Here is a 116125-nt window from a genome sequence, read left to right as displayed (position 1 = left end):
AAGGAAAGGAAAGGAAAGGAAAGGAAAGGAAAGGAAAGGAAAGGAAAGGAAAGGAAAGGAAAGGAAAGGAAAGGAAAGGAAAGGAAAGGAAAGGATAAAAAGAAATAAGGAAAGAATAGAAAAGAGAAGATAAAAGAAAACCCACTAATGTGGAACAAGATGAGGTTTTGGGTGGGTCTCTCAGCCCTTTGGTCTTCACACCTCTCCACGTGGCTGGGACAAAGCTCAGGCAACAGGGATGGCATGTGGGAAGCACAAGCTGTGCATTCAGTATCTCATGCCCAGTTTTCAGAGTTCTACAAGGTTTGGTGGGATGGCTTTGAGTTCGGGGTGAACAGACGCAGCCACCACCCCTTAAACCACGTTCACCTCCTCTGAGCACACTGGGGGATGGACCCTGAGGACCCTTTCCACAGGCTGATTGTCTTCTCCAAGCCTTGCCCTATGAAAAGCTGGTGTTTCCTGGAATGACTTTGTTACTATTATTTTAAGCAGCTTAAAAATCTGATGTTTTGAATAACAGGAAAACTTGAGCATTAATAATTCCTTGTAAAGGGAAAATGAGTCTGTGCTTGCTGTTTGCTGAATGCAAACAGGCCCTGCCCTCCTGCATCAGCCTTGGCACATTGGCAGCACCCCCGGAGGAATGTGAGTCTTGCTAAGCATGGGAGCAACTTGTTCATTAGCGAGCTCAGCATGATTAAAGTTCCCATGCTGCAGACAACCAGCTCTTGACTTCCCCGAGCTAAATAAACAAAGCTGTCCAATGTGGGCCATGGCATATTCGGGATGTGACACAGCCAAGGGGAGGAGACGTGCTCGGAGAGGTGTCGTGAAATGGGAAAATGTGGCTCTGCCTTTTGAGTCCTTCACCCCCAAAACTTCACCATCAGCAAGATTGGTGAGGTCAGGAAGCCTCTCTCAAGGGAACTGGACACAATCATTGAGAATAACAGCTGTCAGAGGCTGGATGTGACCTGTGAGAGACTGCTCAGGCCATAGAGATGGAGGAGGTTTCCCACAGGAATTGTGCCCGCAGAGCCGTACTCACGGAGGATCTCTCTGATGAGCACTGGCTGCTCCAGAGTGGCTGGGATGCTGGATCCGCTGGCACTCACAGCTGTCACCCGGACATGGATCTTGTCCCCAGAGCTGAGGTTTGGGACCGTGTAGCGGGTGGAAAGAAAAGGCTCCTGGTTCACAGCTTTCCAGTCTGAATCTGCAACAGAGCCGGCACGGCGCTCTGGATGTGGCACGGACAGACAGACACAGCAGGATCAAGGCCCAGAGCGGGAAACCCAGAGGCAAAGAACCCCTTCCTTAGAAAGGTGGAATGATTTCGGCCACCAGGAGAAAAAGGGACCTGGGAGGGGAGGTTGGCCTCCCCTGCCAAGGAGTGTGGGGTATGAAGTGCTGGCAGGAGCTCAGCACTGGAGCACGAGGACATTTGCAAGCAAGAAAAGGCATCAGGCCAGCAAACATGTCCCTGCTGACCAGGGGCATTTCTGAAAGGAAAGATCCCTCGAACTCCCTGCCAACCAGTCTGCTCCTCTCACTGCCCCAGGACAACACTGGGGCGCACCATGGTCCCCAAAACCTTCTCCATACTGGACAAGGGCTGCTCAGGCGCTTGGCCAGATGGACCAAGAGTTCTTCCTGCGTGGAAGGGAAATCTCAAACTCAACCCAGAGCCCAGCYCTCCCCTGCCCCAGCTAACACGGCCTTGCCAGGTGCCAAACCTCCCAAGACGTTTCTCACTTAGAAAACAAGCTGCCCCAGGTCCCCAGGGTTTCCCAGGTGAGCAATGAGAGTGACCCACATGTGCCAGGGTGTGCAAGCCACCATGGGCACCTTCAGAACAAGAAGGTCGTCCTGTCAATGCCATTGGAGCAGCCAGATCCCACCAGCTGCTCTTTCCCCTCACCACTGGCATTGCTTGAAACAGCCCTCACTCAAATCTCACCATATTTTAGCCAAGCAGAGTCTTGTACCAGCCCAAATACAGCAGTCCCAGAGTGCCTGGGTGATGACTGAGAGACTGAAGCTCTCCTGTCCACCAGACAGATGCAAAGCAAGCCAGGAGAGCACCCAGACTGTGACTGAGTGCCTGTCACAGATCCCTCCAGGAATGGCTGCACCTTTTCTTATCCCACATGAGGACCTCCTCATGTGTCCCACCCAGCCATGGTGACCTCTCCTCCCCTAGCCCAACAGCGGAAGCCTCCCAGAGCCAGGAACATATCCATCACCTGTGCCACAACCTAAACAGCTGAGGATCAACTTTCCTGAGGCCCATGGGCCATCTGTGTCACCCAAACCACTCCAGCCTGGCCTCCCCTCGCAGATCCCCCAGTGACACAGACCCTTACTCTCACCCCAAAGCCCAGCAGAGCTTCAAGAGATTCAACACAAATCCTATCCACACACCCCATTCCATCCCCCAGCAATGCAACTGGAGAGCCATGGGTGAGCACTGGACAATTGCTGCCCCCTCCCAGCCCACCTGCATCCACCATGGCCACTCTTCTCCCAGGCACYATCCAGTCTGCTGATACACACCCAGGACCCTTTTCCTGCCTCATCTTCCCACCTTATAACCATTCCTTCCATGCTTCATTTTGGGCAAATATGGGAGAATTGAATGTTTTCCTTCTGTGATCCTTTCCGGTATCACCATCCCAGCCCCAAGTCTCTGCAGAACCGGACCTCATCAGAGACTGTCCCCAGTGGGTGTGTTGGTCTCTGTTCCACACTCGAGTTGGACATAGTAGTGACACCAAACCTTCTCCAAGTCCCTGCTAAAGACATCTCTACTGTCTGCACCAATGGTGATGCCCTGCCCATCCATGGAAAATATGTCACCATTCAAAATTGACCCGTTTGGGCAAAGAAAGGGAATCGCTGCCTGGGACAATGCACCACTGGGTCCCACCCCACTCCATCCCACCCTGAACCRCACACCATCTCTCCCGAGGCAGGAAAGCCCAGACCTACTTCCATCTTTGCAGATCTCCACCACGTATCCATCCAGGCCCACCCGGCCTGTCTGCTCTGGGGCTTTCCAGGTCAGCGTGAACGAGTTTTCACTCACTTCTTCCACAGCCAAGGACAAGGGGCAGCTGGGTGGCTCTGTAACAAACCCGCAGTGCTGAGGGCAGGGCTTGAGTTCCAGGACTCTGGTAGGGAGATCATTCAGCCTCCAGGTCTGTCTTCAGTCCACCCATCCTCCTAATCTCTAGCCCTATTCCACTGCAAAAATATCCTTGATGACTTCATCCCTCCATCCCTTCTCCCCAGCACATGCCCCCTCCAAGCCTTGCTTCTCCCCCCTCCCCACTCCAGCGTTCCCCACTCACCTTCATTTGGTTTCTCTGGTTTAGCCTCGGGGGCTGGGGCTGGGGGTTCATCTGGGGGAGCTGGGGAACCTTCCACAGGTGCTTGAGTCGCTTCTGCTCCAGCTTCTGTAGGGGCAGGAGCAGGTTCATCTGTGGGGGCCGGGGGCTGCTCTGGGGGATGCTCAGGGGCCTGGGGCTCTTCAGCAGCTGGGGCTGGAGCTGGACCTGCTTCTTCCTTTGGGGCTGGTTCTTCCTTTGGGGCCGGTGCTTCCTTCGGGGCTGGCACTGTCTTTTTCTTGGCCKTGGCGGGAGCCGGTTTTTTGGCTGGAGGTGCACTTTTGCCGGTCATCGCTGCAAAGCCTGTGGGCTGGGGAAGGGAATGTTCTGGACTCTCTTCTCTGGGGTCTTTGCTCAGTTTTGGGTTCCTTCTCCAGACAAAAGTTCTCTGCTCTGGATCTGGGATCTGGGCTCCGAGGTTGGAGTCCCTGCTCAGGACCAATGGTCTCTGTTCCGGGACGGCTGTGCTGGGAGAGGGGAACCAGGTCACTGAGCCAGAACAGGGGTTGCGTGACTTTTATAGGCTTTGGCTGGCACTTGTCACCTCCCTGCAAACCAATCTGCCTGCGCAGGCGGGACGGCCAGGAATAGCCACCCGGGACCTGCACATTCAGCAGCCCCCACTGCCCCTCCTATGGGATGGCAGCACATGGGCCCAGCCCCCCCAGAGGCCCCCTGGGCTCACTCAGCACTGGGTAGGCCAGGGCCAGGTCACCTTTCTTTGGGGACATGATTCCTGTCCCCAGCACCAGCACCCCTCTGGCTAAGGGCTCCCCCTCCCCCACTGCCCCCTCCTGAGCCACCCACCACCCCCCACCACCCCAGACCTTCCCTCTCCCTGGACCTCCTCATCCCCCCTGCCTTCCTCAACCCCTGCATTAACACCAGATCCCCCACCCCAGCCTTCCCTAAATCCTGCATTGACCCCCCAACCCACCTGCTCCCCCTCATGTTCTCCCACAGTCCCTGTAACCCCAGACCCCTCTGCTCCCCCCATTTTCCCCCAGCCTCATCCTCAACCCCACAGTTGTTGAGGCTGGATGACAATCCTTGGGCTCATGTGGACCAACACAGTTGCACGTAACCCTGACCCTCATTCCTGGAGAAGATAAACCACTCACCATCCCTATGCTGTGATCTCCAGCCTCTGCCCTGCCCATTTCACCATCCTTGTCCATGGAGACACCCCAGGACCCATGATCAACCATCCTCCTGTTACCCCTAAACTCAGATTCACCCCAAATCCTTCCACTGACCCATCAATCCTATGGGTCATAAACCACTCACCCCCTGCCTGCTCCTGTTCCCTCACTTACCCTCACGCTGTGCATAAGACACTGAAAGCATCTCTGTATCCTTACCCTTCCTTCAGTTTGGGGTGACAATGTGCTCTCCCCATTCCCCAGCTGATTCCATCTCCAGGGGTGCTGCTATGGGGCAGCCAAGCACGCCTGGCACTGCCGGCTGCTGCTCCACAGGCTTACAGTTCTGTGGTCCCCAGGAAACACCTCCAGATGTGTTCCTCAGGGTCCAGAGGCACATTCTCTGCCAGGGCCAGATGATCCCAGCTTTGCTAACAAGGGGTGGCTTCCAGCTGGGGGCAGCTGTGATCATCCAGGAATGGGAGGGAGAGAAGAATGGGCAAAGCTCCATTGGCCAGGCTGGTCTTTGAAGGGATGTTGACATCCCAAAAACGAGTCTGAGGGATGCATCCCCTTCTGCTCCAGGACGGATATTTTTTCCGCCCTGGTTATATGGCAGCAGGACAAAGCCAGGATACCACGATATGGTGTCAGTACATCAGGGAGGTCCTGTTAGCCCCAAACTGTGTGATAACCCAGAAGTTCCTTGATTACTTGCCCAGTGAGGAGAATTGTGACTCATAAAAGGTCCACCTTCCCCAAAATACCCTTGGAATGCCTGAGGGATGAGCTCCCTGAGGCAGGAGAGGGTGGTTTGGGGCTACAGGCATGTCTGCTGCCTGCAGGCCATGGATGGGTACTGGCAGCTCCTCTCCTGCCCTGAGCATCTTGGAGTGGCTCAAACTTGCCAAGTGGGTCACGAACCAGAGAATTTCCTGCAGCTGCTCTGGCCAGAGAGAAGACAAGTCCTGCTGCCCAGCATGGCCAGGAAGGGCTGGCGGGGACCATCTGCCCATCCTGCTGCCCTTGGCTCCTGGGGCAGCTGATTTCTCCATACCTTGGCCCACAGGGATTTCATCCTGCCTTGGATGACCTTGGCCCCTCCTTGACCCCTCCACATTGCCCATGCCTTGATGATTCTTTCCATCAGTTCACAGGTGGCCAGTTCCAATGTCTAATCTGTATGAAAAAAAAAAAMCACTTATTTGCAAAAAAAGTGGGCATGTTCTGAATACACGTYACGAAAAGCGAATTAAAGAGAACAGAAAGAAAAACAAATCAATACCAAAACTCCCGTTTGTAGGGAAATGAGCTCTTGGATTTCTCTCTGATTTCAGTTCGGGGGAGTGCAGCTGAAAATTAAACACTTTCTCCAGGAAAAATAAAGAACCTCAATGCAACAATTCCACTTGAAGTTCTCAACTTGAAAGAAGCTTGGATCTGTCAACCTGCTGCATGATGTTTGGATGCTTTTGCACTGTTGACTCAGGGGGTGACTCATAGGTTACGAGCAAATGAATCAACGTGGTTGATCACCCTCTCTTATCTGGGCCACGTTACTGGAGTTTATTGGCATCTTGTTTATTGAGACAAGACTTTATTTTTATTTACTATTGGGCAAAGGCTGGGTGTTGAGCAAAGCCCAGCAGGGGAACCCAGTGCTGAGGAGCTGCTGCTGTCGATGGCAGAGGCACTGGGGAGGCTGTCCCGGCTCCAAGTCAGAGGGTTTCCTGCAGGTTCCAGATGTGGGAGCCAGGTGTTTCCTTACCCACCATGATGTCTTTGCTTGTGGGGTCATAACGGGGATGGGGAAACTGCTCCCAGGAGGTGATTTCACCACCCAGGACAGGAGTGGGGTGTCTCAGCCCCCAGTTTTGGGTGAGGGAGTTCAAATCAATCTGGTAATGGACATGAAGTTCATATGCAGGGGGCTGATCCTATAGGCAGCCAGGGGAGTTGAATATTAAAAATTTAGTGATAATTTAAACATCAGCAGATTTTTCCCTGAAACTCCAAGTATTTTGGGATTTTGCTGAAATACAGATTTTCCATGTTTTTCAGTGAGAAAAAAAATCTCTTCCTACAAAAAAGCTGGTACTTTAATAAATTGATTTTGACCCACACTTTCAGCCCACTGAGTCACTGATATTTTTCCTTACTTATTTTCCAGGTGAGTACAGGTCTAAATAATATAAGTACATTAAGTACCTTTAGAAGTACCCTAAAGTGCCTAAGTACCTTTGTTCCCTAAAGGATCAGATCCTCCTCATGCCACTGTTATGCCAACTCTCCCTGAAGAGGCAGCACAGGGGTCAATCATCTTCCAGCTGTGTTTATTGACAGGACCCCACTGCAAAGAGGTACATTTGTTCCCCAAAAGAGTCAGATTGGCCCATCCACTCAGATTCCCAGTCCAGGAAACCAGAGAGCTGCCWGGTGGGATAGGGGAAGCCTCAGGATTGCCTTCTCCATCATGACAGCTGATGTGCGGTTGCAGGGAGATGAAGATGCCTCTGACAGCTGGGGCAAATCCTGGAGGCTTCCAGAGATTAGGACCATCCCCTAAACAGGGCTCCAGGATTAGACAGGAGGTGGTGAGATCGTCCCACTTGTGCATCGTAAAGCAATGCAGAGATGCCAAAGGCCCAGAATAAAGGAGGAGCCCGTGTCACCCGGGCGGGAAGGGCTCTCTGAAGCTGCCACATCCCCCCCTGTCCCTGTCCCCATCAGCATCCCTGCAGATCTTGGTGGGCTGTTTGCACCACAGCAGCACGCTGTGTGAAAGCAGCAGATGAATGGCATGTCCAGGCCACAGCAGGCTCCGGGCATGGCAGCATCTGGTCCTTGGCACAGCCACAGGCTTGGCCAGGGCAGAAGACAGAGGACCAGGGTGACACCGTGGGTGTCACAGCCTGTGTCAGGTAGGGTACACCCAGGACTGAAAGAGTCCCCACTGCCATCCCCAGTGGGATAAATTCAAAGTCACCCAGCAGGACAGAGAAGGAGCCATCCTCACCTCTCTTTGGACACATCCAGCCCTGCACATACCACGTGGACTGTGAGTCCATGGGAGACATCACAGAAGGACAGAAAAATGCCCAAACTCCCTAGATTTCAGCAGAAAGGGGTGCCCAAGCCCCTTTGGGCCAGCTACTGCTGGTGGTCACTGGAGCTGGTTCCTGTGCATGACTGTGCCCTCCTTTCAGCTGCTGCTCCTGCCCGAGCCTTTCCAGGCTAACTCGGACCTCCAGAAAACCATCTGGAGCTCATCTGGAAAGCACACAGTGGTCAGCCACAAACGCCAGCAGGGCTGTGGCTSGGGGAGTTCACCTGCCACCTCCTCCTCCCACGCCCTGCTCCGGCCCCAGCTCCAGCTCCCAGCAGCATTTCCAGCCTGGCCGTCACCACGATATTCGCAGCATGCTGAGTCAAGCAGCCGGGGCAGGCGGCAGGTGGGCTGGGATCAGGAAAGGTTTCCATTTGTCTGTCACACACAAGTGGGCACTTACTTCATCCCAATGCAATGACTGCAGGCAGGGGCTCCGGGGCTGAGCTGGGACATGGCCCCAGTCCCCTCCCAAAGCCCCCCAGGAAAGGACCTGTCCAGGTGTCACCCTGGGGCAGGAGTTTTAAGCAAGTGTTGCTTTAAAATATCTTTGTCTAGAAAACACAACCAGGCAAGAAAGAGATATCATCGGGAGCATCTCTGAGGCACTGAGGGCCATCTCTTGCCTGATGGGCATCCCTTAGTGGTCACTGGAGCAGGACTCAAGCATCCCCACACTGCAGAGTTATCCCTGTGGTTGGATGCAGCCCTGCTCACCCCAGCAGCACTCAGCAACACCAGTTTGATTCTCTGAATCTCCAATAACCCTTTTTTCATGGAAAGAGTTGTCCAGCCCTGGCACAGGCTGCCCAGGGCAGTGGTGGAGTCTCCAGTCCTGGAGGGATTGTAAAGCTGTGTGGATGTGGCAATAGGGGACATGTGTTAGTGGTGGCCTTGGCAGTGTTGGGTTAAAGGCTGGACTCGATGATCTTGAGGGCCTTTTCCAACCTCACTGATTGTCTAATTCCATGATCAGTTGGGGTTCACCCACCTGCAGGTCCCCCAACATCAGCTCACAGAGCAGCAGGGTGGTAGCCCAGACCTGCACCCTCCCTTCAGGGATCAGGAGCTGCCAGATGCAGGCAGGCAAAGCAAACACTCAGAACCCACTTTTGGGCTGTTATTTTGGGGCTGTAATGGGATCATTCTTCTCCAAGATGGATGGGGCAGAGAAATAGGAAAACCCATGCAGTGATGCCCTGATTTTGTCCCATGACTGTCTGGGAGCTGAGCCAGGGAGCTCCGCGTTCCCTCAGCCTAAGACAGCACCGCAGTGGAAAAACCATCACAGAGAGGCACCAGCTGCTGCCCACGGCCAAAGTGGATCCCCAAAGCCACCTGTGAGGCCACCACAATCACAGCCATGGCCTGAGCAGGAGCTGCAGGACAGGAGCTCCAGGACAGTGACCTCCAACAGCTGCAGGCAGGGCCAGCTGGGCCGGAGCGTGCCGGGACAGCAGGAACCCTCACGCAGCCTGGCACCGCAGCCGTCACCTGCCGTGTGCCCAGGAGCAGTGCCAGTCCCAGGCCACTGCTCTGCCTTGGGTGGGATTTTTCCAGCCCTGCCCTTCAGCTGGGGCTGCCAGCAGGAGCTCACCTAGGACGGAGAGCCCACAGGGACAGGGACAGGGACAGGGCCATGTCAGCGCCGCTCTCCTCAGCCTGCCCAGAGTCACCTCTACCAAGTCTTGGGGACAGCAGCTGGGGACGCCAATAAGGCTCTGTCACCACCTGCCCTGCCTGGCCCTGCTCTGTAGCAGAGAGAGGCTGCAATTAGCAGCTCAGGTTTTCCTTCTTCATTAAAACCAGGAGCTCAGGAAGCCCTGAGTTGCTTTAAAGTTGCCCCTTCGCTGCTTCATTCTCCACATTTGCACCCAGGGGCTGCAGCCACACAAGGGCTGCTTCTGTCCCCTGAGCAAGGAGCTGGGATCCTCGGCAGGAGGAGGAGAGAACAGCCCCAGGCTTCACCAGCACCAAGGGCAGCTTTCCCTGTGGGTTAGGACCAGCAGGGAGCCCAGAGTTTGCTCTGCACAAGGACAGGCACCACTGCTCAGAGCCTGCTTTACTCATCTCCTTGCCCCCCATCCCAGGCAGGACCAGGCACTGCCAGTCCCAAGGAGGATGTCCAGCCCTGCCCCAAGGACTTTGAGACACTGAAACCCCTGCCAGTGCACCATGACATTGGCCAGTAACAGCCCAGGGCTAGCTACTCCAGCTCTTGACCTTCAGCATCCCCTTCAGCGGGTCACCGACCTCTGTTGAGGACTTTGGGCCACCTTAGGTGTCCTCAAGATCCTTGCTCCTACCCAGCCCCTCCTGTAGGGCCAACACTTCCCCTCCCAGCTCTTCCCATATTTTCTCACATCCAACCTCTCCCTTCCTTGCCCTAAATGCTTTCACTGGCGCCCTCACATCCTCCCCACTGCTCCCTCCAGTCCGCTCCCACTTCACACCAGCTCCCTCCTGGAGCAGCCTGGCTCAGCTGAGAGCAGGTGGGACCAGCAGGATGTCCTGCAACCAGACCTGTCCCAGCCCTGGGGACACTGGTGGCACTAGGACCCACCATGTTTCACATGGGGCAGGGACATCCCAAGGAAGCCCTCGAGGCTGGTGTGGTGGTGGCCACAAAGGCTGCCTGCACCTTGTCATGGCCAGGGGCTTTGGGAAGGGCTGTTCCTTCCCAGGATTCTCAGAAGCAATTGGGATCTGCTCCCTTGATGGGACAGCACGTCCCAGGCCCATCYCACAGCCCTCTCTAACCCAAACACCTTCATCTGAGAACTTCCCTGCTGTGTTCCTCTCCCTGGAGAGTGTGCTGGGTTAGAGGGGCTGTGGCAGGAGTTGGAGCATCCCCAAATCCCAGTGGCTTCCTCCAGGTCCCAGTAAACCAGGCATTTACACCACTTTGGGATGTCCAACAGCACCCAGCTGCATCCTTTCCCTGCTGCCACCAGGGAGCATCGTGGAGACATCCAATCCGGCTGTCCCCATGCTGGGTCCTCTCAGAATCCCCCGGACAGMGAAATCCTCCCAGCCAAGCTTTGGAAATGCCTGGTCTTTGGAGTCCCTGGTGTCCCCTGTGACCCAGTTCTGTTGTGGATTGGGGCACCCAGGAGCTGCTCCCTGCCCTGTCCCCACACAATGTGATAGCCCCGTGCCACCCCTGGGGGAAGAATTCCCCAAAACACCCCCAGAGCATCTGGACCAAGACATGGGGCTCAGAGAACAAAAGGGGTTGATCTGTTGATCCAATAACCGAAAGAAACAGCCAGGGAAGGTGCTCCGATCTCACCCTCCTTGTCCATGTGCAAGTCAGTGCCAAAGGGACTCTTGGATATGTGCAGGGAATAGCCAAAACCTCCAGCTAGACATGAGCAAGGACAGTGAGAGCCAGGGATGAGGCTGGAGGTGGCTTTTGCCATCAGCTTGTGATGGGCTGTTACCCATCTTGGGGGGATGGAAGATCCCAAGGGACAAGAAAAAGAGACAGGGCTCTTTTGCCTCCCAAGTGCTGACTCTTAAGGAGAAGTTCTTAGTCACACAAAATGTGAGAGCAGCCCTGGGAGAAGGAGTCGGGATGCTGGTGCTCAAGGTGCCCTGTCCGTGTCTGCTGGGCCCCAGAAACCCCCCAAGCCCTGGGCTGATCCCCCAGTGTGGACAGCAGGGCAGGGGGGATTCTGCCCCTCTGCCCCACTCAGGTGAGACCCCACCTGCAGAGCTGCTCCAGCCCTGGGCCCCAACAAAAGAAGAACATGGAGCTGCTGGAGCGAGTCCGGGGAGGCTCCAAGGTTGGACCCCTCTGCTCTGGAGCCAGGCTGGGAGAGCTGGGGGTGCTCACCTAGAGAAGGCTCTGGGGACGCCTTAGAGCCCCTTCCAGTGTCTATGGGGTCTCCAGGAGAGCTGGAGAGGGACTGGGGACAAGGGATGGAGGGACAGGACAAGATGGAATGGCTTCCCACTGCCAGAGAACAGGGTTAGATGGGATATTGGSAAGGAATTGTTCCCTGTGAGGGTAGGGAGGCCCTGGCACAGGGTGCCCAAAGAAGCTGTGGCTGCCCCATCCCTGGCAGCATCCAAGGTCAGGTTGGAGGGGGCTGGGAGCACCCTGGGATAGTAGAAGGTGCTCCTGCCCCTGGCAGGGAGTGGAATGGGATGAATTTTCAGGTTCCTCCCACGGCAAACCAGTGTGGAATTCCACGGCACAGTGAGCTGGATGCAGCTTTGTGACACATCCTTCCTGCAGGCTGGAAATGTCCTGGGATCCCAGTGGGCAGTGGTGGCTGGAGCCATCATTCCTGCCCAGCACCTGTAAAGCCCTCGGGATCTCTCAGGGTGCTCAAATGCTGCAGGAATGCCAAGAGACGTGCAGGGCTCTCACCCAGCCCTGGCTGCCACTGGAGGTGAGACGCTAATTTATTTTCACAACCTGCAAAGCCCTGGGGAGGTGGACACAGCCAGGCTGGGCAGGAGGGATGGTTCTTTTCTGGTCCTGGCACTGTGACTTCAAAGCAAAGCACTGGGACTCTCCACAAGTCCGTGTCTTCCTGCCAGCCAGGCCATGACCCAGCCCCATCCCACCACCTGCACAAGGRAAAAAAAACTCGCTGGTCCCTTTTTTGGTGCTGCTTGTGACCATGGTTAGCTCTTCTTGTGGGGTGCAGGATAAGCTGTGATGCCCTTTGCACCCCTCACAGCAACCAGGAGGGACAGTGGGGCAAGGAGGGAGCTGCCAGCTCCAGTTACCTGATCCCAGCAGCTCCAGTGTAAACTTAGCATGGCCTTTTGGAAAGTACTTGCTGTGGGAAAACATGCAGTAAATCACTGCTCTGAGTGCCAACAATATTTTGAGATTAGCAAATCTTAAAGCTCACTTTGGGGTCAGGGTTGGAGCCCTGCCAGTGTGACCGGGGGGTCTCCCTCCCCTCGCACCCTCCGGCTCCTGGGGGTGCACCGAGCTGCAAATCCTTGGTTTTTGAAGGAGATGGGAGAAGGTCTGGACTCAGCAGTGGGTGTGGGGTCCTACAACCCACTCCTGTGGATTCTCATCCTGTGCTCCTGAGGAGCAGGGCTGACCCTCTGATTTCCTTGCCTTTTCCTTTTCAGAGTACCTTGGAAAACCCCCCGATTCTTCCCTTTTTTATCAGATATCAAACACAGCTTCCACCAGTAGCCCCAGCCCTCCCCATCATCAACCTGTGCTCTCTGGGACAAGCCACTGTGACCCCCAGCACCACTACCCCATCTTTCCCTCCCCAGTGTCCCCACTGCCCCCAGTGTCYCCAGTGTCCCCAGATCCCCAGCACTCAGCATGGGCCTTTCCACAGTGCTTCAAGGTGACAATGACCAGGACTCTAAAGCCACTTAGAGATGGGACCCCGGTGCTCCCAGACTTTCCACAAGCTCACTGAGGGCTCGTTCAGCCTGAGAGACAAAGAGAAGGGAGAAGCCTTGGAACTGAGCAGAACAAGGGGCAGCAAGTTCCTGGGAGCCCAAACCAGGTGCATCCCAATGGAAAACCACCACAGGCTCTGCATGCCACGGGAGATTGACCCCTGAAACACCTTCCCAAGGACAAAACTGCCTGGAGATAACATTTTAATCCAGGATAAATCACTGGCTCAGCACATGAGGTCCTAGGGAACATCCCAGGACACACCTGAGACCACACCTTGATCTTTTACAGCTGTTTTGTAGTTTGGATGCAGCTGTCTGTGCTAAGAATGCCACAGAGGAAACCATTTTATCCAGAGCAGTATTCCACCAAAGTTCTRGAGGGATGTGGGACTGAAACCCCAATTACCGCTGTTCTTCCATCCATGTTGTTTGAGTGAATGCCCTGATTTATTTCAGGCTTGGAGCTCCTGTTACTGAGTTCTCAACAAGATTTGTGTTGGCCACAGCAGGTCATTCCTTTTTGTGCCAAGGAGAGCAGAAAAAGCTGCTTGTCAGAAGGACAGTGTCAGTGTAGCGGAGCTCCTACCCCTTGTGGGACTGTTACAAAATCAAAAACTGCCAAGCTCAAGTGCAACAGCAACACAGGGTGACATTAAAAATAATCTTCCTGCTTATTGGCATTGTGGGATGGCTCCCACCTGTGATGCTGGATGGAACTGTCCTCAGAGTTCAGGGGAAAGAATTCAGCAAAACCAGCATGGAGCTGTGTCAGGGCAGGGTCAGGCTGGATCTCAGAGAAAGGCTCTTCCTCCAGAACATTCTGGGCACTGCCCAGGCTCCCCAGGGAATGGGCACRGCCCCGAGGCTGCCAGAGCTCCAGGAGCATTCGGACAATGCTCTCAGGCCCAGGGTGGGATTGTTGGGGTGTCCATGCAGGGTCGGAAGTTGGACTGGATGATCCTTGTGGGTCCCTTCCAGCTCAGGGGTTCTTGTGATTGTGTGATCTGTGGTTGCCCATGTGCCACCAGCGATGCCAGCCCAGCTGGGAGCCTGTCAGCTGAGATGTCCCCTGGCTGGGAACAACCTTGGAGCAGTTGCCCTGCACTGTGTTTGCAAAGGGGCTGCAACCCCTCCCTGTCCACCCAGCACTGCCCAGGCCTCTCTGCACAAAACCACATCCATGAAATCCCAAAGGTGGATTGAAATATTTGGGGTTAAAACTATGAGGTGCAAGGAAAAACAGCCAGACTGGCTTTGTTTTCCAATCCCTGGGAGCTTTGGAGCCTCCTCTACAACCACCATGCAAAAGATGGGCCTTAAATCTTTTTCCATGCAAAAATGGGCACATTTTGGGTGTGTGACTCTGACRTGGGGGTCTCTGCACCTCAGCAATTGGAACAAGGAGAGGTTTGGAGGGATAGGGGATGTACCTGGCCAAGAAGCTGAGATTTTGGTGTCCCTTGGGGGCTGAGGTCTTTTTTCCTTGTCCAGTCTGGGTCTGCTTTGCTCCTGGTCATGGCTCAGTGTTCCAGCTGAACTCCCAGCAAGTCCCACTGCACCCACAGAGGAAGAGAGGCAGGCAAAGAATGTTCCACGGTGCCCCGTTTTGGGGTGCTGGGAATGAGCACGAAACGGTGCAGAGAGCGAAGCATCAATGGCAAGAGCAGTGCAAACAGTAGTGGACTAAACCCACACCTCCCCAGCCCAAGCACAAACCTCCTGTGAGGCAGAAAACCAGAGGGAAAAATCTTTCCARTGGAGGGCCCCTCTGCCGGAGAAGTTTCTTTGCTCTAATGCCGCCATCCAGTGGGAGAGACTCCCTGGCATGGGAAAGGGCTGGGAAAGGGGGCGTTGGGATCCTCAGCCCCCCGGGTGGGGGGCACCCACCACCACCCTCGCTCGGGGACCTCCCTGCCAGGGTTGCTGCGGCTGCATCCCATCCTCCATCYTCAAGCCCCCATCCCAACCTGGATGCAACGGGCAAAACAGAAACAGCTCACAGGGCACCTGAGCTCCTCCGGCAGCCAGCGAGGGGATGGGGAAGGGGGGCTGCAAGCCCGCAGGAGGAGAAGGCTGAGGTGCGAGCAGGGTGAGGACACCCCGGTCCCAGGGCGATGCCCCCGGCCCCGGGACGCTCCCAACCTGCCCGTCCCGGGATATTCGCAGTCTGAGCACAGCGTGCCCGCAGAAAGCCGAATTCCAGCGCATATTCAGCAACAACGGGACTTCGAGGAGCGAAAAATAACCGAACACAAAACTCGCTGGGGTTGGTCAGGGAAGCGAAACGACTTTGGCAGCGACCGCAGAGCAGCGCGACGGCGAGCGGGGGACGCGCAGTGGCCAGCGGCCCTCAGGATCCCACAATGCTYCCGTTTGTTGTCCCGGTGGGTGGCCGGATTCCCGCAGAAAGCCCTTTTCAGTGGGAATATTCAAAAGTTCAACCTCTCTCAGCAGCGCAAGGTTTGCCGGATTGTGCGACGGCACAAAGGGACAGTGTTTCCTCGGGTGCGGGAGGTTTTGCGCTTTTCTTCCCGCACAGAAGCCGCCTGAGAGGAATCGCGGCGTTATCAAGGCGGGATCGCAGTCAGAAGCTTGTCTTAAAAGAAAGCAGGAAAAAAAATATAAAAAGAAGTATTTATGGGAATGAAATAAAAAAATTGGGGATTTCTTCTGGCTGAAAGCAGCAACTGTTTCCCTAAGGTGGCGCCAGTTTCCAGGAAAGCAGGGGTATTCCTCCAAAATCGAGGGGAAAACCCCTAACTTTTTCTTTTCCCTTTGTGCCAAGAGGAAATTTGTCCTGGGAACAAGCCCTGTGTGCAAACAAACAGGCTGTCCTGTCCTCCGGGAAGCACAAATGCTTTCCCACCCACTCAAAGCCAGCCAGAAAAATGACTCCTGGACCAGCAATTCTCTGATAACCCCAATGAGGAGGCTGCATCCTGGCTGAATCAGAGGCACGTGTCCCGGTGGGGATGAATTTTGGAAGCATCTACCACCTCTGCAACCCCCACATTGGCAAAGGCCATTTCTAGGGGCTGCAAACCCATCCTGGAGCTCCAGCCCACATTCGGGAAAGGGATGGGATGTGTTGCAAAATAAAAAAGTTGAGGATATTTGGTGTGAGGAATCTGCTCTACAGTTGCAAACAGCCCCATGCTGGCACTGAGGCTGAGAACTGTGCGCAGCTCATCACACCTGGATGATGTGTGATTACCTAAGAACCGGTGCCTGTGCCCGAGGTCCCTCTGCGTGTTTAATTAGGATCATAGAAGGTATTAAATGACAGCAATTTTTGGATCAGGGAATGATTTGGTTTGGAAAGGATCTCTAACTACTGCATAAGCACTGCCCAAAACCAGCAGAAATATTAGGGGACAAGCTGAGGATGGGAAAGGGGAGATTTTATGATTTTCTTTTAAAGATATCATTGGTTTTAAAGAGATTTCCCCTGTTGGTAGGTCTGGAACAATGAAAGCACCCGGCGAAGCCGAGCAGCTCCGCAGTGCCCCGGCGAGCCTGGGACAGGGAAACCCCCGGATGGCAGCACCAAGAAACTGCTCTTCCTTCCTGCAGCGAGGGCGGATGGCAGCGAGGCGGCCTGCAGCCCGAGAACTGGACGAAGAACCTCCGAGTCTCTGTTGAGGGGAGGATAAATCTCTGACCGGTGGAGAAATGCCAGCCCGAGGGAAAGCACAACCCGGCCGGCGTTCACGAGTGGAGACAGGACGAGCTCGCAGCCCACGGCCGTGGGAATGAAGTGTGGTGGAGTCTCCAGAGCGGGTGATGGGCTGACTCCCTGTCTCACTGCAGAGCAAGAGACTCCACAACCTCCGTACCCTGGAGGGGACGGGTCCGTGTCACCCGACCCTGCAGAGGCTGCGCTGAGCACCGATCCCGGCTCCGGCGGGGTCCCGGGCAGAAAAGGGCTTGGAGGGCGCTGGAGCAGGGTATGGGCAGTGCTGGAATACTGGGGAATGAGTGTTTTGTTCCCTGTGGCGTAGGGCAAGCCCTTGTCCCCAGGGTGCATGCCCCGACTCCCATCCTGTGCCCAGTCGTGCCCAGTGCCCCAACCTAGGCTGTATCGTCTGCCCCTCAGAATGCCCAACCCCGTTTGAGGGGATGCTCAGGTGCTCCTGGTGCCCCCATGCCCGGTTCTCCCAGATGCCTCACGCCCCGTTCCTCGTGGCATCCCTCTAACTCGGTGTGGTCCCATCTCCCCCGTTCCCGCTGCCCCCACCACCACCGTGCCTGCGTGCCCTTACATCCCGGTGCTCCCAATGCCGCCGTGCCGGGTGCTCCTGCTTTTCTGCAGCCAGGTCTTCTCGCCTCTCCAATTCCCAATGCTCCCACGACCCTCGTATCCAGGTTCTTCCTAGGCCACCCGTGCCCGGAGTCCCGACTCCTCCACCCCAATGCTCCCAGCCCTCCCATTCCCAGTTCTTCTCGTACCCCCATGTCCTGTACTCCCGGACCCCCCATCCCCAGTTCCTCCTGGCATCCTCGGCTCCCTACTCCCCTCATTCCCGATGCTCCTGGGCCCCCCATGGCCGTTTTTCCCTGTTCCTCRGGTCACCTCGTGCCCCCTCTCCCGGCACGGGTGCCCCGTGCCCGGCCGGTGCCAGGTGCTGCTCTGTTCCCCGCTCCTCCTCTTCTCCGCCCCGTGCCGTCCCTCCTCCCCCGGGAAAGTGAAAGCGCGGCGGGCGGAAGCCGAGCCCTCCCCGCCGGGCCGCGCCGGGCCGTACCGGGACCGTACCGGGACCGCACCGGGGCCGCTCTCCGCCGGGGCCACCATGGCTTCCATCGGCACCTTCTTCCGACGGAGCCTGCGGCGCGCCGGCCGCAAAGGTGAGGGGCTCTGGGAGGGGCTCCGGGAGGTGCCGGTGCCGGTGTCAGGATCGCTGTTGGTGTCGGTTTCAGTGTCGGGACGGGTCCATTCCCGGTGCTGCGGCTGAGGGAGCCGACGGCTGCCGGCGGAGCGGAGCCGTTCCTGGGCAGCGCAGAGCGACTGCGCCGGGTGGGACCGACGGCAGCGGCAGAGGCTCGGTCCCTCCAGCCCTGYCCGTTCGCGTTCGCCCCGCGGAGCCCAGCTCGGGCCGGCTGCTCCGGGACTCACCGCATCTCTTGCTCCATCCTCGGGGTCTCACCCCAGCCCCGGTAGTGCACCCCATCCCGGAGGTTCACCCCATGCCCCGGGAGGCCACCCCTTCCTAGTTGAACCCCATTCCCTGGGCTTTCCCCCCTCCCAGTGACAGCCTCACAGATCCCCTATCTTCCCACATCTCCATTGAATGAGGCATCGCCGGACATGCTGGCGTGTGGCACCTGGGACACCCGTGGGGATATCAGTGGTGGACCCACGAGGGACAAGTGCCCCTGCGGCAGATGGGTGTTGCGGAGCCTTCAGAAGGCAGTGCAGGTGGCGGTCCTTTGGGATTGGTGAGCTTTCCCGAGATATCAAACTGATCATCAGGATTTTCTGGATGCTGTATCTCGAGCCAGAACAAAGCAGGTTGGAGCAGCCTGTGGATTAGGGGAGCTCACTGCTCTCCCCTCCCTGTCTGTTTTGCGCTGGCTCTGGCTCCGTGGATATGCTCGATGTTCGCAGCTCAGCAGAAGAGTTCTGATAAAGCCCAAGCCGTTTCCTCTCCGCTAGGGCAGGTGTGTGGCTGGGCTCCCGGGTAAACCAGGTCGGGAGACTTTGGCACACCAGAACCCAGGAGTTTTCCGGGAGGAAAGAAACCGGTTGTACTGCAGGCAGAGCAGGGCTGAGCGCAGCCCTTGGCGATAAGGAAAGCCCGYGGTAGCCTTTGCCCTCTCAGTGCCCGCTGGATGGGAGGGTGAAAATCCATGGCACTGGCAGCCACTTTCCACCCGAGAGCATCCCCGGCTACCCGTCTCATTTCCCTTCTCGCAGGGGATGCTCCCACTGCTGGGGAGCTCGGGGTGCTCCCCGAATCTTCCCGACATGGGCTATGGGAGAGTCAGTGGCTCYTGTGACGCTGGCTTTTGTACCCGGGGGACAAGGCATTGTGACTCCTGCCAGTTTGGGGGAGCACTGGGATTTTTGGCACTWCATTCAGCCTGACTAACAGTTCATTCCATACATCCCTGGAGCTCATCTTCCAGCCTGTGGATGGGAAGTTGAGGTCTCAGAGGGATTTAGGCTCTGCTAGCGGGGGCTTTGCAGTCAGACCTGGCACTGCCGGGTGATCCACACTTCTGTCTGTGAGAGGCAGAGCCACAGACCGGTGTGGCCAGGTTCCCCACACCAGCRTGTTTGACTTGTTTGCTTGAAAACAACATGCAAATCCAGTCCTTGCTGGAGAGCAYGTCTGGTATTCTCTGAAACACAGGATGGGACTGGATAGACAGGATTTCATCTTGCCCTGGTGATRGGAACACAGCCAGTGCCAGCAGCCAGAGGGGATGGGGGACACCAGCAGCCCTCCCATGGCACAGTTCGTTCCCTGGGGCCCACCCAACAACAACCTCCTGCCTGGCCCGGAGCTGGGGCTGGACCAAAGCCATTGCTGGAGCACCCCAAGGAGAAGCAGGAGAAGCAGAGCACACCCTGTCAACCGTTTCCCTGCCCTGGAGCACCTTGCTGGGCTGTCACAGGATGATCTCCAATGAGGGCAACCCAGAGGTGTCCTCAGCCAGGTGTCATCCTCAGGAAGCTCCTGGGCTTCCCMTGCTGCAAAGAGACCTCTTTGGGATGAAGAGTCCTTCCTTGCTAAGAGGAAGGACTTTGAATGTGGAGGTGGAGCAGCCCTAGGGTGCACACGRGGGTGGCTTTGAGCCTCTCCCCACCCCGAGCTGGGAAAGTCATTTCTGGTCCCTGGGAAGGGACATCCTGTGATGGGACTGTGAGTGTCACTTCTTCCTATGAACCTTCTGTTCCCATCAGCTCCCAGTGACATGGAGCCATGAAGAGGGCTCAGCAAAGGCTGAAAGGCTCCAGACTCAAGGAGGTGGCTCTGATCCAGGAGGGACAGGGCAGGGTCACCACCAGTGCTGCTTTTGGAGGAGGATGCCACACATGCAGAAGGATAATGGGAGCGCTGATTATGGCCATGCCTTGCTCTGACCAGCTGTGGCTGATCCAGAAGAGCCCAGGGGCAAAATCTGGGATCTGGAGACAAACTGCAAGAGCCAGTTATTTCATCCAGCCATGCATTTACTTTTCTTGTTATTCCTGAAAGAGCAGCTCAGCTTTTCTGCTCCAGCTCCCTGCCATAATCAGAGATGGGACAGTTTCTGTGCCAAAAACAAAGGATAAAGGGAGGCACAAGTGGCCTCTTGGAAAGAGAAGAGCTGTGGCATGGCCTGGCTGCAGCCTCTGTCTGGCATTTAACTCCTCTCCTTCCCAGCCCTCAGATCTCACTGTCCCCTGTGGTCATCCCGGTGCCCATGGAGATGCCGGATAGGGCTCTTTTCCCTCCCGTTCCTGGTCGTTCAGGGTGTGACAGCTGACACTTCCCAGCTGCCCTCCCCAACCGGCCCAACAAGAACTGGGGTTCAGTCAGGGAACTGCTCTGCTTTGGGAGCTGYGGTTTAGGAAGAACCCTGGAGTAGCTCATTTGCAACCAGCAGTTCCCAGGACATCTGGCAGAGAGAGGTTGGGATTTATCTGACTGGAACTTTTGGAGGTGCTTGAACAAGATTTGGGCTGCTTGTTTGCTGTTTGCTTCCCCTCAGGGAATAAAGTTAACTGCTAGAAACACATTTCCACACCTCCCTGCAGATGTTTCATGCAGAGCCAGTCTGCTCTCCCCCATCCCAAGTGCCAGCTTCACTCTGGGCATTCCTTTGTCCTCACTGGGCTGGGGCAAAGGAGGGCTGGGGGTGTCTGATGGCACTTTGATTTTCCCTGAAAGACTCATACAAGTCATTTCCCTTTCCTTTTAACATCCCCAGCTGATCACTCTCTGGGACCAGTAGTCCTGGGCACCAGGACCTGGTTCCCTCCAGCCACTTTGACCAGTTMATGTGTAACTCTGCAGCTCCTCCCCTGCCCTCAGGATGCCTCACACCTTCCATTGCACTCTGATCTGATTTTGGGGGGCTTTTTTTGGGCTACAGAAGGAAAAGATGAGGCCTCTGCTACAGAAAACAACCCCCCACGGGTGCCGCAGGGGAAGCCAGGGGAGCGGAGCTCRGTCTTCTACTCTCCAGGGCAGTTCTTCTTCGAGTACCTGGTGGTGGTGTCGCTGAAGAAGAYGACAGATGGACATTATGAACCCAAGATAACCTACCAATTCCCAAAGGTATTTAGTCCCGTGTTTCTGATAAGGTTTGTTTTCCACATCTGGAGGAGAAGAGGGTGTTGTTGCTGCCCCATCTCTGAAGCCACAGGACGAGAAGAGAGAAGTACCCCATGCCCTTGAATCACAGYCCCAGAGCCCAGGGCTTTGCCTGCCCTGGGTTGGAGTTGCTGGGACCTTCTGTCCCTCCCCATGGTCCCAGAGCCACAAACCCCAKGAATAAACTCCCGGAGGTTGTCTCTGACCTCCTGTCCCAGAAGGGGAGACCACAGYGGGCAAATCACACCTCAGGGAGGTGGCACAGGAGGAGATCCCAGTTTACAGAGGGTGCCTCTGCTTTGCCTCACTGTCCATAAGGTGAAAGAGTCAAAATTTGGATTTTRGGGAAATGCTTGTCCAGATGTGCAGGCACCTTCTGCATCATTCTGAGCTGGGGGTCATTTTGGGACAGATCCCCTCCCACCCCATCCCCAGGCAGGATGGGGCCACTCCATCACCCTGACTCTTGGCATCTCTTCCTTCCAGCGTGAGAACTTGCTGAAGGGCCAGAAGGAGGAGGAGGAACGTCTCCTCCAAGCCATCCCCCTCTTCTGCTTCCCCGACGGCAACAGCTGGGCCCCTGTCACYGAGTTCCCCAGGTACCCACCATGCTTCGGGGTCTGGGCTGGGGTCCTCACCCTGCTGGACTCCCGAGAGCTGGGAGGAGCAGCCCAGCCCGTCCCAGCTCCATGTGCTTTCTCTCCTTGCAGTGAAACCTTTTCMTTCGTGCTGACCAACGTGGATGGCAGCAGGAAGATTGGCTACTGCAGGCGGCTGTTGGTGAGCCCCCACCACCTCGCACCCCCTGGGGGTGTCACCTCCTCCCCACAGTGGGACAYGGCATGTCCTGCCATGCCTACAGTTCAGCCCTTGGGGATGTGCCTCGGAAAGCCACCAGCCTTGACCAAAGTGGTGACAAGAAGCAAGAGGGTGCCCAAAGAGGGTTTTGGAGCTCTCTGCTGAGGCATCAGCCACATGCTGGAAGGAAGAAACAATGAGTGTTCACAACACATGTGGATGTGACACATGGGGACACAGTTTAGGAGTGAATGTGATGGTGCTGGGCTGACTTTTGGACTCAGAGATCTCATAGGGCTTTTCCAAACTTCATGGTTCTGTGATTCCTGCCTGGTTTCCACAGCGTCCCTGGCTCCTTTCCCTTGTCTGCAGGGGTCAGGGTGGCTGCAAATCCCACTTGGGATCAGGATGGGGTTGTGAATGCAGYCATCCAGATGCCAAGGAGCTGGGAGCCCTCAACCCCATTCCCAAAAATGGCATCTGAGCAGTGGCGGTTTCTCAACTCTCGTATTTGACCAGCTCAGAGGCTCTGAGGTGCAACAGTCCTCCCTGGCTGCTGCTTTGAATAGGGACATTAATTCAGGGGGATATCCCTGTGCCACAGCTTGGGGATTTGCTGGATCCCACTGCCCCTTGATCCTCTTGAACCTTCCTGTTTGGTTGTCCAGGCCTGAGCTCCAGGTTGGAGGGCTGAAAGTGCAGATCAAACAGACCCAGGACAGTCCAGTTGGAAAAGGAAAAAAAAAGCCAAAGAACTCCTCCAAAGGTCCCTGTTGTAGAAGGCAGGATTAACCCCAAGGATGGTGGGACAGAATGTCTTGGAGAGCATCTGGGTGGGAGAAGAGTTTGGGAATATGCCAAAGGACTTTGCACCAAAATAATTRGCAGCTCTGGCACCCAAATCACCTTCTCCCAGCACCCTCTGCTTTTCCATCATCAGCTGCATCCTTGGCTTTGGCCCCAGCTCTGAAAATCCCCCAGCAAGTGACTGGRAATTTGAGGGGAGCAAAGGGGATCCCTTTGGAGAGCATGGAAGTGGTGCAGGSAGCTGGGAGATGCTCAAATCCTTTTCTCACCTTCTTCCAGCCATCGGGGCGTGGYGTCCGGCTCCCTGAGGTTTTCTGCATCATCAGCTGCCTGGGCTGCTTCGGGCTCTTCTCCAAGGTAGGGACATGGTGGCTCTGGCCCTACAGTGGCCCCATCTGGCCTGATGGTGGCCTTGGCAGCTGCTCCTTTGTCTGCTGGGGATCCCCATCACTCTTCTTTCTCCCCCAGATCCTGGATGAGGTGGAGAAGAGGCGCCAGATCTCCATGGCYGTGATCTACCCCTTCATGCAGGGCCTTCGGGAATCGCCTTTCCCAGCTCCAGGGAAAACTGTCACCATCAAAAGCTTCATCCCCGAGTCAGGCACAGAGGTTGGTAGGGAGCTYGGGGGCACTACCTGGGCTGCTCCAGCATGAGGAGCCCAGGCTGTGTCTGGAGCATCCTCCACACCTGAGGCACCCAGGGGTGCTCAGCGGAGGAGGGTGGGATGGGTCAGGCTGCCAGGGCCTCATCCCTTGGGCAAAGGGGTGTCACTACCTCCTGATCCAGGAGGAGAGCAAGAAGGATGAGTATGGAGCCCACCCCCAGGGGATGCTGCCCCATCTTTGCATCCTCACCTGGAGCTGCTGCACAGAAACCTCCCCAGACACTGTGTCGGGACTTGCACAGCCCTGGTGCCAGAGAGGATCCTGTGCCAGGGGCTGGGAGGGAGGGGGATGTTGTGTCAGGGAGCTGCTCCCACTCCTGAGGCAGAGGTGGTTCCTCTGGCTGGTTGGGAACCACCGTGGTGCCAGGATTGTCATGGGCTGCAAATTTCTTCCCAGAAAAGGTGGTCAGGAACTGGCACAGCCTGCCCAGGGCAGTGGTGGRGTCACCAACCCTAGAAGTGTTCAAAAAACCTGTGGATGTGGCACTTGGGGACAGGGGCTGGTGCAGAACGTGGAGTTGATGATCTGAGGGGCTTTTCTAGCCTTGGCCACTACATGATTCCATCATTCTGCTCCTCTCCACACCACTCTGCTCAGCTCCCAGGCTCGATTCCTGCCTGGTTCAGCCCCTTGGGCAGGTTCAGGTGTGTGGAAAGCCAAGCCTTTCCCTCTGGAGCACAGATATGATCCAGGCACGGATGAGAAGATCTCATCATGCCCAYGCATGACCCAGGCTCGCTTGGGCACAGCCTTTTCATTTGTTTTTCCTTTCTCTTGTGGCAAAGCCAAGTTGGAAAAATGGGGAGGATCCACTCTGGCACCAGGCAGAATATCCTAATGCTGAGCATGGCACGGATGCATCCTGCCAGGGAGGGCCTGAGAGCAGGATCCCTCCTCTCCAGAGCTGCTCAGCAGCTGGGGATCTRAGCGGTTTCTTCATCCAGGGAGCTTGTGCAAGGCTCTGTAGGTTGCTCAATCCTCTGGCCCAGGGCCAGGCTTGGGASCTGCAGGAGGGAGGAGTAATGAGGATGTTCTTCGAAAGAGCGGCACCCTGGGGCTCTGGGCAGGGACTGGAGCAAGGCAAAGGGGTCACTGAGAGACCAGGAAAGGGGGGAAATAAATGCTGGGTGCAGCATGGGCTGAGAGCTGGGGATGGGCAAGGTTTGTACTGGAGCACAGCCCAGCCCAGCGCTGCTGGCTGGGAWGATGCTGCTTTGGTGGAAAGACACAGGGAGAAGGGAATTTCCCCCTGAAGGATGGGGAGAGGGGCCAGGACTGTGTCATGAGCTGCACAGTCCTGTTAASCCTTCAGTGCTCATTGTGTCCAGCTGCCACAGAGATCCATGCGATTGGGAGACTTGYCCTAAGCAAAGGCAGCTGAGTAGCCAGATCACCTGCAAATACCCATTGTGTGCCTCATTTCTGGGACATCCTAGCCAGGAATTGCCAGGYTGGCCCTGCCAGAGAGACTTTGGAGAAAAGGTTTTTGGGGTTTGTAGCAGAAGCCATGCCTTCCCCACTCCTCCCTTTCCTGGCAGCTCATAGATGATCTGTCAGACACTGAGGTRGCTCATGTCCCTGCCACTGCCTGCCAGGGACTTGGGAGCACTGCAGGRAAGAGGCATTTGAGTTAGAATGCCAGTGCCCAAATAAACCCCACAGTGCATATCCTTGATGGCTTCCCTGAGTCCTCAGTGCTGCACAGCCCCAGCTCCCAGGATGAGATGGGGTTTGTGCCTCGCACATGGATCTTTAATTGCTCCCAAATCACTTTCTCCAAGAGCCAGGGCAGGCGAGGGGGAGCGCTGCTCCTCCTGAGCTGGGGTTCTGTGGCTCTTCCTTGGCAGCTCATTGAGCTCACACGGCCTGTGGATGCCCACCTGGAGCACGTGGAGTTCCAGGCTCTGCTGCAGCGGCTCAGCCCTCACCTCATCCTGCACATCTTTGCCTCTGCTGTGTTGGAGCGACGGCTCATTTTCCTGGCCAAGGAGCTGAGGTGAGCCCTGATCTCTTCATTATAAAAATCCCCATAAAAACACCCTTGAAGGGGCACAGGGCAGAGCTGAGCTCAGGGGTTGAGGGCTGGGGGGGAGGGGGGGGAGGTGTTTCCTTCTCCCCCCGTGATGTCACTGTCCCTGTACCACAGTGTCCTGTCTCAGTGCATCCACGCCGTGGCTGCTCTCCTGTACCCCTTCACCTGGGCTCACACCTACATCCCCGTGGTACCCGAGTGCCTGCTGGACACCGTGTGCTGCCCCACGCCTTTCATGGTCGGCATCCAGATGCGGCACCTGGAACGAGTGCTGGAGCAGCCGATGGAGGAGGTATTTTATCCGGGGGGAGGGCGCTGGGTGGAGCCATGGGTTAATCCGTGTCCCCGGGTATGGCTTGGTCCCGGGGCTGGAGGCTCTGGGTGGCTCCTGGTGCACCCTTTCCCCATCCGGGGAGGCTAGAAATTAAAGCATCCTCTTATGTCCCCTCCTGTTGACATCTGGGGCGAYACCTCCACACCCGACTGGGTTCTGCCCTGCCCCTGTGGCTCCAGGAGCTGCTCTTGGGGTCATCCCAGCCGTGAAGCAGAGGAAAGCTGCGTGGGGACAAGCCACCAAACCTGCAGCAAAAACCGTCCGTGAGGGGAACGCCCTGATCCCCGTGCCGAGGTCCCTCCAGCAAAGGGAGGCTGATCCCTCTCCTGCYACCCTGACGGGCTGGTGACACACCGGTCCCATCCCAAAATGGCTGGGAGGAAGCCCGGATGCCTTGGCAGGGCTTAACCTGGTCACTCCCTGCTCTCTTTCAGGCTCTGATAGTTGATCTCTGCCAAGGGAGGATCATCCAGGCGGTAGGTCCTCCCTGAGTGGGTGTGGGGATGGGAGTGGCCTTTTCCCCTTGGGTGTCACCTACCGGGCAGCTTTGGCATTTTTAAAAGGCTTCCCACTGCCAGAGGGCGGGGTTAGGTGTGATATTGGCAAGGAATTGTTTCCTGTGAGGGTGGGGAGGCCCTGGCACAGGGTGCACAGAGAAGCTGTGGCTGCCCCTGGATCCCTGGAACTGCCCAAGGCCAGGCTGGACGGGGCTTGGAGCACCCTGGGATAGTGGAAGGTGTCTTTGCCCATGGCAGGAGTGGAATGTGATGATCTTTGAGGTCCCTTCCAACCCAAACCCATCTGGGATTTTTGTGTTTCTATGATTTTGGGGGCAGAGCCATCTCAGTGCCAGCCATCCAGGGGGAATGTCCCATGAAGGGATGTCTCCAGCCACAGCACCTGGCTTTGGAGCCAGAACAGCAAGGTCCATGCACTGGATATCCACTCCCACATCTCTGCAGCACACCCTGATGAGAATTAATTAATAAGCTTCAAAAGCTCCACTGATGRGCTGCACCAAGCTGCCATCCCCTGAGCCGGGTCCCTGCAGTGCTTCACAACCCCTCTGTGTTCCAGGTCGGTGATGAGGAGGAGATCCTGCCTGGGAAGCTGCAGACTGAGATGCTGACATCTCTGAACAGGCACAACAACAACAACAATGTGCACAGTAAGGACATCTCCCAGGGTAAAACAGCCCCGATCTGCCCTAGCCATGACCAGAGACCTCAGCCAAGGGATTTTCCTAAAGGCACCTGGCCTGGGATGTTTCTACCCCTGTTTGCAGGGGTAATCCCTTGGCTTTTCCTCTGTCCTGTGAAACATGAGAGCAGGACACAGATAATTCTGCTGGAAAAATGGATTTTTGCCAATATTTCGAGCATTAAGATGCTGCCATCCTGGAAAGCAACACAGCCAGGGTTCCCTCAACAAAATCAGTGCAATCTTTAGTTACTGGAAGAGGGAGGCTCTAAGCAAGTAATTCCTTGGGATGCAAACACAGACCAGGTTAAAATAAGCCCATTGTGTTCAGAAATCCCATCCTCACGTCGCGTGCTCCGTGTCCCCTTCCAGCCTCGGAGCAGGTGAATGCGCTGGTGTCGGAAGCCTTCGTGCACTTCTTCGTGCGGCTGGTTGGGCACTACGCCTCACACATCAAGTGGGGCAGGAGCGGCTCCGGCAGCTTCCAGGAACGAGCCTTCTGCAAGGCCATCGCCTCCAAGAGCTGCCGCAGATTCGTGAAAAAGTTTGTAAAGACAAACATGTTTTCCCTATTTATTGAGGAAGCGGAGAAGAGCAGGATCCCACAGGAAGGTAATGGTCCCATTTCTTCTCCCCTCCACAGTCAGGTGAGCTCTGTGGGGCCCTGGGCTAGTTGATTTTAGGGGCAGAGATGCCTAGTGCCTGGTGAGGGATAGGATGCAGCCTGAGCTGAGGATGCTCATAGCATTGAGCAGATCGTGTTTGCTCTCAACAGCCCCATCTTTCCATCCCTGTCAAGCAAAAAAAAATTCTCATTTGTGACTCCCCATCCCTGGAAATGTCCAAGGCCAGGTTGGACGGGGCTTGAAGCAACCTGGGATAGTGGAAGGTGTCCCTGCCCAGGGTAGGGGCTGGAACTGGATGACCTTTAAGGTCACTTCCAACCCAAACCAGTGTGGGATTCTGGGATTTATTTTAGATCTTGTCCCCCCTGGTGCTGGGGACAGCTCTCCAGGAGCTTCGTGTAAAGCAGCAGCACAGACATTTGACTTGGGAATAGCAGCAGCTGCCAGGAGCCTGACTCAGCTTGGCCCCTGTTCAGTGACAGCAGGACTGGTCCTTCCCCCTTCCCRGGCATTTACAGGACAGAGCTGAGCCTCCTCCCAGAAAAAATGGGCAGTGGAGGTGGAGGAAACCACCCAAAAACTGTACTGGCAGATGGAGCTGTCCTGGGCTGGGATTTGCCACTCCTCTCAGAGGACTCCCAGCCCGCACTGCCTCAGGCACTGCTGCTCTGCCCTCGTATGTGAAACATTATAGGGCAGACGTGGACCTGGGGAGGAAGAGAGGGATGGCACAACCCATGCTTTCTCATCATATTCCCAATTTATGTCACCATTCTGGATGTTTGCTGGGTCCTCTCATTTCCTTGCTGGTGGGAAACATAAAACTGAGGAGAGGTTAAAACCTCTGGCTAACCCAGCATCATAAAGCCTGTTTTGGGTGAGAGGGATGGGTGGCACTGTAATCACCCCCATTTACTGACTCACAGCATCCCAGAATTCCAGGAAATTGGGTTGGAGGGACTTTAAAGCGATCTCACCCCCTGCCATGGGCAGGGACACCTTCCACTAGAGCAGGTTGCTCCAAGCCCCATCCAAACTTACCTTCACTTCCACATTTCCCCTGGGTCCTTTTTGGGTGTATCCATAACCCAGCACAGTTTGGGGCACAAACACCTCCCAGGATTCAGGCTGTGTATCCTGCATCCTCCACCCCAAACACCAGCACCTCACCCATGACCTTTTCTCCTCCACAGCATATTTCCAGCAGAAAATAACTGAGTATCATGAACAGAAGAAGCACCGAAGGGACTCCTGAAGTCCAGCCTGGACACAGAGGAGCAGGACTGGGACTGACACATCGCTGCCAGCAGCACCCACCTGGGACTCCTGAGCTGCCTGGGCAGCACTGAGCGCCACATCCACCCTTTCTTCCTCAGGGCATCACTGGAAAACTCTTTGCACAGAACTAGTGCCAGGCTGGGATTTCTTTCCCAGTCGTGGCTGCTCCAGGGACAGACTGTGACTCCCAGTTCTCAGCCCTGCACAGTCCTTGTCCACACAGCACCTCACGCAGAGGGAGGGCAGCCAGGGCTGGCTGCAGGACAACAGGGGTTTAGAGTAATTGTTAGGAGGGGGAAAAAAAGGGACGAGTAGAAAATAGCGTTACTTGTCATTAAAAAGGGGTTTGCAAATAAGGAACATCCCACTGAACRGTTCCCGAGATTTTGTTACTAGCAACTGTTTTATGTTGTTTTATTGAGCCATTGTTAAACACCAGCAGGAGCAGGTGGGGGGGTTTAGTGGTTTCCTCTCTTGCAGCTGCTGCGTCACTGGTGCCACACAGAGCCAAGTTTGGCTTTCTAAGGAAACGAAAATACTGATTTCCAGCAGGTTATTTATTTGTGCTGGAGCAAACTGTGAAGACCATGTGGCTGTGGGGTGTGAAAGCGGAAAATGAGGACCAACAACTTCAGGGAGGGAGGAAGGATTTGTTCTATCCTAAAGTAAAATGTGTCACCATCCTCCTTGGGTCTTGTCTTGGTGCCAACTTCTCTTAAAACCTCAAATTCCACTCTGAAATGTGATGTCAACAGCAGATTAAAGCTAAATGATGGTTCTTTTCCTTTCCAAATGAACTCACACAGGAAATAAATATTGCAGATCTGACTGTCCCATCTCAAAGAAACCCAAGCTAGGTACTTCTCTGAGCAAAGGCAGAGCTTCATCCTCCTCTCTGGGATGGCACAGCCAGGCTGTCGCATCATTTGGTACTCACCAGGCATCGAAATACCAAAAATATCCTTGAATAATGGCATCCCACACTGCTTTGGGACGGCAGGGATGTTCATGATCACCCAATTCCACTCCTGCCATGGGCAGGGACACCTTCCACTATCCCAGGTTGTCCCAAGCCCCATCCAGCCTGGCCTTGGACACTGCCAGGAATGGGGCAGCCACAGCTCCTCTGGGCACCCTGTGCCAGGGCCTCACCACCCTCACAGGGAACAATTCCTTCCCAATATCCCATCTAACCCTGCCCTCTGGCAGTGGGAGGCCATTCCCTGTGTCGTGTCCCTCTAGGCCATTGTCCAGTCTCTCTCCATCTTTCTTATGGTTCTTTCCTGTACTGAAAGGCCACAATTAAGTCATCCCAAAGCTTCTCTTCTCCAGAATGAATACCACCAGTTCTCAGCCTTTCCTCACAGCAGAGCTGCTCCACCCCTCTAATCACCTTGGTCCTTCCTCCCCTGGCTTCAAATCCAGTCTAACACAATTTTTGCAGTGGTACTGAAAGCCCCAGTAGGTGATTTTGCACAAGCACTGAAATCCAGCAGGCTGCCAGCTGGCTTTTACTCTCAGAGCTGGGCAACATCCACCCAAACAAGGGAGATAAAGGACATTTATTTTTGAACCCTTCGTGAAGTCAGGCACAAATGTGACAGACACACGACTGGACACAGGGACAAACAGCACTGAGTCTCCAGTCCTGCTGAAAGAAAGCTGTTGATTTGTTGCTCAGCTCCCACATGTACTTGGAGGGGGAACAGGAATTCTTTACTAGGAAAAAAGGGGATTTTTGACACTGGGGGTGTCTTCTCTGGCTCCACAAATTCCCCCTCATGGTCAGTACAGGGCTAACTACAGAAATAAAGGTTAGTGGTATTTTTCTGGGTTTTTTTAAAAATTATATTTATTTTTCAAAGTTCAACTGACAACAGAAAATGGTGTGGAAAATCAAGGGCACCTATCAAGAATAATCCCTTTGGAAAAGGTCACTTGCCTCACCACTCTCCTGCTTGTTCATTATGTCAAGAGGAGATACCAAATGTTTTGGTTGTGAAGCCAAACACAATCTCATTAAGAAATTGGGAAGTGGTCCTTGTTTGGGGAGTAGTTCCTTTGGAAACAATTACAAATCATCCAAGGGACTGGATTGTGTGGTTGCTTAATTCCTGTTGGAGAAAAAAACTGACAAATTTATTCCTTAGCTGCTGAAAACAGATATGCAAAACCAGATCCTTAAATTAAAAAATACATACATTTTCAAATGCAGTCAGTGCTCCAGCTGGCAGGCAAGAGTGAATTCTAGCAGCAGAACAGATGGAGCTGCCTTAGAATCATCAAATCCCAGAATGGTTTGGGTTGGAAGGGATGCTACTGATCACCCTGTTCCACCCACTGCCATGGGCAGGGACACCTCCCATTGTCYCAGAGTGCTCCAAGTCCCATCCAGCCTGGCTTGGACACTTCCAAGGATGCAGGGGCAGCCACAGCTTCTATAGGCACCCTGTGCCAGGGCGTCATCACACTCACAGGGAAGAGTTTCTTCCCAATGTCCCATCTAAAAATCTCCCATTTCAGTTTGAATCCATTCATTCTTGTTCTATCATTCTCTCCTTGTGTAGAAAGGCACTCTCCTTTTTTTTTTTACAGGCATTTTTTAAGTTCTGGCTTTAACACTCTCCCTTTAGTGCCCAAAGAGTGGACAGACTTTGCTGGGGACACACAGGGAAGGCTCAGCTAGGGCTGCTGGGAGCAGGGACACTGGGGCTGGGTCACATTGCAGCACATCAGCACAACCCACAGCGTATTTTTAATTCTTCCTGCTTGAGATTTGTCCAACACTTGATCTAAGCCTACAACAGTAAATAAAACAGTGCTGTGAAATGTTTCCCTGAACTGGAAAGAGCTCATTTATTGTGCTAAATTGTTAACATAGTTCCCAGCAGAGCACTGGCCAACTTACACCATCCAAACAACTCTGGGCTCAGGCCGGGAGGCAGCTCAGCCCCCACTGCTGATTTGGGACTCAATCCCCGCTATGCAGCTGCCCTGAGGAAGATAAGTTTCATGCTTTGGCATGTGGCACCCTGTGCCATTGGCCTCGGTGCCAGCAAATAGTCCTGGGAGGGTTCACCCAGCTGGAGCCAGCAAGGGGTGACAGTCCAGTGCTTCCCACTGCTGCCCTTGCTCCCACCCCAGTCCCAGCCCACCTGGCCATAACCTCTGAACTGCTGCAGTCCTCACCCTCTGGAAATGATTAAACTCCTCTGCAGCTCCATTCCACACTCACAGCTGGGCCACAGCAGCACTGGAGGTACCCGGGGTGAGCTGGGTAGGATGGAAAGAGGAGGAAAACACTGCTTTGAAACAAAGTTGATGCTTGGATAACACAGAAAGAGGCCCTGAGGTGTCCTGACCTGTCCCTTTCCTATGTTAAACCCCTTATCAGTGCAAGAGAACTCCTTCAGCAATTCTTAAAGMGCCAACACAACACCCAGTGGAAATTTCCTGCTTCTCTTAACAGTTAAAGAGGAAAACCTGCAGAGCAGAACTGTATTTGTGTAGCAGGGCGTATTCTCAGTCCCAGGTGCTGCTGCTGCAGAAGTTCTTCCTCCTGCACATCTTCTGGACGCAACAGAAAGTGGAAGGGCCCATTAGGAGATCAGGCTGAGCCCACGAATCCCCTGTTCCTCTTCTCAGCCCCACAAGCATGTGTGACATGACCCATGGCCACCAACAATGCAGGTGGAAAGGTTGTTTATTCCATTATCTGTCACGTACCCAGAGCCTTGGCAGCATTTCACAGGGCTTGGATTGCCAGCAGTGCTTGTTCCCTGATAACTCTGAAACTGCATCAGCAGAGAAATGGAATTTTTTCCTGGCTGGGAACATCCAAACTTCCAGGGAGTGAAAAACTCAGAAGGTGTCCTATTGCATTTCCTGAACAGCAAGAGGCTTTAGTTTTGCACATGGAAGTCTGGTCCTACACAACATGTTAAAGGCTTTGGTTCTTCTCAAGTATCAGTGACAAATTATTTGGAGCAGCCTAATCTTAAACCCCTGAGGAGTAAAAGCAGGAATCTTGTTTACATGGCTAAGTGGGTACAGAGGTGTTTAGACAAGGGTTAGATTTGATGAACCACCAGAATGGTTGATTCAAGGAAACCACTTTAACTGCAGGGAGGGACTTTCCAAGCAACAGTTCTGCACCCACTTCATGCCGATGAAAGGAAACACATGGCTTGTAAAGTGCCCTTCCAAACCCTTCCAGGCTCTTCCCTTGCAGTCTTTTACCTGCTCCCCTTGAAGGGCAGTAGCAGAGGCTGCATTGTACAAATCAAGCCTTTCCCCACCTCATTGCAGATAAAACTCAATTAGTGAGTCCCCTGAATTTCACTTGTGACATCTAAAAATGTCACTCTAGAGCCATCACCTTGCACATGGAGATGCTCCTGGCCCCAAGAAGTTGGGAGCTGCCCCAGGTACATCAGAATGCAGGAACCAAAGCCCCTCTCTGGCTCCCTCCCACCAGGGACCCTGAGGGGACCCCCAACATAAGGCCAGGTCCCCCAAGACACCTCAGCTGTGCCTGCCAGAAAACTGCTGCTCACAAGACTTCAAGTGGGAGTGCAAGGGTGGAGTGGGGAAGCCTTACAGGAGTCTCCTCCTCATCCTAAGCATGTTGCTGATTCCCCCAGTACCCCCAGGCTGACACATGACCTCCAGCTCACCTGCTGACACGGTGCCACCCCAGGGGAGGGGACCAAGACTCTTCCAAGCACAGAAGGCACAAGACTGGGCATGTCCCTGTGCCAAGGCTGAGACGAAGGACTYGCCACCTCTTCCCAGCACAGCCCAGCAGGGCCAGTCTGGTTTCTCCCCACAAACACCCCAACCAGAGCCACATACYTCCATGTCCCCTCCAGTCCTGTCCCTATCAGGACACAAGAAAGCCCAACCTCTCACTCCATGGCAACCAGACACTGGGCACTGCTCAGGGAAGGGGAACAAGGGTTTCAAACCTCTCCAGGCACTGCAGGAACTGAGTTTTCTCTCCACTTCCTGAGCACATTTTCTAATCACTAGGGTATCACAGGAAATGCACGTCAACACTTCCAGGAGACGAGGGAGGTTTTAGTTTATTGTTACTGAAGTGTGGGGTTTTTTGGTTTGTTTCTTTTCCGAACCTGAGCTTGTGTTTAATTCCTTCAGAGCCATGTYGCTGTCCCCAGGCACTGCCTTGGCCTGGGCTCCCAGCACAGAGGATTTCCTTCCCCCTTTCAGAGAGATGCTCCACGGTCAGACGGCTGGGATTTCAGACATGAGATCCCAGCATTCCAKATCTGTCCCGAGTAGCTCCCCCACAGCAGATCCTGCTCAAAGACGCTCCCTGCCCTGCACTTCAGCCCCTTTGCTTGGAGCTGAAGTTCCCCTCAGTGCCAGAGCCTGGAGCACCAGGAGAATTTCATTAACATGCAATTAAACTCTCCATTAATCTAACTTAGTGTCCCTCATGCAGTTCACCACAGTTAAAATGGTATTAAAACAATGACAGAAAAAATAAACGAAAAACTTACTGCAYGATAGAGCAGGGAAAGCTCTCAGAGATCCTGCAAAGACAACATGATCCGTAGAAAAGTACTGGAAAACTGCTCTCTAAACCACAGGCAGGTTCGTCATTCACAACTCTAAGCAGGACAGAGCAACACACACATCTCAAGACAACTGTTGCTCTCAGAATTCTTATTTATTAAGAGCAGGAAGGAAATTTTGCTTAAGTTTTATACATAAAAAAGTAAACAGTAAAATTTTTTTCTTATTATAGTATTTTCCACTGAAGAAAATTGAGAAATAAGTTGTCTTTTTAGATAATGTTTATTTAAAAAAATAAAATTAATTGACAAAGATACCACACTATTTTGCATGCCGGGCACCCCTTGGCTCACAGGACCCTGTTCAGCACGAAACCGCTTTGTCAGCAATGCATGAGCAAAAACCACCCCAGCCTGGCTCCCACCTGGTAGCTGCTGCAGCCACACAATTTAGTGAGATATCTCTGGGTTTTTACCAGCTCAGGTCTTTAGTAAATAAATTTCAAGTGGACACTAAACAAGTATTTCACTAAGAGATGATGAAATATTAAAATTAAAAGCAAGTCAGATTGCAGCTGTAATTATACTACATTATAAACTTCAGTTGGTGGGGATCCATTCACCATATAGAGATTAATTTGTAATCAAGGTAATTACAAAGACAGAGCATTACTCCCTGCATGCTTTCCCGGGCTTGGAACCAACAGAGTGGACTACATGGAGAGTTGACTAGGGTGTACTTGGAATTCACTCTCTCAGGCAGGAGACTAGTTAAGGAGTGTTACTGATAACAAAGAAGAAAAGTTATACAACATTGATTATTATAAATTACTTTTTTCTTATCTGCTTTTTGCCTTAGTCTCCTACAAGTCGTCATCGGCTCCTGTAGAAACCCAGCTCCTCCTCCGCTCCCCGGCGCCGGCTCTGTCCCTAGTGGTGGTTCGAGTGCGTGGGGCAGCCCTTGATGCGGAACACATGGATGTGCAGGTGCGCAGCGATCTGGTTGCACACACTGACACAGTATCGGAGCAGGTCAAACAGGGACAGGATCTGCACAGCAAAACATCACCCAGTTATCCTCATGAGCTCCTCATGTGCCACACAGTGCTGTAACCACCCACACTCCACAGCCACAGTACTATGGTAAAGTGAGCTGAATCTCCAACTCCAGGAATAACCATGGAATTGCAGACTGCCTTGGGATGGAAGAGACCTTAGAGCCCATCCAGCTCCACACCTGCCATGGGCAGGGACACCTTCCGCTAGTCCAGGTTGCTCCGAGCCGTGTCCAAACTGGCACTAGACACTTGCAGGGATGGGGCATCACTTCCTGAAGAGTTTCTAGGAATGCTGGGCTTTTTTACAGCCCAAGACAGACTCTTAATTCTACAATCGGAGAGTGGGAAAGAGTTACAGCAGCTACAGAGATACTGTGAAATGCCCCATTAACTCTGAATGGTGACAATCACACACACAACATCTTTTCACATCACAACAACACAATGTCACTGAAAGGTTAACATTGTTTTTGTACATTAAACTTGAGCATTTAGTAAGCCCAGATGAGTATAATTTAAGATCTTTTTTCCAGTGAGTGCTGGAGTCATGACACATATTCCAGAGCTAAAGGCACAGCAACAGCACCCCTGCACTGCCCATCACAGAGTCCCAGCTAACAAGGCAGCAACACTAATCTGCAAAATATTCTCATCTAAGATATGAATATTTGCTATGGAGCTTTAAAATTTTAAACTATCACAGAGTTATCAAGATTGGAAGATATTTTCAAGATCATCAAGGCCCATAGTCACCCCAGCGCCACAATAATCACCCCTAATCCATGTCCCCAGGTGCCTCCAGACACCCCTTGAACACTTCCAGAGACAGTGACTCCATCACTGTCCTGGGCAACTTACTCCAGTGCCTGATTAATACCTTCAGCATTTTTTTTTCCAAATATTCAACCTGAACCTCCCTTGGTCAGCTTGAGGCCGTTTCCTCTTGTCCTGTCCCTGTTCCCTGGGAGCAGAGCCCGACCCCCACCTGTCTGCCCRATCCTGTCAGGGAGTTGTGCAGAGCCACAAGGTTCCCTCTGAGCCTCCTTTGCTCCAGGATGAGCCCCCCCAGCTGCTCCTGGTGCTCCAGACCCTTCCCCAGCTCCCTTGGACATGCTCCAGCCCCTCAATGTCTCTCCTACCAGGAAGGGCTCAGAGCTGCTCCCAGGACTGGTGGTGCCGCAGCAGGGCCAGCATAGGGCATGGTCACCACACTGGGCCTGCTGCACACACCACGGCTAGGACAGACCAGGTGCCACTGGCATTGTTGCCCACCTGGGCACACCTGGGCTCATGTCCAGCCACTGTCACCAGCACTCCCGGATCCTTTCCCAGCTTTCCAGCCACTCCTCCCCCAGCCTGGAGCGTTCCATGGGACTGTTGTGACCCAAGGACAGGACCTGGCATTTGGCCTGGTTCACCCTCATACCATTGGCCTCRGCTATGGATCCAACGTGTCCAGATCCCTCCAACTGATCCACATGCTACCCAGCCTTTTGTCCTCTGCAAACTGACTGTGAGTGCCTCGATCCCCTCATACAAACCATCCCTAAAGATGGTGCCCAGGACTGCCCCAACACCAAGCCAGGGACACTGTGACCAACCAAACCCAGCTTCAAATCTACTCTGTGATGTCCCTTCTCAGTCCCACTCCCCTCCAGGGGACTCAGGTGGGCACAGCCAACAAAATGAATTAGTGGCAGAGTTAATGAATAAAACAAGCCTGTACTCACCAGGGCAATCCAGAGGACAATGTACTCATCAATAAAGCTGTTAAAATACTGGTCAAGGAACAGCAGTGCTGGGCCTATGAATGCTGTGTCATACAGGTACATCTCACTCTTGGTCATGTGGGCAACCTGCAGTAAAAAAATGAGAAGTTTAAGAAAGAAACATGTGCCAGCCAAGGAAGAGCGATTTCAGATTACACAAAGACAAAATCATACAGTTCAAGCCACATTACTGAAAAATATCAAGTACTGAATGGGCAGCAACAATAGTGTTTGAACCATGGAGCTCCACAGCTACAGAGATGCAAGGTTTGCTGAGAGACATCTTTTATTAGAGCAGAGAACATAGCACATGAAAAGAAACTAACATGTTTCCAGCCCACCTCTTCCCCCTGCCAGAAACCAAAGAGGGAAATGGAAGTAGACTGGTAAATTTTTAAGTTGAGCCTGGAAACAAAAAGTCCCAACTGCTGGAGCTTCAAAAGTCAGGGACACTCAGTGTTCTTTTCTCTCCACCTCTTTTTCTCCCATTCCATATGGATCACCACCTCTCTCTGGTTACAATTTGATGATCATTTTTGGTGCTCAAGTATGGCTTTCCTACCTCCCTATGTGCACAGAACCCATCCCACACTCCATCCTCACTGCACAGCATGGCTGGGATGGGATTGAGCACCAAAGCAGGCCTGCTAAGAAAGAAACTCTTCCYAAACTTAACTGTGATTGAAGTGCAGTACTGATGCAGCTCCCTGGCAGCCCAACACAAGCCTATAGAACTGGGGTGGTGTTTGAGGCAGAAGCTGTTTACCCCTCATTCATTGACACCTCCACCCTTGTACAAACCTGTTAAAGATTTTAATCCCTATTTCACTCCAGTTCCTTAAGCTAAGCCCTCAGCAAGAGTTCCAAATCTCAGCAGCTCCATTTCTTCCTCTCCTTGCCCCAAACCCTCCTCCCCTTTGCATCTGAGGGGGATTCCAGCCACCTCTGTTCCAGCCCAGCTCTTCACACATGCACAAATACACCGCAAAAGTGTGAAGGGGCAAGAAGGGAAGTGGGACAAACTGTTCTGAGCTGTTCTGGTGCTGCCTGTGCAACCACAGCATCAACTCCAGGCTTCCACTGCCCTTTCAAACAGAAAAAGGCTGTGCTGCACCTCCAGGCCCCTCAAAGTAAAGCACGAGTATCTCTTCAGTGCACAAACAGGTGCAAGTTACTCAGTGCTCAAGTTACACAGAGAGCTCCAAAGTCTACACAAAGTATTCCTGCAACAAGACCCATGAAGGTTCTGGCACACTCACCACCAGTTTATTTGTGATCTTGGCAGACACAAAGCCAAAAGTCAGGATGTAGAGGCAGGGGTGTCTCTCAAAGAGCTGCACAGCAGATTTCTTGTAGATCATTGCAGCCAAGGCAATCACTGAGCCAATATGGAGAAAAGGTGAGAGGACACTCGTTCCCTATGGTGAGATTCAAGCATGAGGTTAATAAATATACACATTACAAAGAAACCTCAAAGAGCCCCTCACGTGTGTGCAAGGAGGGGTTAAAAAATTCCCATTAGAAACGTGTTTCTTAATACTGGTGCTAAAAGAAACAAAGAGTGGTGAAACTCGAGCAAGCAGCAGCTGAAAATGTGGTGGAAACTTTGTGGTGCTGGGGAAAAACATCAGATTTTAGACAGCAAGAACACTGCAGCAGAAGGTGCTTGTGCAGACACCTCCACTTGTTTCTTTACACTGGTATTAATAATAATACAGATATTTTAGAAGGATCAAACCCAGAATCTTCTGGAAAGTTTTCCTTCTGAATGGATTTTTGCACAGGATTTTTCCATGAACTCTTCAGCATGGGGTGTATTTGTATAACCTGGTTTATTACATTAATTCAAAACTAAATTTCAAAGCACAAGTACTTTTACTCAAAAATTTTGTAACTCTGACTCCTACATTTACTATTCCTACACATACAATATTAATTTGTTTTTCCCAAGCCAGAAGGGAAAATATTCCCCATGGAGGAGTGATTACATTAAACACAAAGTGTGGCTGAAGAGTCTCCGTGCTGAGGAGGATGTGGCAGCACAAGGTACTCACTGCTATAGTGGATCCATTTTTGCCAACTCCACCTGTGAAGATCACTCCAAAGTAGTTCGTACAGGAAAATATGGTTCCTGCCACAGTACAGAGAGCTGGGAATATTTTCACCTGAATATTCAGTATTGGAATCTTAACGGAAGAGAGACAAGAAGTTAAAATATGCACATCTCAAWTTTGGGTTAGTATTTCAGGTGCACTCAAACACTCCACTTTCCAACACCACATTTGCTGTTCTTTCTCTGCTATACAGAGATTGATGTTTTTACAGAGAAAAATGTATTTTCCAAAAATCCTTCCATGAAGCTTCCCAGAAAGCAAGACTTAAATTCAGTTACCTGAGAAGAGCCACCAAAAGCAGAGAAATGGACAGAAACAAAGAACTTGTTCTACATCATCTGGGGGAAGAAAATCATCACCTTTCCTGAAGCTGCAGCCAAGATCAAACTGGGAAGATGAAGAGCTGTTTGGGATGGGCAGATAAACCCCTTCATGAACGAGATTCAATCTTTTGGGCAAGGCAAGGCAAGCAAAGAGATCAGACAGGTCACCTCAGAGCCAGTGACCCAGGAGAGGAAGGATGAGGTTGAGGATGAGGAAGAAGGGGAAAATAAGCATTGGCAGTTTCAAAAGAAGGGGAAAACAAGCACAGGCAGTTTYGAAAGTTTCCTTCATTTTTTAACAGTCATGTTTCAAACAGAACAGGAAAATCTAGAAATTAAGAAGAAAATAGTCCAAACTAAACCAYAGGAAATGTGTTATGGAACCAAGTATTTAGCGACAACTGCCCAAAACTTCCCAACTGTATCTATTCAACTACTGAAAGCTCTTCATTTGAGAACTGTAGACATGGTGCTCAACTGAACAAATRTTCAGCTCCCCAACAAATCCAGCCAGGAACAGAAGCCCAAAGGAGGTCAAGTTCTATTTTTCTTTAWTTACACTCCAAGAGTAGCTTTCAGTGGGTAAATCACGGAATATTAAGAGTTGGAAGGGACCCATCAGATCCATCCTGTCCAAGCCCTGTCCCTGCACAGACAGCCCCGCAATTCCACCCTGTGCSCAAGAGTGTTATCCAAGCACTCCCAGAGCTTGAGGATCATTCCTGAAGATAGTAAGTTTTCTCTTCCTTCGTGCTACTGAATCTCTTGATCTTTGCAGGGCATGATAAGAGGCAGAGCAGCTTTAACGCTTCATGCTTTGCTCAGCCCACTCCCCAAACCCTGCCCAGTTTCATGACACTCATACATATTTCTCCCTTGCTCAGGCCTTACTAAGACAAAAAAAAAGCATTTTCTAAAAGACTGAAGAGAAAGAATAAAGAGAAGGCTTGAACTGCCAGACTAGAGCTCTACCTGTAACCATCCATTAATGTCAKGTGGCTCAGGACCCCTTAAGCTATTTTAAAAGCAGGTATCTGTGCTGGCCTCTGCCTCAGAACTGGTACTTTGATATTTAAAGAATAGGGTGGATTGGCTTTTACAAGTGGCAAAACAGTGGCAAACTCCATACAGGAGTCAAAAGACATTAAGGTTGACATTTCCCCAAGACAAGGGGAATTTGCTGGGAAAAACACCCCGTGAGCTCCCAACCACTATTGGAACACACAAGAAAGATGCTCATGGAAGGAGAAGACGAGACCACACTGTTGTAACACCCAGTTTGGCCACTTCTGGGTATTAACATCCTCCTTTTGACTTCCACAAGCAGCTGCATCAGTGCAAGGCATAACTGCAGGAAYAATAAATGAGAAACAGCCCCATACAGAAATGTGGCAGAGGAAAGCCCGAGGAGATAACTAAAAAGCCAGCACCTCCTGAATTTCCCTGTGCACAAAAAGGGAGCAGCAAAGCCAAAAGTGGGAAGCAGCAAAATCAAGCAAAAAAAATTATTTTTATTTTTTCCCTCTGAGTAGAGGGAGGGAGAAAAATATTCCTACAAAGTGGCATTGTAGCCCCTGAATTTTAACTCAGAGGACACTGCAAACCAGCTACAAGGCTTCCCAGTCTGGCATTCCATGTATTGCGGMAGTCCCTGCAGCAATTATTCTGCCCTTCCTGGTAATTCCAGGAGCTTCCAAAGTCAGATGCAGGCAGAACTTCCCAAAACCATGTCAGCAATGCAGGGAAGTATCACCAGTCTCATCTTTTGCAAGCAAATCACATTCTTTGTTAAACCTGAGACCCATTACAGAGGGAAGGCTGCACTGCCCAGAGAGCTGCTGAATGCAGGCACATCCTGGGAAAGCAGAATTCCAGGCTGGATGGGACTTGGAGCAACCAGGGACAGTGGAAGGTGTCCCTGTCCATAGCAGGGAATAGAGCTAGATGAGTTTTAAGGTCCCTTCCAACCCAAACCATTCCAGAATTCAAGGTTTTGTTTGGGAAGAGCCCAAGCATGACAAGAACCAAATGGCAGCAGGCAAAGGACAGAGTCAGGAGTGGTTGCTGGAGCTGGCATTAAAGCAGTTCTGGAATATTTTGCCAGAAAATTACCATCAGGATTCCAGAGTAGATGCTATCACAATTTTGAGCAGCATGAACTGAGATTTAAAAAACAAAATTATGAGGAAATAAGCAGGAACACAGCCTAGCCATGGGCTCATGGAAGCAGCAGGGAGGAGCATGTGAGAGACCACGCAAGCGGACACAGAGCCACTTCCTCCAGGAATTCCTCCTGTCACCAATCCCACAAATCCCACAGCCACTGGGCACCTTGGACCCCGGAGTCCTTCTCACAGGGCTGGATCCCAGCTGGAGTTTGGAGCAGCTCAGATACACTGCAGTCACATCTGCCCAAGGAACAACTTCCAGAGGGCCAAACTCCAGCTTCATACACCCAAAGTGTTGATGCTTTTTCATATTCCCAATCCTATGCAAGAAAACTCCAGCAACTGCAGCACTTTTCTTGCTTCAAGCAGGAAAATAAATTTCAAATAATCAGTGTATTAAACAAGTTGCTCTAAGCTTCCTTGCTTTACTCCATGTCCCAGATGATCCCAGCTGGAGCTGTACTCAGCATCCCTTAGAAATTCCCCAGCTCCAGGAGCCTGGAGAGCAGCATTTAACAGGCTTTGAAGAGGAGTTACAGTGCCACAAAGGAGGCACCCACCACAGGCACACATAGTTTCATGGAATAAAGGAAAGATAATGAAAGCAACAGTTGCCAAAATCCACAGCTCTACATTTTGACTGTTCCCAGTGTTTTGCTTTTCCCATGAAAAGTGGAATGTTTGAGTACACAACTATATTTACTCCATATTTCCCCATACAGAAGCAAATAAAAAAATACCAAACCACCAATTTTGCAGTCACATCAAATATTAAAGGATTAGGCTGGGTGAGAAGGGGTTGTGTGATTTATTTTGCTCTGCAAGCAGTAAATAACATTTATCTCTAAAATCTCAAACATTTAGAGAACACAAAATCTCACTCATTGAATTAAACAGGATTGTCATGGGAAACCTGATCAAGGTTGTTCACTAGAGAAATGTTCCATTAATCCAACAACAAAGTAAAAATATTTTAGTATTTTTAGGAGCTGCCTTAGACAAATGCTGCTGCAACCCAGAACTTCTAATAGATTTCAAGATTTTACTGAAAAGGGTTATTTAAAAGGCTGTTTTAGAGTTATTTAAGCTATTTAATAACAAGAGATCAATTTCTAAGMTCACAAAAACATCACTGAATCTTGACAGAGGTTGCTGTAACAGCATTTTTTCCCCTTTATTTTTTTWAAATAAACTGCAAACATGAATTGAGAAATTCTCTTTGTAATACAGAATATTAAATTATAGCTGCATTGTGGTGTTGGACCCACTAATGTTTCTGAAAAACTTGGCACCAGTAAGGTGCCATGTAGCCTCATTTTTATTTTCTGATCAGTCCTACCCACCCTCATTCCCTTTAGATGGTATTTACTTTGCAGTTTATGCAATTAATTAAGGGTTTTGGGGTTGAAAGCCTGAAAGCACAAGCAGCAAAATCAGGATAGCCAAGATTAGCTCTTTAGTTTGGGATCCTCTCCACATATTGTGGGTTCATTGCTCCCATTACAGGGAGCAGGTTAGAAATTCATCCATTTGGGGTGAAGCTTTTCAGGATTTTTGACCATCTCTTGGTGTTACTGAAATCAAGATTTCTTTTTCCTTAAGAACTGCATTTATCAAATACGAGAGAAGATCAGAAAAACTAGGAAGACCTTCCAGGAAATCACTGCTTTGGATTTATTTCCAGTAAATTTACATATTTTTTATTTATGTATGCACATACATGCTTTTCTCTGGGCAATGCCATTTTGATAGCTCAATGTGGCTTCAGTAATACTTACAGCTGTTCTGTTATTATTGTTAATATTATTATATTATAACTGATGCTGGCATGACTTATATAAACATATGTATATGTATTTTTATATAGCTATATACACGGATACAGATATAAAGAAAACAGCTGCTGCCAGGCTGTGCCAGCAGCTCAGTTAATCAGGATCATCTTAGTTTAAAATGAAAATACCTGACAATGYGAGGTTTTCCCAAAGAGTCATCAACCAGTTTCAGGCCAAATTATCTACTGATAGTTCCCAACTACTCTCCAAGAGTTTTCCCCAAATCCTCATCCCGGTTTAATATTCCTCCACTGTTTGTTGCATGGAATTCGTTCAGGTTTTGGCCAGGATTTGACCAAACATTTAAGTTTGTGCAATGTTTGATAGCTTTCTACCTGCACACATAAGGTATAAAATAACCTTGTTTTAATTACTCTGGTACAGTCAGAATCCGCAGTTAATTCTGCAGGATCTGGACTCAAAAATCTGTTTCCATTTATGAGGAAAAATGAAACCTTCTCGCAGAAGTGAAACTGTCTCAGGATGTGCAGGAGTCCTTCAATGACCATGGGATTATCACAAGGGATAAGATAAGAACATGAGCAAAATTACCAGAGATTGCCAAAAAGGTGGTCCTCCAATCACTGCCAGTAAATGCATGATTATTATGAAGATTTGTACTTCAGTCACATCAATTCTGATTAGGTACAAAAAGCCAAAAAAAAAGCAAAATTATTCAAAGCAATTTCAAGTCAGTTATTTGCAAGCTCAGCGGCGCAACTCTGTCATGCACAGTATAAACGCCCCAAAAGGCTGAGGAAAAGAGGAAAAACTCACCAATCATTTAGAAGGAAAAAATATATGTAGTTTTATTGTCCAAATTTGGAGCGATGTTGTAATACTTTTGTTTTACTTCACAGTGTAATAAAAGAAATCCATTTTATCAACAGGAAACTTTGGAACTCTTGACTGCCAGTGGCAGCTGCAGAAACAAATATTCAATTTAACCTTTTCCACCAAAAAAAAAAATTTAGTACAGATGATAAAATTCTAAAAAGATATTTTAATCCCTATTATATTCCCTACCCAATTTTAGTAAGAATATTCTCTGCATAGCATCTTTTCTTTGAAAAAAAACCACAAATCCCCAAAGGTTTGATGCAAAAGGAAATGATGCAGTGACAGCAAGAAGAGAAACTACTTCCAGTTCCAGCAGAGCCAGGATGTGCTGCATGAAAGAATAGGAGAAAATGGAATTTATGCCTTTGTTTTAAGGAGCATGTAGAAAACCTGCAGGTAGAAAGAGGGAAAAATGGGTGTACAAATGAATGCCAAAAATAGGAGTATAGAAAAATACAAGTGAAACAAAGAGGATGGACTTGCTGGTGTGTTTTAATACATATATTTATATATACAGGGTGTGTGTGTATATATATATATGTGGAGGGTATATGTGGGCTGTATATTATATATGTTATAAATAGGCATATACACTTTATATATCCATACATATGCATATATATGTATGTTACATATTAAAATATTATATATAACATATATATTATAAYCATATAATAGTATCTTGTCCTGAAGTGCTGTATCAAAAATATTCCTTCAAGTCTGTTGGAAACACTTCTTGTTTATCCTTATTTCCAGCTAGACAGTTCTACTGAAAAGATGCCAAATCACTTCCGGCAGACACAGGCTTTGCTGTGACACAACACTGCTTATACTGATACCACCTGCACAGGGAAGGAGCATTATGGGGTGGGCTTTTCTCTGTCTGCCTTAAAGGAGCTACGAGACCATGGAATTAATTTTGATCAGTTAATCAGCTCAGTGTTTCTCCACAGACTTGATTACATTTTGGGAGTACATTCTCTCATTTGAGGATCTCCAGTCTGACCAAAATATCTTCGTTTCAACAGCAGACCCATATGCACAAGGGAGAATTCCGAGGCTGCATCTAAATCCTATGGAGAACAATCCCTATGGCAGGGGGTGAAATGAGATCTGTGTTAAGGTCCTTCCCAACCCAACCCATTCCAAGATTTTCTGCTTTGTCAATTTTCTTTTCACTACACAAACCTGGACATGGTACACCCAGGAAATACCCTTAGGAGTCCTCCTACATTCAATCAGCTCAATAACAATCCTGCAAGGCAATTACAACTGGCTGGGGGTACAACTACCACTGAGGACATCATGTTCTAAAAAAAATGTTTCAATTCTGATACAAACAAATGGAGCTACTGAGATGCCTTCAAGGGAAAAAAAAATAAAAGAAAAGCTCAGCAGAGATACACAAGTAGCTGATTTAATGCAAATTGCTTTCTCTCAGCCCTTGGAGTCAGCACGGAAATGTGTTCGYAGTGCATTCAGCCGAGGAAGGACTGGAGCAGCTCCATTCCAGGAGCACAGTAATTTGGTTTAGCCCATTTCACTACTTCTGTCAATCACTTACAGAGTAGAAACAAACTGAGAAAGTTCACAGAAACACTGACTCATGGAGGTAACTCCAATTTATTGCTTTCCTTGGACAGGAAGCCAGGTTTCTTTTGGCTGCAGAAATGTTAATGTCCAATAATGCCCTGTGTGAAAATCCAAGTTATTCTGCCAGACAAACCTTTACACAAGGCTGAAAGCCCAATAAATCCATGGAGCAGTGCCTGCATTGAGGTTAGGGAGACAAGTTTTATCTTCACACACACGGTACAACCTTTACTCCCCTGCCCAGGGCTCTGCCCTTCCAACTCAAACAGAAACAGCATCAGGTGGCCAAGGATATTTGCTAAAAACTCCTTCCTGACTTACAGTAAGGAACTCCTATTGTAGAACAAATACAAGTCTTACTGTCAGTTCCACCTTTATATTCTGTATTTTTAATACCAAATGGCTCCTTAAGACGGAAGACAAAAACATTAAGACCTATGGATGAGAAACTGAACACCTAATGACAGCATAACTTCTTAATCCCAAGGAGGAAGAAGGGCTGGGAACATCACATGATCATTAAAACCACGGTCAGATAACTTAAAATGACAGGCTTGACATCACATGCCTGATGCTGGAATTATTCAGTGAATTATTTTTGCAGAATATCAAGACTAGACAGAAATCWAAGAATCCAGGAGTCCACAGGCAGCCCCTCAAAACTGGACTTTAAAGGGAAGATCTGGAAGCAGAAGCTGGCAGAAGTGGCACATTGCTCCTCTCTGGGTATAACCTGAATTCAAGGCAACTGCAACCACAGCATGAACCAGACACATCTATGGTGCTGCTACAGGGAGCAGTCATCCCAACTTCCATAAAATGCGACCACTTTCTTCCCCCAAAACTCACTTGCTCAGCCCCACTTTCTCCCCTGTGCCAGTACCATCTCCTGCCTTCAATGGGATCAAGAGATTGGCTTGGCTAAAAAAATCCGACTGAAAAAGAGATTTCTGACCTAATTCCCAGCACATCAGCTTTCCTGGTGGTTTTTTGTAGCCTCAGGAATGCTGGGAGCCCCAAAGACAGGGCAGGGAAGGTCTTCACAGCAGCCCCTGGAAGCTGCACAACCCAACGCTGAGCCAGTGGGACTGGGCAGCTCCAGACTGGGAAGGAATAAATGGGAACCATAGACAAGTGGATTGCTACCAGCCTTCATAACAGTCCTAAAGAGCCCCTAAAATGAAAAGTAAGTGAAAGAACGCATTACAAACCAAAGCAACAATGGTTTTGTCAAGAGACATTGAGCAAAGGAATGTGTACACTGCCCGGAAAATGCTAACATGTCAGGTGATCCAGAGGACATTCCGACACCGCAATTATTAACTTGGATTTATACACTGTTTCGAGATAAAATGAGATGGCAATCAAAAAAATACATACACTGCCTCAGTCACATTGTTTCTAAACTCTGGTAAAGCTGGCAAGCATCTAATAAAATGGGAAGGCAAAAGCAGGGCTGCAGGAAAGCGCTTGCTTAGTTTGGATGGAGACTGACCAATACCTTTGTTTTTGAAGGAATACACCCAGCTTCCCTTAGTGGCTGAGGAAGCTATTTGCAAAGCAGGGTGATAATGTTCCTGCTTAAATATGACATCATTAGTTCTGTATTTTACTCTACATCAAGTTCCATTGCACATTGAAATGACTCTTCCATGGTAAAGATTAGAGAAAATACAATTTTGGAGTAATTGAACATTTATCAAATTATAGTAGAAAAATAAGGGGGAAAAGCAGAAAATAGGGAAAAGCCTTTGATCCTGCAGACTGCCTCTTTTAATTACTATAATTACATTTAATTACACACAAGAAGGTACCATACAGAGCTGCAGGAAGGCAAAACCATTTCAAAGCAAGAAAGGATTCAGCCAGTTCAAAGATTCTATTTTCAACTTGTGTTTGTATTTATTTACTCATTTAAATACTACACTGGAAATACTAAGAAAAAATAAATGGGAAGGGCAGGCAGCATGAATTCTGCAAGAGATTCTTAAASCTACTGAACTGGGATATTTTTATTAAGTGGGTTATTTTCAGGCATCACTGGAGCCACACTTCCCCCAACCTGACAGCTTTGCTGCCTGATGTTTCCTGACAACTGAATCATGTCAGCACTGCCCAGACACTGACATTGTACACATTGTGTGAAGGATCATTATGCCCCATGAAAAGAAAAAAATGAAATAAACCCTTTTCCCAAGACATTCCCACACCACAATAGATGGACGGAAAGTTATTGTACAAGTTCAGTGGACACAAAGAATCAAGTTCCAAAAATCTCTTCTTCAAATAAACCAGGGGCCTTTTCATCTTCTACAAAATAAACAGAAGACCCTGAATTGAGGTTTAAGATCACCAGGAACATCCAGGCAAAGAACAAGAACAAAGAGCTGATCCTGACGACAGAGCAAAGAGCCCCAGACTCAATATTTAACAAGCGAAAATGCCCAGACAGAACGTCCAATGGCAAGGCTGAGAAAAACACTGAAAATAATGCTGAGAAGTACTGATTCTGCAGCAAAGTGATGTTATGGAAAAAGAATAACCAGCAGCTCTATAGAAGGCAGGGACAGGGTCAGGCAATGTCAGCACTGCACTGGGAATGAACCATGGGCTTGAAACCAGAATATCCAAGGATTTCATTCAAATAAACTCAAGGAAGCATAAAAGTTGTGAATTTTTAAATTAACATTTCAGCCCTAAATGCACAAGGCAGCAGAATTCCTGCAGTTTCCAGGGCAGCTGCAGTTCCTGTGGTGACACTGCTAYGGATTCTCCTGCACACACTGCAGTGTTTTCCTCTACTGACCCTCCATTCGCTGCTGTGACAAAATTGAACACAGATCATTTGCCACTCTTCAAACTTGAACAGTCTTCCCACATATAAGAAGATCCAGAAAACCCCAGCCTGGTTTGAACTGGAAGGCACTTCAAAGYTCAGCCCATTTCCATCTCCTGCCATGGGGAGGGACACCTTCTACAATCCCAGGTTGTTCTGGAACCCATTGAATGTAGCCTTCAACACTGCCAGGGATCCAGGGGCAGCCACAGCTTCTCTGAGCACCCTGTGCCAGGGCTTCCACACCCTCACAGGGAACAATTCTTTCCCAATATCCCATATGATCCTGCCCTCTGGCAGTAGGAAGYCATTTTCCCCCTTGTCCTGTCACTCCAGGCCTTGTCCCCAGTCCGTCTCCAGCTCTTGRAGCCCCTTTAAACACTGAAAGGGCTCAAAGGTCTCCCTGGACCCTTCTCTTCTGCAGGCTCAACATCCCCATCTCTTCCAGCCTTTCCTCATAAGAGGTTTCCATCCCGTTAATCACTTTTGTGGGCAAATATTGTCAGGAACATTTTTATTTTAACATTTTTTTCCTACAAAAGACTAAGCAGTCCCCAGCTTGAATCATCCTCAACACCATTATCTGCAATTCCTCTATAGTGTTGTGCTAAACTGTATTAAAACAGCCCAAYTCTGGTCTTTGACAAATCATCAAGGCAAAATATTTCAAAGACACATTCCATCAGCAAAGATCTGCAGGTCACACTGCAGAACTGCAGGTAGTGGCTGGGTTGGCAGGGCTGAAACTCTGGCACTTCAGGTGTTAATGTGGGGAATTAGGGACTAAACCTGTTTTGATTCCCAAAATATTTTTACTTTCCAGGTTTTTAAGCCTTCAGGTTCTTCTAAATAACTTCCCCAAAGGCTATAGGGATAATCAAACTTCATTAATAATTTAAGACTTTTTCCCCTCCTTGGTGAACATAAAACCTTCCTGCCCAGCAAAAGCAAGGTTTAGCTGTGCTGCAATAATTTGATGTTATTCACTTCACACTGTCCCAGCTCCTGTACTGTTTCCAAGACAGGGCTACATTATTGTGTTTTCTCTGCACAAATGTTTGTCACATGAAACAGCCAGAGCATGAACATGCATTTTCTGCACTTTACCCATCTGAGATGTGCAATACTGAACGAACAATCTGTTCTGTCTGACCCAAGTGTGTAAATAAGTGATTGATGCTTGTGCTGAGTGAACACCTGGAAGCAGCAGCATCTTCACTTATAAGACCAAAACTGAAGATGCCAGAAGGCATCTGAAACTACTCATGCCAGAATTTAAATAGATTTTAAAGTGTATCCTGTAATTCCGTGCCTAGATTTGGGTTAAAATTACTGTATGAGGGAACCTGCCACAGGCAACACCTGGGTTCTGTCACAGGAGCCAGAGACAAGAGCCGGAGGGACAGGACAAGGGRAAGTGGCTTCCCAATTCCAGAGGGCAAGGATAGATGGGATATTGGGAAGCAGCTCCTCCCTGTGAGGGTGGGGAGACCCTGGCACAAGGTGCACAGAGAAGCTGTGGCTGCTCCATCCCTGGCAGTGTCTAAGGCCAGGCCGGACTGGGCTTGGAGCAACCTGGGACAGTGGAAGGAGTCCCTGCCCATTGCAGGGGTGGGATGGGATGACTTTTAAAGTGCCTCTAAACCAAACCACCCTGGGATTCTGTGAAAATGCCCTGCCTGGCCCATCCCCCACACCCCACACCCCAGCTGGCTGTAAAACCAGTATCCCCAGTATCTCCTGGGATGGCAAAGGCATCCTTTCCTAAGGGGCTGCAGATGGACACCTCCAGCAGCTCCAGGTTCTCTGCACCTGCCCTTCTTTTCTCTATCCCATGGCAAACTGTCCTCATCCAGTTCAAACAATTTCCTTTCATCACCCAATCTGAGTCATTTCCACCCCACACATCACACCAGGCAGCGATTTCAGAAATCTGCTTCAGAACTATGTGACCTTATCATTTTTTCCGCCCTAAGCAACTCCTTGGCCAGAGATCTTGATAACACAGACTAAAATCCTGATAAAGCTTTTCCCTTCTCTGGTTTGCTAAATTACCATCTCCTGACACTATTTCCAGCCCTTCATAGATTATGAACAAAGTATTTTAAAAATTGTGGCACTGTTGTCATCTGACTCCCTTCAGAGGTGCCATGGGTCAATGGAGACACGTCGGGATTTACCAGATTACTGATGATGCTGCATCTAAAGCAGAGCTGGTAACTCATTTTACTAAACAACCTCCTGAAACCAGAGATTTCGCTGAGCTACTACATGAAAAAAAAAAACAAAAAAAAATTAGAAAATAATTAGCATCTAATTATTTTAGATAGATCTTATTATTTTACATAGTCTTTATAAACCAACCACCAAAAAAATAACCTCGCTTTTATTTAACATCTGATACACTTCTAAGAAAGAGATCAAAAAGCTATTCTCATACSCTCAAATACTTCAAGAAAAAGTTCAGGCAAAAAATTCATTAATAATAATCATAATATATGAGATATTTTAAGGAATCCAACTCACTTTTAATAATAACATTTTATTGGGAGGGGAACTCACCCACATACAATGTATTAACAAAACAAAACAAAGAAAAAGAGGTGAAATAAGGAAGAGAAAGTCCTTTCTAAGGGTAGCAAACCAGAGGGGAGAAGGATTTATTTAGCACAGACATAAGGAAAAGCATTTTAAAAATAAAGACAAGCAGGAAAGGAAGTTACTTCTTCATGAAGCTACAAGCACAGGGATCAAGTGGCACAGCTCAAACCACACATTTTTAACCACTAACCGGTGACTTTTTAAGTTATTACACAAAACACAATTCCCTGGAAGAGCCAAGAATTTTATTTTTTTTTTGGTGGAAAGGTATTGAAATGGCAGCAACAAAAGAAGTTTCTTTAAAAAGTTGTTCCAACAACATTATTCTACACCCACACTTAGAGCTGGTTCCACAGCCCAGCTTGGCTTTTAGGTGAAGCCAAAACTGATCAACAAAAAGAAAAGTTTAAGTCAATCTTTTGCTGAACAGGCAGGTTTTTCTCCCGTTTCAAGTAAAATGTGATGCTTCTAAAAAAATTTGTTCCTAGTTAAATCAAATTTTTCCTGCTCATTCAAACGTTTTTCCTCCTTGTGTTAAATATGAAAGCAGTGGTGAAATCCCTCAGAGAAGATGCTTTTCAAACAGCAGTGCATGACAAAGGTGCTGCCCTGCTCAGTCCATGCTGCCAGGTTAAGGCTTTACCGTGTAATTCCAGAACCAGGGCCCCAGCACTCCCGTGAGGAGCTGGATTGCTACTGTGCAGAGCATGGACTCTGTCACATCAAATCTATGCGAGGGAGAAAAACAGTTCAGAACAGAACATTCTCCTGAGCACTCCTCTGAAGGGGGGCTATTCAAACATCTTCAGTCAGGGTAAAGGAAAAAATCCAGGGTTGGGATGACTCAAAGGGCAGGTCAGGGAAGGGATTAACAACCACAAAGCCCAGGTTTATCAATGACTTAACAAAACCATTCTAACCTGCATATTATTTTAGACATTTAAATCTTCATTCAGAGCTTCTGCAATTTACAGTTTTACTGCATCAGTTCAACACATGAAGAACAATCATTGGTGTGTGCATGAGGGAATAAAAGAAATTCCTTGCTCAGAGTCACAGTAAATAAAATCCATAACCACGCATAATTCAGGAGTCTCATCTCCTGACCCTATGCTCGTGTCTCCAAATGACATCAAATATATGAATTCTTTAGCTGAAGATGCTCCTGCATATTTTAGTGGAGCAGAAATACAGATTGTATTTCAGTTTGACACCTCTGAGGGAAATGAAGAAGTTCTACCTCCCTCCTCACACAGCTCCTTGGCAAATAATGCTCCAAGAAGAGAGCTCTGGACCCCTGCTCAGGGGTAATCACACTCCATTCTGTATATATTTATTTTTCACCCCTGACAGAAAGGGATGAAAAAATAGGCTGTAGCAAACAGAGCCACAAAAACCACTCTTTCTCCTAATACAGTGCTATAAATATGCATTTTACCATTACAAAGATTTTAAAATGGGATAAATCTTAAAAAAATAAAAATAAAAAAACAAAAACACAAACCATCTAGTTTAAAAAGAAATTAGTTCAGCAGCAGCAGGTTCAGCCAGGACAGAGCTTCTGTTTATTGCTGTGCTTATGAGAGTATGCTGCAACAGACACCCACCATGCCACAGGATTAAAAATGGGCAGCACCCCACTGCCAGGGCTCAGGTGCAGCGATGATGTGCAGACCCCAGGCCTGAGAAGAGGGGCCACTGAAGTTCAGCATGGTAAACATTTTCAGTTTAATTATCACAGCACATAAGGCAGTAAATAGCTGGGAGAGGAAACGGTATTTTAAGGAATACAGGAAGAGAAAGCACCATGTCCAAACAGCACAGCTACTTTGGTGCTTCAAGACAGCTGCAGTTTCTATTCCTTTTTTCCTATGTTATTTTAGGTGGTATTTGTAATTCAGACATGAATCCGTTTTTTAAACATCATCTGGAAAGTTTAAGAGGGGGCATCAACCTCAGCATGTGCTTCACTTCACAGAGATGCTGGCACTGACAATCAATGTGCCTGTTCTGCTGGGAGCCGTGTCAGGCTGCTGAGCCTGGAGCCAATTAACACACAGGGGATTAATGCTGCATCCAGAACATTCCCTTGTCAGTGCTAATTTACTGAGTGTATTCCATGGACAATTCTTGAAAGATCCTGTTTGACTAAACAAGTCATTAGACAATTCAAGAGCCACCAGTGGCTCAGAGACAGCTGCAGTCAGTCCCTTCCTCGAGCTAACAGGGAATTCAAACTGAATTCAAATGGAGAGATTTCCTGAGAAATGATCCAGCAACAACAGGAAACAGACACTTACACTGGAGAAGGCTCTGAAATCAAGTCAATCACTACCATTACAGCTGATCTAATACAGATTTTTAAGACCATGTGAAACTATGGGGGAGGTTTATGTACCATCCTCCTCTTCCACTCCAATACACAGAACTCTGTGAAAAGGTCCCAAATCACAGCAGACAATACTCCTCCCTCAACAGAAAACAGAAGTTACAGGGCTGGAAAACTCACAGGGATCCAACTACCAGTTAATGCTCTGGTCTGAAAAATGATGATTCTTCCATCTGTCTTGTCCATGTCTACTGAGCGTGCAAGTGGGATTACGCAGGCTGGGCAATGAACTGGGAATCTGAGCAGGAGACAAAGGACTGTTTTCTTAAGGGAACCATAGCAGCAAGAAAAGAATGTCCAACATCACAACACAAGAAAGAAACACTGAGAGTCACATGCTAGAAGTGCAAATGCTTAATTATAAAGTTATGAGAGTTTTATCCTAATTCATTCCAATCCAGCAACTTCACTGGGATACAATGAAATACAATAGCATGAATAAAGCAAACTGTACAGAAAAAAATAATTAAAAATGAACCATATGTCCCTTTTCTTATTATAATACACCTCCAATATGTAAATTTTTCTTTTTGCTGCTCACTGACGTAAATAGAAGTTGCACAGGTCAGGTACTAGCCATGTGTGTGTTATATAGTAGTTCATTATTTCACAGAGCTGTGAGAACTCCAATGATTTCTCAGAGCAATGAAGAGTAGCATCTCCACACATGACCAGTGGGATYGTGGCTGAAAATACTGTTAAGGGACGTGGGGGAGGGAAGAGGAGAAGGAGGTGGACCACCTCCCCCACACACACACCTTTTCCATGAGCCCTCAGCAACTGCACAGGTTTCTGCAATGTTGCCAGAGCAATGAGGGAGCAGGAGGTGCAGGCTACCAGCACCAAACTTCATATCCACGACAAAGACATTTCAACTGCTTGCAAGCACAGAGAACACAACACCCGCTGACATCAACGGAGGCTCTACTGGGCCTCAGACTCTCCTCTGGAAACAACCTGGGTGTAAAAGTTCTCCAATAAGTGTTGAAAAAACTCCTAAAATGGAAAGTTTTAAACCCTGGAATCAYGGAGATTATTGCCTTATCTTGGAGATCCCGAGGCTGTTCCCAGGAGCAAGAACTCAATGTGCTAAACTCTGACTTGGAAGATTTCCATCCCTGTATTTCAGTTTTTGGTGGGAGTTGTCTATCCAAGACAACATACCAACTTCTCTTCTGCTGAAGCTGAAGGTTGGTTCACCGGCTTTCTGAAATCCAGCCTCATTTCCTCATCTCTCCTTTGGACTTCAGCGGCAGGAGTGGTGAGAAGTCTCAGGTGAACCAAACCATTATCCTACTGGCTCTGGGGCTTGTACAGCTGCTACAGAGTCACTGAGCAGGAATTTTCCCCAAAATTCTCCAATGATCCTCAAGAAAGGCTGTTTTGTTCAGCAGCCTGAATTATTTTGCTTTCTCTGGGGATTATAATTCAAACAGCAAAGTAACCATTTTTAACTTCTCAGTTTTATGAAAGCTGGTAAAAACTGATTCTTCTTCTCATATGTATGATACACCTTTGTGAAACCTCCTTGGACTGATTTCCATCTCATTGTCTCTATATTTACACATATATACACAGCTATAATTCCTATCATCACCAACTTTCTGTATTTCTATAAGAAAAGGTTGGAATGAACCAGATAACGCAGTAACTTGTAGGAGAAATGCTGGAGACCATGGTACAGCAGCACCCTCCTGTTGCTGGATGGACTCATGAGTGTTCAGTGCCCACTCAGTTTTTCAAATACGATTCAGCACCTCCAGCACTTCCAGCATGAACAAGTGCACCAGGACTTTGCCTGAGCAGTTTGTGTCTCATGTCTCTCGAAAAAACACCTAGGCTGGACAAGGGGAAACGGCTTCCCACTGCCAGAGAGCAGGGATAGATGGGATATTGGGAAGAAATTTCTCCCTATGAGAGTGGGGAGGCCCTGGCACAGGGTTCCTAGAGAAGCTGYGGTTGCCCCATCTCTGGAAGTGTCCAAGGCCAGGCTGGATGGGATTTGGAGCAACCTGGGATAGTGGAAGGTGTCCCTACACATGGCAGGGGGTGGAACTGGATGAGTTCAAGGCCCCTTCCCACTCAAACAATTCCATGATTCTGTGATTCTGAGCTGTGCTGCAGAATGCAGCTCTGACAGGGATGAATGGCTCCAATCCCCTGGACTCAGCCCCTGCACTCAGGCTGTGTCCTGACCTTGTGCAGCTGGGAACACCCTGAGCTGGCACACACTTCTCCTTCTGCACCTCCTGCAGGGAGCAGGAGCACTACTGAATCCAAGTGGGATAACACTGGATTAGGAAGAATCAGGTGATCACACCTGGACTCCAGGTAACAAGAAGAAAATCCTTCCAGGATTTGTGCCCCATATTCCCTAATGATCTGAAGTATCAGATCTGCTTCCACAAGGAAATATGGAAGTCCATTTGGGCTTGCCAGTTTGATTTTTGAGATGTGCAAGAAAAGAATCTCTATGTCCAAAGCAGAGGTGCTCCTGTGATGGCACAGCTGCCCCAATACACGACTCAGCTCATTCTGTGCTGCAGCACAGCAAATCCACAACCCAGACAAACCAGTTTCCGTGCTGGAAACCAGGTCAGGAGAACAAAGTCATTATTTGGGCTGTTTCAATAGTAAGTGGCTCTCTGCCATACAAAACCACCTTTTTCTTCTTCCAGTTTACTGTGTTTTCCTGTTCTTCCACAAGATCATTCCCAGATCAGCTGTTTAAGTAAAACTCTTGCATTTAACTCTACCCCTGCTGCCTCTGCACTGCTCACATCATCAGAGTAACTTTTGTGGAGCCTGCCCTACTTGCCTTGAGACGCTTCCTGCTTCCTCCTGGGGAATTTTTAAGCAATACTGACCTCTAGCTATTTATTTGAGCTGTTCATTCAACACCAGCTGCTTTGTGAAGAGTGCAGTGGTTGCCAGAATGTAATGGAATTATGTGATCATTTGAAGATAGAGACAGATCACAGAACCTTATCAACTCAACTCATTATTCTAAATCCTGGACTAACACACAGACCCCACCACAAGAAAAGGGGCTTATGGTTGATTTTTAGTATTTTTTTCTGTACAGTTTACTTTATTCATGCCATTGTGTTTTTGTCAGGGGAAAGACAAAGAACCTGCAGAGCTGACAGAATCAGTAACTGGACAAATCTAACTGAACAAAAGTCTCTCCTCCACCTGCACAATTCTGTAGGAATCTTGTGGAATAGACCCCATATTCCCTTCTCCCTCAGGGAACTGATCCTGCTTTGCAGAGTCTGACACACCTCTGCTCAGTTTCAAGGACTTGCCAAGGCTCGTGCAGTGACACCAGTGAGAATCATACAATTATTCAAGGCTGGAAAAGCCCTACAGGATCGAGTTCAACCTGTGCCCGATGCCCACCTTGACACTCAGACCAGAGCACTGAGTGCCACATCCAGGCACTCCTTGGACACCTCCAGGGATGGGGACTCCATCACTTCCATGGGCAGCCACTGCCAAGGCCTGACCACCCTTTCCAGGAAGAAATTTCTCCTGATGTCCAGCCTGAACCTTCCCTGGTACAACTTGAGACTGTTTCCTCTTGTTCTGTCCCATTTTCCCTGAGAGCAGAGCCTGATCCACCCCCAACTGCCCCCTCCTGTCAGGGAGTTGTGCAGAGCCAGAAGGTCCCCCCTGAGCCTCCTTTTCTCCAGGATAAGCACACTCAGTTGCTCCTGGTGCTCCAGCCACTTCCCCATACACAAACCACAYGCTGTTCCACAAGCACACGTTTTGTTTGACACACTAATTTTCCTGGTTTTCTCAAGACAGACTTTTTCAGCATGCCAGGCTGGCCCAATAATTGAACATTTCAGGCCTATGTGGAAGGAGTGAAATATAGTCTCTCCCTATTGCATCCTCTGCTCTTCTCCGAGCCATTTCTCATTTGATTTTTGAGTTCTCTCTGCACTGAAATACAATTTCCAGTACATACCACCGAGTAAGTGATAACCAACAGTGTATGCCCTCTTCTGCTGCTTTGGAACTAAGGCAAGTAAAAACAGTCACATTCCCTGAAACATCAGTACTACACCCTCTCKCTGAGAATTTTTGACAATCACTACATGAGATACGCAGACAGGAAAAAGCTCCTGAGCACAAGGAACTTTCTGGCTCCTTTCCACAGCTGTCTCTGATCCCACTTATTCAGGATGAAGGACACCTAAGCCTGTGTGCTCCAGCAAACCTGAAAGGGTTGATAGATCAGTGAAACAAAAGCTTCATTAAAAAATAGTGTCAAACAGTGAGAATCTGTTAACTGGATAAATAATCTCATGGTTTTTGCCATCAAAATGAACATCATCTTATGACAGTCTATTAACCTTGTGACACAGGGCAAAGGAAGGAACAAATGTGTTTACTACACAGAGCTGTGTTATCTAAATTAATGAAACACATTTAGATGTTCATTGCTTGCTCTGAATTAGCTACATATTGATGGATCATCACATTCTTATAATATAAGGCCAGGCAGAAAAAAACTAATTTGCTGAAAAACAACTCCAAAATACAGACTCCTCACAGAAGTCCCAGTGAACACCACCACTGACCCAAACACTTCTCTGCAGCACAACAGCAATTTGGGGGGTTGATACTTTTATCTGTAAAGTCAAGCACATGCCAAAGTTGGAATTTTGTGTTCTTTGATCAATAACCAAAAATCTTTCATTATTAGGGCATTGTAAAGTTCAAAGGGAGCTAAAAACATGCAGACCTTTGGTACAGCAGAAAATGAGATGCCTGAAACAGGAAAATATTTGAGCCACATGTCTTATTTTAAAGACTTAAGTACCAGAATAGGATAGTTTCAATCAATCTGCTTTAGTGTAGTCAGATTTGGAACAAAAGTCTAGACTTCCTTCTTTTCTTCCTCCAACAGGCATTGAAAATTTTTCCAACATCTTAAATTTTTGAGCAGAAACACAGAAGTTTCTCAAGAGCATATGCATTATCAAAACAGTATCCTGCCAATAAAAGGTGTCATATACAAGAGGCCCATAGTTTTAGCAGTATCTGGGTACCTATAGACCAGCAATTATAGATCATAAATAAGTCTATTATGCATTTGTATGTAGTTGTTGTAGAATTGTTTCAAAATCCCACAAATAGCAAATTACAGTTTCCAGATGCAAAAAAAAAACCAACTGCAGTGTATTTATTTGAAATATATTAGTTAACTCTATGAATGCAAACACAGAATACATTCTCAACATAGAATACATTTATTTCCCCATTAAGGTTAGAGAATCCCACAGCTCACCAAGTCCTCGGGTTTCATCTCCCACCCACCCTCACCCAGCAGGAAACAGGATTTCAGCTCTTGACCTTCCTGGCATTGTAATTTTGGTTCCATTATTGACAGAACCACGACCTGCACTAACCAAAAGGGATTTAGAACTTAAAATTGGAGGCACAATGGCAATTAATACAGTATATCTTTAAGAGTTATGGTTAATATTAATGACCAGCTACACATCACAATCAAGCAGTATCAAGACAGAGTTTAATGAATGCTAAAGCCAGACTGCCACCATCTGACCAAAGCATTCCAGTCTTGGGATAAAACAGCAGGTACTTTCCATTACTTAGCTTTCCATTACTTCGATTACATAGCTTTACATCACATCAAAAGCTCTAATTAACTAACAGGGTAAAAGGACATTTTACCACTCTTAACACAAGCTAAGGGACATTCAATATTAATTACAGATCCAACAGCTGCCACAAGCTCTAAGTGCATCTCTACGGACATAGACAATTTGCTACTGCTCCCACACAAGGTGCTGCACTGCACCCACACAAAGTGCAATTCAGAAGAACAGGTGCCTTTCCCTTTCTCTCAGCCAGGTACTTACATGCCGAAGCGCAGTGTCCCCGAGACGTAAGTCTGCCAGTGCGCGCAGTAAAACATGAATGTCCCAGCAAAACAACAAAAGAACATCCAGTCAGGGTTGGTGCCCAGCTGCACAGCAATACAAGTTCCCAAAACCACAAAGACTGCAGGAGAAAATCAGTCACAGAGTGAAAAGGGTGGATGTGTGTAAGGATCCTCACCAGAAGCAAACCTAACAACAGGGCCCATAGGAGGGACAGTAGGAAGGTTATCCTGGCGTAGTTATTTCACAGTCATAAGAGATTAACACTTCCACTGGAAAAAATACAGGCTGTACAATATAGATTTCAATCCACCTCAGTTATTAGAAGTCTTAAACATTGAGGGTCTCTAAGTCTCCTACATTTTTATTCCCCTTGATGCCTAAGTCCATTAGGGACTTCAGTGATTTCTGCAGCTGCAGCCTGCAGCAAGTTTTGGGGTTTTCTCCTGCATTTGCTGGACATTGTTCCCCATTTTCTGATGCCATTAAGAAAATGCAAGGTCTGGATCCATTCAGGATCCATAACATATCTATGCTCTCCCCTCCACCCTTTCCATACACAACTTTGATAAAGAATTCATAAAATTTGAAGCATAAGAGCTTTAGAATTTAAGGAACCCAAAGCACTTCATCAGGAGTTAGATTCGATGATTTTATGGGACACTTCCAGCTCAGGATATTCTACAATTTTACTTTTTTTTTTTTGCAATGGGGTTAAATTTCAGACTGGCTCAATGAACTCCACCTACCCAGGAACCGATCTGGACCATCAGTTCTTCTAATCTTAAACTCTGACTTGCAGGATCTTACTAGTTAGGCTTAGACCTGTCTTGATGTAGCTCTATACCGAGTCAATATGATAAAATATAGCAGAGCATTCTGACAACTTCTTGCTGAAAGTATTTTAAAATACTGCTAAAGCATCACAGAGAAGTGCTGGCTCAGGTTGAATTAGTCACATGCTTAGTTTCGTTTTCAGTGTAATACAAGAGTAGACATTCAGCTGATCCAGACTACTGTCTATGGAAAAAAGGTGACTTTCTTGGCTGAAAGTGATACATTCAGCACTATCAGTTGTCCTTTTTTCAGTAAAGAAGCTTTTTTGTTGTACTGCAGATTTGATCCCTGAAATAGAGTAATTTAATCCTCTTACTTCAATTAAAAATTACAACAATACCTGTGGAGAGTGAATCACAGCCATGATCAAAAAGCTCTCCTAACGGAGTGCTGCTATTTGTCCTTCTTGCTTGTTTTCCATCTATAGCATCCAGGGACTGGTAGATGAAAAGGCCACAAGCACAAGCAATGTATGCCCAGGGAGGAGCCTAGGAGAAAAAGACAATCACAATAAGGTTAAAAAAAATAATTAAAAAAAAGAAAGCCTGCAGCTGAGCTGTCCCACTGCCTGACACAGCAGTTTTCCCTGTGCACACACGTCCTCCTCACCCCAGGACCTTTCACCAGCTGGTCCTTGCAAGGACAGGCAGAATGGGTTGTGACATGTGGAATGTAAATAAGCCACTGGCAGATTAATAGCTACAGCCACTGCTTTAAAGCAGGAAGCTGCACTGTACATCTGTAAAATTGTAATACTACAGTTGCAAAGTGGTGCACAACAAAATCCTTCCACAATACATGCAAGTTATCCCAGTGATTTCAGAAATTCGAGAACTTTTAGCCCCCACCTGTGTCAAGAACACTGAGCTCATCATCAGCCCTCTACTACTCATCTGTTGAGAACTGTCAGTGCCAGGGCCCAGACTTTGAGTCCAAGAATATTTCCAGAGCTCTGCAGTACAGCCTCTCCATCATCAGCTGCTCCCTCCAGTACAAGGCACCAGCAATTTTCCCAAATCTACATTAAGAACACTTAATAGTCATGTTGTAGATAGCAATTTTTACTTCAATAGAAACACAAACAACGCCAAAGCCTTGCTAGAGCAAAGACTACAATCCAAACTTTTTAACGTTTTTTGAASCATAAATCCTTGAGGATATAAAAGCCAAAGAGTTGCCATTACTCCACCTCATTTTATACATCCATAAATCAGATATTATTGGCTATTTGGCAATCTTCACATATGACACACTTTACAGAAGTGAGCATTTATGAGCAGCTTTATTTTACAGACCACACCAATAAAATCCAAATACAGCTTAATCAAGCTGACCTGCCTCTCTATAAAGCCCTGGAGTCCAGCTGGTTTTGGCCAACACAACCATGACTCACACTGTAGCACATCAACTTAAATGTATTTCCTTCTACAGCTTGCATTGGCGCTGCATTTACCAAAACAGTTCATTCTGCCCCAAAAGCTGGCATTGTGCTCTGCTTTCAGCAGTGTCTGTAAAAACAGCACAAGGAGAGAAGGGGGAAATATGTCATCCAAGAGCAGAGCACATTTAGCCAAGGTTCTGATGCCACACAATTCCATTCCATTTTTATCACTCATGTACAGATTTTATCTGCCACAGTGAAGTTAAACTGCATCACCCTGAAGATTTCTCTATAAACTTTAAAATCAGTCTGCTGGCTCTCCCTTCTTAAAAGCTCCTTTCATTAGCAGTGTAGGTGTTTCCACTTAGACCTATTTATATCCAAGTAAGATTTCACAGCTCTCTCTCTCTATCCAGATAATTTTTCCAATTTTTTTTTTTTAAACTCAGGTACCATTCCATCAGTCAGCACTTTGCTAGCTGGATCCTCCCAGCTAAGCAGGAAGTATTTGCATCTCCTTTTCTCTCTGGCCCTGAGCAACAGCTCTGCCCTGGCTGCACCTTTCAGCAACAGGAAGGGATGAGTCACTCTTGAAAAAAAAAAAGCAGAACTAAGGCTGAGCTACGAGGAGGAGAAAATTTACATCAGAAATCAATAGTGCCTTGTAGGGAGAGGAGGAGAAATTCTGTTCCTGGAGTTTCAAAGCCCATTTGCTTTCCCAGACAGCTCCTTGACGCTTAAATAGCACCTCCCTGGTCACTCTATGGCATGTGACAAATCAGATCAAGCCAAAAGCTGCCTCAGCACTAAGTTATTTTTCAGTTCAAGTGAGGAGAAAATCTCATTCACCTCCCACAAAGTACTTCACAAACTGTTAAACTCCCAACAGTGCTTTAATACAACAGCCTGCAGCTAACTCTGACTTTCTGATGCTCTGAGCGCAGCTTCCTGGGGACTTGAAGCTTAGTTACCAACCAGAATAAAACTGTTCTCTAAATTTTAAATTCTGCTCCAGTTCAGTGACCCAAACCAGCTCTGGGTTCCTGAGAGCTGAAGTCTCTCTATCAAATCCGATTTCAGAACCTGAGTCTCCAGGTAACCCTGCTCAGGAGTAAACACAAGTTAAACAAACCCACACCACAATGCCACAGCCTGGAAAATGAAGGAGCTACTCCAAGTATTCCCTGCTCAAACTGAATAGACCCTGTTTATCTTACACCTTCCAAATTCCACAGGTTATTGTGAAACAACCTATTTCAACAGATTTCTAGGAGAGGCAAACATCCCTTTCCCATGTCATACGTGGAGCAGGGATGCAGTGTTGACTGTCCCAACCTACATGGGGTTTTGAATCTGGTGGGGAACAAACTGTGTCCTGCTGGATTCCCAACCCCAGCTGGGAGACTTGGTTAGGAAGGAGTCCAGATATTTTAAAAGCTGTAACTCTTGAGAATTCCCCAGCTATTTGGTGTGTAACATATTTCTATACCACACAACTCCCGTTCTCAGTGCACACACATAAAAGCAGCTTTTAAGATTCAACATTCAAGTGAAAACTTTTCCACTGCACAGAAATGAAAGTCTTCAAGTGCCTTATGAGGTAGCTGGTGACAGAAAGAAGTTGAAATGCCTCAAAAAGACTTTTGTACCCCTGAAACCAGGTTAAAACAGCTCTGCTCATGGCAGGTCAGGAGCTTTCAGTGCATTCAGAACAAATACTGATTTTTATCCGGCCTCCTCACAGTACAGCCACAGCTCAGGAACACAACTCCATGTCCCCACAGCTCCACCACTCTGTGCCAAAGTCCTGAGTGAGCTGCCCGGCCATAGAACCTGCTGGGGCCCAGGAGGGTGTCCTGTGGCTCTCTAAGCTGGATTTGGTCATGCCAGCCTTGATGTCTCAAGCAGCACCACTCTGTAGCTCAGCCCCTTGGCTCTGGTACAGCCCCAGCGTGTCCAACCTACCCTGCTCATGTGGCAACTCCGATCCTTGAACTAAGGGAGAGTCACCCTGTCCTAGGCACAGAAAGTAAACAGGCAACAACTCCTCCTGCCACACAGGCCAGGCACCTGTAGAGCCACTGCTCTAACTCCCGGCTGGGCTGAGCTTTGTGCAGCAGGTCCCTCACAGCTGTGTTGGTATCAGACCCTGCTCCACATAGGTGTGCTGGCCCCAGGAACTGCTGTCTCGCCCCAACAACCACACATGCTCTCTCTGCATGCCAGCATCACAGAGAGGCACAAACATTTATACAGAACAGTTTACAAGGACAAGGACTGCAGGCTGAACAGCAAGAATCAGCTCTCTCCAAAGCAAGAATCCACCCAAAACCAGTGACAGCAACCACAACAAAGACTGTAAGGGGCCCATAACTCACCTGTTCTGTAGCTGTTGGGCAGTAACATACTAATAGAAGAGTTGTAAATATATTTATTAACAGTCCAATGATGGTGATCAGGTTGGGGGCAATCCAGGCTGGAACTCTTCCAACTAACCATTCCCAGTAGCCCTGCATGAGGGGTTCAAGCAGGGACCGTCCGGCACTCTGGTATTTGTGCTCTTCTAACCGTTTGAGCTGGTGCTTGGACAGGGGTGGCGTGGGCAACTGCACCAGTTTGCTGAGCACGCAGGCGGCGGCGGGGCCGTGGCCGCAGCCTGCAGGGCCCTCCAGGTGCGACTCCCCACATCGCCTCTTGATGCTCCGGTGCCCACTCATGGGTTGGGTGGCCTAGGAATTGTCTTGGGCAGGCAGCAGCTGGGCCGGAGAACCATAAGATTCTGCAACATAAAGGGCAGAGACAAACCTGAGCACACAAACGAGATTTTAGGATATCCGAAGTTTGCAGGCACTGCCCTAAGGAACATTTCATTTGCTATCGGCAAAGCAAGCTGATTTTATAAGATTACTCCCTTGAAAGAGGGAGTTATTTGAAGAAATGCTGAAGGAACAACAAGAAATTAGTGTTCCCAATGCAGGTATAAAACCCTGCAGGCACCAGCTGAAATTCCACCAGCAGCAGAAGCTCCCACCACAGCGGTGAGCTGTGTTACAGACTGGGGCATAGCCAGCCACCCACCATAGGTGAGCAGGTGACACCACTCAGGTTATCAACTGACAGCACAAAAAACTGTACCAATACTAAAAAGTCTTAAGTTAAATTGGTTTGGAGCAGCTTTGTCTCCGTGGTGACGCTGAACCACCTAGAAACAGTTCTGCACATTTTTTTTTCAGATTTAAGTTCCTTATTTCAGTTTTGCTGCAGCTTTTTAACTCTTCAAATTTAACCCAGCTCATTGTCTGTTCAACTTTCAAGATATGCAAGAAACATGCAGGAGCTGGAGAGCTTTAGCTGGTCAGAGTTAGCATGAGACAGCTAGAAAAGAAAACAGAGGGTCAGGAACAAGCTTTTCCAGCACAAACAAGGACTCCCACAGTGTTCCATCTTCCCTGAAAGCAGGTGACCAGCCAGATCTAAGTCCCCACAGGAAGTAGGGGAGAAGCAATAGAGAAAGGAGACTAAAAATTAGAGTTTGCTACTTCTCTGTAGGAGACAACTAGGGAAAAGAGAGAAGAAAACCTGGTTGAAATCTAGCAAATAAAGTAGAGAAGGAAAGAAGACAGAGAGCTTTAACGCCATCTGCACTGCATAGGTAGAGAAAATAGGCTGTGCAAGCCAAAGGTCACCACTGCTTAAGAGCAGGTGCTCTCAGTTCCACTCTCCACACCCTCAGCAAGGCAAATTCCAGCAGTGAAAAGCCACCTCAGGCAGCCCCGTCAGAGGGAGGAGAGGAGAAAGCAGCAGGGCCTCGGCTGTGTTCGATAAGCTCGGGAGGAAACAGAGCTGCACCTCTCCAATCGCCAGGAGACCGGACTTAGCCACCGCGGACGTCCCTGTGGGTGTTGCCCTGGATGACCAGAAAAATGAGTACCCGTGCAGAAAACTGAGCTTTACGCTCATCCTGAGGGGATGAGCTGGGGAAAAACAGCCCAGGAGCGCCTCGTCTTCCAAAACAAATCCCCGGCCTGGCTGCCGCGGGACTCCCTCCGGGCCTGACAAACACCCGGCCGGGAAGGAGCACAGGGCACCCCCGTCTCCGCTGACGCTTCGCCCCCGCTTGCGCCGTAGCCCGGGTCCCCCGGACCCCGGCCCAGCCCGAGCATGGGCCCAGCCCCACCTCGGGGCCCTCCCCGCTCACCCACGCGTCTCCCGCGCCCTCAGAGCCTCCATGCAGCCGGGGGGACCCGCGCAGACCCCGCCGCGCCGGGCCCGGGCCACCGGTAACATTACCTCCTCTCCCCGCACCGGGCGGCGCTTTTTTTACGCCCCTTTCGCGACGGCCGGAAAGGAGGCGGTGGTGGTGGCGGCGCGCGCCGGGGGCGGGGCCGGGGCGGTGCGAGGACGGCGCGGGAGCGGGTGAGGTGAAGGGGGGCGGGAGGGAGACCGTGGGACCCAAACCCTAAACCGATATCGTTGCCACCCCTGTCACCCCCTCAGAGACCCCCCCAACCTCCCCTTCGTCACCCCTCTCCGTGACCGCCCAGTGTCCCTGTCAGTCCCTGTTAACCCCTCCGAGATCCCCTGTCACCCCGTCGGAGACCCCCCTCAAAGACCCCTTGTCATCCCCGTCATCTCCTCAGAGACTGCCCCATTCTCAGTGACGCCCTAGCCTCTCCGTCAGCCCTCATCACTCCCTCACAGTGACCCCCCACTAGTGTCCTCTGACCCCTTCGATGTCACCCCCACCCTACTCCTGCTCCCCACCCCACTACAGCCCCACCGCCCCACTGCCCTTCGGGACCCCCAGGAACCTCAAGTGTCCCACTTCCCTATCCTGACAAATCCCCCTCACCCACTTTGTGCACCTCTCTCAGCCCCAGTGACCTGACTCCCCCAGTCACTGTCCCAGCTGCCCCAATGACCCCCCCATCACTTCCAGTAACCCCTCTGCCCCGAGGACCCCACTGAGCCCCTCTGCCCCTTCATCTCTCTGCCCCCCGCCTCCCCTTTCTCCCCCTCCATTCCCTTTCCCTTCTCTCCTAAACCTCCCTCCATCCTGATCCCTTTTCCCTTTTCTCTCTGATCACCCCTAGCACCCCCACTCCCCCCATGACCTTGCAGTGATTCCAGTCCCAGCTGTCCCAAGGGAATCTCCCCGTGGCTCTGCTCTGAGGATTCAGATGTTTTTAGCTGCTCTCAATGGCAGGTGGGACTGGCAAATGCTGTGGGTTTGTCCCTGACAGGGAGCTCCCAGATCAGCCAGGGCACCCAGAGCACCCAGCTGCTGTCACAGTGTACCAGCTGTCCCAAGCAGGCCTGGAGACATCCTGTGTCACAGTGTTCTGTGCCTGGCACTGTTTGGGTTAGCTCCAGGCCAAGCTGTGCCTTCCCAGCCAKGGAATAGGGGCAGGGCCAGAACATGGAGACCCCCTGGAAGCTGCCCCCTGGGACCRAAAGATTTCATGGCAACCTTTTTGGTGACTGTACCAAGAAAACACTCAAAATTAGTTACCTGTCATTACCCTGCAGCAGGGACAGCAGAGGTGACACATTTCCTACTTCCTTACGTCAGTGCTTTGAGGATCAGTGACCTTTACCTGTGGCTTATCAGTGGGACCTGACAGGCAGTTGTGCAAAGAGTGTTTGGGCTCAGCCCCATCCAGCCTGTGTTTAGGAAGGCACGGACAAATTCCTCTCTCCTTCCCTCAGCATTGTCCACTGGACAGTTTGGTGAAGACAAAAAGGAGTGTCCCTTGGTTGGGCTTTATCTTTGCCTGGCTGGCTGACAGAGCAGGGAAGAGGCAAGTTGACAGTCTGGGGATCAGCAGTAATTCAGGAATTTTCCTTTTCCCCATGTACTTCAATCATCTTTGCAGCTTTATCATTCCAGGATAACATGAACTTTCTTGGTCTTGCCCACCTTTCATTTTGCTTTGAAGTTTCTATTCTGCATGCTTCAGCCTGGGCAGGGTGTGGCTGCATTCCTGCACTGGGAGAAACAGCTCCAAGAGGGTTAAAACCTCCCTTGCATTTGAAACACTTCCTTTACTTACTCTTGATGATGGAAACAGTCTGATACCCAACCTGGAGCTTAAAAAAAAGACAGAACTCCAAAGTGCCTGAAGATCAGGGTAAATGTTTAAGAAAATTGTAGTTATGTGGAAAACCGAAGCTGGCCATTGCTGTTGTATAATCTGCTTGCAAAGGAGCTTATGAAAAACAAGGAGTTTGAATGTGTTTTTCTTCTCCCCGTTGAAAACAAGGGGGCAGGACAAGGTGTTAATAATACTTTATCTCAGGACCTCACAGCTGGCATGTGGCAATTCCCTTCTGCCTCCTGATGTTTGGAGGTGCCTCATTCTGTGCCCTGACAGAGGCTGAAAGCTGGCAGGGGCACAGGCCAGCTGCACAGCATGAAGTTGAGACAACCGGGAGTACTTGATGCCCTCACTGTGCACAGGGATTTGCATTGACTGAAGCCTGTGTTGGGGTTGTACAATGTGCCCCCAGAACAGTTGGAAAACTGACTTGATTCCACTGGAAAATATTTAATGGGGAGAGAGGTAAAGGGAGATAAGAACTCAGGGTAAATCTTGACTGACATATGAGAATTGAATGCAGGAAAAATTTACAAAATGTTTTTTTGTGTTAGGAGAGTTCGTGAGGGGTTTCTGCTGGGGAAGGCAAGAGGGGCTGAGCCAAATGGGTGCCATCATGATGAACCTCCTGGAGGGCTGCAGATTCCTCCTGTGGGACAGCTCTGATCTCTGCTCTSTGTGAGAAGGGACAGGGCCCAGGGATCCGCTGGAGCTGTGTGTGTTAAGGCAGGGTCAGACTGGATCTCAGGGAAAGGCTCTTCCCCCAGAGGGTGCTGGGCATTGCCCAGGCTCCTCAGGGAATGGGCATGGCCCTGAGGATGCCAGAGCTCCAGGAGTGTTTGGTCAATGCTCTCAGGCCCATGGTGGGACTGGGGGTTCTGTGCAGGGCCAGGAGCTGGACTGGATGATCTCTGTGGGTCCCTTCCTGCTCAGGAGATTCCTGATTCTGTGATTCTGCCAGCCTGCAGCCACACTCTCAGTAAGAAGCTGTGCCTCAGCAGAGCTCCAGGGTGTGACTGAAGCTGCTCTTTGTGCCAGACCACATCAAAACAATGATAATTTGTGTGCAGGGCTCAGCTCTGGGCTCAGGGACAGCTCAGGATGCAGAGATTCCCAGTCTTAACAAGAATGAGGCCACCTCTGCAACCCAGCTTGCTCTGGAGCAGACAGTGCTGATGAGCTGTCTCTGTGGACGTATTTATTCTATAAGGGCAATATCCATTGAGAAGTTGGGAATAGCTGTTCTCCTTTACTAAGCTCATCCTAGCCCAGGTAAATCAGTCTGCATAGGCACATAAATATGCTCAGGAGGAGGAGAACTTGCATTGTCTGTGAAGCTCATCCCCTTCAGCCCCTCTGCATCCCCAAGGCAGTGCCCTAAACCTGTGGGAGGATAATTCAGGAGTTATGGAATGTCTGGTTGAATGGACAGGCTGGATCAATGGTTGAGGCCAACAGTGTGAGAGTCAACAAGGCCAATGCCAGGTCCTGCCCTTGGGTCACAACAGTTCCATGGACTGCCCCAGGCTGCATGAAGGATGGCTGGAAAACTGGGAAAGAATCTGGGGGTGCTGGTGACAGTGGCTGGACATGAACCAGGTGGGCAACAATGCCAGTGGCATCTGGGTGCAGTCATGGTGTGTGCAGCAGGCCCAGTGTGGTGATGGTGCCCATGTGACCATGCCCTGTGCTGGCACTGCTGAGGCACCACCAGTCCTGGGAACAGCTCTGGGCCCCTCAATTCAGGAAGGACATTGAGAGGCTGGAGTGTGTCCAAGGAAGGGAATGGAGCTGGGGAAGGGCTGGAGCACCAGGAGCAGCTGAGGGAGCTGGGAAAGGGGCTCATCCTGGAGCAAAGGGGGTTCTGGGGGGACCTTCTGGCTCTGCACAACTCCCTGACAGGAGGGGGCAGCCAGGGAGTTTGGTCTCTGCTCCCAGGGAACAGGAACAAGACAAGAGAAAATGGCCTCAAACTGCACCAGGGGAGTTCAGGTTGGATATTGAGAAAAATTTCTTCATTGAGTTGTCCAGCACTGACACAGGCTGTCCAGGACAGAGGTGGAGTCACCATCCCTGGAGGGATTTAAAAGCTGTGTGAATGTGGCACCTGGGGACATAGTTTGATGGTGGCCTTGGCAGTGCCAGAGGAATGGTTGGGCTTGATAGTCTTAGAGAGGGCTTTTCCAACTCAAATGAGCCTATGAAATCCAAGTTGCTCCAGCCCTTCTCCTGCCATGTATTTAGCATTGCACCAGCAGGATACTGGGATGTGTGTTCAAAATGAAATGGGAAGTCTCCGTGTTCTGTTCCCTTCCTGAGGTTAAAGCTATGGTGTTGGGGTGACCAAGGGTGGTCTTAGGCTGACCAACTGGTTTTAGTTGCATTCAATTCATTTCTTGAAAGCTCCTCAATTCAAGTTAAATTGTTGTGCAGACATCTCCTAAAATCAAAGAGCCTTAAACACCAGGTTTTCTTCATTTCTACCACCCCACAAACACAAAAGCTTCACTCCTTAAACAACTTGGAATGCAGGAAAACCATTCTGGGGCAGGCCAGCAGTCTAATCTCATGTCCAGTCAGCAGCACTGCCTAGTAGAAGGTGCTAAGAAGAATAAACAAGGCAAGACGTACAGAGAAATACCTCACATCTTGCTTATTTTCCTTTGTATCTCAGAGATCCAGAAAAATGAAGCAAATGTGGAGCTTCAGCAGAAAAATTACCTTGGATTCCCCTTAAATGATATTTCCTCCGATGCCCTTGTTCTCAGGTATGTGGAATGTGTTTTGTTTGTTTGCAGGGAAAAATATGTTAGCTCAAAAATGAAATTAATGCACTAAGAATATTGAAATGTGAAAGGAAAACTAGTTGATTGGAGTTGAGAATTACATACCCAGGCACATAACATCTGTAACAGAAAATGTCATGCAGAATCTACATTTCTCTTTCAAATTCCTAATTTATYCATACTAAAGATGGGATTGTGGAGTAACAGTCATTACTGCATTTCAGTCTTAAAATTAAAGTCATCATCAGATAGCAAACTTTATATTTAGCTTAAAAATGGGCAAGAAATCAGGCAACTTGAATTCTATCACTGTTCTTATCCACTACATCTGCAGTTAAACAGCTTTACCTGCCACCAACCAGCTTCCTCACAAGCAGCTGAACCTTCAACTCTACAAGGCCGTAGTTGTTCATTGTATGCAAGAGTTGTGAAGGTTGACCAGCTCTGACCTCTTGCAAGATTCACCCACTATTATTTCAACTTTTTTTCCTGCCATTAGACTTTCTAGTCTTGGTGCTTCCTCTTTCTTCCTTTTCTCTTTCTCCTTTCTGTCACACCCCAGGCCATGCCCTCCTAAGACCTCTCAGTGCTGTGCTTCCTTCTAGTTTGTTTCAACATTTTTTTGCTTTTCTCACATATAAATCTTTGCCAGAATGCCTTGGATCTGCACTCTCTATTATTTGCTTTTCASTTTTGTCTATTTTAATATTCCATTTACATTTTTAACTATGTTGAAACACCTTTGTTCCTCTTCTCACCAGTGACCATCAGGAAACACTTTTTCCCTGTGAAGGTGACTGGCACTGGTCATCCCAGTCTGTCCAGAAAGGTTGTGGTCTCTCCATCCTTGGGGTGTCATCCTGCACTACTGGCTCTGGTGGCCTTGCTTGAGCAGGAGGGTGGCCCAGGTGACTTCCAGAGCCCACTCCCCCCTCAGCCATTCTGGGATGCTGAAATAGCTCTGGTTAACTTTGTGTTTGAAGGCAGTAAGAAATTACTTCCCTCTTGCAGCAAGAGTAGGGAGGAGTCACATTTGTCTCTGTGTGAGCTCACCAGGATGGCACAGCTGCACCTTCTTCCTCTTAGAGAACTGGGGTGAGACACAGATTTGCTGTCATGCTGGGATTTAACAACAGTGTGAGTACAGAATCAGCATTTCACTCCACTGCACATGGACCATTTCCTCTCACCTGTAAGTAGCTGCTGTGAGTAGCCCTTGAGTTTGAGGGTTGTGTCTGRTAGCAGTGAGCTCAGATACCTGAGAGCTCATGAAGCCAGGCTGGATGGAGCTCAGCAATGTGCTCTAATGACATTGTTGGTATTGATATTACAATCCATGGGAAAATTCTGATTAATTCTCCTCAAAAGAATTAGTTCTATGTTCTCAAACCTTCATAGGTGATATCTTCCAAAAGCTAATTTTACAGCACAGAATAAATGGGGTGGTCTAAACAGTATTTCAGTTTTGATTTCATCCAAAATATATTTTTTTATATTTTCACAATATTTCTCAAACATTAATAAATCTAAAAAAAAAACTAATTTATAAGAATTCTTGCCGAATGGGGAAGTAATTTTCTGTCCCACTCTGTCAGGTACATCAGCATGGGCTTCTTCTTGGCAATACCCAAATGTAGACAGGATGGGAGGAAGAGGTGTGGGGAAATGAAGCTGTTTGATCAACATCAACACAGTGAGCCCAGGATACCCCCGTGTTTTGAGAGCCCATAAGCACCCTATGGAGAGAGAAGGAAATGAAGCAAAGAGGACTTAGAGTGGAAAATAAAACCTTTGTGTGTGCCACTAAAGGGTGGCAGGGTTAGATGGGATATTGGGATATTCCTCCCTGTGGGGAGGCCCTGGCACAGGCTGCCCAGAGAAGCTGAGGCTGCCCTGTGCCTGRAAGTGTCCAAGGTCAGGGCTTGGAGCAACCTGGGACAATGGAAGGTGGGGTGAAACAAGACGGGGTTTAAAGTCCAAAACATGTCAAGTCACAGAGCCTGACAGGGAATAAATGAGGGCAGGTATTAAAGTAATTTYGGGTCATTTCCTCCACGTCTGTCCAGCTTATTGTTAATGGAAGCTGGAGGTTCCACCACAGCCACCATCAGTTTCAGTGTCACTGCAGGGACATGTCCTCTATCAGCTCATTCTGCTGACCTGATGCTGTGACACAAGGCTGACAAGAAGATGGAGTCATTTATAGTGACCCACTTGACCTTTTTCTCACAGCAACAAATCCAAGTCACATAGTAAAATGACACTACTGGTTTCTAATTACCTTCTAAGAACTTCAGAATTAACATTTCCAGATTTAATTCTGCTTATTAATGATTTCTTTTGTGTAGTCAGTGTTCCCTTTGTGTTTGCAGGAGAGGACTGAGAGCAATATCTGACTGCTGTATGGGAAGTAGCCTGTTTCAAGGAGAGCAAAACTTCAGAGACCTCATAGTAAAATCATAGTAAACCTTTGAGAATCTCAGTAAACTTTTGAACACTCTTAGTAAACCTCTGCATTTGGTTCTTCACAGTGTCTGGAGGCAGAAGTCAGCCCGGAAATGTGGTGGTTCCAGCAAGGCCTCTCGTTCCTGCCTGTGGCTCTGGTTGTGTGGTCAGCAGCATCGTTTGTGTTTTCCTACATTACTGCAATTGTCCTGCACCATGTCGACCCTTTGGTGCCCTACATCAGGTCAGTGATGTCCACCCTGTATCAGAGTGTTGAATTGATCCCACTCCTGTTTATTCTTCCTAATTCCAGACTTAAATAGCAGTTCTTACCCAACAGCTCCAGTTCTAAATTTACTGTTTATAGTCATTATGTATCTAGTTATAGATTAAATTAATCTGACGAAGCAGAAATTCAGGTTAAATGTTAAGAAGAAATTCCTTCCCTGTGAGGGTGGTGAGGCTGTGGCCCAGGCTGCCCCACYCTTGGAAGTGTCCAAGGCCAGGCTGGATGGGGCTTGGAGGGATAGTGGAAGGTGTCCCTGGTTGGAATGAGATGAGCTTTAAGGTCCCTCCCAATGCAACCCATTATGGGATTTGTGTGTTATGTTACTCTATTTAAAGGTGTCTGGTTTTATGCAATATTCTAAGCTTTGGCTCTGTGAACATACCCTTAAAATTATCATGAACAAGGGAACTGGGGGTGCCTCACCACCCCCCTGCTCAGAGTGAAGCCTCTCACTGTCACCAGGTTTGTTGCATCAGTAAATCCATACTAAAATCTACATTGCCAACTTCATTCCATCAAGGCTGATGTATATAACACAAGCTTTGCTCTTTCATTTTCCATGTTGTTTTTCCAGTTTAAATCCTTTTTATTCACCTTTTATGGAATCCAGATYAATATGAAAAGAACAGTTACTCCAAGCATGATCACTCCCTGCTCCAAGGCCAGCTTGTCTTTACCATGGTGATTTCTACAGCTCTAAAACCAGCACAGCACAGTTTGAGTAATGAAAAATTCAGTGAAAAACATCTGGGAGGGTTTTGTCTTACATTTCCGTTGTAGACTGAAATAAGTAAAGTTGTGTTGGAAATAGTTTTAATATAGGTATAGATAATATAGGATATGTATCACTCAATTTATCTTTTCCAGTGATACAGGGACAATACCACCTGAAAGATGCTTATTTGGGATCATGTTAAATGTTTCAACCTTCTTGGGTGAGTACAGAAAGCTGTCCTTGGAAAGCAGGCAGTTCTGGAATGCAACAGCTTTAAACAAGTTCATTTCCTTTTCCAGATCATTAAACAGCCCAGAATTCTTAGTCAAGAACTAAATACTGAGCAATAAATCTCAATTCTCTTAAGCAATTCAAAGTGTGTGTCAGGGATGTTATTCACAAATTGCTAGCATACAATTTCAGATTCCAGAAGGGCAAAAAATGTATTAAAAAGAACAGCAGAAAAGTAGAAGAAATAAAAACTTCTTGAATAGAAAATTCAAGGCAGTCACCTTAYCTATGCTGTAATCACGGAGGAGGTGTGGGGGGAGGAAAAACCTAATATGGCTTTTAAATTAAATAGATTAGAAAAATGGATTAAATTGACTTGTTTGCCATTACATTATTTCAGTTTTCACTTCCAGCCTCTCAGCTTTCCTATTTCAGTGTGCCCTGAAAAAATTCTTGTATTTTAAGAGTTGCTGCTGTTACTCAGCATCTTCCCAGGAGCAAGGACACTGCTCCTCAGTAGGAATCTCACTGCCTGTGGTTCTCTTTGCCAGGGATGGCCACTATGTACATCCGGTACAAACAAGTGTATTCCCTGAGCCCAGAAAAACCCAAGATCCTCTGGCTGAATAAGCTGGGCCTCACGCTGGGATGGATGAGCTGCTTTGGACTCTGCATTATTGCCAATTTCCAGGTTTGTGCTCTGCCTGCACTGCTCTGCTCCTGTYAGAGCTGTGTCTGTTCCAAGATACCTGATTAACTGGGGATTTACTGAAAGCAGAACTTTCCGTGGGAAACTGCTTTTTTGTCAAATTCTCTATAGAGAACKGTTTAAAAATTTGTCTTATAATGTGTTAGTTATTCCTTATTTGCCCTGAGAATTGTAAGCAGTTGTTCATGACATTTCAAAACATTTATAACCTCCCAAGCTTTGCAGAAGCCACACTTAGATCTCCTTCCAGGGGAGTTGAAAGCCTGAGATCCAAATAAAAAGCTCACAACTGTGTTGTATTTTGACTCAGGAGAATCAGGTATCAAATAGTAAAAACTTGTTACAGCTAGAAATAAAGCAAACAAAACCACCCAACTGCACAAGCCCAGCTCTGGAAAACCTGCCCTCTTGGGTGGATTTTCCTTCCAACCTTCTCAAATCCTTGAAAATTCTGCAATGTTAATTCTTCTGATTTCTCCATCCCAGAGCCTCTATTTTTTTTCCTCCCCAATACTTTCCACTTCAAAAAACCCAGATCTGATATTCTCACCCRTCACACCACGAGCAGGTCCCCATCACAGGCTTTACTTGCCAGATGGTTGTATAATTGCCAGCCTCATTACATTAATTACGTGATTGATTTTGGAACTCAGTAGTGCTGCCTGTAGCCACAACAGGTTGTGGTGTCACCTTGGGCTCCTGCTGGATTAGGGACAGGGAAAACCAAAGAGGAAAAGCTCCTGGAAAGCTCCACCTTTTCCCTAGCACAGCTATGCAAGTGCTTCAGCAGCCCCTGTCTTAAAGACCTCGGCACTCTCATTTTAGGCATTTTTTCTTTTGGAGGCCTTGATCTATTGACTATCTTCTAGAACCCTCAGAGGTCACAGCCTCCCCTTCAGCACCCACCAAGGAGAATCCTCCAGGCTCTGCTCAACTCCACGGTTTTCTTCCATTGCCCCTTTGTCTACTTTCTGTAGATTTCACAACAAGCAAAACCCAAGAGGTCCAAGTTAATTTCATAGTTCATGTAACATTTACTCTTGAGCAAGACAAAAGTTGGAAGTGATGCACCTGCATATCCCAGGGATGCTGAGGACTGGCTTAGAGGCAAAAGGAGCTGAATCTCCCTGAAATCCACTGGTGACTGAAGACCTCAAAGTGTGAAAATAGAGAATTTCTCTCTGATGACACCTCCCTGCACAGCACATGATTTTGGAGCACACGCTTTTGCAACCTGTTTTCTTCTTAAATAGAAATTCTCACTGTGGATGTAGCACTTCAGATTCATTTGTGCATAGAATGTGCACGATAAATAATCTCAATTTTAACAGTCAGTAAAATACACAGAGAATTTAATCTTTTAGGGCAGAAAACATCTTCTGCATGATTGGGGTACAGAAGGYTGCAGGCCTTGCCTTGTGCAACATGTCACATGTCACTTTTTGTTCCCTGTGTCTGGGTCCTGTGCTAACCTGGGAATGAGGAAAGGACTGAACACACATGGGTTTCCAAGGCCATATATTTTAGTAATAAATTTTGAGTTGGGTTGGGTTTTTTGAGTATCTTCTAGTTTTAGTTACTTTTGCTAGTTGATAGTGGATTCTCCTGGTGGTGTTTTTAAGTATTACTGCTTGATTGACCCTTGTTCCTGAGAGTATTCCAAGGTACTAATTTGACAATCTTTATTCAAACCAGAGTTCAAAGAAATGCAAAACCCTCATTATTTTTAATCCAATTTTGGGTACTAGAATTGTGTTGTGTCTGTCCTGTATTCCATAATCTTTCATAGATGGACAGGGTTTTGGTACAAAAATGTTGTCACTTCCATTCCTTGCCCACCTCAATGATTCTCTCATCCAGTTGCTGTGATATTGTCCATTATTTATGAGAAGAACTGTCACAAATTCCTGTAGTGGAGGTACAGTTGTGACCTGTAACTTCACCACAAGAACTTAACAAAAGAAGCTTTTGTTAAGTTGTTTTTGTTAAGTTTGCAAACTGTGGGGCTTGCAGGCTCTGGCTTCCTGACAGTTCCCAATGGGACTTCCAAAGAAAGTCTCCTGAGGACTGGCACAGTCCAGAACTGCTTAGCTTGGACTGAGAGAAAGTTAYCGAGGGGGTGGGTGCCAGAGGTTTACGGAAGAAAATGAAATCAGGTTGTGCACAGGCAGTGCTTGCTTTTCCTAGAAATGCATCCTGTACTACATCCACGTGCTGGGAGCTTGCCTGACCTTCGGAGTGGGGACCATTTACATGCTGGTTCAGACTGTCCTGTCCTACCTGATGCAGCCAGAACTTCACAGCAAAGACATCTTCTGGGCCCGCCTGGCCGTGCTCCTGTGGAGCTGTTCCAGCATCCTGAGCAGTATCCTTTGCCTGGGCAGTGGCACCAAACCCAGCAACCTCCACAGGATTTACACMTACTTTAATTGAACCACCACTGTGTGCCACAAGAGGCCTCTCATCCTTGATTGTACAGCCTGTTGTGGCCCTGTTCTGCATTCCAAGCTAGGAATTTCAGGGAAAATGGTTAATCCTTTTAATACTTTTAATATCCCCCCCTGGATATTAAAAAAAAAAAAAAAAGATAAGAGGGATGGTTACCACCCTTTCTCCTCCCCTTTCTTACTGCACACCAGAGACTGAAAATAGGAAAAGTAAGAGTTTATCCCCAAGATGTCTGACTAAATTAGGAGAGATGAGGCCAAAGGGAAGTGTGCTTAAAGAATGGGTGGTTTCAATGGGGGAAAAAGCCAGGTAAGAAGTAAGCGTGTTCCTGAGGACAGGGATGGTGCAGAGTCTAATAGTTGGATACAACTAAAAAAAGAAAAACAGAATGTAGCACAACAGGAAATACTCCAACAAACCATGTGGAGCAGGACTGGCTGTGCCAGCTAACTCCAGAGCAGGAATGAAGTGCTGGCAGTTGCCAGAGAGACAATCCTGGAGCATTTTCCAAGGGAGCACTTTTCCAAGGGTGACTCAGGAGGGGCTTTGAGCTCTCATGTCCTCCCTGCCCCKCCCTGCAATTCAAAAGACAAGCTATTTCTGACTGGCATTCCCTACCACCTTCCTTTGGCTCCAGAACCCACCACCCATTTAAGCTTTGAATTCCAAGTGCTGGAAGCAGCTGTGGGGTTTAGAGAAAAAGAGAATCACGGAATGGTCTGGGTTGGAGGGATCTTCCAGCCCTGTCCTCTCACAGTGGGAATCCATTCTCCCTTGTCCATATATGCCAAATGTGGGCAAACCTACCCAGAAATAGAGGCCTTTTTCCTCTCCAGAATCATTGAAGAGTCAGGAAACTGCACCACAGCAGTTCCCATACTCACCCCAATGTACCTGAACATTGGATTTGAAAATTAAACTCAGTTTTTGTGTCAAACAGGACAACAACACTAAAACTTCAGAATTTCGAGACACAAGTTGCAAAACCTTTTGCTTAAACACTCTTCCATCTGCAGCTGTATCCAGGCCACTGATATAAYGCCCACCTATCTCACTTATTTCCAGGCTGGCAGCCAATACCAAGAGTAAACCATATGCCCCATTTCCCAGAGCTGGAGCATCTCACTGGACTCCCATCCCTGCTGCTGCAGGATTRTAGAATCTGCAGGAGTCAGAGGAGCAGGGACAGTGGGGCACAGGCTTGTCATCCATAGCAAAGGACTTTCACCTGCTGAAGGGGCTTGGCAGAGAGCAAGGAAATCATCTGAAAAGCCTGGGCAAGTGTTGTCCCTAACAGAACTTTTTGGTATTAGCAAACAAGATTTTCAGTTTTGAACAGTGAAGAAGCAAACTGCAGGGGAAACTAAATTGGAACAATATGATCTGCTGCAAGTTAAGCTCCTTATAGATGCCAAAAGCCTACAAACCTCAAAACAGTAGAGGTTTTTGTACCAAAATTATAGGAAAGTTTGTAGAAATGTAGAAATAATGATGTGTACATATATAACATGAAAGGGGAAGAAAATAGAAATTATAGTTCTAAATTAACAGCTCATAATGTAATAAAGGAAAGAGGACGGAGAAGTCTGGGGCCTTAGGTGAAATGGTTGTGACTGGTACTGGAAGACAGAAGGAAATGTTTGTGTCAGCTCTGAAGTCACAGCAGGGCCAAGGCAATGCCCATCCCCTGTATTGGCACTGCTGGGGCACCTCCAGTTCTGAGAATTGCTCTGGGTCCCTCAATTCAGGAAGGACATTGAGGGGCTGGAGTGTGTCCAAAGAAGGGAATGGAGCTGGGGAAGTGTCTGGAGCACCAGGAGCAGCTGAGGGAGCTGGAAAGGGGCTCATCCTGGAGCAAAGGGGGATCAGGGGAGACCTTGTGGCTCTGCACAACTCCTGACAGGAGGGGGCAGCTGGGGGTGTTGGGCCCTGCTCCCAGGGAACAGGAACAGCACAAGAGAAACGGCCTCAAGCTGACCAGAGCAGGTCCAGGTTGGATACTGGGGAAAATTTCTTCCCTGAAGGGTGGTCAGGCCCTGGCACAGCTGCCCACAGCAGTAGTGGAGTCACCATCCCTGGAGGGATTTAAAAACCGTGTGGATGTGGCACTCCTGATCCTGTGCTGAAGGTGTAACAGCACACTAATAAGGGGGGATGGAAACCAGGTATTTTTATATCACGATGATTAAATTCCTCCCACTGCAGCAGGAACTCAGGCAGGCAACAACCAGGTCCTAGAGCTGTCCAGTTCAATTAGCAGAGCATTGGGTGTCCCTGGTCAGATCAGTAACCAGAGCTCACAAATCACATCCATTTTTTTTAATAAACTTCAGATGTCTGTGTTCTCAAAGCCATGTTTGTGCCAGGAAATCCAGCCTTGTTCACCACCAAAATTAATCTTTCACATCAGGAGGCTCTTGATGTTTAATCTCATTAACCATTGAAGAAGTTAATATCTTTATCCTATGAAAATCAGGTTGTCTATAAATTAATGATCTGAGTTTCATTTGTTGTGTTGCAGAAGCACATTTTTGGGTACCTACCATGYAAGATGTTGAAAAAATACCATCAAACACTCCAGAAAGACCCAGGTCTTGGATTCAGTGGGGGCTTATTGTCACATGGGGTGAAATCCAAAACAGTTCTCAAGCCTTGACTAAAAGGCAAACAGAAAAGCCAAAAACCCTCTTTGCTGCAGGTGATACAGAATTCCAGCCTGTGGCCCACAGCAAGAATTCAAGGTAGTTGAGATGCTGAAAAGCCATTAGAGGGAGTTCTAGACTCTTATTAGGGTGGCAAATGCCAGTAGAATTAAATTAAAATTCACAGCAAGTGCTCACATCTGATCATAGCTTAAACACTTCCATGAGGATGCTATGTTTGATCACTATCATGATGAGATGCAACACACAGAGAACAGAGATAACAGATTTAAGTTCACATTAACCTTTTCATCTGACAGTAACCAGTGGGTTGGGTTAAGCTAAATGTTGAAGGGCACGATATGAACAGCATAGCATCATTATTGCTTCTCAGGTTGAAACCTCACAGCCCCAGCTCAGCAGAGTTTGCAAGTTCAGTGTTCCTCATTCCTGACTTTGAATCTTCTTTAACCTCTTCCCTCAGTGTTTGTGTCTTCAGTTGTGTTGTACAGCGGCCTATATGGACAGAACCTGGTGCAGAAGCTGCACTGGGATCCCCAGGAAAGAGTGAGTGACTGGGGGGGGAGGGGGCAATGTAGACCAAACCCAGCTGGATTTGGAGGGACTGGTGGGAACTTCCTGCAGCTCCCCAGACAGAGGGTGGGAGAGGAGAGCTGTACCAGGCAAAGCTGTACCAGCTGGCAGTTCCTTGGAGTCATGGGATACCAGACTGGGATGGGGTGGGAGGGACCTTAAAGCCAATCCTGTCCCACCCCCCTGCTATGGGCAGGGACACCTCCCACTGGATGAGGTTGCTCCAAGCCCTGTCCAGCCTGGCCGTGGTCTTCTCTGGGCAGCCTGTGCCAGCACTTGCTGAAATTCTGATCTCACAAAACTGTTGGATCTTCAAGTGTAACTAAATTAATCCCTACTGCATCCTGAGGAGGACCTTGAAGCTCCCTGCTTTTTGTTAGTCGAGCTCTGGATTGAGCCTTCAGGTTTTGCAGGTGGGTTTTAAATTCCCAGTGGTCATCATCCCAGTTGGAGCAGCTGCTTTCCTGGTCATTCTCATTCTTCAGGATATCGTTCTTGGAGACTGCAGATACAATAAAGGATTTTGGTCTCCGGTGGGAATAGCTGTGGATGCAGGATCTCACATGGGATGCCACAAGTCACGAGCCATCCTTGTGCCACTGCAGGTTCCAGAACAGTTTTCACACAGATTTTTTCCTCTCTGTAACACAGGGCTATATCCCCCACATCATCAGCACTGTCTCCGAGTGGTCTCTGGCATTCTCCTTCCTCAGTTTCTTCCTCACCTACATCCGTGACTTTCAGGTGAAATGAAGTTAATATTCTCTGCCTCTGAATAGCCTGGTACAGTGCAGGTGGGCAGCCTTAAATTTTATGGAATMATGGAATAGTTTTGGTTGGAGACCTTTAAGGTGACAAGAGTCCAGCTGTTAACCCAGCACAGATCAGTCATCAGGGCTGGAGACCCATGAGCAGCTCTAAGTGATCCCCACAGTCTGTCCCTGCTGTTACCACAGCTTCAGCACCAGGCTGGCTTTAACTGGCCCTGACTGGTTTCACTTCCAGACCTGTCACAGCCACAGGAGCCTTCTCCTCCAGGACAAGGCAAATGATGGAGCCAGTCCAGAGCACAGCTGGGAGCCAGGCACATGGTTCTGAGCTGATCTGTTGGGGTTTCCAAAAATCTTTTGTGGTTCCTCYGGCCACTAACTTCCCAGTGCTGAGGCAGGAAGGAGCTGCTGAAGGGAATTCCCTTTGCTTTCCCTCTACAGAAAATCTCCCTGCGAGCTGTGGTCACCCTGCAGGGCCAGACCCTGCACGAGAGCCCGCGGAGCTTTGGGGCAGAGGAGCAGGCACTGCTTGTAGCGGGGAGCATCTGACAGATGGGGAGAACTCAGCACAACTCAGGAATTTAATAGCAATAACAGCTGATATTTCTAAACATTTATATTTTTTTTAAAGTATGCAGTGATTGTCTTGTACTTAACATCAAGGGCTTTGCTATTAACCCACAGCAATGCAAATGTTACGAGTACTGTGAACAAGTCTGTGACATTTCTACGTTTTCCAATGTCATGAAGGATTAAATGAAGGTTAATAATGAGTTGTGTCTCCTCATCTTTTCCTCCACACCCGGTTTTACCTCCCTCACCCTCCTCTCTCCAGTGCTCCTCAGGCCACATCCTTTTGGATGGCAGAGCCTCCAGCCTCACCCCTTGGACCCAGGGGGCTGATTCACACCCTGTAGTCTGGGAGTGGACCCCAAAGCCACCCCATCCTTTGAGCAGCCCATAGGGAAAAACCTCTTCACACCACAGCCTGCTCCGGAGGTCAAGAGGCAGCTGAGCAGCTCCCTCCTGCTGGAAGGGCAGCCCTGTGCTGGCTCTGGAGAGGAGTGACAGCAGCAGGAATCACCCAGCCATGGAATCCAAGAAGGGCTTGGCTCAGAAGGAGCCTTAAAGCCCGTCCCATTGCAGCCCCTGCCATAGGCAAGGACACCTTCCATTAGACCAGCTTGTTCTCAGCCCTGGCCAACCTGGCCTTCCCTCCCTCCCTGTCTCTGGCAGTTGTTGGAGCTGACAGGCAGGTTGACCCAGGAATTCTCATTCCAAGCATCCCTGTTGCACAGGTGGAAGAGTTGGCCAAGGCAGCCCATGTCCTGTTCCCTGCAGAGCCAAGAGCTGTCCCTTGAACACCCCAGAGCGCAACCCCTGTCCTTGTGTCTACAACATCCCTAGTGCTCCCCAAGAGCCTCCAACCCAGGCCAGCTGCTGCTTCCTCCAGCTGCTTCCAGCAGCTCTCACTCGGTGCTGCCAGCCCTCATCCAGACCCTGTTGAGTGTCTGCATGCTCCAGAGGCTGAGCTCCACCGGCCTCTCAGTGCCAGACACCACCTGGTTCCAGAGTGAATCCATAGGGACAACCTCCCGCACTCCACAGTCATGCCCAGACTGAGCTAGAAGCCTTAAAAACATCTTGAGTTCTACAAAAGTGCAGCAGATTAAGAAGATATTTGATTGCACACAGACCTACCAAGTACATCCACAGCTGCCTCTGGGCCCTGCTTGGCAGGAGTAGCTCAGCTCCCCTTCCCAAGTTATTGCTCAAGGCTTGTATGTGAACTCCAGCATGTTTCCTCTCACCAGAATCCCTTACATTGGCATCTTCCCTTCCCAGAGGGGCAGACAAAGCACCAGGAGAGGAATCTAAGTTGGAGGTCTCCTGGAAATCCCAGCAGTTCCCTGGGTTCTCCCAGATTTAAACAGGATGTCTCCATCCCTGTCACTGCATTTCCAGCCTGGTTCAGCCAGAGTTAAGACAATCCATGGGGTGAAAACAACCTTTGGGGCCAAAAGCTGCCAAACTAAGGGCAATGGGCCGAGAGAACAGGTTGATGTAATTAACATGCAGTCACAGAGAACTCCGGGCTCTAAAGCCTGGGAAAGTTTCCCAAGTGTGGTATTTTAGCTGCTGATGAAGCCGTAGGGATCCCAGCCACCCTGGGGAGCTGCAAATTGATCACACACTTTCTACGCAGGGAATAGGTAAACTCCAGCTCCTGATTAACTGCTCCAATGTAGAAAATGTGGTGTTTCAGCTGAGAGAATCCTTTGCCTCCCTCAAGGCTCATTAGGCAAATAGTTTAAGGAAAAGATGGCCCCAATAGCAACACAGATCTCTGTGGAGTAGAAGGGAGAGAGCCCTTTCCTTGGTATGATTGGAGGAGAAGGAAAAACTCCAAATGATTGATTCTTGTAGCTCTCAAGAAGGCTCTAGAAGGCCCCTGCCTGTTCAGAGGCCCTTCACTGTGCTGTCCATGGATGCCGTGAAACRTGGAGAGGTCGTTCCTGACAACAGGCATGCAACTTGCTGTTCCCAGAAGCAATTCCTGCCCCAGAGAGCAGAAATGCTCTGTAATCTAGTGTCATGGTGATGAGGGCAGCCTGAGGTTTAGGCTGGACACCAGGAAATACTTCTTCCCCAAAAGGGTTGTCCAGCCCTGGCACCAGGGCAATGGTGGAGTTGCCATTCCTCAAGAGGTTTAAAAAAAATATGTGCACGTGGCACTTGGGGGACATGGTTTAGTGGTGGCCTTTGCAGTGCTGGCGAACAGTTGGACTCCATGATCTTAGAGGGCTTTTCCAACCTCAAAGATTCTGATTTTACTGCCCGAACCAGCACATTTCTGGGTTTCCAGTTAAACCCTCCCATTGGCCCAGCGTCACTTGTTGGGATTCTTGTTCATCTGCAGATCCATGGAAGTTCAGCCTGAGAGCATCCAACTCTTCTCTGTTCAACAACCTTCTCAATRCCAGGAGAACACTCTTCCTACTCTCTTACCCTTTGCCAAGAGACAGGGATGAGCAGCACCAAGGAGGTGCTCCCAGCTGCTCCAGGGTTACACACCCATAGTGAATCCCTGCCTTTTCCCCCTTCCCTGCAGCACCAGAGTCACTAACAGAGTCATGATACAGGGGCTGGGCTGGGTCCCACCTCCCACAGAATCATCATGAAGGAAAAGATCTCCAAGATCATCCATCCAAGTCCACCCCACACTGCTACTCCATAGCCCCATAACCCCTAAATCATGTCACTCAGACAGATCCAGGCACCCTTTGAACACCTCCAGGGATGGTGCCTCCACCCCCTCCCTGGGCAGCCCCTTCCAATGCCTGGCCAGCCCAGCACTGAACAGACTCACAGGGTCCACTAACATACMCGAATTTACCCTGATTAGCTGCCCCAGGACCTCCTCACACCATCATGGCCCTGGAGCTCCATGTGAGCCCAGGCCTGAGCACCCAGCCCTGGCCTAGGGTGGCCCTGGTTCAGCTCTGCCCCTGGATTTATTCTGTGGATAGTCCTCAGATCTGGACTCACAAAAGCCCAGGATGGTTTGGGTGGGAAGGGACCTTAAAGCTCATCCCATTCCACCCCTGTGTCACCGGCAGAGACACCTTCCACTATCCCAGGTTGCTCCAAGGCACACTAAACCTCGCCTTGGACACTTCCAGGCATGGGACAGCCACAGCTTCTCTGGGCACCCTGTGCCACCCTCACAGGGAACAATTCCTTCCCAACATCCCAGCCAACCCTGTCCTCTGGCAGTGGGAAGCCATTCCCCCTTGTCCTGTCCCTCCATCCTTTGACCCCAGTCCCTCTCCAGCTCTCCTGGAGCCCCCATAGACACTGGAAGGGGCTCTAAGGCGTCCCCAGAGCCTCCTCTTCTCCAGGTGAGCACCCCCAGCTCTCCCAGCCTGGCTCCAGAGCAGAGGGGCTGCAGCCCTCAGAGCATCTCCGTGGCCTCCCCTGGACTCGCTCCAGCAGCTCCATGTTCTTCTTCTGTTGGGCCCCCAGGGCTGGAGCAGCTCTGCAGGTGGGGTCTCACCTGAGTGGGGCAGAGGGGCAGGATTCCCCCAGAGCTGCTGTCCACATTGGGGGATCAGCCCAGGGCTTCAGGGGGGTTCTGGACTAGGGCATGTCCAGCTCTCACCCACCAACTCCCCTGTACTCCCAGGGCTGCTCCATCTGCTCAGCCACAGCCTGGATCCAACCCAGGTGCAGCACCTGGAACTTGGCCTTGTTAAACCTCCTGAGCTTCCCATGGACTACTTTTGAGTTTGTCCAGGTCCCACTGCATGAACTGCAGGGGTGTCCCTGCYGCCACAGCTCAGTGTCACCTGCAAACATGCTGAGGGTGCCCTCAATCCCTTTGTGTGTCATCAAGGAGTAATACCGGTCCCAGTACAGACTCCTGAGGGACACTACTGGTCACTGATGTCCACAGGGATTCCGAGCCGTTGACCATGGCCACCTGGATACGGCCATCCAACCAATTCCTTATCCACTGGACAGTCTGCCCGTTGAATCCATTTCTCCAATATAGAGAAGGACRTTTGGGAGCACGATGGCAAATGGTTACCAAGTCCAGATAAATGACATGTGTAGGCCTTCCCTCACCCACTGATGGAGTCACTCCTGTTGGGCTTCTCATCCACCAACATCCCCAGGTCCAGTTCCATTCACTCCCAGCCTGGAGTTGTGGTTGGGGCTGCCCTGACCCTCATCCTTGGCCTTGCTGAACTTCATAACGTTCACATGGTCCCACCTCTCCAGGCTGTCCAGGTGCCTCTGCACACTCCATCCCTCCTCTGCAGTGTGTGACCCCAGCGAATGTCTGTCAGCACCAGCTGAGAGTGCCACAACCCCACTGTCCATGTCACTGACAAAGACAGCACCGGTCCCAACTGACCACTGGGGACAGCACTTGTCACTGGGCTCCATCTGGTCATTGAGCTGCAGACCACAACCYTTTCAGTGCCACCATTCAGCCAATTCCTTATCCACTGAGTGTTCCACCCATTAGATCCATGTCTCTCCAGTTTTGAGACAAGGCTGTCCTGCTGGACAGTGTCAAATACTTTGCACCAGTCCAGGCAGATGATGCCAGCTCTGCCCTTACCCAGCAGCACTGTCACCCCATCATACAAGGATACCAAATGTCAGGCATGATTTGTCTTCAGAGAAGCCATACTGGTTTGTCACCAATCACCTCCTTATTTTYCATGTGCCTTAGCATAGTTTCCAGAAGGATCTACTCCATGATCATGCCAGACACCAGTGTGAGACGGATTGGCCTGTAGTGCCCCACATCTTCCTTATTTCTTTTTCAAAATGGGGTCAAATTTCTCATTTTCCAGTCAGTGGGAACTTCCCCAAATTGCCACAACTTCTCACATATGTTGTAGAGTATCTTAGGAACTTCCTCTGACAGTTCACCAGGATCCATGGAGACATCTCATCACGTGATACAGACCTGTGCTCCTTCAGGCTCCCCAGATACTCCTGAATCTGATCTTCTCAAGTCCAGAGAAGGGCAACAGAGCTGGTGAAAGGTATAGAGCACAAGTCCTAATAGGAATGGATGAGGGACCTGGACAAAAGGAGACTCAGGAGGGACCTTCTGGCTCTGCACAAMTCCCTGACAGGAGGGGGCAGCGGGGGAGACCGTGCTCTGGCTCCCAGGAAACAGGGACAGGATGAGAGGTGAAAGGCCTCAGGCTGTGCCAGGGGAGGTTCAGGTTGGACATCAGGGGGAATTTCTTCCTGGAAAGGGTGGTCAGGCCTTGACAAGGGCTGCCCACGAAGATGATGGAGTCCCCATCCCTGAAGGTGTCCAAGGAACAACTGGACATGGCAGTCAGTGCTCTGGTCTGAGTGACAAGGTGGGGATCAGTCACAGGCTGGACTTGGCGACACAGGTTGGACTTGGTGATCTTGGAATGCTTTTCCCACCTTAAAGATTCTGGGATTCTGTGATTTTCCTACTGCAGATGGCTCTTCCTTCTCCCAGTCCCTGCCTTTGCCCCTACAATTCCAATGGTGTGACTGGAGCACTTCCTGCTGAAGACTGAGGCACAAACGTCATTGATAACCTCAGCCTTCTCCATGTCCTGGGGAACCAAGTGTCCCATTTCTTCCTGGAGAGGGCCCACATTTTCCCCAGTGTTCCTTTTATCTCCAATGTACCTACAATGTAGAAGCTTTTCTGTTGTCCTTGATGTTCCTGGCCAGATTAAACTCTATCAGGTTTCTTAACCTGACCCCTGGCTGCTCAGACAATCCCTCTGTATTCCTCCCAGGCTGCCTGTCCTTCCTTCTACACTCTGGAGGCTTAATCTTCGAGTTTGTCCAGGAGCTCCTTGTTCACTCTCACAGGCCTGTTTTTGTCCAACTTTCTCATCCTTGGGATGCGTCGCTCCTGAGCTTGGAGGTGATCCTTAATCAGCCAGCTCTCCTGGGCTCGTCTTCCCTCCAGGGCTTTATCCCATGAGACTTGACCAAGCAGATCCCTGAAAAGACAAACTGCTCTCCTGAATCCCAGGCCTCACTGTGTGCTCTCCTTGCTGTCCTGAGAAATTCAATCTCCACTACTCCATGTTCCCTCAGCCTAGGCTGCCCTTGAGCTTCTCATTCCCCACCAGATCCTCCTTGCTGGTGAACACAAGGACCAGCACAGCTCCTCTCCTTGCTGGCTTCTCTCCCACTTGGAGAAGTTTAGCCTCAATGGATTCCTGAACCTCCTGGACTGATTAGGCTGCACTGTCTTGTCCCTCCAAGAGGTACTGGGGCAGTTGAAGTCCCCCATGAGGAGCAGGGTTGTGAACATGACACTGCTATTGTTTACCCAGAGCCTCACCTGATGGGTGTTCCTGGTACAGACCCCCTAAAAGCACCTGATCATGCACCCAGCAATGATCAGGCCTGGGTCAGCGCTGGGCTTGGCTACCTCAAGTTTACCGTTGGACTTRACAGTCTTGAGGGTCTTTTCCAACCAAAATGATCCAACGGTTCCATGAATGTCTAGGACAGACCTCTGTGAAGGTTTGTGCCTCACATAGAAGGGCTGGGGCTATAGTGGGTCTCCAATACAGGAAACAGGGCACAGGGACAGTTCTGTTGAGGGACTCCAAGGCACCAGGTTTGGCTGATGTTGGCAACTTGCCCAGCACCATCTTTGCTTCCTGATCTGATCTGTTCTGTCCAGCACTCACCATCACTTCTGCTCTTTGGACTCTGAAATTCTTAAAAGGTCTAGCACTGATTCTTCCCAGGTATTTGCTTGAAGTAACAGCTCTACTTCATATCCTAAATCCATGGATTTCACATGCACTTAGCACAGCAATCCCAGTGTGTGACACCTACCTGCCAGCCCAGGCTGCACCCAGGGATAGCCACCAGTCATCTTCATTCCTGGGATGACAGCCAGTGTTCCCAGAGCTCTAGTTCTTGTCACAGATTCTTCATAGATCGTGGGAGTTCAAAGAACAGGGCAGAAAAATCCAATCCATGCTGCAGATGGCGAGTCTGGATGAGGAACAGCTCCAACAGCCCCCATCCAGGTCCCTGGCTGTTAGAAGCCCCTTTGCTCCTCTTGGCACAACTTTCCCCCACTGGCACATCAGGAGGCTTCTCTTGGCTCTTAGTGATCCTTCCAACCTTGCACTGATGCTGTTCCAAGGAAGCTCTCTCTTCCATATTTGGCTTCACTTTATTTTTCTGAACTGCACCAAGTGTTTTCCACAACTACATCAGACACAGCCCATTTACCTTCTTCCACCAAATCCTGGTCACATTTCTTCAAATTTTGCAGTGAGGACTCTTCTCTTAGTTTTCAGTATTTTATCATTTCTATGAAAAACTCAGGCAAGTGGACTACTTTGTTATGGTAAAAGAGGTTCTGGGAGAAAAAGATGGCACATTGCAGAACRTCAGTGAAATGAGGATAAGAGAATTTGGCTTCACAATTTTTTTTGGAGATCATTGGAAAACAGAGGAAAGACCTATGTAAGACAACATTGAGAGCAAAGCCTGTTGGAAGAGTATCTACCAGATGACTGCAGCACCAGACACAACACAAGGCTGCCTCCACCTCCTTCAGATTCCCACCTCATTCTTCCAGGTGGGATGGAGTCAACGTCCTTCACAGCAGCCCCACGTCATGCCATGGGATTTTGAATTCCATGGCCTTGGCATTTTGAGGAGACTGCTGATCACAGCCCGTTTTGAGCAGAGCTCCCACRACATTCAGGTTTTCTCCTCTCACTGTGTACCTCCCAGCAGGCTTGGGATGGACAGGAAGTTGGGGATGGACAAGAAGCTGGAAACAGACGCAGCCAGGACAGTCTTCCCAGACTGATCAAAGGGTTATTCCATGCCCCAGGAGGCCATGCTCAGCAAATAAAAGCTTTATGAAAGGAGAATGGAAGGACGTTTCTGGTAACTGTGTTTGTCTTCCAAGTGAATACTGTGCACATGGAGACTCCTGAAACAGCTCATCTTCTGCCTGCCRACAGGACGTGGTGACTGAACTCCTGATTTTGCCTTTTCAACTTTTGCTTGATCTGTTAAACTGCCTTTATCCCCACCCACAACTCCATCTTTCCTTTTTCCCCATCCTGCAAGAGGAGAGCAAGTGAGCAGGTGGATGACTAGGAGCTGGCTAAGGTCAATTCWGTCCCAAAACACCCATTCCATACACAGTGAGCCCACAAATGCCCACAGTACCGCCATGATTGCTCCGCYATATTTCCCTCCTACCGAGCAATCTTAATCATTGCAGTTTATTTCCATTATTCACCTTCCTTCTTCACCCACCATTGCGTGTCTGGTCCATCACCTCGGTCTAGCCCAAGCTCTTGCTGTTCCTGGAAGCATCTAAGGCCAGGCTGAACAAGGCTTGGAGCAACCTGGGATAGCAGAAGGTATCCCCACCCATGGCAGGGGGTAGAAGGAGATGAGCTTTAAGGTCCATTACACCCCAAACTCTTCTCTGATTCTGTGATTCTTCRGAGGAGGAACTAACTTTTTCTTCCCTTGAAAAAACCTCTCCTGCCTCTCCAATCCACTGGAATTTTTCAGTGTCAAAACCTATATAAATCAGGAATATGGGGCTGAGAGAGTCTAAACTCTCCAGGCCMCCAAAACCCTGTAGATAAAGTGGGCATCCATGGGATAATAAATRAAAATGATAATCTGCATTCCTGCAGATAAAAATTTGATTAAAGTAAAACAAAATAAGAATAAGTCTCCCATGAAGAGAATCCACAGAGGAGCTCTACAGGGATTGGTGATGTTTAATATGAACATAAATAGACAAGAACAAAACAATGACAARTTCTGCTGGCAAAAACAGTTATTAATTGGTGGCAGGGAAACTGAAAACAGCACAAGGAACCTGGAAGGATCAAAGATGTGGACAACAGAGGACAAGGAGAGGTGTCCCTACACATACAGTAGAGCATGTATGAAAACACACACGAAGTCCTATAAAAATTAGGATGTAAAGACAATMTGAGGGCACATGCCCTCCTACAAGACAAACTAAAGTACCATAAACTGAAGGTGGCAAGAGACATGTTCAAGCAGCAAACATGTTCAAAGACATGTTCAAACAACAACAAACATGTTCACACAACTCACTGAGGACTGTTAAAGATACCACTCAGGGATAAAGAAATCTTTTAGCTTCAAGAAATTATTATTAACAGAGTTCTTTTTTAAAAAATACATCCCACCCTTCCAAAACAACCCCACCACCAATTTTCCACATTGTRCAGCTGGCCATGGCCTTATAAAGGCTCACAATAATGACAGGGAGAGCCATGAATCCAAACAACTGTCACAGGGCTCCTCCTGACTCTGTCTTCACATCTGCAAGATGTTTTGTATAAATATCTGCATTGTTACTGCCTAAAGTCTAAGTCCAAGATCCTTTAAATAGCATTTATTAACCACTGACTATTGACCTCTTCTGAAAATTGACAGTTCTCAGGAATTTCTCAAAGTTCTCATGCACATGAAAATAAACAAAAACGTATCTACAACTGGGGTTTGCAATTTGCATTTGAGTTCTATGAGCCAGGTCATGGAATGCAAAAGGGGAAAGTTTCTTTGCTAGCACTAATACAGAACCCCCTTGATTCAAAATATGGGAAATAAYGCTGGTAAAAATGCCCTGTCAGTGCTCTTGGATCATATCCCAGAAGCAGAATTTGATGGTCCAAGTCTCTTATTTCTGGCATTTAACAAAAAACTACAATTCTGTAAATACACACAAATTTCATCAAGTTCCTCCATCTACCAGAAATATCCTTTTAAACAAGGGATTTCCTCTTGAAGTCACTGAARAAGCGATGCACGAGGGATCCCCAGGGCAGGCATTTCAGCTCTGCTGCATCTCCCGGCGCATTGCCTCCAGTGCTGCCTCCCGCTCCCGCAGGAGCTGCTTCAGTCTCCTGATTTTTTCATCCCGTACTGTCTCATCCAGGTCCGGGGGAGCCACAGGGAAAGCATCATCTCGGAAAGAACCTTCCAGAACTGAATTATCCTCTTCAGAAGTCATTAAACCTGAAATCCTTGGGTGGGTAGCATCACTGTACGAGGGGACCGTGTCCAGCTCTGAGTCCCTCCCTTGGGACACTCCAGCAGAGCCAGTGGGAACACTTGGCTGTGGTGAGGTTGGTGGAGGTGAAACACTCCTGTTAAATGCACTGGAACTCAAGCTGGTGATTTCTAAACTGGGACTTGTGGCTGATTTGATCGAAGTTCTCCTTCTCTTGCCACTGTCTGACAATGGTGAGGATTTTGTTCTCCTTTTCCTAGTCAAATCCTCTTCCGTATCCACCATTATCTGCACAGTCAGAAACAGACAAAATTCACTTCTGCTAAAGTGGGAATCAGCTATTTTTTAACACCAAATTCTCTAAGCATAAAGCTTTTATCAAAAGCTTTTTAGAATTACTGTCMAGAAGGTTTTTTTAGCAAAAGAACAAGCATATTTCTGCTTTTGATAATTTTCTAGCAAAGATTCCCAGCTAACAATTCCAGAACACTGAATTCCTTCCTTAATCAACACTGGATGTCTGCCTTTCCTGGACTTGCTCATCATCTCCTATGGCTGTTTAAGCTCTTTAACACTACTGCAAGACAAAAACTTTCTAATTTGATGGGAAAATTCAAAGTGCAGAAGAATGCTTCACGTCAGCATTCCCAAAACCTCAGTCTGAGGAATAATGTCCATTATCAGACTAAATTCCTCTAAGCATGCCAATAATGTTCATTCTCAGACTACATTCCTCCCAGATGGTTTAGCATTTCAATCATGGAATCACATCGTGGTTTGAGCTGGAAGGACCATAAAGCCCATCCCATTCCCCACCCTGCCATGGGCAGGGACACCTTCCACTATCCCAGGTTGCTCCAAGCCCCATCCAACCCGGCCCTGGACACTTCTAAGGGATGGGTTAATCTTAATATTAAGAGCAGCCATGGATCTGCTCAATTATTAGTACAGAATTAGAAAAAACTGAGAAAGCCTTTGACTGAGTTGAGTAGAACCACACAAAAATGTRGCAGAATGGAAATACTTGGATGGTTAAAATCCTTTCCATGCATTCACATGGAAGTTCTTCCTTGCAGAAGTATCCATCCAATGAGGATGAACTGCAAGAATCATTTTGCCTTACCAAGTTGTCACTGGAACAAACTGTTTCTTCTGGTTTCTCACAGGAGGCCCTTAATGGTATTCTCGTAAGGTAAACAATCTCCTTCTTAAAGAGACCAAATTTCTTCCTTAATTCCAAGTATTGTTTCCAGTGTGGCTGCTCTGAGTACTTCACTTGAATAACCTTTTTCGGTGAATCCATCTTTTCACACTGGATCTGAAATASAGAAACAGTGAGAGAGCCATCAATCACTCTCTCACTCTCTCTTTACATATGAATAGATAAAATATATTATTTTGAAAATAGGTACTAGAAAGAGAGATGAACATTTGTTTTGTCTGCCATTCTCCAAGAGCTACATTTAACACAGGTAACATTTAACACAGGTAAGCCCATTTTGACAAATTACATACAAATTATCATAGGTCAACAGTTGTTATATAACACCCCAAGTACATTGTGGAACATCCAGAAAAATTCCAGGCCAACCAGCAACCACAGAAATAAAAGAAGCAACAAGAAAATCACCTGTTCTGCCCCTTTAAAGTGCCAAAGGAAGAGGAGGGAAGAGCAGGCAGTGTCTTTACTCTGCAATCCAGAGGTTTGTAAATTTAGGGACAAGAGCACCAAATTTGCTACTTCTCACCAAAGTCAAAACAAATGCAAATGCTGACACTCAGCATCACRCAGCACTGAAGAAAATAAAGGTCTTACAGTCTGTTGCACCAATTGCCTAAAATTTGCAAAAATACACTCAGCTGACATTTCTGTTCTGCCTGCACAACACAAGCGATTTTCAGAATGGTTCTTTTCTCTGGAGGCAAATTCATCCTGGCCTCTGGAGCAATTAAAAACATGACCCCCCAATCCTGCATGGGGGGTTTGTGGGACTGGAGGCTTGCAAATTTAAATGTAATTTTAATATTATGATCTTAAAAGAATAAGTCAGTGCAGCCATTAAGGATTTCAAGAGTTCTTTCTGTCTGATGTGGACCCAGGAGTGAAGGATTTCGATCCCTCCCCACCAGGGCAGGGGAGGAAGGAAATGCAGCTCCTGCTTGAGGCTGTGAGAGKGAGCAGAGAATGGAGCTGACAGTGCCACACCAAAGCTGTCTCTGGAGGATGAACTCTGCTCTTCCAACTTGTTTTCCTCTTCTGATGCTGCAAACTTGTCTTTCTCTACCTTGTATCACCCCTACAGCCTAAAGGTTGTGCTGTGAACATGTGGCATCAATATCCAAGAGCCGAAACCATGAACAGCCTCCCTGGAGTTCAGTTACTGCTGATCATTWATTTCAGGAGGAAATCAAAAGCATCTTTCCTCTGCCCCTTTCTTTTCTATGCTTTTCTCACTTGCACAGTGCAAAATTATTGGGGAAAAGGCCATTTACTGACTAAGAGCAACCTTAGAGCATCATTTCCAGGATACCTGTTACAAAAATGCATGAACTCATCAAGAGCCATTTTATCCACATAAAATGAGGCCCATAGAACCACTACCAGACACTGAGGTGGCATGTTTATGATTTATTACCTTTGGCCAGTCTTCACTGACAGCAAATTCCTGCTTAGCCTGAGGTAACACAGCTCCTGCTGCTCTGGGGGAATGGCTCGTATCTTTGTCACCTTGCCACACACTGTCCTGCATGCCTACTGMTGGAACTGGGATCACTCCATTGCAAAAAACGCTCTCAGTGAAGGGCAAACTCTGTCTCTGGATTACAGTGAGATCCTGCTGATTAGCACTTGGTGTCACCAGAGCTGCAGGTGTGGATTTTAATTGACTTCTTAAGCCAGTTGGTGATGAATTTTTGGAGAYTGCACATGGTTTTGCGTCTTCCTCAGACAGCACCACTCCTTCGCTTTTTGAAAACACCACATTCACCACTTTACTTGTTAYTTTATTGACTTCAGTACAATCCATTTGCTTGGATGTCTCCTTTATAAGTGAAGCATCAGAAGAGGAAGATGTTTGTTTGTCAGCCTGGGCTGACAGAACATCAGAGCCTCTTTTGGTCAACAAATAGACTTTCCCATTGTACATGACCAGAGCATTATCTTTTAAAGGTGTGATTTTGGTTTGGCTTCCACCAGGACCATTAGAACAGAGYGGTAAAATATTTGCAGGATTAACTTCTACATTTTTCGTGTCTGACAAAGCTTTCAGGATCTTGGAAGCCACATTGTTCGAAGACTTTACAGGGATAAGACAAGCTGCTGAGAGCGGGGCAGTTTCTTGCACAATCCATTTCATGGGAGTTTGCTGGCACTGCTGCCCCTCAGATGTGACTGGCTCAGCAGAAGAACCAGATCCCTTTTGGGCAGCTGTCACTATCAGTGTCTCTGAAACTTCTGTGGCAGGATTGGGGCAAAAGCTCTGTAAGCGCTTTGGCAGGACTTGGGAGGTTTTCACTGTGTTCACAGGTGACACGTAAATCACCATCGGCGGTTTCATACCGTCAGCCCCTCCAGACGCATTGGTGGCTGTAGCTGCCAGGATTTTTTGCTGTATTGAAGGTGGCAAAAGAGACACTGGGACAGATCTCACTTCTGCATCAGCTGGAATCTGGAGGTGGTGTCCAGAAGGCAGCACTGGAGACTTGATTGTCATTGGGAGGGGTTTGGTGTTCATCATCATGTAGGTTGTGCTGCTTGGCTGAGAGGAGCTTGTAATGGCCACGTTCTGCAAAGACAGTCCATCCATGGACATGCAGCTGCTCTCAGCATCGACAGTTGCACTTGGAATCAAGCTTTCTTTTTCAGAACCTGTCCTAACACTTTCCTGCTTGTCTAATGTCCTTGTAAGAATAATGTTTCCAGGATTAGGAGGCTGGAAAACAGGTATCTTAACAGATGAAGGTACAGTGGTATTGCCAAGCTGTGTCTTAAAAGTAAGATGGACTGGGCTAGGAATGTTTGCATTAGAATTATTTGGCATTGCTGGAGACTGAACTATTGGCACAAAACTTCCAGAAGGTTTAGAAATGGGAAGCAATTTCAGAAGGTTTTTTCCATCTGGTCCTGTTGTCTGAACGACTCGGTACATACAGCCTGCAATGCTTAACAAAGAAAAGGGAAAAGAGAGAAAAATGAAAAGTAGTGTAAGTGAACAAGCATAGGTACTTTAATTCACGAGTAACAGTGAACTCTACACCCAGGGCTGAAGCAGATTAACTCCTGGAAAATGCCTGAACTAATCTTCAGGAGCTTCCTACTAACCTACCCAGGTTTGTATTTCAGACCATCACAGACTGTCTGAAAATAGTGCCAACTTCTACATCCCAGAGTAGCAAGAAATGGTGTCTTTTTCAGATCAAAAATAAGTTAAAAGACCCCAGAAAACACTCACATTACCCTCCTCTTCCCCTCACAAGGCCTTTCATTCTGAAAATGAAACCACTTACTCCCAGTTTCCCAAAGAAGTCTTATTTTTCCCCTTCCCATCTCCCTGTTATTATATATACCCCTCCTGAATGCTATGAATTATGAATTTCAGGAAAATACTGGCAGAGTAGTTGCAGTGCAAGATGAAGCAGAATTTATTTCAGCTACAATAAAGAAATTTGGAAGCAGGATGCATTTAATTTACGGAACAAAGGAACAGGTGGTTTCTGTGGCTCTGTTGCACCTGTCTGGCCATTCTTGAGATAGATACAGACAGAGCTGATACATCCTCAAAGAGATGGAAAACCATCAAATGCTATTGGGTTATAAATATTTTTGAGAACAGAAGTCTAAGTAGGAAAGAAAAGGCTTCAAAACCAAGGAGGAACACATGGAAACAGCACCAAGGACATCTGGAGAGAAAACAGATTTCTTGCAGGTAAAGGTAAGAACTCACCAACAGACAGACCTTGTTAAAACACGTGTTAGTGGTGACTGCTCTAAATGCCAAGATTTTTTGAGTCCATGGCAAGACAGAGAACCTTTCCCACTCCAGGAGAGTTTGCCTGATGCAGACTTTTCTGCAAAGAACTCCTGGACTCTGAGTAGAACAATCTACTGCCCAAAGCACGGCAGAGACACGTGCGGGCAAACAGAGCTGTCCTCTGTTTGCTGGGAAGGAGACCAAACCTCTGCAAGTTATTTCCTGACAGCAGATCCAGAACAATTAAAAGGCAAAGCTGCCAACTCCACCTGAAGTCACCAAGAGCATCCCACTGACTTCCTACGTCAACAGATGCCTTGAGAACACAGACATGGGATTAGTTCCCAGTCCCATCCTGATGACATAACTGCTGTGTTCTGCTTTCTGTCAGGTAGTTTGAAATGGGCATTTTTTTCTGTGTTTTTGGCCTTCTGACTCAGCTTGGAGCAATGTCTGCAAGAGCTCAGTCCTGCATTCCACCACTGCTCAGGAGTCAGCCAACTTCTGCCTTTTCCCATCAAGTGGGAAGTCACAGGAATGCTCTTCAGTCCCAGAGCTGGGCAGCTCCTGCTGGGGATCACATTCCCCTGGGGACTGACACGAACACCCCACTATCATCTGCCCAACACACAAAGGCATCAGACATGCAGAGCTTTTCTCATTGTGACCTTGGAAATAACTCCCACACCCAGTTTGGTATGATGCCTCATTTCTGGGTACAATGTGTCAAAAATGAGATTTTTACATGAGGTATCAATGCAGTGAGCAAGAAATTCTGCAGTACTTTTGTTTTTAACATACTGAAAATTAAAATATGGGCAATATTTCACATGGTTCCTAATGGAAGCTGTCACTGGTGTGCTTAGCAAAATGGAGTTGAATGTTTTGGAATCAGAAATGAGAGTTGAGAAGGACGAGCATTGACAGGCAACAGTCTGACAGAAAACAGTTTTGCTCAAACCAAGAGTAAGGAGAAATATTTGTGTGTTTGAATATAATTACAGCAGAGAAAAAAGAGTTTTGGAGCACTTTGGAATCTCCCGGCACCACTCATAATGCAAACAAGGAACAGCAGCAGCCCCTGAACACTTTGTATCCATTCTCTGCTTTCCATCTCTCAATGTTCTTTAATAATTCCATGATCTACAGCCTCAACTGCTTCTACATATAAGAAGCAAAAGCAAATTCAGAAGGAATTTTTCAGCAAGTCCCACAAACATGGAACAGCTGAACAGAGAAACAGACACTTACCTGCACCCCAACTAACTAGAGCTGCAAATTGGCACCAAGGGGCAGAAGAAACCTCTGAAGAGGCTCATTCCTCCACCTGTCAAAGCAAGGGGACAACTCTAACTTTTGGGCAAGAGGAGGGGGAGCAGATCAGAGGGAGATGAAGCAAGAAAAACAAGGAGAGATGAGCTGAAGATGTATTTGCATCAATATTTTCCTCTGCCAGTTTCTAGCGCTCACCTCCTCGTTCCCACCTGGAGTCACCATTCACCTCCAGCTCAACAGACTTAAAAACTGGTTTTGACTGTGCTACAAACAAGAACTTATAAGTAAATTGAGGGGAAAAGCACCTGCAAAAGGTCTCATTATCCTGAACTTCAGATCATTCTGCTTTCCATGATTACAGAAGGCAACAGTAGCTTTTTATCTCCATGAAAACAGAGCAAGATACCCCAAAAGCATAATTGTCTGTGAAATAACATTCTTTAATTTGAAGTAAGTATCAGGTATTTACAAAAAGCCAAAGGACAGGCAAAGGAGAAGGAAAGCAAAAGTTCAATGAGATACCAAGAAGTGGAAATCACACAGATTTACTCAAACATCTACGACAGAGAAGAAAAAGGGTAATTGCAAAATGTTTACAGCTCTCCAAGTTGAAAATGCTTCAGTGTAACGATCTCACATTATAAACGTTTTTGCAGGTGATACAAAAAAATAACCACGATGAAGTTTCATGTTACCAGAATAAAATAAAGCACTGTCCCCCTACATTTTTGAGTGATGAAGAGGAGATTTAGAAGTTATTTTACTTCAATCTTCAGGCCACTATTTCTTTGAACTAATGAATCTTTAAGAATCCCTCAAGCAGAATGAAAAAAAAAAACCTCCTTTAGTATCCCCTTCTTAGGGTGTCAAATAAATTTCGTTAAAGAACTGGTTCATTTCTTTTCCCAAAGAAAAAAAAAAAAAAACAAAAAAAACCCAGGAAACCTGTATCATGCCAAGTTGTGCTTGGGGATTTCTCCCATAGTTATTGAAGTAGAGTTTTCTCTCTCCTCTTCATCCACCTTCACTTCCCCACCCCATAAGAATAAACCTCCTCAAATCTCATACACTCAGAAATAATTGTGTTGATACGATACTTTAGGAAGGCCTAAGGCAGGTCCATGAACAAAATTTGAGGGAAACAAGTTCATCAAAGAACAAAAAAATGGTGGACTTGTAGAAATCTTATTTAACATCACCAGAGAAATAATCAAATTAAATAAAAACAATCAAATAAAATTCTGTGACATTCACAGAGGAATATGTCAACCAGATGACATTTTTTTGACCCAAAAAGGAGATTATTTCTTTAGGTGAACAGTCTGTGTGCAGCAACATCAACATCTCCCCATGGATGTGGCATTACAGAAGCCAGGAAAGCAGAGAGAACAGAACAAAACTGGGAGATTTATTTCTTTACTTACTTATTTCAAGACAAAACAAAAAAGAAGAAAAACAACGATAATCTACATTTTCTTCAGTTAAACAGAATTCCTGTTTTCTTGATCAGACACAGCAGTTTTACTGTCTAAACTTCTCTCTCTGCTCATTACTCTCAGTAAACAGCACAAACCACAATATCCTGAGTATTTAAATGATCGTCTTTAGTCCCTCATATTTGCATTAACAAAGCACTCATGGAATATTTTTAGGAAATAGGAACCATTTATTTCTGCCAAATAAATTCATTCACCAAATCCAGTGCAACCACCAGCATGTGATTCCCACAGAAATCCTGACTGTGCCATAAAAAAAAACACATCAATGGAGATCAAAAAGACAGACTGGCTCAATTTTCCAGCAAAGTTGTCAGAAGGAATGATGCCCCTTGGAAGAAATTAGCTACTTTTCCATCTGCCTTCACTCCCAACTGTTCCTTTAGGCAAACTTTCATTCACAAATGAGAATGAATACTGACGGACTATGAGCCACTCCAGGGAACCAACAGAATTAATTTCAATGGTTTCAGCTGGATCCAGGAGGTGGCAAAATAACCATATATTGTCAACTGGAAATGTTCACCTAGGGACAAAGTAAAATTAACTGATTGAAGTTTATATATATATATTTTATATAGCTTTACACAGATACTTACTATTATTGCTATTATGTAATAGCTTTATACATATATATACTTATTTTATATATTCATTCCATGTATTAGCTGAAAATCGTAATGAAATAATAATAGCAATAATAGGAAGTATATAGTAGTATATAACTAAACAATATAGAATAATCATCATTACTATAATTATCATCATCTAAAGAAAATCAGGAAATTGATATTGAATTTGCAGCAATCCTGACCTGAATTTCAGTTCAAGCCATCTCTAATGACCTGAGGTTTTATCCTAAACCAGAAGCTTTCAATAATGGCAGAAAAAACACTTTCCATTTGACAGTAATTGTTTCTGGAAACTCTTTCATCACTGGAATAGTCCCTGGAGTACAGATAATTGTGGCTCTGCAAACTGCCAGGAAACCCTCTCTCGGTGTTCTGTCATGAACCACAGCTCTCCTGATCCTTGAGCGGATCCTCCTCCAGGCACAAAACCTCTGGTAGAATCTGAGACCCACCCAATGTGGATCCACCCAATGTGGATCCCACGGCAGCCCTGGGATTCAGAAATCACCCCAAACTCATCCCTGAACACCCAAAGCACCCCGAGAACTCCTGAGAGACAAGGAAAGGCACTGAGAGCCAAAGCACCTCTCAAGCTGCTGGTCCTGCTGAGCTTCCCAACCTAAAGCAGGAATGGAAACACAGAGAGCTGGGCAGCCTGGAAAACTCCCCTGGAATGATTCCAGTCAGGATCACCCAGCACAGCCACGTCTACATGGTGTGATTGTAATGTGGGACCCAATCAGTAAGACTGATCTAGAGAGCCAAGGAATGAGGACAGTGCTGGGGAAGGGTCTGGAGCACCAGGAGCAACTGAGGGAGATGGGAAAGAGGCTCATCCTGGAGCAAAGGGGGATCAGGGGAGACCTTGTGGCTCTGCACAACTCCTGACAGGACGGGCAGCCGGGGGGTTGGGCTCTACTCCCAGGGAACAGGGACAGCACAAGAGCCTCAAGCTGTGCCAGGGGAGGYTCAGGTTGGATACTGGGGAAAATTTCTTCCTGGAAAGAGTGGTCAGGCCCTGGCACAGGCTGCCCAGGGCAGTGGTGTAATCACTACTGGAGGGATTAAAAAAGCATGTGAATGGGACACTTGGGTGCATGGGTTAGTGGTGGCCTTGAAAGTGCTCGGGGAACTGAGAGGGCTTTTCCAAACTMWACRATTCTGTGATTCTCAAAGTCTGACCCTTYTCAAGGTGGCAGTTCTTTGCCATAGCCCTTGGCCTTTCCCCAGTGAGTAGCAGGGTAATTCAATCAGGTTGAACTGTCATTCTGGTCCCACCTTTCACAAGCTATGTGAGAATTGGTGAAACATGGTCAGTCCATGAGGTGCAGGAGCTTCAGCATCACCCAACAGAGCTGGTGGCATCCCCAGGCAAGCTCAGGGAAGATGTCCAAGGGCTTTCTAGGATTTCTGGGGGGACCTTGTGGCTCTGCACAACTCCCTGACAGGAGGGGGCAGCCRGGGAGTTTGGGCTCTGCTCCCAGGGAACAGAGACAGGAGGAAATGGTGTCAAGGTGAGACAGGGAAGGGTCAGATGGGATACTGGGGAAAATTTCTTGATGGAAAGGGTAGCCAAGCACTATCAAGACCTACCCAGGGCAAAGGTGGAGTCACCATCTGTGGAAGTGTTCAAAAAACGAGTGGACGATGCACTTGGGGACATGGGTTAGTGGTGATCGTGGCCCTGCTGGGGCAATGGYTGGACTCTTGATCTTTACGCGTTTTTCCAACCAAAAGAATTCCATGACTGTGAAAGGTTCAATTCCTCTAGCTCACATCCCCACTCCCCACTTCCTGGCTGCCTCACCCGGTTGTGGCCGCAGTGACAACAAACAGCAACAGCCCCCGACGGCAAAACAACCGAAACACAACTGGCGTCAAGCTGGGAACGGCACCGCACGTGAGGCGGGGCTGGAACCGCCCCCAGCCCCGGGAAGAGAGGGAGAGAGAGGGAGGGAGGGAGAGAGAGGGAGGGAGGGAGGGAGGAAGGCATAAAAAAGGAATGGAAATAAAGAGAATGGAACGATAGGGCGACGCTCTTCCCGCCGCCCCCGCCCATCCCGCCGGGGTCGCCGCCGCCCCCGGCCCCCCGTTTCCGGCCGCGAGCCCCGGCGTGGCGGGGGGCGGCGGGACCATACCTGGCGGGGCGTCCCTGCGCGGCCGAACCCCCGGGCCCGCCCGTACTCACAACTGCTGCCGCTGCTCGGGGCTCCGGAACATGGCGGGGCGGCCCCGCCGCGGCTCCGCCTGCGCGTCACTTCCGCCGCGCCCCGCCCCTGCCGCCGCGGCTTCCGGGATGCCGCTTCCGGTAGGAGGCACCGCCCGGCGGCCGCGAGCGGCACCGCGAGATCGGCGCTTCCGGTGCCGGCGGAAACGGGCGGGGCGGGGCCAGGCGGAAACGAGCGGAAACGGGCGAGGCCGGGAGGGGCCGGGCGGAAATGGACGGAAATGGGCGGAAATGGACGGAATCGAACGGAAATGGGCGGAAATGGGCGGAAATGGGCGGAAACGGGCGGGGCCGGGCGGGGCCGGGGGTTCTGTATCGCTCACCGGCACCGGGACCACCGCCTGCTCGTTTGGGTATGAACCACGGGCTGGCCGCGGGACAGCAGCACTGAGGGCAGGCGGATATTTAAATAGGTGATTTGAGTATGCAAATATATTTATCATGGATGCAAGAAGAGGTGTCTGTTAGAGAGAGTGGGGTGGACACATACACACGTGAGAAATACCGTTATCAGTGAGCTTTATGTATAATATATGTGGAATGTATAAAATAAATTACATAAAATGTATCACAATATTGTAATTGTACAGTTGTATAATTATAATTAATTGAGGTAAAATAATAAATTGAAATAAAAGTCATCAATAATGACATAATAATAATAAAATTTCATAACTATTACGAGTTTATATATTTTGCTGTTGTATTATATAGAGGCTATGAAAGGGGTATCTGAGCCTGCGCAGACTGCAAATATACATGTGTACATTCAAGACTGTGAGGCTGCGGTGCATACATACATATATATATATATATATATGTATATGTATATAATGTTCTAGTATTAGAGTATAAATGAGAGTGTGTGTAAAGTATATATGTGTGTATGTGTGTGTTTATGAAATGGTGAGAGAGTGAAAATAACACAAATCATATTAAATGTCAATGTCAAGTGTGTATGGTGCAACATTAGGATAAAAAGGTGTCTGAGGCTGTATAAACACATAGAGCTACAGACATGAATGTGTGTGTATACAAGGRTATAAATACATATATAAAAGGTGTTCATATATCATAGAAAGATTGTATTTTATAATGATATGATTTGATGTGATTGATACTATATATCTATAATATGTGAAACATGTCTGGGTGACAAAGTGGGGATTGATCATAGGTTGAATTCAATGATCCTGGAGGGCTTTTCCAACTTCAACAATTCCATGGTTTGCAGTATCAAATTGTCCCTATTCCATGGCAGGGAATTGTTTCAAAATCACCTATTTAAATTTTGCTTTCACCAATTATAAATTGCTAAAGTGACACAAAATGCAGGGGACACATTTGGCTGCTCTCCACATGTGGAGGAACAACTTGAGAAGCTGTGTCGCTCCATCTGTGTCACATTCTCATTCTCCCTTTTTGGCAGGGATGTGCCCCTGTGGCTCAGATGAAAAACCAGGACCATGTCAGCCCAAACCCCAACTTCCCAGAGCTTCAGCTGCTTCCCCAGCCCACAGCCAGCACAGTGACAATCACCAGTGTAGCCAAACATGGTCCTCGATGTCACATTATCCATGAAGATAGGCCAGGCTGGACATGGATTGGAACAACCCAGACTAGTGGAAAGTGTCCCTGCCCATGGCACGGGGTATAACTGGCTGAGCTTTAACGTCTCCCCCAATCCAAACCATGCTGGGATTCTGGGATTCTGAGGTGTTACAAAACTGCTTGAGAGATTCTTGTCACTGATTTTCATGTTGTTCCTGAAAGACCTTTCATATTCTGTCCTCTCTCTCTCTCTTGCTCCTTGACCAAGATCAYAGAATCCCAGTTTAGGCTGAAAAAGACCAGCAAGTCCAGCCTGTGACCAACTGGACCAGAGCACTGAGAGCCACGCGCAGTCATTCCTTGAACATGTGCCTGGATGATGACTCCACCACCAATGAATCCGTTACCCCTCTCCACCCCAAGCAAGAGAAGGAATCAAAACTCTCCAGATTTGTGAATGTCCAGATTGTGGTAACAAAGGGGTGGAGGGGTGGAGGAGCAGGTGGACATGTTGTGAGGAAACCACATCCATCCCATGAAGGACCTGCACTGGAGCAGAAGTACAAAGACAAAGGAGTAGCAAAGAGGAGATTTTCTGGACTGGCACATGCCCCATGCTCCATTCCCCATTCTCCATCCCCCCTGTACTGCCCAGGGTGGAGGGAAAGAGAGAGTTGGGGATGTGAAGYTGAGACTAGGAAAAAAAAGTGTTTTAAATCTTATTTTTGTTTCTCACCATCCAAACTTATTTTAATTTGCAATAAACTAAATTAATTTTTCCAGCCTCAAGTGGTTGGCCATGACAATTATTGGTGCCATGTGAAGATTATAGAAATCTGGCAGAAAATAATCCCCAYGTGTCCCAACGGGTCCTCAGAGGAGCTGGGGACAGCTGGGCTGAATTTCTGATCATAGCCAATTGGTCAGCACAAGTCTGATCCTGTTCAATGAGGATTTTCATAATCACAAATTCACAAACAGTGGGAATTACTGAAACAACAGAAACACAGGTTTGTAATTGCCATTGATAAATGCACTAGGGCCAATTGAGTGATGATGATGATGATGAACATCATCATGATCATGTAGTGCTAACACTAATAATTGTATGCAAAATGTTACCAAGAAGACATCCCCATCTGGGAGGAAGGAGAGCAGAGTCACCCATTGACTCTCTCCAAGGTCTTCCTCCTCACTATGATAATTTACACCCGATCCATGWGTATGGCATGATCCAGGCATAGCGTTGAGTTATAAAGTTATTCACAGAATCCTGGAATCATTCAGGTTGGAAAAGCCCCCAAAGACCATCAACCCTCCCCTGTGACTGGTTGACTGACACTTTCAGCCACACTGAATGACATGTCCAGGCCTTCCCAGGACATCTCTAGCAAAGAGGACTCCAAACCTCCCTGGGCAATCCCTTCCAATGCCTGACCACCCTTTCTCTGGAGGAATTCCTCCTGATGTTAAACCTGAATCTCCCCTGGTGCAGCTTGAGGCTCAAGACACATTGCCACTGAGGTTCAGGCCCTCATCTGATAGACCCGAAAAATTATAATCTTTAGAACTTCTATTTCTTTATAAACTAAGGCCGACTTTGAAATCTGCCACGAAACCAGTGGTGGGCTTACGCAGAAGGAGTTGTAATGGGGACACTCGAGGAGAGTGTCTGGCATGTGACATCAGGCAAAGGCACCATGGCTGGCCAGTGTCTGTCCACGTCACTGCTCTGAGATGATACTACATTGATCCAAGCCTTAGGCTGCRTCAGAAGGTTGTCTGGAGAAACATCCCATCATTTCAGGCCAGGAGGGAGCCTGTACCTGCTCTTGTGGGGACTGCATGGCCACCAGCTCATCAAGGGGATTTGCTTATGCCCAAACTTAGGCTTGTGAATATCTTTCCACTTTTCTACAAAACCTGTAATCCTAATCACAACCCAGAGTCGCTGAATCACGGAATCATTTTGGCCTGTGAAGCCCTCTAATACCATTGAGACCAATTGTTAACCCAGCACTGCCAAAGCCAACACTAAACCATATCCTGACCATCCCCAGGGTTGATGACTCCACTTCTGCCCTGGGCAGTTATGCCAGGGCCTGACCACCCTTTCCAGGGAGAAATTTTCCCAGTATTCAACCTGAACCTCCCCCGGTATAATTTAAGCCATTTTCTCTCTTCCTGTCCCTGTTCCCTGGTAGCAGAGCCTGACCCCCCTGGTTGCCCCCTCCTGTCAGGGAGCAGTGGRGAGCCAGAAGGTTCTCCCTGAGCCTCCTTTTCTCTCCAGGTCCTCCCCTGGTGAGAACTAGGCATAGGCATGATTTGTCTCAGACACTGCGACTGTCACCACAGATCAGAGGAGAGGGTCCCATGGGTCTGAGCCAACTCCCTGCTCCACCCAGCGCTCAGTTCCTGCTCTCCAGGAGGGCTCAAAGGGATGGCTGTGCATTCGTGAACAAAACAGCATGAAAAATCGAATTTACATGAGAGGCTGCACTGGGTTAAATATTAAAKGCAGTGGATTGAGCCCCCTGGTTCTATTTTTCCTCTCTTTTGCTTTTGCTTTCTTTGTCTCACAAGCTCAGCTCCAGGAACAAGGCGGGATCTAAGGACTGGTAATATTCTTTGCTCCTGTTCTCTCTCTCCCCTTTTTCTGTCTTTATTTCACAGAATCACAGAATATCCTGGGCTGCAAGGGACCCATCGGGAGAGTCCAACTCCTGGCCCTGTACACATCCCCCACCAATCCCACCCTGGGCCTGGCAGCACTGTCCAAATGCTCCTGGAGCTCTGGCAGCCTCGGGGCTATGCCAGTTCCCTGGGGAGCCTGGGCAGTGCCCAGCACCCTTTGGGGGAAGAACCTTTCCCTGATGTCCAATCTAAACCTCCAGACCACCCCTGCAGAGATCAGTGCTTGCCCCTCTTTCCCTCACCAGGAAGTTGTAACTGCAGTGAGGTCCCCCCTCAGTCCTCTCTTCCCCAGCTGAACAGACCCAGTGCCCTCAGCCGCTCCTCACACCGCTTTCCCTCAAGGCCCTTCTCCATCTTCATTGTCCTCCTTTGGATGCTCTGCAATGGCTTCATTCTTTTTTACATTGTGGTGCCCAAAGTGCTCCCAGCACTCACGAGGCTGCCCCAGCCCAGAGCAGAGTGGGACGATCCTCTCCCTGGCCCAGCCGGTGATGCTGGGCCAGATGCCCCCTAGGACACAGAGATCRCTCCTGGCTGCCAGAGCACAGCTAACTCTGATCCAAATGGCCATCAACCAGGACCCCCAGGTCCCTTTCCAGGTGCTGCTTTCCAGCCTCTCATTCCCCAGTCTATCCGTACATCCAGGTTTGCCCTGTCCCAGGTGCAGGATCCGGCACTTTCCCTAGCTGAACTTCGTACAGTTGGTAACTGCCCGGTCCTCTAATTTGTCAAGGTGTCTCTGCAGGGCCTCCCTGTCTTTGGGGGAGTCAACAGCTCCTCTTAGGTTTGTATCATCTGCTAACTTTCTTAGTTTCCCTTCCAGTCCTGTGTTCAAGTCATTCGTGAGGATGTTGAAGAGCGCAGGGCCGAGGATGGAGCCCTGCAGAACCCCACTAGTGACAGCTGCCAGCCTGGCGTCACCCCAGGCATTGTCACACTTTGTGCCAGTTGCTCACCCACCCCATGAAATGTTTATGCAGCTGTGGGCTGGACAGTTTGTCCAGAAGGATACTGGGAAAGACAGTACTGAAAACTTTACTGAAATCCAAAATTATTCCCTTGATCAGCCAGGTGGGTCACCTTGTCATGACAGGAAATCAGGTTCGATAAGCAGGACTTTCCTCTCATGAGGCCGTGCTGGCTCTGACCAATGACTGCATTGTCCTTCAGGTGTTTTTCCATGCCTCTCACAATAACTTCCATCACTCCACCAGGAACTGAAGTGACACTGACAGGTCTGTAGTTTTCAGTGTCCTCTGGAGTTTAAATCTCCCTTGGCTGCTCCCTTGCTTTGCCTGGGCAAAGCACAGTTGTCAGATTCCATCTTGTACTCTGTACAGAAGTTTGTTGCGGCCATGGAGAGATTGAGCAGTGACACTGTGAGCCAGCTCCTCTGAGGAATTTGTTATAGGAGCTRAGGAGTCATTGAGTGAACTGCACAAAATTAAGGCTTGTTGGCCACCATTCCCATGGAAGTGCACTGCAAGAATTTAAGGGCCTGTTAGTTAACACTTTGGAGTCTAAACAAGGGTTGGTTTCTTGAGCTGAGGTGACTGTAGCATAAAAGTACAAGCACTCTGTGACCTTTGTTCAGCCTGATGAGGATTTACAATGAACCAATCAATGGGTCATGAGCACCCCCAGCTCTCTCAGCTGCTCCTGGTGCTTCAGACCCTTCCCCAGCTCCTTCCCTTCCCTGGACATACTCCAGCTCTCCTGGTRCCTCACCAGAGCACCTCATTCTATCCAGTTAAAAGCTTTTCCTCCTATTTCCCTACCATTTCACCTGGATCCTAATCCTAAAAATTGAATGAAGTTTGGTGTCTGAACTGGAAATACAGCATCCATCATGTTCTGGGTGTCACCTGTCCAGGACGGACAGGTAAAGGCTTTGGGGATAAGTTTTTGCTAATTCCCAGGGTCCCAGTCTCCCAGCAGAACTTGCTGCCATCCTCTTATTGTAAGAGGATGCCAGCTGGACTCCTGCAAAATTGAAATTTCTTCAGATTTGGGTAATTTTTGCCAAGCCTTTCAAGTTGCCTTTGAATTGGCAAAGTCCTATAGCCTCTGGAAGTCAATCTTTCCCTTCCTCATTTGTGAGATGCCAGGCTCAATCTCTCAGGTTTTTTTTCAGTCAGAATATCTTTCTCATCTTGCATCCAAACACATTCAGCAAGGTCTAACACAGTTTCCTCTAAATYGCCAACCAGAGCCACAGACTTCAAACAAACATTTTGGGGAAAACCATCCTAACAGACTGTGTCCTCATCTGCTTGTTCATTTGGCATCATTTGGGCTTGATTTTGAGAGCAGAGAGCAGCAAAGACTGCTCTCTTTCATGCAGAGCTGACCAGCTATTTATTTACCAGATGTTGGTCCAGTCTGCTCTTCAAGAGGGTTATTTAACTCCTTGGTCTGCAGTTGTAAAAGCAACCACACAGATGCATCCACTGCCTGTCAATAGGGATGTTGTGAACACTTGCTCTCAAACTTGGTGTCACTGGGATATCATGAGGTAGAAAAATTGAGCTGTAACAAAACTGATGCCAAAATTCATCTGGAGTCTTGAAAGCATCAAATGATGCTAAGTTAGATTTTACCTTGTGCTCCCAATTCAATCGGTGCAACATTAATTATAAACTGGCTTCTAGTTCTCAGTGCAATGCTTAGAATTGAGCCAGCCAGCAGAGCCATACCTGTCCTGCAAGAGCTGGGCCTCACCTCTGTGGAGACACATCTGAATTCACATTTTCCACCATGTAAATCAAATTTGTATATATTAAATAGTAAGACTGGCTAAATTCATTGCCAGTTTGGCAGCTTGGAAAGGTAAGTTGGCATTACACGTAGAAGAAACCTGATTTAAGGTTTTTAAACCACAAAAACTGGCAGGGGCAGGGTTAGATGGGATATTGGGATATTCCTCCCTGTGAGGGTGAGGAGGCCCTGGCAGAGGGTGCCCAGAGAATCTGTGGCTGCCCTGTGCCTGAAAGTGTCCAAGGTCAGGTAGGATGAGGCTTGGAGCAACCTGGGATAGTGGAAGAAGTCCCTGCCCATGGCACCAGCAGGGAAAGGTGGACTTGAAGGTCCTTTCCAACCCAAACTATTCCATTATTCCAATTTTTTAATTAAAGTCAGACTTTATGATGGTTCCCAAGAATTTTACCTTCCRTTTCTGATTTCTAGACATTAAACACAAGAATGGTTGAAATTCTATTTGAGGCCCACCAAATCCTGGCTCATAGTGCTTATTATGTTCAAGATATTTCTTTGTCCAATTCCACTCAACCACAAAGAATTAAAATTCAAAACTCATGCCAAGTGTGAAATGCCAATGGACTGTTTGAGGATCCATCACCATCGTGCTTGAAGTTTCAGAATTAAGAAAAATAAGTTAAGTAAGAAAGGAAAGTTGCAATTTTGACAGGAAAATTTGGAACATGAAAAAAAAAAAATCATGTGCAATATTCCCATGCCTTGGCTCCACTGTCTCAGCTCCATTGCCTCCCACCAGTGTTTGCTGCACAGAGGAGGGTAATTATTGTTCCTGTTAATTAACCAAATCAAACAACTCAAGAARTAAATGACTTGGAATTCTAAATCTCAGTTTTTAAAGTGATATCCTACTTAACAGTGTAATATAATGAAAAACATTAGGATACAAATTTCTGTGGTCTTGTAGTCCAGATCTGGGAAACTTAGATTTAGCTCAGACAACATATTTTTTAGATAAAAACTCAGAAGATTTTTTTTAAAAAAATATATAAAACTTATATCAAAGATTAATACCCCATACTCCTCCCTTCAGCAGAAGCCTGAAAACATAGTTTAGTTGTCCAGAGAAACCCAGTGGAGTCTAAAACTCAGCTATTTCTACATAAACAACCATCTTAAACAAGATGGTGTTGGCTGGAGGACAGACAGGTTGTTGTTCCCTCTCTCCAGCCAGTGAAGGTTCAAGGACAGCACCAGAGACATCAGCCCTGCTCAGCTGGAGCTGTGATTCAGTGCACTGAATGGGGAACAGGTTTATTCCCAAAATGATCATCCATCGAAGGTATGCAGAGGTGGCTCCAGGCCAAGGGTCAGCTCTGGCCTGTGTCAAACATGTCCCTGATGGTCTCCAGCCAGGGAGGGCAGTTTGATGTCCTGCTCAGCGGAAAGAAAGGTATTGGGACACAAACACTCCAGCACTGGAAGTACATCATCCCCAGAGTCAGTCAGAGCACCAGCAGATCCCATGCCTTGGAGACACTGTACTGAGTTGAGGGGTGGGATTTCCCTCTGCTGTCACTCCTGGCAAAGATCCAGCTGTCACCATACAGGAGCAAGCCCTCTAGGATAAGGTTACACAGCTGTTCCTATTCTCAGACTGTGATCTCAGTCCTTCAGCACATCCAGTGGAATGGGTTGAACTGGTGGATGTTATTAATCATAGAATATTCTGAGTTGGAAGGGATCTGTCGAGTCCAACTCCTACCCCTGCACAGTTCAACCCCAAGAATCTCACCGTGTGCCCAAGGGCAAGGGGACTTCAGGCAAGGCAAGAGCAGTCGGGTGGAGATGCAGCTGCAGCAGAGGAAGCAGGGCCATCCTGGCATGTCCTGTGCTCATGGACACCATGGTGGGACACGGAGGTGTCATGGAGCCAGTGCCACTGTGAAAGTCCTTTTGGCACCGTCATGTGTGACAAGGCAGGATGCAGAGAGACCCCAGTGTGGTTATGAATGAGGCACAGTCCCCAGTCATGGTATAACTGGAAACAGTTATTAAAAATGCATATAGCTTTTGTAATATTTTCACTCTCAGATCAGAATGTCATGTGCCTGGGTAGCCAATAGCATAAGTGTCTAACATTCACATCAGGCTTTTACCCCAGATCACATGGTGGAATAGCAATTTTTCTTGCACACTACTGTGTTTCTTTATCTGCTACATTTTAGAAACTCTGTTACATCTCTCCTGCCATAGCTGAATAGTTCTTGTTCGTTTTAACTGAGCGGTCCGTGTTCTCTTACTAAGTGTCCGTCATTTTCTTGCYCCACATCTCCCCACTTTTTAATTATGAAGCGTTGCAAAATGAGTACAGTGTGTCTGCATAAGCATTACCTGCTTTATGTTTTGATTGATAAGCTGCTAAATACAAGAAAAGACACATGGCAAACATACCATAATCATCAAAAGCACTGTAAGTCCTATTAGAGCTAAGCCAACTACATGTTTAACCCAAGGCCCAAAATTGAAACTTCCYGACCGGAGAATTAGCCAAAAGGACCCCATCCCTGCTTTTGCTGCAGTTCTCCAGACAGTTCCTTCAATTCCTGGACTCCTGTGAATGGATTCAGAGTGGTCACTCAGGTTCACACAGCACATTCCATCAAAGTCTTCACATCCTTGTCCCTGGACTAACAATAAAAAGTCTCTCGTTGCTCTATTTTGTAGTGTTGCATTACATATGTTGACAACCCTGTTAAAGCATTACTGTTAGTGTTACTTTCTTTTGCAGGTCAACAGCCTAGTTTATTAATTGTGTTCAAGGCATGTGCAGTATTAACAGAGGCAACCAAAGAACTAAAAATCTTTTTGTAGGGTTCCAGAATTCAGCCTCAGAGTTACAGTCAGGGCTAAATGACTGAGCACCATTTTTATTTTACTTGTGTCATAGTGTCCAATCAGTTAGCATTTGGAGACCGGGATGAAACAGGGTTAAATCACCAGAAGTGCATGGACCTCCCACTGCTTTACCTGGAATGCCTTTCCATGCTTTGTCACCACATACTAAAAATATGTTACTAGACAGGCTTATTGCACTGATTTCTGTTGTGACTTGTGAGGGAACAACGAAATTACACCAGGCAGAGGCATTATGGTAAATGCCACTTACATTGTCTCCTGTGCTGTCTGTGTTTGGACTATAAGCATAACTGCGATAAAAACATACAGGAGTTTTTGTAGACACAAGCACCTCCAGCTCTTGAGGCAGCAGTGAGTGCAGGGAAGTCACTTTCTTTTCTCATGCCACCATTAGCACTGCCCAAATACCATCCCACAGCTTGGGCAGCACTAGATTGCTGTGATTCCAAACACCACTGCAATGATCTACACTCACCTGAAGCTGTACAATCACATGTAACTGTTTGTGTAACTTGTTCCATTCATCCTTGGTTAACGGAATGCCAGCCRGACATGTTTGACTAGGACTGGTCATGGATATACAAAGAGTGGATTGGTTAATTGCTTTAGCTAATGTGAGCCAAACATTGGTCTTTGGTTGTGGGAGCCATGCTCATTCACCATCCTCGAGAATCCACTGAGGGTGACAAAAGACTATATGTATTGTGCCAAAACCCATTGCAACTGATTACCAAACTCAGATTGTGATGCCTTAAGTCTTCATTCCTTTTTCAGTGGGTTTGATGTTCTCCTAGGTAACCAATAAGGTCTCAAAGCTTTTATATTTTGATGATAAAACTCAACATGACAACTTCACCTGTGTAATTTGATTTGGAACCGTTGCCACCATTAAGGTGCCTGCGACTGCCTTGCCTTCCACCAGAGGTCCAGGCAAAGCTGAGTGAGACTCTTTAAGCTGTGCTTGTTTCCCTTCTGGCCTGTATACCATGAGTTCTTTATCTGACTGCTATGGCATTTGCTGACCTCAGATGCCTGTGATCATTGCTGCTGGAGTTGTCAAGGGCTATGTGCGTGGCCATTCACATTTGCTGATGATGGTTATGTCTGCTCCGGCATCTATTAATGTTGTAAAAGACTTGCCATCTATAACACAGGTTAGAAAAGGCTGTTGCACTGAAATAAGTTTACACCAAAAGATGTTATGAGTACCTGTACTCCCAAAACCTCCGTGCCCCTGTCAGCACTGTCTGATGGTATCGATTGCATGCCTGGCAATATAGGGAGTGGTATCAGGTGAGCAATGCATGATCCTGCTGGCATGGTACAGGGCAGGTTAGCAGTGCAAGCCATGATTTTTGTTTCACCCCTAGAATCAGAGTCAGTGATTCCTGGTAAAATAAAAAGTCCACTTTTAGATGATGATGATCTCCCAAGCAGCAATGCATGGCATTTAAAAGGAAGAGGCCCATTTAAGTCTCTAGGTTCCTCCTTGTTAATTCCCTCCTCCATTGCTAAAACAACCAAACCAGGATGAGAAAGCCATACTGTTAGTACAGGGGCAGAGCCTGGATTTTCTGCTGGGTGTAATATTTCATCTGAATCGCAAAAAGACTGTGCTGCAGAATAAACAATACATCATGTACTGAATTAATCAGGATGAACTTCATGATTCTAGAGTTGATGAGCCTTTGAAGAATTGCCCACTCACTTCCATTTACTGAGGTCATATGAGCCATCAGGTGGATACCAGGGGCAGTTCATTTTCATGYATATAAAGAGTTGCATAAACTTTTTTTCTTGTATTTCACAACCTTATTCCTTTGTAACACACAATAAACAGYCTTTATGGCGAGTTTTTAATTTATTTATGTTATTGGCCACTTTTAATGGATAATTTCCCCTACCACTAGCAAGGCTAACCTGTTCCATAGCCATGAAAGGATGTCCTTCCTGATTCTTGAAATCCACCGTTGGTACAGTGGGGCAAACTGCAGGTCCAGAATTACCTCAGAGATTGTAAATCCCTATTCTCAGGGTGCCATTTGTGGCATATGAATGAAGCACGGTCCCCAGGCATGGTATAACTAGAAACAGTTATTAAAAATGCATATAGCTTTTGTAATATTTTCACTATCAGAATTTGAATGTCATGCGCCTGGGTAGCCAATAGCATAAGTGCCTAACATTCACATCAGCCCTTTCCCCCAGAATACATGCTTGTACATCAATTTTTCTTGCACACTACTGTGGTTTCGTTATCTGTTACATTTTAGAAACTCTGTTACAGCTCTCCTGCCATAGCTGAATAGTCCTTGTTCTCTTATTACTAAGCGTCCTTCGTTTTCTTGCCCCAGAGCCCACCTGGAGCTGTCCTGGGAGCAAGAGCAGCCACCTTCTTGTGCCAAAGGAATTGAAGCAACAGAATCACAGAATATCCTGGGCTGCGATGGACCCACCGGGATCATCCAGTCCAACCCCTGGTCTTATACACACCCCGCCAACAATCCCACCCTGGGCCTGGCAGCGCTGTCCAAACACTCCTGGAGCTCTGGCAGCCTCGGGGCCGTGCCCATTCCCTGGGGAGCCTGGGCAATGCCCAGCACCCTTTGGGGGAAGAGCCTTTCCCTGAGATCCAGACTGACCCTGCCTTGACACAGCTCCAGAGGCTCCCTGGGTCCTGTCCCTGCTCATCAAGAGCAGAGATTGGAGCTGCCCCTCAGGAGGAGCTGCAGCCCCCCAGGAGCTCTGCCCTGTTATGAGCAGTGAAAGTTTCCTCAACAGCCAGGCAGGCAGACAGCTCATCAACTCCACTGCTGACAAAACACCAAAGCAGCTCTGAAAATGCTAAGTTGGACAGGGCTTGGAGCAACCTGAGCTAGTGGGAGGTGTCCCTACCCTAGGGAGTAAATGGGATGAGCTTCAAGGTTCCTTCCAACCCAAACCAGTCAGGGATTGCATGAAAGGCCCCTGGAGCACAGGGGACCCACAGCCAGTGAACTAATTTATGGCTTACTCTCATTTGTGCCAACAGTGTCTCAAAACAAAGGAAAGAAGATCAGAAAAGACACT

At 48.3% G+C, this 116125-nt stretch overlaps 5 protein-coding genes across 13 annotated transcripts in view; 2 read left to right on the top strand and 3 right to left on the bottom strand.

Moving 5' to 3' along the window:
- Positions 1-3690, bottom strand: part of MYBPH (myosin binding protein H) — a 10690-nt gene extending 7000 nt beyond the window's left edge. Inside the window, exons 1-3 of the mRNA XM_057374371.1 lie at positions 3357-3690; positions 2995-3129; positions 1052-1219 (exon numbers count right to left, since the gene is read on the bottom strand). Of these exons, the coding sequence (XP_057230354.1) occupies positions 1052-1219; positions 2995-3129; positions 3357-3684 (631 nt within the window). The 5' untranslated portion in view covers positions 3685-3690. The remainder of the gene's footprint in view (positions 1-1051; positions 1220-2994; positions 3130-3356) is intronic.
- A 13488-nt stretch (positions 3691-17178) lies between these two features.
- DENND2D (DENN domain containing 2D) lies at positions 17179-31892 on the top strand. The gene is given in 16 exon segments (XM_057374330.1): positions 17179-17260; positions 17263-17318; positions 17320-17424; positions 17427-17484; positions 17487-17879; positions 21117-21301; positions 21824-21936; positions 22048-22117; positions 23222-23299; positions 23411-23551; positions 25456-25604; positions 25755-25932; positions 26409-26450; positions 27052-27142; positions 27547-27786; positions 28994-31892. Coding segments are annotated over 16 exon segments (2043 nt in total). The 3' UTR covers positions 29056-31892.
- A 2872-nt stretch (positions 31893-34764) lies between these two features.
- Positions 34765-66650, bottom strand: CEPT1 (choline/ethanolamine phosphotransferase 1). 4 transcript variants are annotated; one of them, XM_057374435.1, is made up of 9 exons: positions 66568-66650; positions 64656-65056; positions 61237-61384; positions 60039-60180; positions 52396-52480; positions 39497-39628; positions 38702-38860; positions 37404-37529; positions 34766-35665 (listed from the first exon to the last, which is right to left on the bottom strand). In XM_057374435.1, the coding sequence occupies exons 2-9, from the start codon at positions 64992-64994 to the stop codon at positions 35546-35548; spliced, it is 1251 nt and encodes a 416-aa protein (XP_057230418.1). In that variant the 5' UTR covers positions 64995-65056; positions 66568-66650; the 3' UTR covers positions 34766-35545. The 4 variants fall into 4 exon arrangements, with proteins under 4 accessions (XP_057230417.1, XP_057230418.1, XP_057230419.1 ...); XM_057374436.1 differs by lacking the exons at positions 52396-52480; positions 66568-66650 and adding exons at positions 44435-44519; positions 66476-66561; XM_057374437.1 differs by lacking the exons at positions 52396-52480; positions 66568-66650 and adding exons at positions 44435-44519; positions 66127-66354.
- DRAM2 (DNA damage regulated autophagy modulator 2) lies at positions 66630-82777 on the top strand. Of its 4 annotated transcripts, none has more exons than XM_057374438.1 (10): positions 66630-66693; positions 71050-71143; positions 72248-72353; positions 73693-73850; positions 74763-74830; positions 75393-75532; positions 77738-77915; positions 81125-81207; positions 81886-81978; positions 82446-82777. In XM_057374438.1, exons 3-10 carry the CDS (start codon positions 72333-72335, stop codon positions 82551-82553), a joined length of 849 nt encoding a protein of 282 aa, XP_057230421.1. In that variant the 5' UTR covers positions 66630-66693; positions 71050-71143; positions 72248-72332; the 3' UTR covers positions 82554-82777. The 4 variants fall into 4 exon arrangements, with proteins under 4 accessions (XP_057230421.1, XP_057230423.1, XP_057230422.1 ...); XM_057374439.1 differs by having other exon boundaries at positions 66666-66698; XM_057374440.1 differs by lacking the exon at positions 72248-72353.
- Positions 82778-91291: 8514 nt separating this feature from the next.
- LRIF1 (ligand dependent nuclear receptor interacting factor 1) lies at positions 91292-103202 on the bottom strand. Of its 3 annotated transcripts, none has more exons than XM_057374432.1 (5): positions 103089-103202; positions 98799-98874; positions 95214-96738; positions 93701-93895; positions 91292-92865 (listed from the first exon to the last, which is right to left on the bottom strand). In XM_057374432.1, exons 3-5 carry the CDS (start codon positions 96723-96725, stop codon positions 92398-92400), a joined length of 2175 nt encoding a protein of 724 aa, XP_057230415.1. In that variant the 5' UTR covers positions 96726-96738; positions 98799-98874; positions 103089-103202; the 3' UTR covers positions 91292-92397. The 3 variants fall into 3 exon arrangements, with proteins under 3 accessions (XP_057230415.1, XP_057230416.1, XP_057230414.1); XM_057374433.1 differs by having other exon boundaries at positions 103139-103199; XM_057374431.1 differs by lacking the exon at positions 98799-98874 and having other exon boundaries at positions 103139-103202.
- Positions 103203-116125: the final 12923 nt, after the last annotated feature.

The sequence above is a fragment of the Malurus melanocephalus genome, unplaced genomic scaffold (assembly GCF_030028575.1).
Source record: "Malurus melanocephalus ecotype Western Australia unplaced genomic scaffold, MMel_1.1 scaffold_224, whole genome shotgun sequence".
NCBI classification, from domain to species: domain Eukaryota; kingdom Metazoa; phylum Chordata; class Aves; order Passeriformes; family Maluridae; genus Malurus; species Malurus melanocephalus.
This window is presented reverse-complemented; position numbering and strand designations above follow the sequence as displayed.

What these genes read in the sequence shown, in the direction of transcription:
- DRAM2 (XM_057374438.1), top strand. Translation starts at nt 72,333, where the DNA reads ATGGACCATTTCCTCTCACCT. An exon ending in AAATGTTTCAACCTTCTTGG is followed by an intron (nt 74,831 to 75,392) that starts GTGAGTACAGAA and finishes TCTCTTTGCCAG; the next exon opens with GGATGGCCACTATGTACATC. An exon ending in CTGTTCCAGCATCCTGAGCA is followed by an intron (nt 77,916 to 81,124) that starts GTATCCTTTGCC and finishes CTCTTCCCTCAG; the next exon opens with TGTTTGTGTCTTCAGTTGTG.
- CEPT1 (XM_057374435.1), bottom strand. Translation starts at nt 64,994, where the DNA reads ATGAGTGGGCACCGGAGCATCAAGAGGCGATGTGGGGAGTCGCACCTG. An exon ending in CCTGGTTCTGGAATTACACG is followed by an intron (nt 39,629 to 52,395) that starts GTAAAGCCTTAA and finishes TCTTCCGTTAAG; the next exon opens with ATTCCAATACTGAATATTCA. An exon ending in TTGTCCTCTGGATTGCCCTG is followed by an intron (nt 35,666 to 37,403) that starts GTGAGTACAGGC and finishes TTTGCTGTGCAG; the next exon opens with ATCCTGTCCCTGTTTGACCT.